Raw genomic sequence first — 121,896 nt, 5'->3', positions numbered from 1 at the left:
CTATAATGTACTAGGGAGGATTCATACTGCTAAGGGTCCTTTTCAGGGAAAGGATTTAGCCGACTCACACTGATGTGGCTATATCCCGTACCCCAAAAAGGACCTTTTTTTTCATATATTATGTACTAGGGAGGATTCAAGAGAAACCAATCTAAGGTGAATGGGTCATTAAATAAACAAAATCACATGTGGAAACAAAGTAATCGCAAATTCACATGATTTTTATTGAAAATTACATAGACACATGATTAACAAAGCCACAGGACATTTAAAAACATTAAGAACCAATAGGACCGATGGTGGGTGGTCGGTGTACAGTAATGAAGTACAAGTGCAATATTAATGGTCAGCCTCTGATAGTCACAGGTGGTATAACAAATCAATTTAGGCTCAATGATAAATGGTATCGAAATTCATATTACAGTACATCAAAGGCACATCACTGGGCAAGTAATATCAAATGACGCCACCCCACAATGTATGTAAAACGTGGAAGCAGCAAAGTATCATGAGCACAGCAATATATCAAAAGCACATAGCAGATACTGACCAGCCGAACTAGCACACCGCACACAAACACCACCAGTCCACTCCCCAACGCGCGTTTCGCATTAGCTTTTTTAAGGGGGTACTGGCTGGTGTGGTGGAACTGGCTTTTTAAATAAATCAAAGTACTACGGTACAACACATCCACTGATAGGTTGAACTTCATAACCCTCATTAATATGATATAACTATTGGTGGCCATCCACGCTATTAGTGCTCCTCACCTGAATAGAATAGAAGCGGTGAATGCTCATTACATGGCGCCCGGCGCTCCATCGCGGATGCCGGACTCGTGGGCCCACCCCAACGGTCCGGAGGAGGAGGGTCATGCGAGATTCGCGCGACAGTCGTCATCCAGGAGCGGGAGGCGGGGCCCGAGCCCGGCGCATGCGTGGACCGTCGGGCGCACCACAATCACCATGTCAGGTCAGGGCAAAGCTGGCAGGCAATACCTATAAATGAAAAAAAAGGTTGTGTTCTGTTAATGATCCTGCAGTTATGAATATCGCCCAGCATTAGATGCAGATGGAACTAGGATACAGTTACAAAGGGAAAAGAAGTTACATCATAGAGGATTTTTATTAACTAAGATGTTGAGAAGGGTGCATGTGAATGATGCAAAAATGTGACCAATGGAAACCAAAAATGTATAAATGTGAAGCAAATGGTGCTGACATGAAAGTGTAAAAAAACTGAAAAATAAGACATGTCTCCATTACTTTTTGTACCTTTGTGTATTATAAGCAAGTGATGACTGTTCTACAGACTCTGCTGAGCAGCCGTCCCTGACCTTCCTGCCACTGGCTGTGACAACAGAGCACTCTGGCTGCCGACCCACGTGACCTAGGAATGTCACGTGATATTGTTACGTCAGGAGGTCCTTACATTTAGCCTTTGACATGTATTCCCGAGTACGCGCTGCAGCTGTGCGGGCCCCAGGGCTGGCAGTGACCGCTCTGAGGAGATGGCAGACGGGCACAGGGCAGCAGGAAGCGCCGCTTACCGACTACGTGCAGGAGGCTGGCATAAGGTACGGAGCTCAGGTGACCTGAGGAGCCAGCAGGGAAAACTTCAGTGACATTGCAGAACAGTGTGACTAGCAGTGCAGCATGCATACGGTGTAATTGTGTCAGGGCGAGTCCCATAAACCTATTGTCCGCTGTGTAATACTGTGATTATGGGGACAGCAGCGAAACAGTGTATAAGTGACTTCATGTGTGACTCATGTCACCTGGAAGCTTGTAACATGGTGCACGACATGGAGGTCCAGTGCTGCGGGCAGCAGGTTTGTTGGAGTTCTTTATTATATCAAATCTAAAAAGTTTTCCGGTATTGAGTTCCGTCCTAGGGGCTAATACCACAAAAAAACGCTTCAGTTTTATCCGAATGCATTCTGAATGGAGAGCAATCCTTCAGGATGCATCAGTTCAGTCCCTTTAACGCTGCAGTATTTTCTCCGGCCAAAATTCCAGAACACTTGCCTGATTGCCGGATCCGGCATTAATTTCCATTGAAATGTAATAATGCCGGATCCGGGACCAAGTGTTCCGGAAAAACGGATCGGGTTTCCTGGTCTGCGCATGCGCAGACCTTTAAATCTGTAAAAAAGAGAAATACCGGATCCGTTTTTCCGGATGACACTGGAGAGATAGATCTGTCAGACGGATCCGGAAACAAATGATATCCGTTTACATACGGATTTCAGAGATCCAGCAGTCAGTTCCGGCAACGCTAGTGTGAAAGTACCATTAAAATGATTAGAAACTTATGAAGCCGGTGCTGAGTAATGGGACCTGATACCCTCTTAGGCCTCTTTCACACAGGTGTTGCGGGAAAAGATGCGGGTGCGTTGCGGGAAAATGCGCGATTTTCCCCCGCAAGTGCAAAGCGTTTTAATGCGTTTTGCACGCGCGTGAGAAAAATCGGCATGTTTGGTGCCCAGACCCGAACCCGGACTTCTTCACAGAAGTTCGGGATGGGGACCGGATCTTTATTATTTTCCCTTATAACATGGTTATAAGGGAAAATAATAGCATTCTTAATACAGAATGCATAGTAAAATAGGGATGGAGGGGGTAAAAAAAAAAATAATAATAATTAAACTCACCTCATCCGGCTTCTCTTATTTCTTCTTCTTTGAGGACCTGGGAGGAAAAGCACCTTTGGTGACATCACTAAGCTCATCACATGGTCCATCACCATGGTGATGAGCGCAGTGACGTCACCAAAGGTCCTTTTCCTCCCAGGTCCTCAAAGAAGAAGAAAGAAGAGAAGCCGGGCTGGGCGAACAAGGTGAGGTTAATTAATGAGGTGAGTTTAATTATTTTATTTTTTAATTTTTTAACCCCTCCATCCCTAATTTACTTTGCATTCTGTATTCAGAATGCTATTATTTTCCCTTATAACCATGTTATAAGGGAAAATAATAAAGATCCGGTCCCCATCCCGATCGTCACCTAGCAACCATGCGTGAAAATCGCACCGCATCCGCACTTGCTTGCTGATGCTTGCGATTTTCACGCGGCCCTATTCACTTCTATGGTGCCTGCGTCGCGTGAAAAACACACAATATAGAGCATGCTGCGATTTTTCACGCAACGCACAAGTGATGCGTGAAAATTGCTCATCTGCACAGCCCCATTGAAGTGAATAAATCAGGATTCAGTGCAGGTGCAATGCGTTCACCCGTGTGAAAGGGGCCTTAGGCCCCTTTCACACGGGCGTTGCGGGAAAATGTGCGGGTGCGTTGCGGGAACACCCGCGATTTTTCCGCGTGAGTGCAAAACATTGTAATGCGTTTTGCACGTGCGTGAGAAAAATCGCGCATGTTTGGTACCCAAACCCGAACTTCTTCACAGAAGTTCGGGCTTGGGATCAATGTTCTGTAGATTGTATTATTTTCCCTTATAACATGGTTATAAGGGAAAATAATAGCATTCTAAATACAGAATGCAAAGTAAAATAGCGCTGGAGGGGTTAAAAATAAATAAAATAATTTAACTCACCTTAATCCACTTGTTCGCGCAGCCGGCATCTCGTCTGTCTCCTTCTGTGCTGAACAGGACCTGTGGTGAGCATTCATTCCAGGACCTTTGATGACGTCACTCTGGTCATCACATGATCCATCACCATGGTAAAAGATCATGTGACGTACCATGTGATGACCGGAGTGACATCATCAAAGGTCCTGTAACTGTACTTAATGCTCACCACAGGTCCTATTCAACAAAGGAGACAGAAGGAGATGCCGGCTACGCGATCAAGTGGACTAAGGTGAGTTAAAAATTTTTTTATTTTTTTTTAACCCCTCCAGCCCTATTCTACTATGCATTCTGTATTCAGAATGCTTTTATTTTCCCTTATAACCATGTTATAAGGGAAAATAATAATGATCGGGTCTCCATCCCGATCGTCTCCTAGCAACCGTGCGTGAAAATCGCACCGCATCCGCTTTTGCTTGCGGATGCTTGCGATTTTCACGCAACCCCATTCACTTCTATGGGGCCTGCGTTGCGTGAAAAACGCAGAATATAGAGCATGCTGCGATTTTCACGCAACGCATAAGTGATGCGTGAAAATCACCGCTCATCTGAACAGCCCCATAGAAATGAATGGGTCGGTATTCAGTGCGGGTGCAATGCGTTCACCTCACGCATCGCATCCGCGCGGAATACCCGCCCGTGTGAAAGGGGCCTTAGGGTTGCCACTAGTGTTAAGCGAACTTGTGTATGAAGTTCAGTGTACAAGGTACGGGTTCGGTTTATCGAAGAATTCCGTTATGGATTCCGCTACCATGGACCATAACGGAATTCTATGACGCCATGCACCACGGAAGCCTATAATAGGCATTCTGTATTGCATTAGTCTATGCTGGCCATAGATTTCTATTATGAAGGAATGCAATACAGAATGCCTCTTATAGGCTTCCGTGGGGCACGCCGTCATAGAATTCCGTTATGGATTCCGCTACCACGGACCATAACGGAATTCTTCGATAACCCGAACTTTGGACACTGAAATTAATAATGCCTTTTTCACCCGATCCACGTATGGTCTATATTTTTCTTCAGTATTTGTACGCTAAAACCGAAAGTGGTCACACATGTGACCCCGTGACATGTCACTGCTGCGCCAGGTGACTCGACTTCAAACCGGATGGTTGCCTGAGACCTGCAGAGCCGACGGGGCAGCGATGGAGCCAAAACCCAGTGGTGGGGATCAGTTAAAGAGTAACTAAACCTTTGATTAAGTTTTTGGTAAAATGTCCCTAATGCCATAATAATACTTTTTGTAACATACTTTATTAAAGCATTTTGTATTTTTAATACTTTTCCCTCCCTAAGGCGCACCTTTGCTCTTAAAATCTACAAAAAGTATTATTATGGCATTAGGGACAGTTTACCAAAAACTTGTTTAGTTACCCTTTAAGTGTGGTTACTACCATGGGTCCGGCCACACTATGGGGTCTGTAGAAAAGGCCCACAAAGGTGAATAACCCCAAAGGCAACCTGTAAGCTCCTTTTGGGTTATTACAAAGATTGATTTGTAACTGGTATTTTTTTCACCTGTAAAAAAGCACTGCGTTTTTTTATTTATTTATTTATTTATTTTTGGCCATCTGCATTTTTCTGGCCATTTTTTGAGCCCACCTGTCTTACCACTAGCATTTTCTTCTTCGTCTGAAACTAGCCTTATGGTAGTTTCACTCATAGGGAAAAATTCGTCCACCTCCCTACATGTGTTTTTGGTGTAAAAAAAAAAAGTTGCAAAACCCTGTTTTTTTAACTTCTTCAATGCCGTTGCAACTTTTTTAGTCACAACTGGTATTTTACGCCATCCTCGCCTGCATTACTCCGATGCCAGCTGCTTAACTCCTACGGTCAAAAGTAACTGCGCCATCTAGGCAATTAGAGGGACAGGGCTCCAAGGAAATCCAATCGTGCAGTGCGGATATGGTCCCATGGCAGCCACAGACATAGCCAAATAGACTGCCTGTCACTGGTAGGTGCAGTGATAGGATATAATGCAGTGGTACATAAGGCATAGTGCATTATAAAAGCCATGTCTGCTAGTGAGACTGAAAGAAAGAAAAAAAATAGTTAATACATTATTTATTTATTTTAAAAATTATTATTTTTTCTATAAAAAGTGGTTTTATTTAGTAAAAGATACCCACACACACAGTTAGGTCCAGAAATATTTGGACAGTGACACAAGTTTTGGCATTTAAGGGTACTTTCACACTTGCGGCAAAGGATTCCGTCAGGCAGTTCCATCGCCGGAACTGCCTGCCGGATCCGTCAAACCGTATGTAAACTGATGGCGTTTGTCAGACGGATCAGGATCCGCATGACAAATGCATTGAAATGCCACATCCATCTTTCCGGTGTCATCCGGAAAAACGGATCCAGCATTTATTTTTTTCAAATAAATATTTTTCACATTTTTTGCTGGAACACTCGGGCCAGATCCGGCATTAATGCATTTCAATGGGAAAAAATGCGGGCATTCCGGCAAGTGTTCAGGAATTTTGGACGGAGATAAAACCGCAGCATGCTGCAGTATTATCTCCGTCCTGAACAGTCAAAAAGACTGAACTGAAGACATCCTGATGCATCCTGAACGGATTTCTCTCTATTCAGAATGCATGGGGATAAAACTGATCAGTTCTTTTCCGGTATTGAGCCCCTAGGACGGAGCTCTATACCGGAAAAGAATAACACTAGTGTGAAAGTACCCTAAGGCTACTTTCACACTTGCGGCAGAGTGATCTGGCAAGCAGTTCCGTCGCTGGAACTGCCTGCTGGATCTGGAAAAATGTATGGCAACTGATGGCATTTGTAAGACTGATCAGGATCCTGATCAGTCTTAAAAATGCCTGATCAGTCAGAAACATGCATTGAAATGCCGGATCTGTCTCTCTGGAGTCATCAGGCAAAACGGATCCGGCATTTATTTATTTTTACCTTTTTTTCGGTCTGCGCATGCCGTCCTTACGGAATACATTCCAATGGAAGGCAAGTCTTTTTGGCCGGAGATAAAACCGTAGCATGCTGCGGTTTTATCTTTTGCCTGATCAGTCAACAAGACTGAACTGAAGACATCCTGATGCATCCTGAACGGATTGCTCTCCATTCAGAATGCATGGGGATTAAACTGATCAGTTCTTTTCCGGTATAAAGCTCCTAGGACGGAACTCTATGGGTACTTTCACACTAGCGTTTTTCTTTTCCAGCATAGAGTTCCGTCACAGGGGCTCTATACCGGAAAAGAACTGATCAGGCATATCCCCATGCATTCTGAATAGAGAGTAATCCGTTCAGGATGCATCAGGATGTCTTCAGTTCAGTCATTTTGACTGATCAGGCAAAAGAGAAAACCGTAGCATGCTACGGTTTTATCTCCGGCGAAAAAAACTGAAGACTTGCCTGAATGCCGGATCCGGCATTTTTTCCCATAGGAATGTACACTGCTCAAAAAAATAAAGGGAACACAAAAATAACACATCCTAGATCTGAGTTAATTAAATATTCTTCTGAAATACTTTGTTCTTTACATAGTTGAATGGGCTGACAACAAAATCGCACAAAAATAAAAAAATGGAAATCAAATTTTTTAACCCATGGAGGTCTGGATTTGGAGTCACACTCAAAATTAAAGTGGAAAAACACACTACAGGCTGATCCAACTTTGATGTAATGTCCTTAAAACAAGTCAAAATGAGGCTCAGTAGTGTGTGTGGCCTCCACGTGCCTGTATGACCTCCCTACAACGCCTGTGCATGCTCCTGATGAGGTGGCGGACGGTCTCCTGAGGGATCTCCTCCCAGACCTGGACTAAAGCATCTGCCAACTCCTGAACAGTCTGAGGTGCAACGTGACGTTGGTGGATAGAGCGAGACATGATGTCCCAGATGTGCTCAATTGGATTCAGGTCTGGGGAATGGGCAGGCCAGTCCATAGCATCAATGCCTTCATCTTGCAGGAACTGCTGACACACTCCAGCCACATGAGGTCTAGCATTGTCTTGCATTAGGAGGAACCCAGGGCCAACCGCACCAGCATATGGTCTCACAAGGGGTCTGAGGATCTCATCTCGGTACCTAAGGGCAGTCAGGCTACCTCTGGCGAGCACATGGAGGGCTGTGCGGCCCTCCAAAGAAATGCCACCCCACACCATTACTGACCCAATGCCAAAACGGTCATGCTGGCATTGCTGGAGGATGTTGCAGGCAGCAGAACGTTCTCCACGGCGTCTCCAGACTCTGTCACGTCTGTCACATGTGCTCAGTGTGAACCTGCTTTCATCTGTGAAGAGCACAGGGCGCCAGTGGCGAATTTGCCAATCTTGGTGTTCTCTGGCAAATGCCAAACGTCCTGCACGGTGTTGGGCTGTAAGCACAACCCCCACCTGTGGACGTCGGGCCCTCATATCACCCTCATGGAGTCTGTTTCTGACCTTTTGAGCAGACACATGCACATTTGTGGCCTGCTGGAGGTCATTTTGCAGGGCTCTGGACAGTTTGATTTCACAGAAGTGTGATTAACTTGGAGGTACATTGTGTTGTTTAAGTGTTCCTTTTATTTTTTTGAGCAGTGTATTAGTGCCCGATCCGGCATTCAGAATACCGGAATGCCGGATCTGTCCTTCTGGTCTGCGCATGCGCAGACTGAAAAAAAGGTGAAAAAATAAATGCCGGATCCATTTTGCCGGATGACTCCGGAAAGACGGATCCGGCATTTCAATGCATTTTTTTCGACTGATCAGGCATTTTTAAGACTGATAAGGATCCTGATCAGTCTTAGGCTACTTTCACACTAGCGTTCGGGGCTTCACTTGTGAGCTCCGTTTGAAGGGGCTCACAAGCGGCCCCGAACGCATCCGTACTGCCCTAATGCATTCTGAGTGGACGCGGATCGGCTCAGAATGCATCAGTCTGGCAGCGTTCAGCCTCCGCTCCGCAAGCCGACACCTGAACGCTGCTTGCAGCGTTCGGGTGTCCGCCTGGCCGTGCGGAGGCAAACGGATCCGTCCAGACTTACAATGTAAATCAATGGGGACGGATCCGTTTGAAGATGACACAATATGGCTCAATTTTCAAACGGATCCGTCCCCATTGACTTTCAATGTAAAGTCTGGACGGATCCGTTCTGAACGGATCCAAATGTCTGCATTATAGGAGAGGATCCGTCTGTGCAGACACCAGACGGATCCTCTCTGAACGCTAGTGTGAAAGTAGCCTTACTAATGTCATCAGTTGGCATACGTTTTGCCTGATCTGGCAGGCAGTTGCGGCGACGGAACTGCTTGCCGGATCTCTTTGCCGCAAGTGTGAAAGTACCCTATGCCGGAAAAGAAAAACGCAAGTGTGAAAGTACCCTAAGCTGTTTACTAAAACCTATTCAACATGGTTATATAATCAATATGGATTCTCAGCTTTAATTTGAGGGTATTCACATCCTAATTGGAGGAAGGGTTTAGGAATTACAGCTCTTTAAGGCCTCATGCACACAACCGTTGTTGTGGTCCGCATCCGAGCCACATTTTTTGCGGCTCGGGTGCGGACCCATTCACTTTAATGGGGCTGCAAAAGATGCGGACAGCACTCCGTGTGCTGTCCGCATCCGTTCCTCCGTTCCGTGGCCCCGCGAAAAAATATAGCATGTCCTATTCTTGTCCGTTTTGCAGACAAGAATAGGCATTTCTACAATTGGCGGACCGCAAAAACAGATCGGTGGTGTGCATGAGGCCTAATATGTAGCTGCCTTTTTTTTTCAAAAGACCAAAGTTAATTGGACAATTATCTCAAAAGCTATTTATTGGGCGGCATAGGCTATTCCTTCATTATTCCATCATCAATTAAGCAGGTAAAAGGTCTGGAGTTGATTCCAGGTATGGCATTTGCATTTGGAAGCTGTTGCTGTGAACCCACAACATGAAGTCAAAGGAGCTCTCAATGGAAGTGAAAAAGACCCTCATTAAGCTGAAAAAAGAAGAAATCCATCAGAGAGATAGTGGAAATGTTAGGAGTGGCCAAATCAACAGTTTGGTACATTCTGATAAAAATAAATGCACACACAAATGTCACTGTCCAAAAAGGCCTAAAAGTCCGGGAAGACAACAGTGGAGACTGATTGCAGAATCCCTTCTGTGGTGAAAAAAAACCCCATCACAACATCCACCCACGTGAAGAACACTTCAGGCAGTAGATGTATCAGTCTACCATAAAGAAAAGACTTCATGAGAGCAAATAAAGAGGGTTCACCACAAGGTGCAAACCATTAATCAGCCTCAAAAATAGAAAGACCAGATTAGACTTTGCCAAAAAAACATCTAAAGTAACCAGCTCAGTTCTGGAACAGCATTCTTTGGACAGATGAAACTAAGATCAACTTGTACCAGGATGATAGGCAGAAGAAAGTATAGAGAAGGCATGGTACAGTTCATGATCCAAAGCATACCACATCTGTAAAACATGGCGGAGGCAGTGTGATGGCTTGGGCCTGCATGGCTGCCAGTGGCACTGGTTCCCTAGTGTTTATTGATAATGTGACTGAAGATAGAAGCAGCCGGATGAATTCTGAAATGTACAATGATGGACTTTCTGCTCAGATGCAACCAAATGCAGCAAGGTTGATTGGACAGCGCTTCACAGTACAAATGGACAATGACCAAAACATACTGCGAAACCCAGGAGTTTTTTGAGTCAATCACCAGATCTCAACCTGAATGAGCTTGCATTTCACTTGCTTAACCACTTGTCTACCACTGCACCACTTTATACGTTACGGTGGTAGGCTCTTATCTGTAACCCTTCGTATAAAAGTGGTAGGTTACAGCGCGATCTGCCAGCGGCCTGTGCCGCCGCAGATAGTCGTCATTAGACAGCTGCGGTCACATGGAGATGTACCGTGGCCAGAGGGAGCGGTCAGGCAGTAATAGACGATTGTAGCATCCATTACATTAAAGGTTAACTCATGTTTTCATTAAAAAAAAAAATTGCATATGTTATTGCTGCAGCAGCATTATCCATAATACAATCTTTAGTTTCTTCACATACCACTGTTTTCCGTGAGTTTTTTTACTTAGTTACGGCTGTTTAAACATTTACAATATGAGGACCTTCTCAAGATGGCTCCTCTGCCTGTTCTCTGAGGCCAAAACTGCTTTCCCTCACTTCACTTACACACTTGCTGTAGCCAGCAGCTCCCTGCCAGCCAATCAGATTGGATTACTGAGAGACACGCCTCCTCACTCTGAAGCCTAATGCAGGCATGCAGTGTGACGGACCGCCCCTCCGTCTTCCTGTCTTCTAAGGCCTCTTTCACACTTGCGTTGTTGGGATCCGGCGTGCACTTCCGTTGCCGGAGGTGCCCGCCGGATCCGGAAAAACGCAAGTGTACTGAAAGCATTTGAAGACGGAGCCGTCTTCAAAATGCGTTCAGTGTTACTATGGCACCCAGGACGCTATCAAAGTCCTGGTTGCCATAGTAGATGCGGGGAGCGGGGGAGCGGTATACTTACAGTCCATGCGGCTCCCGGGGCGCTCCAGAATGACGTCAGAGCGCCCCATGCGCATGGATGACGTGATCCATGTGATCACGTGATCCATGCGCTTGGGGCGCCCTGACGTCACTCTGGAGCGCCCGGGGAGCCGCACGGACGGTAAATATGCTACTTCAGCGTCCCGGCAGCCATGGTAACCACTCTGAAAAAGCTAAATGTCGGGAACGGCAGTGCGCCGAAACGACGTTTAGCTTAAGGCCGGATCCGGATCAATGCCTTTCAATGGGCATTAATTCCGGATCCGGCCTTGCGGCAAGTCTTCAGGATTTTTGGCCGGAGCAAAAAGCACAGCATGCTGCAGTATTTTCTCCGGCCAAAAAACGTTCCGTTCCGGAACTGAAGACATCCTGATGCATCCTGAACGGATTTCTCTCCATTCAGAATGCATGGGGATAAAACTGATCAGGATTCTTCCGGCATAGAGCCCCGACGACGGAACTCTATGCCGGAAGAAAAGAACACAGGTGTGAAAGAGCCCCTAGTAACAGTGTTTTAAGGGAGCAGTGGAAAGGGACAGAGGACATTTATGAAAGCTGTTATTATAAGGTAATTACAGATCTTTTGACAATCAGTGACAGACTAACTCAGGTATACATGCCTAGCTCTAATAAAATAGCAAATAAAAAAATACAGTTTTCCTTTAAAGTCGGCAAAGAGCCACCTGCTGGCTATAAATTGAACTGTCAGCCTGCAGGTTGGGAATTAAACTCTTCCTGCCTTGACTGTGGCAGGAAGGGGTTAATTCATAAAAAAAAAAGTAAAAATTAATATAATAATAAAAACAGAAATTTTAACTATGTACACACCCATACAAACATCCCGCCACTTTTTCGTTTATAAATAAAATAAATATATTATATATATATATATATATATATATATATATATATGTATTGAAGGCTGCGTATTTGTGGGAGGGGCGCACTTACCTTATTTAAACCCCCTCCCACAAGCAGAAGGGCGCCCGGTTCTTGCTTCTGCAGCATCCAGCGCCTGACGTCACTTCCGGTCGCGTCTCTAGTCTCCGTCGGTTCGTCATCCCGGTCGTACCCCCAGCAGCATCACCTGGCGTAAGTATCACCGCTCTGCGGCCCGGCCAGACGCGCCTTGCCACCGGCACCTCGTATCACGGTTAACCACCGGCAGCTCCGTCGGATCCGGGGGGGGGGGGGGGGCTGACAGCGCGGCGGCTGCCCGGTTCCCCCTCTGCAGCCGCGGCGGCGCTACCATACACGCAGCTACATTACACATGGACACCACGCGGATCGGTGCGCACCATGTGAGTAATGCCAATATCTGCGGCTAACATGTTGTGGGGTCGGGGGGGGGGCTGACGGCGCGGCTGCCCGGTTCCCCGCTCTGCAGCCGCCGCGGCGCCACCATGCACGCAGCCACTTTCACATGGGCACCACACGGATCGGTGCAGACCATGTGAGAGGTGCCGATATCTGCGGTTATCATGCTGGGGGGTCGGGAGGGGGGGCCGACAGCACGGCGGCTGCGGTCCTTACCGTTGTAACCCGGAGGTTTGGCAGCATGTCAGGGGAATCAGGGGTTGAATCAGTAGGCCTCATCCCCATGGTTCATTCGCCTCAAACACAGGTGCCATCCCGGCTGATCAATGACGTCATAGGACGGTTCTGCCGGATCAGTCATTTTCCACTGCAAAACAGACTGCTACCCTGGTGCCCTGAGAAAAAAAAAAAAAAAAAAAAGTTAAAGGGGAACCTTTGATCCAAGGTGAGGCTGGGCACCAGAAGCAACAGCTTTTCCCTACCCGGCCCACCCTGTTGTTAGTTTTTCCCCGCGTCTGTCCAATGGTGCCCTGATTCACTCAGGCGCAAGTGTCTTCCCTGAATCGCTCAGGCGCAAGTGTCTTCCCTGAATCGCTCAGGCGCAAGTGTCTTCCCTGGATCGCTCAGGCGCAAGTGTCTTCCCTGGATCGCTCAGGCGCAAGTGTCTTCCCTGAATCGCTCAGACGCAAGTATCTTCCCGGATTCGCTGGCGCAAGTGTCTTCCCTGATTCGCAGGCGCAATGTCTTCCCTGATTCGCAGGCGCACCCTGATTCGCAGGCGCAATGTCTTCCCTGATTCACTTTGGCGCAATGTCTTCCCGGAATCGCTCAGGCGCAAAGTCGTCCCTGAATCGCTCAGGCGCAAAGTCGTCCCTGAATCGCTCAGTCACAATTCGTCCAGGTATCACCCAGGGAGGTCCCTCAATTCACTCATGTGCAATGTTTTCCTGATTCTCTCATGTGCAATGTTTTCCCTGTTTATTCACGGGCAATGTTTCGGGTTTCCCAGGGGCAGTGTCCGTAAGTCGCTCTGGGGCCATGGTTCTCGATTCCATCAGGCAGATGGTCCCTAAATCGCTCAGGCACAAATAATTTCCTGATTCACTCAGGTGCAATAGTTCCCTGAATCGCTCAGGTGCAATGGTCCCCTGAATCGCTCAGGTGCCCTGAATCGCTCAGGTGCAATGGTTCCCTGATTCGCTCGGGCGCAATGGCCCCTGAAACACTCAGGGGCAAGGTCTCCTTGTATCGCTCATGACAGTGTCGCCTTGAACCACTCAGGGCGATACCTCCCGGAATCGCTCATGGTTTTGTGTTTGTTTGGATCACTGTCTAAGGGACCAGCAGGTCACGGCTCTTGCCGTGCATCGGTAAAACACGGCTTATCTTTTTATAAAGCAGATCCGCGTCCACCAGAGCTTCAAGCAAACCACGGTCGGTGCGCCTATTTTCTCGGTTCAGGTAAGATACAGCCAAGGCTGTGCTGCGACCTGTCACTGCGTTAGCTATTCGTTGTCATGAACTCCCGTTCATAGGTCTCTGCCTCGGTACAGAAGTCAGTAGCGTGGTCCCTTTCATTTAAGGTAAGTAGCGGTCAACACCGTTCGGTCAATAGAACTATTTTCCCCTGTAGCTCTCGGTCGGGCACCCGGGGGAGGGGGAAGGAAGTCTCATCTGTCACCTTCATACCTCCTCTATGCAGCTTGAAGATGTCGCAGGTCCCTGAGTCGGAGGATAATCTGTCCTTGCCCGGGACCTCCGTGTCAGGCCGCACCAGCAACCCCTCCCTGAGGAGCTGGACCATTCCGAAGCTGATAGCAGAGCTTAGACGCAGAGGGATTCACTATCCTGCCACCGCAAGAAAGGCGGAGCTATACCGGCTCCTGATGACGGCACCAGCGGGTTCAAGTGAGGAGCCTTCTCCCTCATCGATACAGCTGACCCTCCTGCAGTTACAGGCCACCATCGCCAGTCTGGCAGGTTCGGTCGCGGACATCCAGACTAGGATGGGGGAGTGGGAATCCCGCACTCCTCCGGCCCTGCCTTCTCCAGCCCTTCCGGTCTTGCCATCCACGTCCCGGGATTCGGCGCCAGGTACAGTCCATGTCAGACCCAAGATTGCCCCCTCGCACTACATCCCAGAAAGCCTTAAAAGGGACATCCTGGCGGGGAGGGACGTCAACCTCGCGTCCCTTCTCATTGCGTCCCTAGACGTAGCAGAGAATAAGGTCATCAATTGCGGGGAGGTCTCGGTGGTCCTACGGGCAAAGGATACCCGCCTGAATCGGAAGCTGTCGATCCCCGAGTTCGTCCTGGCATTCAGCCTCTACCGGGATACCATCTGCGGCGTCCAGCCACACAGACGGGAGGAGCTTGACTCCTACCTATACCAAGTCACTGACCTAGGCTACAAATACGGGGGAAAGAACTTCTATGACTACCATAGGTCTTTTTCAGCCAAAGCGGCAGCCGCCCTCGCTCAGTTCCAGCTCACCACGGACTGGGCGGACATAGACATGGAGCTGTTCTGCCGCCATTTTGCCGGGTTGCAGGCCCCTACGTGCGCGGCGTGCCAGTCCATCCAGCACACGGCCGACTGGTGCCCCAACTTTCCCATCCCGGCCCGAGAAGGCTCCCAGCCAGGCCCCTCTGGCACGCAACGGTCCCAGGGTTCCACTGACAAGCTGGGCAGGCCCATTACTTTCTTAGGCCAGAGTCAGGTCTGCAACAACTTTAATGCCGGGGGCTGTAATTTCAACAGTTGTAGAGCCCTACATGTGTGTTCCCTCTGCTTCAGGGCCCACCCCCGCTCCAGCTGCCCGAAGAGGCAACGTAAGGCTCTATGACTGACCGACGTCAACGTCGAGCTCCTGGGCATCCTGTTGCAGGATCACCCCGATCGCCGGTCGGTGGAGTTCCTCGTCACCGGTTTCGAGAAGGGTTTCAACACAGGGCTCATTGCCCTCCCTCAGGTTTCCTGGGAGGGAAGGAACCTACAGTCGGCCATGCAGGATCCGGAGGCCGTGTCCACTCTGTTACAGGACGAGGTCCGCAAAGGGTTCCTGCTAGGCCCGTTTGAAACGATTCCCTTTGCCGAGTGGAGGATCAATCCTATCGGCCTCGTCTCCAAACAGGCATCAAATAAAAAGCGTCTAATCTACGACTTGTCTGCTCCACACATGTCGCCGATCCCCAGTCTCAACTCCCTGATCCCATCAGGGGAGTTCTCGATGTCCTATTCATCCATTGACGAGGCCATTCAGTTCATCCTGCTGGCTGGGGAAGGGGCTTGGCTGGCCAAGGCCGACATTGCGGACGCCTTCAAGCTACTCCCCATCCTCCCTCAGTTATGGCAATATTATGGGTTGCATTGGGCAGACGGGTTTTATTTTGCTAACCGCCTCACATTTGGATCCAAAAGCAGCCCGTGGTTGTTCGACAAGTTCGCCTGTGCCCTACACTGGATCCTTGTCCATCATGGGGGGATGGACATGGTCATTCATTACTTGGATGACTTCCTAATCATCGAGAGGCCCCAGGGGCCCCCATCAGGTTTGAGGAACTTGCTCCAACTGTTCGCCAGGCTCGAGGTTCCGGTGGCATCCGCCAAGACAGAGGGTCCAGGCACTGGGGTTACCTTCTTGGGCATTACTCTGGACTCAGTCCGCATGGAGGCCAGCCTCCCCGCGACCAAGCTGGCCAAGGTCAGGGCCGCCGTTTCCTCCGCGGCCTCTTCTGGAGTTTTGTCCAGGCAGGAGCTCCAGTCCTTGTTAGGATACCTTACTTGTACCTTCAAGATCATGCCACAGGGGAGGTCCTTCATCTCGCGGCTTCTCAATCTCCTCCCGACCGCTCCGGATCAGGACTCCACCGTCCGGCTGGATGGTCCCGCCATGGCGGATCTGCAGATGTGGCAAACCTTCCTGACCGGGTGGAATGGCATCTCGTTGTTCGTGCCATCCCCAAATGCAGCTTCCCCCACGGTCTACACTGACGCTGCGGGCTCCCGTGGGTTCGCGGCAATCTTCTATCCGCACTGGTTGGTCGGCAGCTGGCCGGTGGAGCTCCTGTCCGAGGCAGGGGCCATGAGGTCCTCGCCGCTATTAGAATTATACCCCATCGTGGCGGCTGCCCGCATCTGGGGTCCGCTCTGGGCCAACAAATCAGTCATCTTGAGGACAGACAGTCAGGTCCTGGTGGAAGTGATATCCAAGGGGAGGGCTAGAAATCTCAGGATGATGTCTATGTTGCGTAGGCTTGTCTGGCTGTCCTTGGAATTTAACTTCCACGTCTTTGCGGTCCACATCCAGGGAGCGCAGAACGTGGCGGCTGACGCCCTGTCCCGCTTTAACCTCGACATTTTCTTCCAGGAACTCCCAGAGGCAGATCCCGTCGGCGTCCCAGCTCCATCTTACAGCGCACTCCTGCTGGACTAGAGCCCCTGATTGCAACCGCGCAGTCATTGGTCCGGCGGTCGCTAGCCACCAACACCGCCAGGAATTATGACACCGGGTTCAGCATGTTTAGACGTTTTGCTGACACTCATCCGCAGGGGGACATAGACGAGGTCACCTTCATCATGGCGTTCATAGCCCATTGCCACTCCCACCGCCACCTCTCATACAATACCATCAAGCTGTATTTGGCAGGCATCCAGCACCACCGGATGCTCAGCGACCCCTCTGCCGGATCCATCTTTTCAAATCAAGCCATCAAAGCCACCCTCAGGGGTGTTCAGAGAGTCAGCACGGCAGTCCAGGTGCGCAGGCAACCGGTCTCAGGTGAGCTTTTCCGCAGGTTATCCGTAGCCCTGGATGGTCTTCCTTTTGGCCAATTCGCAAGCATCGTCACGAAGGCAGCCATGTATCTCGGGTTCTATGGGTTCCTCAGGCCCGGGGAATTCACCTGCAGCACCATCTCCCGAACGACCCTGCTAAGACGACATCTCGCATGGCACTCCGACCACTTTATTTTGTCTATTCCGTTTTCGAAGACCAGTCAAACCGGTCCCCCCACGGAGGTGGAATTCTACCCTACATCTAACGGTTGGTGTCCTATCAAGGTGCTCCAGGAGCTCCTGGCCTCCCTTCAATCTCCCGCCTTAGATAGCCCGTTGCTCCCGGTCAACGGGAAACCCCTGTCTTCTACCATGTTCATCTCCAACATCCGCACCCTGGCCGCAGGTTTGGGTTACAACCCTAGCACGATATCCGGGCACTCATTTCGGATAGGGGCCGCGTCCGCAGCTTCCGGTCACCAGGTACCAGCGCACATTATCCGCAAGATGGGTCGGTGGAGGTCATCCTGCTTCTCAAGGTACATCCCCAATCCACGGGCAGAAGTATCCCGAGCCTTCCGTTCCTTGGCATTATAGGTCGCACCATACTGCAATAAATATGTTATACCCTGCACTTGCCGGTTCTCTTTTGCCCACTTATTCAGGCCTTACCTCGTCGCTGGCATCGGGCACACTCCAGCCAGCCGGGTGGGGACAGTCTATAGGCATGCCTATTCCATTTCTCGCCCAGCTCCTCCCACAAGTATTGAAGGCTGCGTGCAGCCTGTATTTGTGGGAGGGGCGCACTTACCTTATTTAAACCCCCTCCCACAAGCAGAAGGGCGCCCGGTTCTTGCCCTCCCTCCCATCCCTTTCTTCTTTCCTTCCTCTTGGGTGGCCCACTTATTCAGGCCTTACCTCGTCGCTGGCATCGGGCACACTCCAGCCAGCCGGGTGGGGACAGTCTATAGGCATGCCTATTCCATTTCTCGCCCAGCTCCTCCCACAAATATATATATATATATATATATATATATATATATATATATATATATATATATATATATATATTAGTTTTAGCAAATAGTATAGTGGTATTTCTGTGTGTAAAATATGCAAACATACACACTTTTTTTATTTATAAAAAAAAGAAAAAATATTAAAAATCCTTAAAATGTCCAAATTTCCCCAAGATGAATACCTTAGGGGAATAACATAAAAAAGGTCACTTTGAAGGGGCTTGTAGCGTTTTGGTGCTGCACAAGATTTTTCTGGCAGTACGTGCCATAGAACCAGCAACAGAAAAATAGGCCTCCAAAAGACTGGAGTGCATTTTGGATTTTAAAGTCTTGCTGTGGGCCCAGCTAGTAGATAAATTACATAAGTAGCGCTTATTTTCAGAGTACAATAGTACGGTAATGGTTTTAGAAATGTTTTGTCTTGAAACCTTTTGTAATAGTTAGAAAAAAAAATTGATAAGAAAGGGAAAATATATATATTTTTTTTATAATTTTAAGTTTTTCCGTTATATTATTATTATTATATTATATTATATTATAGCCATTATCTAATGGCAAAAAAGAAAGTTCTAAGGTGTCCCGAGAAAAATAATATCAAGTACATCAGGGATCAGCAACCTTTGGCACTCCAGCTGTTGTGAAACTACAACTCCCAGCATGCACACTTGCTCAGCTGTTCTTGCAACTCCCATAGAAGTGAAAAGAGGATTCTGGGAGTTGTAGTTTTAGGACAGCTGAAGTGCCAGAGGTCATGTAGGCTGGCTCAGAAATTAATCAATTATTTGCAATTAGATAGGCCCATTGCTACATCTGAAAAATTTGGCTTGGTAAGGAAGGAGAATAAACACTTCGGTAATGAAGCGGTTAAGACATTAAGGAAGAAAGAGCAACAACTGAAGACAGCTGCAGTAAAGGCCTGGCAAAGCCTCACAAAGGAGGAAACCCAACGTTTGGTAATGTCCATGGGTTCAAGACTTCAGGCAGTCATTGTAGAGAATCCTTTGCAGGCAAAATATAAAAAATGAACATTGTATTTATGGTAATGTTCATTTGTCCAATTACTTTTGAGCCCTTAAAATGAGGAGGCTTTGTAGAAAAATGGTTGCAGTTCCTAAATGTTTCACAGGATATTTTTGTTCAACCCCTTGAGTTAAACCTGAACGTGTACACTTCAGTTGCATCTCAGTTGTTTCATTTCAAATCTAATGTGGTGGCATGCAGAGCCCAAATTCTGAAGATTGTGTCACTATCCAAATATTTCTGAACAAAATCAAAAACGCTAAAATATGGAACAGTTTTTTTTCCTATGCAAATCTGCTCCCCAAAATAAATGTTAATAAAGATGCGGGTGCGTTGCGGGAACATGCGCGATTTTTTTCCCCCCGCAAATGCAAAGCGTTTTAATGCGTTTTGCACGCACATGAGAAAAATCGCCATGTTTGGTACCCAGACCCGAACCCGGACTTCTTCACAGAAGTTCGGGTTTGGTATTCTGTAGATTTTATTATTTTCCCTTATAACATGGTTATAATGGAAAATAATAGCATTCTTAATACAGAATGCTTACTAAAATAGCGCTGGAGGGGTTAAAAAAATAAAAAAATTTAACTCTCCTTAATCCACTTGTTAGCGCAGCCCGGCTTCTCTTCTGTTTTCTTCTTTGAGGAAAAGGACCTGTGGTGACGTCACTGCGCTCATCACACGGTCCATCACACGATCCATCACCATGGTGATGGATCATGTGATGGACCATGTGATGAGCGCAGTGACGTCACCACAGGTCCTTTTCCTCCCGGACAGCAAAGAAGAAGACAGAAGAGAAGCCGGGCTGCACGAACAAGTGGATGAGGTGAGTTAAATTATTATTATTATATATATTTTTTTTAATCCCTATTTTACTAAGCATTCTGTATTCAGAATGCTATTATTTTCCCTTATAACCATTTTATAAGGGAAAATAATAAAGATCGGGTCCCCATCCCGATCATCTCCTAGCAACTATGTGTGAAAATCGCTTCGCATCCGCACTTGCTTGCGATTTTCACGCAGCCCCATTCACTTCTATGGGGCCTGCGTTGCGTGAAAAACGCACAATATAGAGCTTGCTGCGATTTTCACACAACGCACAAGTGATGCGTGAAAATCACCGCTCATGTGTACAGACCCATAGAAATGAATGAGTCCGGATTCAGTGCGGGTGTAATGCGTTCACCTCCCGCATTGCACCCGCGCGGAATTCTCGCCCGTGTGAAAGAGGCCTAAGACTATTATTATAAAAATTGTCATGCCGCAGTGTAGTTATGCCCTATGTGTTGCGCGACACATGACGTCGTCGTGTAGCCCTAGCCTTAAAGTTGCAAATTAAAGGGTGCAAACATACAAAAGGTTTTGTTTAATGGGGTTAATGTCTTCAGTGGAATATGCTAGATATTAGTCAGAGAAAGTATAGCTATTATTATTATTTATTTGAAACCGCCATTAATTCCATGGAGGGGGAACTCGTACATGATATAAAACACAAGTACAATAAGCAAGAACTGTATTAACAGCCTGGTAGAGAGGGGCAGGGAGCCTGCTCGTGCGATCTTACTATCTACAATCAAGCTCTTTTCCCTGTAGCATGGATGAGACAGAACTGCAGTAAAAGACACTGCCATGTGAAGGAGTGTTGGTAGTGCTGACCGATATGTGGTCATTTGTGATCACACATTGGGGGCTTATTTTACTTAGTTGCATACCATGATTGTAAGGCCCTTCCAAAATTGTTGGTGCTGTGTAAATGAAGGTTAAAATTGTTATTTCTCTACAGGAAAATAACCATGAATAATCCTCAGAAGAGAAATGCGCTGTCGCTTGCTATGCTTCAGTCTCTGCAGAAAGACATCCTACATGAGGTTGATGACAATGATTTGAGGGTCATTGTGATTGCAGGTATTTCCAGAATTACAGTCTGTACACATAATAAATGGGTTCTCTGGCGGGATAATATTTTCGTTAGATAAGAGGCAAAAGTTGTAAAAAAAAATAATAAAGAGGCATTACTGACCTCACCAATCTGCTGCCGCTGCCTTTCTGACGCTTGCCGATTCACCACAGGTCTTCACCTCTGGATCTGGGCTTGAAACAAGGAAAATGGCAGGAGGTGCCCACATTTACTGGCTGTGACGGATATCTGCTGTTGAAAGGCAGCAGTGGGGGAGCGGTGAGGTGAGTAATGCTACTTTTACTTTTGTACACCCTTCTGCCACTGTTATCCCGCCAGACAACCCCTTTGCAGGAAATAACACAAGCACATTTAGTGGGAGCAAATAAACAACAAGATTATATTTACCCCTTTTGCAGTATTTAGTGTATATTGTGAGAAAAGAACTTCTGATCCTGGGTTACAGCCAAAAGCTGGCCATCATCTTTTTTTGTGTTTTGCCCAAAAACTATAGGCTCATTGGACAATCTGTCTTTTTTTTGTGTATGGATATCTGCCGAAAAACTTGCCAATAATGCTGATTTGCCTGCCAGATATTGGTTGTGTATGCTTATATGGTTACTTGACACTTATGGCTAGCACTTGGACTGAATTAATTCCATTTATTGGAGGCCAAACGGTTTCCCAAGTTTGTGTGTTTATGTGTAGACCTGAGAGCAGTTAATTATCTTACATTATATTTTCATCCGGACTGCTGGAAAATTTGGATGGTTAAAGGGGCTGTCCAAGTGTTTAATACTGAGAACCTATCCTCAGGATAGATCATCAGTATCTGATCGGTGGAGGTCCGCCTCCTGGCACCCCAGCCAATCAGCTGTTTGAAGATTTCCCTTATGCCAGTGACGTCACGTTCATCATGTCATGTCATATGGCCTAGGCTCAGCTCAGTCCCATTCAAGTGAATGAGGCTGAGCTGCAGTACTGAGCACAACCGCTATCACATGTATGGTGGGAGGCCACTGCCACTGAAGTTGATTGCTCGGTGTCGGACCCCTGCTGATCATTTACTGATGGCGTATCCTGTAGATAGGTCATCAGTATTAAACAATGGGAAAACCCCTTTAGGTCATCAATATCTGATCGGTGAGGATCTGCTCCCTCACACTCTCACCAATCAGCTGTTTGAAGAGTTTCCTAGGCCAGTGATGATAAAAAAAAATAATTTAACTCACCTCATCCACTTGTTCGCGCAGCCTGGCTTCTCTTCTGTCTTCTTCTTTGCTGATCTGTGAGGAAAAGGACCTGGGTTGACGTCACTGTGCTCATCACATGGTCCATCACATGATCAATCACCACAGTGATGGATCATGTGACGGACCATGTGATGAGCGCAGTGACATCACCACAGGTCCTTTTCCTCACAGATCAGCAAAGAAGAAGACAGAAGAGAAGCCGCGCTGTGCGAACAAGTGGATGAGGTGAGTTAAATTATTATTATTTTTTTAACCCCTCCAGTCCTATTTGTACTATGCATTCTGTATTAAGATTAGGGATCGACCGATTATCGGTTTTACCGATATTATCGGCCGATATTCAGGATTTTGGAAGTTATCGGTATCTGCATCTATTTTGCCGATATTCCGATAACGTATTGGGAACACAGATCGCGCTGCTCTCAGCGCTCTCCGTGTTCCCTCAGCAGCACAGGGGAGAAGGAAGCAGTGTCTCCCTCCCCCTGTGATGCTGCTGCCGCCAATTAGAGGAGAGAGGACAAAAGAAGGGGAGGGGTTGTGGCCACCGCTCCACCAATGAAGATAAGTCTTTCATTAATTCATATACAGGAGGTGGGAGCTGGCTGCAGAATCACATAGCCGGCTCCCGGCCTCTATGAGCAGTAGCTGCGATCCGCGGTAGTTAACCCCTCAGGTGCCGCGGATCGCAGCTACTGCTCATAGTGGTCGGGAGCCGGCTATGTGATTCTGCAGCCAGCTCCCGCCTCCTGTATATGAATTAATGAGAGATTTATGTTCATTGGTGGCGCAGTGCGCCCCCCCCAGTATTAATCATTGGTGGCAGTGGCCACAGGGTCCCCTCCTTCTCCGATCGGAGCCCCAGCAGTGTAATCCTGGGGCTCCGATCGGTTACCATGGCAGCCAGGATGCTATTGAAGCCCTGGCTGCCATAGTAAGCTCCATGCTGCGGTGTGCACAAAGCCCAGAGCAGCAGGGACAGGGGGAGATCCTATTCACCCTGATAGAGATCTATCAGGGTGAATAGGGCAAGGGTTCTAGTCCCTAAGGGGGCTAAAAGTTTGTAAAAAAAAAAAAAACACCTAAATATTAAGTATAAATAAAAAAGAAAGATTTACAAAAAAAAAAAAAAATACATGTTAACAACCAACAAACATCAAAAAAACCAAAATTTTCAGATTTGTGTAGAATTTTTTATTTTTTTTTAAAAATAAAAATTCCCAGAATATCGGTATAAATTATCGGCTATCAGCCTGAAAGTTCACAAATTATCGGTATCGGCCCCAAAAAATCTATATCGGTCGATCCCTATGAATGCTATTATTTTCCCTTTATAACCATGTTACAAGGGAAAATAATTACATCTACACAACCTTGAACCCAAACCTGAACTTCAGTGAAGAAGTTCGGGTCTGGGTACCACATTCAGTTTTATATGTTATAAGGTCCCCATCCCGATCGTCTCCTAGCAACCTTGCGTGAAAATCGCACCACATCCGCACTTGATTGCGGATGCTTACAATTTTCATGCAGCCCCATTCACTTCTATGAAGCCTGCGTTGCGTGAAAAACGCACAAAATAGAGCATGCTGGGGGCGGAGCTTGCCAATGGCGCTGTGAGGAGTGTACTCTTTGAGCTTCCGAACGGCCCCGGCATTATCCCGATATACAGGACAATCTGAGACTCCTCTCCTCCATGAAGGGACGCAGGAGGAGAACCTCATCCACCCCTGCACCCTCCCAGAGATCTACAGGAGCCATCTCTTGGTTCTTTGGCCAGCTCAGCCAGCCGGCAGACCTAGGAGAGGGGGACGAACCTGCCAAAATGGCGGGCAGCGGAACACCCACGCGCTCACTCCCAGCTGCAACATCATTCTCACGGCCAGCGGTTAAGGAGGCACGGACCTCCCAGGTACCTGGGTCCCCGGTGGGTGGTCGCAACCCCGACTCCCGCGCTGTAGAGAGCAGTCAGCGCTCGAGTGCTCCTCCATCTCCTGCCATGTCTGCGGCCTCAGCCGCGTCGTCCACTTCACCCCTATACCACGGCTCAGCTGGCCAGCAGATTAGGTCAGTGAGCCCTGGGGACACTTCAGGAGACTGCGCAGAGTGGGATTGGAAAGCTCACCTTCGGGCTCTACCCACGAAAAGTGAGATAGACTCCTTGTTCCATAAATTAGAAGCGTCTCACAAGCAAGACATAGAGGCCCTACATCAAGACCTCAAACGTGTAGGTCAGAGGGTGGATGATATCGAGTCCTCTCAGGAACATATTTATACAGCTCTGGAATCTCACCAACAGGTCCTCGCTGAACATACGGACCAAATACAAGATATATTCGCCCACTTGGACGATCTGGAAAACCGTAACAGGAGGAATAATCTCCGTATAAGGGGGCTCCCAGAATCAATCCAAGCGCAAGATCTGGAATCATGGGCTACCACTTTTTTTTGCAAATTGTTGTCCAGGCCTGCGGACCAACCTATTGAAATTGACCGCATTCATAGAGCTCTGGGCCCTAAATCCGCTGACCCTTCACGTCGGCGAGACGTTATCTGCCGGATCCATTTCTTTAAAGACAAAGAGGCGATCCTGAAAGCCTCCAGAAACGCAGACCTTGGGTCTCCTGCATACAAGGAGATCCGTAAAGGCACACGCTGATGCTCCGTAAAGCTATGAAGCCGCTCTTGGAGGTGCTCAAATCCAACGACATCACTTACAGATGGGGTTATCCCTTTCAGCTATATACCTCCAGTAACGGAAAATCTGCGGTCTTCAAATCCCTGCGGGACTTACCACATCTTTTGTCGACCTTTGACCTGCCTAGAGTGGAGCTTCCAGACTGGCCGTGTCCAAGGGACTTCATTGCCCTCCTGCGTAGGGAAAGATGGCAGAAATGCCCTCCAAAACAGCAGAGGTCCTCTAGGAGATCCCAGGCCTCTGACTGCTGAGGGAGATCTGTCCAAAGCCTTGTATAGTTTTTGATAGTATTGGGCCTTATGCCTAACCTCTCTGTGTGCTGTTTACACCTCTTAGGGATCCCTTTATGGGCCCCATTCCATTTTATATTGTGCTCTTTCATCAAAATGTTCCACATGTCCTGTCCTATTGTTTGAAGGTTACTACCAATTGCCGCTGTGCCTAGTAGGGCGGCTCTGTGCCTTTTCCTCTCTTCCCTCACCTAGGGATAGCGACCCCTGCTGTCGCTTGTGACAAGTGTCACTTCTTAGTACTGTATTGAGCCCTATCATACGGCTCTTTTTGTTTTACTATTTTGTTATATCCCAACAGTGTGTCCCTGTGTCCTCTCTCTAACGTCTGTCTACTTCACCTAGTGTGCCTCCCTACCCATCCCCTTTTTGCCATAGTTACTGTAAGCTACTTTATCCGTGGATCCGAGGGCGCTACTATAAGCTATTGATGGCCCCAATCTCGTTCTGTACCTACAATGTCCATGGTTTTAATAAACCCGAGAAACGGAGTCAGATACTCTATCGTTTCCACAAAAAGAGGGTTTTGATAGCCATGTTTCAAGAAACCCATTTTAAAGCTTCCTCCATTCCGGTGTGCACCAATAGGTACTACCATTCCTGGTTCCACAGCCCCAACCCCACCAATAAATCCAGAGGGGTATCCATAGCGCTTCACAAAAACCTACGACACTCAGTCATAGCATCTGATATTGATCCTAACGGTAGATTTCTCTTTCTAAAGCTCTTGGTCGATCGTACTGTGTACACTTTGGCTAATGTTTATTTTCCAAACCAGGACCAAACCTCCTTCGGGTCCAGACTCCTGAGACGGCTCTCCAGATTTGCAGATGGGTCTTCGATTATTCTTGGTGGGGACTTCAACCTGGTGATGGACCCTGACGTTGATGCATCCTCCGGTAGGTCCTCAGTCTCCTCGGTGTCTCTCCGAAAATTTTAAAAAGGAGCTTTCCGCTCTCCGTTTGGTGGACCTTTGGCGTGTTCTGCACCCAGGCGATAGGGACTATAGTTTTCACTCCTAGGTCCATAATAGTTATGGGAGGTTAGACCTGTTATTTGTGTCACAACGACTTTTAGACACCAACCCCAAAAGCTCCATTGATAATTTCATTTGGTCTGATCACGCACCAGTTTATGGCCTTCTAGCATGTCAAAATACCCGCCCACGACCATTTTTCGTGGCGTCTGAATGACAATCTATTAAACGACATTGTTTGTCTAGCTGACATCAGAAGAGCCATAAAAGACTTTAACTTAGACCACCAGGAAGACCCGACCCCCTCAACGGTAAAATGGGAGGCCCTTAAATGTGTGTTATGGGGCATCTTCATTTCACATGGCTCTAGACTGAAAAAGGAACGTACCCATAAGTTGTCAGGTCTCCTGTCTGAACTAGACCGTAGGGAAGCCCAGAATAAGGCCTTTCGTAATACTGTCCTTAAATCAGATATCTCCCTTTTAAGACAGCAAATCCTACAGATCCTGGAACAGAAATCCCTATGTGCTAGAGACAAATTTAAATGAGGGTGTTTTGAATATAATAATAAGTGTGGGAGGTGGCTTGCTAGGTTGCTTCACCCTCGGGCTCCTTTGACCCATGTAGAGACCCTAAACTCCTCCTCGGGTGGGCTAATTCATGCGCCGACTGAGATATCAGCGGAATTTAGATCTTATTACTCAACTCTATATAATTTACACCCCATGGAAGGGACAAACAACTCTCACTCGGAAGAAAATATGCGACTCTATTTATCCCGCTTTGGCCCCAAATGGATTTCCAGTGACACAGTGTCCTCTCTAGAGGGAGACTTCACGCAATCGGAGATCATACGCGCTATTAATGATTTGAAAGTCGGTAAATGTCCGGGCCCAGACGGACTATCACCCCGTTTCTACAAGGTTTTAATGGACGACCTCACCTAGACCCTGGCGAATGCTTTCAACTCTATATCGAGGGAATGCCCCTTTCCGCCCCAGGCCCTGCAAGCGCATATTACAGTTATCCCCAAGCCAGAGCGGGACCATACTGCTTGTTCAAATTACAGACCTATTTCTATTCTGAATGTTGACCTTAATCTCTATGCCAAACTCCTCACCCTGAGACTGCATCCCTTTGTCCCAGAGTGTATTCACAGGGAGCAGGTGGGATTTGTCCCCGGCCGCGAAGCCCGAGACAATACCCTTAAATCTCTAAGCCTAATAGCTAGGGCGAAATCACTCAAAATTCCCTTATGCCTCCTTACGGTCGATGCCGAGAAGGCATTCGATACGGTCAATTGGCGATTTTTAGAAGAAACACTGAAGCACATGGGTCTGGGTAACAACATGCTCCAAAAAATCTTGGCGTTATATTCCGCTCCCTCAGCCTGCGTGCGGGTAAATGGTTTGCTGTCATCCCCTTTTCAGATACGGAACGGGACACGTCAGGGATGCCCCTTATGGCCTTTCTAATACATTTTAGTGATGGAATCCCTTGCAAACTCCCTCCGAGCGAACCCTTCCATCAGTGGTTTTAAAGTAGGTAATACTGAACACAAATTATCTCTATTTGCTGACGACCTGCTCATCTATCTAACTGCCCCAAGAGTTGGTCTACCGTCGGTACTTAAAGGGTTTCTACCACCAGAAATACTGTTATGTAGCTGACTGACATTTTCGATGCGCTAATGTCAGCACTACATAACAGTATGTTTCTAACGTTAGTCCCTGCAGCCGTTTTTGTTAAAAAAGCACTTTTATTATATGCTAATGAGCCTCTAGGTGCTATGTGGGTGTAAAATCAGCACCTAGAGGCTCCGTCCACTCGCCCATTATGCCGCCCAGGTCTTGTGTTGTGCCCTCCCAGCTCCTCTTGATTGATGGCACGGTCCGCCGCATCGCTGCCGAAATCCCGCGCCTGCGCCGTTCACTTCGGCGCAGGCGCAGTGAGTGAATGATGCGATCCTGGTGCCGGATTCCTCACTGCGCCTGCGCCGACTACGTCACAGTGAGGAAGCCGGCATCAGGAGAGCGGCCTTCACTCACTGCGCCGAAGACAGAAGTGAACGGCGCAGGTGCGGGATTTCGGCAGCGATGCGGCGGACCGTGCCATCAATCAAGAGGAGCTGGGCGGGCACAACACTGGACCTGGGCGGCATAATGGGTGAGTGGATGGAGCCTCTAGGTGCTGATTTTACGCCCACATAGTACCTAAAGGCTCATTAGCATATAATAAAAGTGATTTTTTTAACAAAAACGGCTGCAGGGACTAACGTTAGAAACATACTGTTATGTAGTGCTGACATTAGCGCATTGCTAATGTCAGTCAGCTACATAACGGTATTTCTGGTGGTAGAAACCCTTTAAGGAATTTGAGATGTTTGGTCGCCTCAGTAATTTCAAGGTTAACGTCCAAAAGTCTGAGATACCAAATGTTTTGTTACCTATACGGGAGGAGACGTCTCTTAAAGACTCCTTTTCTTTCAGATGGGCTCCCCAATCCATTAAACATCTGGGAGTTCATATCCCAGCAAACCTCGCCCACCTATTTAAACTAAATTGCCAGCCCATGCTTAAAACGGTGGAGGCTGATCTCCAGAAGTGGTCTCCCCTCTACGTATCCTGGTTTGGTAAAATCAACACCATTAAGATGGATATTTTACCTCGGCTCCTGTATATATTTCAAACAATACCCTGTGAGGTCCCCCTCACATACTTTAATAGACTAAAAAGCCAGATTTCCCGCTTCATTTGGCATAATTCTAAGGCTAGATTAAGCTATGCGACTCTCACGAGACCTAAATTAGCGGGAGGTGTGGGTCTTCCCAATCTTCTCACTTGCTATAGAGCTGCGATCATGAACTGTATTCTGGACTTGCACAATAACCTTGCGTCAAAACTGTGGGTTGAACTAGAAGAGGCTCCCAATCTGGCCACTGGAATATTCTGGTTACCAAAATCGACATTTTATAAATTACCACACAGCAATTCCAATCAGCTTATTTATTCTCTGGCCAGGACATGGTTTAGATTCGCAGTTAAGCTCTGCCTAGCTCACATACCAGGCCCTCTCACTACGCTGTCTGATCATCCAGACCTACCACACGGTCTCCAGAACATTTAGTCCTTAGGCCCCCACAATGCTTGTCCTGTTAGGATACGAGATATTAGCAACCAACAGGGGATCGTGCCCTTAAACAATATTTCACACATCATCCCTTCTGCTCCTGGGCAATGGTTCCTATATTTTCAGCTTCGTAGCTTTGTTTCCTCCCTGTTGCCTGACGTGCAGACGCGCCTCGGGTTATCCGACTATGAGAAACTTTGTGTAGCAGGCAGTGTACCCAGACATGCCATTTCTCTGCTATATGCTATGTTGAACGCCGAGGAGTCTGGGGGCTCTGCTTCAGATCCCATCCACACCAAACTTAAATATATGACAGATTGGGAGGCTGAACTAGGTTCCTTGTACACTATTGACCAGTGGAAAAGGTCCTTGCTTTTCTCACACGCTTTGTCGATATCCTGCAATTTACAAGAACTTAATTACAAAGTTCTGACTCAATGGTACAGGACCCGGTTAAACTTCACCAATTTTATCCGACAGAACCTACTACATGTTGGAGGTGCTCATCGGGTGTTGGCACCATGCTGCATATCTGGTGGGAATGTCTGGGGGTTGCGCACCTATGGGATGATGTGTTCTCCCTATGCAATCATATCTACAGAACTAATGTGGTTGCTTCGCCTTCCATAGCTCTACTATCAATTTTCCCAGGATGTGTGGCTCAGGTTAAAAAGGGGTCCCTGCGCCTTTTTGTGCTTGCCGTAAAACAAATAATCCCACGCAAGTGGAGATCGACCAAGAGCTTAGGGAGGTCCCATTGGGTTGCTGCTCTTGACTCCCTGGTGCATATTGAGAAGTTGGGCGCTGCGGATCGCAGCGCTTCTCAGTCCTTTTTTAGCATCTGGGATCCTTGGAATCAATTTCGCTCTTCAGCCGCGTTCTCGGCTTGGGTAGCTTCTGGTACTTTACCCTCGGACACATCTAGAGCTATTTGATTGACATCCTGACCTACGGATACTCCCCTCCCCCTCCTCCCACCCCTCCGTGTCTACCCTTATGTGTTGTCTTCCCCCTATCATGTATATGCTGTTTTAGGGTACTTTCACACTTGCGGCAGGACGGATCCGACATGCTGTTCACCATGTCGGATCCGTCCTGCAGCTATTTAGCTGTGCCCCTGGGCCGCCGCTCCGTCCCCATTGACTATAATAGGGGCGGGGGCGGAGCTCCGGCGCAGCACGGCGGTGCACGGCGAAAGCCGCCGGACTAAAAAACCTGACATGCAGTAATTTTAGTCCGGCGGCCTTTCGCCGTGCTGCGCCGGAGCTCCGCCCCCGTCCCCATTATAGTCAATGGGGACGCAGCGGCGGCCCGAGGGCACCGCAAAATAGCCGCAGGACGGATCCGACATGGTGAACAGCATGTCGGATCCGTCCTGCCGCAAGTGTGAAACTAGCCTTACCCAGTTGTTACCCGGGATTTCTCCCGGATCTTTTGTTTGTTTATTTTAGTTGAGACATATATTGTTACTCGCATTGCTAGAATATATCCAAGCTACCAGTCCTCTACTATCATTTGCTCTGGTTCATGTTAAGGCTTGATTGGGATTGGATTCATATGTTATACCCAACGGGTGCTGATTTACATACCCGGTTATGAAAGTTTCTGTATCACACAATGTGCTAGGAGATAGCTATATTTGGTAATTAGAAGTATTTCTCTTTCATATACCTGCAATATACAGGGAGTGCAGAATTATTAGGCAAGTTGTATTTTTGAGGATTAATTTTATTATTGAACAACAACCATGTTCTCAATGAACCCAAAAAACTCATTAATATCAAAGCTGAATATTTTTGGAAGTAGTTTTTAGTTTGTTTTTAGTTTTAGCTATTTTAGGGGGATATCTGTGTGTGCAGGTGACTATTACTGTGCATAATTATTAGGCAACTTAACAAAAAACAAATATATACCCATTTCAATGATTTATTTTTACCAGTGAAACCAATATAACATCTCAACATTCACAAATATACATTTCTGACATTCAAAAACAAAACAAAAACAAATCAGTGACCAATATAGCCACCTTTCTTTGCAAGGACACTCAAAAGCCTGCCATCCATGGATTCTGTCAGTGTTTTGATCTGTTCACCATCAACATTGCGTGCAGCAGCAACCACAGCCTCCCAGACACTGTTCAGAGAGGTGTACTGTTTTCCCTCCTTGTAAATCTCACATTTGATGATGGACCACAGGTTCTCAATGGGGTTCAGATCAGGTGAACAAGGAGGCCATGTCATTAGATTTTCTTCTTTTATACCCTTTCTTGCCAGCCACGCTGTGGAGTACTTGGACGCGTGTGATGGAGCATTGTCCTGCATGAAAATCATGTTTTTCTTGAAGGATGCAGACTTCTTCCTGTACCACTGCTTGAAGAAGGTGTCTTCCAGAAACTGGCAGTAGGACTGGGAGTTGAGCTTGACTCCATCCTCAACCCGAAAAGGCCCCACAAGCTCATCTTTGATGATACCAGCCCAAACCAGTACTCCACCTCCACCTTGCTGGCGTCTGAGTCGGACTGGAGCTCTCTGCCCTTTACCAATCCAGCCACGGGCCCATCCATCTGGCCCATCAAGACTCACTCTCATTTCATCAGTCCATAAAACCTTAGAAAAATCAGTCTTGAGATATTTCTTGGCCCAGTCTTGACGTTTCAGCTTGTGTGTCTTGTTCAGTGGTGGTCGTCTTTCAGCCTTTCTTACCTTGGCCATGTCTCTGAGTATTGCACACCTTGTGCTTTTGGGCACTCCAGTGATGTTGGAGCTCTGAAATATGGCCAAACTGGTGGCAAGTGACATCTTGGCAGCTGCACGCTTGACTTTTCTCAGTTCATGGGCAGTTATTTTGCGCCTTGGTTTTTCCACACGCTTCTTGCTACCCTGTTGACTATTTTGAATGAAACGCTTGATTGTTCGATGATCACGCTTCAGAAGCTTTGCAATTTTAAGAGTGCCGCATCCCTCTGCAAGATATCTCACTATTTTTGACTTTTCTGAGCCTGTCAAGTCCTTCTTTTGACCCATTTTGCCAAAGGAAAGGAAGTTGCCTAATAATTATGCACACCTAATATAGGGTGTTGATGTCATTAGACCACACCCCTTCTCATTACAGAGATGCACATCACCTAATATGCTTAATTGGTAGTAGGCTTTCGAGCCTATACAGCTTGGAGTAAGACAACATGCATAAAGAGGATGATGTGGTCAAAATACTCATTTGCCTAATAATTCTGCACGCAGTGTATTGTACCTTACTTTCTTCTGACTTTTCAGATTGTGTTTGTGCATATATATATATATATACAGTACAGACCAAAAGTTTGGACACACCTTCTCATTCAAAGAGTTTTCTTTATTTTCATGACTATGAAGGCATCAAAACTATGAATTAACACATGTGGAATTATATACATAGCAAACAAGTGTGAAACAACTGAAAATATGTCATATTCTAGGTTCTTCAAAGTAGCCACCTTTTGCTTTGATTACTGCTTTGCACACTCTTGGCATTCTCTTGATGAGCTTCAAGAGGTAGTCCCCTGAAATGGTCTTCCAACAGTCTTGAAGGAGTTCCCAGAGATGCTTAGCACTTGTTGGCCCTTTTGCCTTCACTCTGCGGTCCAGCTCACTCCAAACCATCTCGATTGGGTTCAGGTCCGGTGACTGTGGAGGCCAGGTCATCTGGCGCAGCACCCCATCACTCTCCTTCATGGTCAAATAGCCCTTACTTTCAAAGTTTTCCCAATTTTTCTGCTGACTGACTGACCTTCATTTCTTAAAGTAATGATGGCCATTCGTTTTTCTTTACTTAGCTGCTTTTTTCTTGCCATAATACAAATTCTAACAGTCTATTCAGTAGGACTATCAGCTGTGTATCCACCTGACTTCTCCTCAACGCAACTGATGGTCCCAACCCCATTTATAAGGCAAGAAATCCCACTTATTAAACCTGACAGGGCACACTTGTGAAGTGAAAACCATTTCAGGGGACTACCTCTTGAAGCTCATCAAGAGAATGCCAAGAGTGTGCAAAGCAGTAATCAAAGCAAAAGGTGGCTACTTTGAAAAACCTAGAATATGACATATTTTCAGTTGTTTCACACTTGTTTGTTATGTATATAATTCCACATGTGCTAATTCATAGTTTTGATGCCTTCAGTGTGCATCTACAATTTTCATAGTCATGAAAATAAAGAAAACTCTTTGAATGAGAAGGTGTGTCCAAACTTTTGGTCTGTACTGTATATATATATAATCTTAGAAGTTTATTGTATTATATCATTCCATGACACACAAACGTTTGTAATGCTTTATTGTTAAAATGATACAATAAAAAAGAGATTGAACCACAAAATAGAGCATGCTGCGATTTTCACACAACGCACAAGTGATGCGTGAAAATCAGCGCTCATCTGCACAGCCCCATAGAAATGAATGGGTCCGGATTCAGTGCGGGTGCAATGAGTTCACCTCACGCATTGCACCCGCGCGGAAATCTCACCCGTGTGAAAGAGGCCTAAGAGTGCAATGTTTCAATCTCATGACAGTGGATGTGATGGGAGACCTGGAAGTGTTGGAACAGGGGATTGGTGACGTGAGTGTAAATTAAAAAAAAATGTTTCCACAGCATTTTTTTTATTGAATTGCTCAATAACTGAAGCATAACATAGTTACATTACAGCAAAAAGAGACTGCAATATCAAAGTGGGGACACTTATAGAACTAAGCTCTGCTGGCCTATTAAAGGGGTTGTCTCATCTCATTAATCAATGGTCATTCTGTTCCTTGCAGCGTGATGATTGATTTTGCCATTTTCCATTTTCCCTCTGTGAACTTTTTCCCCAGCTAAGGGCTCTTTCACACCTGCGTTCTTTTCTTCCGGCATAGAGTTCCGTCGTCGGGGCTCTATGCCGGAAGAATCCTGATCAGTTTTATCCTAATGCATTCTGAATGGAGAGAAATCCGTTCAGGATGCATCAGGATGTCTTCAGTTCCGGACCGGAACGTTTTTTGGCCAGAGAAAATACCGCAGCATGCTGCGCTTTTTGCTCCGGCCAAAAATCCTGAAGACTTGCCGCAAGGCCGGATCCGGAATTAATGCCTATTGAAAGGCATTGATCCGGATCCGGCCTTAAGCTAAACGTCGTTTCGGCGCATTGCCGGACCCGACATTTAGCTTTTTCAGAGTGGTTACCATGGCTGCCGGGACGCTAAAGTCCTGGTTGCCATGGTAAAGTGTAGCGGGGAGCGGGGGAGCAGCATACTTACCGTCCGTGCGGCTCCCTGGGCGCTCCAGAGTGACATCAGGGCGCCCCAAGCACATGGATCACGTGATCACATGGATCACGTCATCCATGCGCATGGGGCGCCCTGACGTCATTCTGGAGCGCCCTGGGAGCCGCACGGACTGTAAGTATACTGCTCCCCACTACTACTATGGCAACCAGGACTTTAATAGCGTCCTGGGTGCCATAGTAACACTGAACGCATTTTGAAGACGGATCCGTCTTCAAATGCTTTCAGTACACTTGCGTTTTTCCAGATCCGGCGGGCACCTCCGGCAACGGAAGTGCACGCCGGATCCCAACAACGCAAGTGTGAAAGAGGCCTAAGAGCCCCAAATTGCCTGCTTGTTTCTAGGGGTTACAGCCACCGCTATAATGCTATCAGCGGTGGCCGCGCAGGCAAATGGAAAAATAAATTTATAAGCTTTTTACTCTTTACATCAATTTTATTTATTCTGATTCTTTTTTTTTTTCAAAATGTATTACCGGCTGGACAATCCCCTTTAACACAGTTCTTTTAATAAAACATAATTTTTTCCTTCGTTGTTTGCTTTCCAGCAAATGGACCTGTGTTTTCATCTGGCCACAATCTGAAAGAATTCACAGCCGATCTTGGCAAAGCATATCATGCTGATGTATTCAATGCCTGTGTGAAGGTGAATGTCTTATTTTTAATCAAACCATGTAAACATTTCTAACAAAAAAAGCTTAAAGGGGTTGTTTAGCCTAGAAGAGGACAACTCCGATGCTTCTAACCTGTGCCCCATAAAAAAAAAAACACTTACCAGTACATGGTCTCGTTGTGCCCACACCTCTTAACCCATTCCTCACTGACCAAGAAGTTGCTTGGTCGTGTAAGTGCTGCAGCCAGTCGCAGGCCACATTTGCTTGAACGGTACATTCAATAGTTAGGGCAATGAGGTTGTCGTCTCTTAGGTCAGACAACAACTTTGATTATTTTTATTAAAGTAAATCATAAAAGGACTAGGTGTACATAATAAGTAAAATGTCAGTAAGACACTGTTCACATTGATATGGTTTCCATTTATAATGCACAATGCACTCTGTCTCCACTGAGGTGTCTGTCATTTTGATGCAGGTGGATGTAGCCTAAGTAATAAAAATGGCATCCGATCAAGAATTTTAGTTGTAGAAAATTGTAGTCCCGTCTGTCGTCATGCAGCGTTTTTGAAAATCATCATATAGTCAATTTTGTGATCTGCCAATGAAGTGGGCAGACCTGAAGGTAACTAAGCAGAGGTTTCCCTAATGATGTAAGTGGTACCTATGGGCAGTGGTGTTTAGGTTTTCATTTGCCAGCATGCCTCACAAGGAGAGAGGCTGGGGTCTGACATGAGCCAGTAAGAGAGTGAACTGTGGAGGAGTCTGCTAAAATTTCATGATTTTCCTATTCCATGACGTAAAGTCATGATTTTATTAAAGACACGGAGGCGAGTATTGCTATAACTTCCTTTACTGTTACCATAGCAGCAAAGAATGAATATGTCAATCACAAAAGAAAACCATAGTAACCGACTCCTCCCCACCATCCCAGCATATAACGACTCCACGCTCTGGGATCATCCTCTTTCTTTGAGCAGCTACTCCAACTGCAGAACTCTCCGGAAACTGGACATCCCGGACCGCAACCGACATTCTTGAACATTAGAACCAAACTCTTCAACAGAAGGAGAAACGGTCGTTGATGGTATCACAAACTCAACACCGTACTCTGAACCGAAATTGCAGAGAAAGCGACAATTCAGCCTGTAGGATGAAAAACATACCGAAATAGAATCACAAGGTAATGGAATGAAAATCAAAACATTAATTCCAAATCAGAAATAAAAAGTACAGGAACAAGGTCATGAACATAGCAATGGAAAAATAAATACACATTAAGACCAACCCAGTCAGGGTGGGAAGGGCGGGCAATACTCGCCTCCGTGTCTTTAATAAAATCATGACTTTACGTCATGGAATAGGAAAATCATGAAATTTTATCACAAGACACGGAGGCTCCTATTGCAAGTTTAAAGCTGAGAAATGACAGAATTAAAAGCATGCGAAGCGGGACGAAAATAAAATTCACGAAAAGTGGAAACCCTAAACCAGTCTGCCAAACGCATGACGTCCTCCAGACGGGCTCCTGAGACCGACATAGAGGTAGCGGAGGCACTGCGGACAGAATGAGCCGTAAAGATATTGGTGTCAATACCTGCCTGACTCATGATCTCTTTGACCCAGCGCGACAGGGTCACACTGGAGACGGGAGCATAGGGTCTCCTAAAAGAGATAAACAGATTAGGAAAAGTAGAGACACGCAGGGAAGCAGTACGAGATTCATACTCCTGTAAGCATGCAACCGGACAAAGTTGTGGGGACTGCCGGAAAGCAGGATAAGAGACTGAGCGAATGCCCGTCTTAGTACGTCTGGAAATGTTAAAAAGAACACCTTCTGGAGTAAATGACCGCGCATCGTAGTCCAGGGCCCTGACGTCGGAAACCCTCTTACAAGAGATGAGACATAACAACGTAACTAACTTCGCAGAAAGCTGGCGAAGGGACAACTGGTCATTAGAAGACCATGAAGATAAAAAGTTCAAAACTAACCCCACATCCCAAGTTGTAGAGAACCGAGGTCTGGGAGGTCGAGCCAGACGAGAGCCTTTTAACAAGCGACACACCAGAGGATGTTGACCCGCAGGACAACCCTCAAAACCCTCGTGCCTAGAGGATATCGCTGATCTGTAGAGGTTTATCGTACGATAAGCCTTACCGGAATCATACAAGGAAGACAAGAATGACAAGACTGAAACTACAGGGGCTCGAAGGGGATCCAGATCGCGCTCTCCGCACCAACGAGCCCAGGCGGCTCGATAAGCCCGTCTGGTACCGGGAGCCCATGCGTTTTCCAATAAGAACACCCGAGATCCTGCAAGCGAGAAGGCGAAGTAAACCTGCTCGAATAAGGGGGTGGGACTCCCCCAACGGGTCTCGCAGCAGAAAGGGGAGATCCGGAAGGAGGAGAGGAGGCTGCACCAACATGTCCAGAACCAGAGGGAACCAAGGTTGAGATCGCCACAGATGCAGAACTAAGACCAACTCCGCCGCTTGGCGCTGAACTTGAAGGAGAACCCGAGGGATCAAAGCAAATGGGGGAAAGGCATACATCAACGCTCCCTTCCACTGCTGCAGGAATGCGTCCACTGCTTCTGCCAGAGCATCCGGTCGCCAGCTGAAGAACCTGGATATCTGGGCGTTCAAACGATTGGCAAATCCACCGAAGGAGGACCCCAGCGAGATGATATAGCTAGGAATACCTCCTCGTCTAACTTCCAATCGCTGGAATCCGTGAAGTAACGTGAATTCCAGTCTGCCAACGTATTGTGGAGGCCGGGAAGATGCTCCGCTATCACTACGATTCCCAAAAGTCCTGAGCTAGGTAGGTGAGAACTGAGGAACGTGTTCCGCCCATCCCGTTGACGTATCGGACCGCAGAAACGTTGTCCATCCGCAGTCTGATACAGGTAGTGAGCGTGCCATTGGCGAAACTGCGAATCACCAGAGACCCTGCCAGCAACTCCAGGCCATTGATATGGAGACGAGACTCCTCGGAGGACCAGGGGCCTCCGGTGGAAATCCCATTGCAGTGGGCTCCCCAACCGCGCAAGCTGGCGTCCGACTCTATGCCAAATTTGGTCTCCCCAAAGAAAACGCAGTAGATCCCTGGAGGCGGGGGCCACCGGGACCGTGAGATACGCATCCTTGAGGTCGAGTTTGACCATCCAATCGCCCGGGAGGAGCATGTCCCTTAAAAGATGGATGCTTTCCATCTTGAAGTGGCGATACTGTACCAGCGAGTTGAGGGATTTCAAATTGATAACTGGGCGCATTTGACCGCCTTTTTTCTGTACCAGAAACATATTGCTGATCACACCAGTGGTGTGAGGGGTGGCACGTTCTATCGCCTGTTTGTGGACTAAGTCTTTTAGTTCCCTGTGTAAGTGGTGTCGAAGCGATTCGGACAAGTGAATGGGATGGGGGGGCGGGAAGAAGATTTGGGGAGGCTACCAATTCTATGGTGAAACCCTTTATGGTGTTCAGCACCCACCGGTCTGAGGTGATCTCGGACCAGGCATTGAAAAAGAGACTGAGTCTGCCCCCGACGCAATCTGTTGAAGAATACAACGTTAGAACTGGTTGAGTACTTACCAACTGGTCGTCGATAGGAGGGAGCTCCACGGAAACTTCTGAAACGTCCTGTAGCGCCCCGGGAGGGGGAAAAGGAAGGTTGGTGCCTGGGATCCTGGAGTGTGGATCTATAGCTGAAGGAGCCTCTTCCCGTGCCTCGGGAATGAAAATCGGATCGGCCGGACAGACGGCCCCTAGAACTGCCGGCCCTATTGGAAAAACGGGTGTTAAATACCCTTTTCATAGATGTTTGAGCTTTGTCTAGGGCCGTGAACGCTCCGACATATCTGCCTAACTCCTTTATAAAGGAGTCCCCAAATAGAAGGCCCTGGGCATTCTTGCCCGCCTCAGATAAGGCAAGGTTGGAGAGTTTTGTCTCCACCTTCATCAAAATGGCTTTCCGCCTTTCTATGGCCAAGTAGGTATTAACATTGCCAGCAATGCAGGTGGCCCTCTGGATCCATCCCCCCAATTCGATGGGGTCGATAGATCTACCCTCTGTCTTGGCGGATGGCGCCATGTCAAAGATCCTGGCCAGGGGACCCGTGATGTCCAGGAGTTTATCCTGAACGGCCCGTAGGGCCGAATCTAGCCCTTTCTTCGGGTTAAACCTTGTTTTGGTCAGGAATTGAACCATCTTCGGGTCCACCGTAGGTGTCTCACACACCTTATTGGGAATAATAGGGCGAGGGCATTCCGCTCGCAACTTGTTGCGGGATTCCTTACTTAAAGGAGTGCGGATTTTAGCTTCCAAATACTGAGCTACGTGAGTGGCGGGGAGCCATTCTGCGGAGCGGGGATGATGGAGCTCGTCCGGATTGAATAGAGGCGTGCCCAGGGAATCAACCAGAATGTCGTCTAGTGAGGACTGACCCTCTTGCCTAGTAGCCACATGTGTGGGTGGCGTGGGATCGGGCATAAACTCTAGAGGATCAACAGCCACATCCTCAAGTTCGTCTACTGAGTCATAGTGTGACTCGTTCAATGCCTCCTCAATTGATTCCTTGTCTGAATCAGATAGTGGCTCAGGTAGAGTCCTGGCCGTTTTCCATGCGCGAGAGCGTTCTGCCTGTCGCGTGCAGGCTCTTTTTCGCTGGACAACCGCGTGGTCATGTGATGGATTACCATCGGTCATAGAGGTTCTGGAGGCTGATGGCCTGTTCAGGTCAGTAACTGACTGTGAACACAGGGCCTGGGATATAGATTGCGAGAGTGCTGAGGACATAGAGCCCATAGCAGCCATGATCGCAGTAGAGATAGATTGCTGCAGCGCAGCGTTTTGTACCTCCTGTGAGGCATCATCCCTGCGGCTGATTAGCGTAGAGGGGATAGGAGGGGTAATGGGGGCACCCTGTCTATGGGGTAGAAGAGGCACTATGACGAGACATGAGAGAGTGATGGCAGGAGTAATTCACCCCAGACCACCAAAACTAGCACAAGAGACCTGGAAAGGAGAGAAAAAACATAATGAGGGGCTGAACAAAGAAAAGGGAGTGATAATAGGCGCAGTGGATGATCACTCACCTACAATACCGGCACAGAAGGACCCAGAAGGAGTGTGGTGTGGGCGCGAAAAGGTTCCGATGCAAGACGCCGAGATCCCTCGAGATCTCAATAAGATGACGTCAGGGAACGAGCGGCATACGAAGCGGCAACAGAAGCGGCCGAAATCTCGTGAATCGCGAGATTTCGGGGGAGGTGAACGCTCTGAGGCCTAAGAAGGCGGCCGAAGTCTCAGGTATCGCGAGACCACGGCCGGCCGAACTGGTAATAGGCGCAGAGAGGAAAAAACCGGCACAGTGAAAAGGTAAGCGCCGAGACAACCAAAATAAAGATGGGCCTAACCGTCCGAAGGGAGGTAATAAACTGGGTCAGCAAGGATAAGCTGAAACGAGCGGAACCATAAGGGGAACCAGCAAGCAAAAACCAGGAAGAAACCTGGAGACAGCAAATAAATAGCAAAGCAATGAGGGCCTGCAAAGTAATATTCCTAATACATTAAAGGCAAAATATTCTTAATATATTAAAGGCAAAATTTAAGCACTATCATAGGAGGTACTTATCTGCCATGGTAGCAGCAAAGAAAGAGGATGATCCCAGAGCGTGGAGTCATTATATGCTGGGATGGTGGGGAGGAGTCGGTTACTATGGTTTTCTTTTGTGATTGACATATTCATTCTTTGCTGCTATGGTAACAGTAAAGGAAGTTATAGCAATAGGAGCCTCCGTGTCTTGTGATAAAATTCAGCATGGTATTGATAAAATGTGACTGACTGTCCCTTCTTCATGATAATCTACTGTATGTTGTGTGCAGCTTATGACCACAATCCAGACCATTCCAGTTCCTGTTATTGCCCAGGTGAATGGTCTTGCCACGGCAGCTGGATGCCAGCTTGTTGCCAGCTGTGATATTGCCGTTGCATCTGAGAAGTCCAAATTTGCAACACCTGGTGTCCACGTGGGACTGTTCTGCTCAACACCGGCTGTTGCTCTAGCAAGAGCAGTGCCAAGAAAGGTTGGTGTATGTCAGGATGATTTTGAAAGCAGATTATTTCCTTGAATGCTACTAGGGTAGACATGTACATGGGACGCGACTGTAAGAAAACTAAAGCAATTAGGTTACTTTTACGCCACATTTTGCAGTCTGCTTGCTGTATGCACCAGGAAGGCTCCATATCTATAGGCCCATATCTTGAAGACCAAAAGAGTGTTGTTTTGGCATCCATCAGTTTATAGAACGGCAAAATCTGCTGTGCTTTTCCGTACAGTTATCCTGTTACAAACATATACTGTGCAGTTTATTTTTTTTGTCATTGGCCCCCTAGGAGTGACAGATGCCACTGCATGCTTATACAGTTGGCATCCGTCAAGAGCTATACGTCAAGAAATCTTCCTTAAGTAAATTCTGACAAGACAATGCAAAATGTGGTGTGAAAGCAGCCTTAGATATATGTACAGTATTTTATTTCTGTTTATTCTCGATGCAAACTTAAAGGGATTCTGTCACCAGGTTTCACCCCTGTCAGCTAAACATATGCTGATGTTCAGGGCCTCATCAGGATTCCTAATGTGGGCTTCTAAATGTGATCCGTAGCCTTATTTTGCTAAAAACCAGGTTTTACTAGTGGGTGTCAAGGGATGCAAGGTGTCGGCCGCACCCACCGCCGTTCGTGCCCAGCGCCGCCTTTCCAGACTTCTGCACTGCCTCCTAATCCTCTGTGCCGCCTCTCGCTCTCCCTCCCTCCCCCCTCCTCCTGCTGTAAGATCTTGCGTGTGCGCACGGGGCTCTGCCTGATGCGCCCGTGCGGACTTCTCGATTTGGCTTCTTAAAGCGAAGTGCGCATGCGCCGGCACTTCGCTCAACCCAGGTATGACCTGCACTCTGGCGCCAGCCTCTCAGAGCCCTGTGCGCACGCGCGAGATCTTACAGCAGAAGGAGGGGGGAGGGAGGGAGAGCGAGAGGCGGCACAGAGGATTAGGAGGCGGTGCAGAAGTCTGGAAAGGCGGCGCTGGGCACGAACGGCGGTGGGTGCGGCCGGCACCTTGCATCCCTTGACATCCCCTTGGGCACCTTATTTATTTGAGTGACAGGTTAGTAAAACCTGTTTTTTAACAAAATAAGGCTACGGATCACATTTAGAAGCCCACATTAGGAATCCTGATGAGGCCCTGAACATCAGCATATGTTTAGCTGACAGGGGTGAAACCTGGTGACAGAATCCCTTTAAACCATATGTGTGTATTTATATTTCCCACCATACACTCCTGACCAATTAATTTAAAGCAAATATATAAACTGAATTAAAGACCATTACTAGTACAACATGAGTAGTACTGCAGATAAGGATTCTGGATCGGTACTTTATATTTTCATACTGCTCCCCTCTCTCCCAGTTCTCCTACTCTGAAATACATTGTCCGGACCGCTGGGCTTGAGCTCAGGAGGTCATCTTCATTATGTGTGCATGGCTCAGCAGTCTAGTGGAGCTTTGCCAGTGCTGGCATTTTTTGATGGCTGATAGAGCAGGTCCTGAATCTGCAGTGAAGTTGCTTGGCATTGCTGCAGTAAGGCACCTGCTCCTGCAGTCTAAGCAGAGCAGTTCAGGTGTGCAGATTGACAAACACATCTGGAGGCCTACAAGAGAAGATCGAAGCTGTTTAAAAAAGCCTTCTCTTTTCCAGCATATATCGTGCTCAATGAGCGTTAGGTAGTGAATGGAGGAAGCAGCATGCCTCTGTGCTTGTTGTACCAGGCAATCGCCTGATCACTGGGTGTTCTCTGGGCATAGTAAAACTGCTTGGTCTCAGCAGATCCAGATTAGCTCTACCGATATAAAATGTCACCTAGGGCTGTCATGACCAACCTCCGGAACTCTAGCTGTAGTAAAACTACAACTTCCAAGATGCACACTTGCTTGGGCGTTCTCAAAACTCCACAGAAATGAATAGAGCATGCTGGGAGTTGTAGTTTCACCACAGCTGGATTGCTGTAGGTTAGCCATCCCTGACCTAGGGTCTTTTTTCCTCTGTAACTGAGTCTTCTATGGAAAGGTAAAATAACAAAAAATGATAGTGTATGTCCTCTGGGTTTGTTTTTTTTTGTGACCTCTGGGGGACATAAAGGAGGGGGGGGAACACCCATGCCAACCCAAACCGTTGTCAAAGCCACTCCATTTATGCAAGACTATATATGAAAGAAATATATATTTATATTTTTGAAAGACAAATTAGGGAACCCTTTCTTTTTTATTTTGGTACAGAATAAATAGCTGTAATTTGAAGAAGAAATTGTCTTTTTTTTTTCTACAGTTTACCTAAAAAAAAAAAAGAACCCCATGTGCAAAAACACAAAAAATGCATTATTTGTCCATAACTGTACACTTTTTACACACCATTTTTTTCTTTTAGAAATGTTTTACCAATCTATGCCTTCTATCCTTGTAGGTTGCCTTAGAAATGCTGTTTACAGGTGAACCTATATCAGCACATGATGCCTTGCTGCATGGACTAGTCAGCAAGGTGGTACCTGAGGAGAACTTGGAAGCCGAAACCATGAAGATCGCACTTAAAATTTGCCAGGCAAGCCGCACAGTAATTGCTCTTGGAAAAGCTACATTTTACAAGCAGATTTCCCAAGGCTTAGAGGAAGCATATAGACTTACATCTCAAGTTATGCTACAAAACCTGATGTTGAAGGATGGCCAAGAAGGGATAGAGGCCTTCACACAAAAAAGGAAACCAGTGTGGACTAACTCTCAAGAATGATCACCTGCGGAGTTATTACTATGGGAAAAGAATGGAATCGTAGATGCCAAATTTGACTGAAATATAAATAATTGATTTGATAGGAGCAATTTAGTGAACATTATATACCACTTCACCCCACCCCACAAGTTACTTTTGTTATTTGAAATATACCCGTCATGACTGTCAGGTTACCTTTAGGATGTTACACAGGAAAATGTTCTATTTCCACTTGAAAATCTTATTGTGTAGATCAGCATCATAGTGAGTGCTATTTCATGACATTTGACAGACATGTTCTTCACATAAAAAAACATGAGGTCTTAACCAGTTTTTAAATGACTGAGAAACTCTATATGTATACCAATGTGTTGAAGGTGCTGCCGAGGTTGAGCCTCCTCAGTTAAATTGTGTGGGACACTTGCACTCACTCGTATGTCATGGCAATTCTGTATTAATTGTTAAATTTAACTAGACACACTCAGGAATGATTGCTGACAGACCTATAAAATCTAAACATTACTTAACCCATAACTGTACCGTTTTTTTTTGTTTTTGTGTGGTTTTTTTTTTTCACTCCCTGCCTTTCTGGGGCCATAATTTTTTTTATTTTTCCGTTCACTTAGCTGTATTAGGCTACATGCACACAACCGTATGTGTTTTGCGGTCCGCAAATTGCAGATCCGCAAAAAAAAAAAAACAGAGATGATGTTCCGTATGGCATCCGTTTATTTATTTATTTTTGCGGATCCGTTTTTTTTGCGGATCCATTGTAATAATGCCTATCCTTGTCCGCAAACTAGAAAAAAATAGGACATGCACTATTTTTTTTGCGGAGCAACGGAACGGACATACTGATGCGGACAGCACACGGTGTGCTGTCCGTGTTTTTTGCGGACCCATTGAAATGAATGGGTTCGCATCCTATCCGCAAAAAAAAATGAAACGGACACGGAAACAAACAACGTTCGTGTGCATGTAGCCTTAGGGCTTGTTTGTTGCGGGAAAAGTTGCACTTTCTAATGCCACCATTTAATAATGCTTACGATGTAGTGGAGAGCTGGAAAAAAATCCAAATGGGGTGGAACTGGGGGGAAAAAAAGCAACAGTTTTTTATGGATTTTGGCTTTACAGCATTCCCTATATGGTAAAACTGACCACTGACCTGTTACTTTCATTCTCCAGGTCCGTAGGATTACGGTGATGCCACATATGTATAGTTGTTCTTACAAACCTAATACTGGGGGGGGGGGGGGGGAAACTTGGATTTTTTTTTTTCTTTTCATCCCCATATTCTGACCCCTATAACTTTTTTGTAGTTATGTGCACAGGGCTGTTTGAGGGCTCATTTTTTGCGGAATGATTTGTACTTTTCGCTGATACCATTTAGGGGTGTTTATGACTTTTTGATCACTTTTTATTTAAATCTTTGTGGGAGGTCCGTTTTGCCGTTTGCTTTTTGGGATAAATATTTTTATATTTTAATAGTACAGGTGTTTTCGCCCTCAGCCATGCTCACGAAGTATATTTTTATTGTTTACATATCTTTATTTACATTTTAGGGAAAAGGGAGTGGTTAGAATTTTTATTTTGAACTTTTTTTTTTACACTTCCACTACCACTTCTAAATGTAGTACAGCTTCCTAGCTGTCTTACATTTAGGGCTCATGCACACAAACGTATTTTCTTTCCGCTTCCATTCTGGTTTTATTTGTGGACCGTATGCGGAACCATTCACTTCAATGGGGCTGTAGAAAATACAGAAGTTACTCTGTGTGAATTCCGTTTCCGTTTGTCCGCATGGCCGTTCCACAAAAAAGTAGTGCATGTCCTATTATTATCCGCAAATCACGGTCCGAGGCCCCATTCAAGTTAATGGATCCGCAAAAAAATGCGAAACGCACACGGAACACATCCTTATGTCATCTGTATTTTGCGGGACCATACTGTAGAAATGCTATGCCCAGCCCATATTGCTCATGTGTTGATTAATAAGTTACTGTTTCTGTATACGATCCGCAAAAAATGGATCAAATACGGAAACCATACGGATATGTTTTGTGCAATAACGGAATGGAAGAGGACTTAAATCAGAGAATAAATAACCTCAAATACGGAACAATGGATCAGTGAAAAACAGACCGCAAAAAAACAATGGTCGTGTGCATGAGTGTCACAACCAGACAGTTGAGAAGCTCTGACAGGAGCTTTCCAGATCCTCCTCCTTGAGTTTCTTTGTTTTGGTTAAGTTCCTCATCTCGTTAGTCTATCTCAGCTGTCATGCAGTTGGACTGATTGCTTCCCTTTAAGTTCCTCCCCATGATGCATTAGGTTGCGGCTTATACAACTTCCTGGAGTGTGTGTGCTTGCTGTTTCTATTTCCCAGTCCTCTGCAAGATAAGTGCTGTTCCTTTATTTGTGATTTTCTGTCTGCTGGATTTTCAGGTGACCCTGACTCCCTCCGTGTCTAGTGTAGGGAGCCGGTGGTCGTGTCCCCTCACTATTGTAGGGTCTTCAGGTATTAGATAGCCGAGGTACGTGGATATGCGCCCATCCACCTTTGGGGTGTTCGCATAGGCTGAGCAATTAGGGAGAGTGTCAGGTCTCATGTAGGGGTCTCCCTTTTGTTCCTTAGTTGTGGATCCAGTGAGTCATTATTGTATTGCATTGTCTTGTTTCCTGTACACCATCCGTGACATTATAAGCCGTCAAAACCGTCTCAAGCATGGATCCGGTTTCACTTTTGGCTGAGCGCTTCCAGGGTCTTTCATTGGAGGTAGCTGATAAGACTTTTTCTCAGTTTCAAGTGACCGGTTCAGCTTGCGTTCATGGAGTTTGTTCTGAGCCTAAGATCTCGCTCCCGGATACGTTCTCCGGGGGTAGTGAGTATTTTGTGCGTTTTAGAGAGGCTTGCAAACTCCATTTTCGCCTTCTTACCCATTCCTCTGGTGATAAAGAACGGAGGGTGGGGATCATTATATCGCTGCTCAGGGGTAACGCTCAATCCTGGGCCTTTTCGCTGCCGGAGGGGGCACGGCCCCTCCATTCAGTGGATGAATTCTTTTTAGCCCTGGGTCAGATATATGATGATCCGGATCGTATTGCTCTGGCTGAGTCTAGACTACGTCTGTTATGCCAGGGTAAACAATCCGCAGAGATATACTGCTCAGAATTTCGGAGATGGGCAGCTGATACTGGTTGAAATGATGCTGCACCCCGAAGTCAATTTTGCCATGGTCTTTCAGAGGGATTGAAAGATGCATTTGCCTTTCATGAGAGACCTACCTCCTTGGATTCTGCTATGTCTCAGGCCGTTCGTATTGACAGGCGTCTTAGAGAGAGAGGAGAGATCTCTCCTTCCTGTCATACTCAGTCCCGGGACAGTGCAGCGGTCTCTTTCTGTGCGCAGGGGTCTCAGTCGCTGTCAGCCCCTTCTGAGCAGGAGCCCATGCAGCTGGGGTTGATTGCCTCTGACAATAGAAGATTCAGCCCGCATGGGAGGGTTTGTTTTTGTTGTGGAGGTATAAATCATTTGGCAAATGTTTGTCCCTCTAGGAGATTCAGGCAGTTTTCTGGGAGTAATAAAGAAACAAAAAGGAAAAAATCTTTAAAAAATGTTCCGTCTATTACTATTGGCAGGGTTGAGGCGGAAATTGAAGGTTTTCCGTTTGCTTGTAGTTCCCGTTTTGTCCTGCCTGCTAGGGTGGCGCTAGAGAGCAAGAGCATTTTTTGTGAGATTTTTGTGGATAGTGGAGCAGCTGTCAATCTCATTGATAATCAATTTGCAATAACTCATGGTTTCCAGGTATGCACTTTGGGAAAGGATATTCCTGTTTTTGCTATTGATTCCGCTCCACTTTCTCAGAAATCATTAAAGGGCATAGTTCACAATATCCGTTTAATTGTGAGTGATGCTCATGTTGAGGATGTGTCATGTTTCGTCCTTAGCGGTTTGCCTACTCCTCTAGTGTTGGGGCTACCCTGGCTCACTAAACATAACCCCACCATTGATTGGCAAGCGAGGCAAATAAATGGTTGGAGTGACTTTTGCAGAGAGAATTGCCTCATGACATCTGTTTCTGAGGTTTCTACTAAGACTGTACCACCTTTCCTCTCTGAATTTTCGGATGTCTTCTCTGAGAGTGGAGTTCAGGATTTGCCCCCGCACAGGGAGTACGATTGCCCTATTAATCTCATCCCAGGCGCCAAGCTGCCTAAATCTCGTTTATACAATCTTTCCCAACCTGAGAGGGTCGCTATGCGTGCTTATATCTCTGAGAGTCTGAGAAAAGGACACATACGACCCTCGAAGTCACCTGTTGCCGCTGGTTTTTTCTTTGTTAAGAAAAAAGATGGTTCTTTAAGACCTTGTCTGGATTTCAGGGAGCTGAACAGTATCACTATTCGTGACCCTTATCCGCTTCCTCTGATCCCGGACCTGTTTAACCAGGTTGTTGGGGCTAAAGTCTTTTCCAAATTAGACCTAAGAGGGGCATACAACCTGGTCAGGGTCAGAGAAGGAGACGAATGGAAGACGGCTTTCAATACCCCTGAGGGCCATTTTGAGAATTTGGTTATGCCTTTTGGTTTGATGAATGCCCCAGCCGTTTTTCAGCATTTCGTGAACAGCATTTTTTATCATTTAATGGGAAAATTTGTATTAGTGTATTTGGATGACATTTTGATTTTTTCTCCTGATTTCAAGACTCATAAGGAACATTTACGTCAGGTCTTGCTCATCCTGCGGGAGAATAAATTATACGCGAAACTGGACAAATGTGTGTTTGCGGTTCCAGAAATTCAATTTCTGGGGTTTCTTCTCTCCGCTTCTGGTTTTCGCATGGACCCCGAGAAGGTCCGCGCTGTGCTTGAGTGGGAGCTTCCTGAGAATCAGAAGGCGCTGATGCGTTTTTTGGGCTTTGCCAATTATTACAGGAAATGTATTTTGAATTATTCCTCTGTTGTTAAACCACTCACTGATATGACCAGAAAGGGGGTAGATTTTTCTTCCTGGTCGGTAGAGGCGCGTAAGGCCTTTTCTAATATCAAGGAGAGTTTTGCTTCCGCTCCCATCCTGGTACAACCTGATATTTCGTTACCCTTCATAGTTGAGGTTGATGCTTCTGAGGTAGGGGTGGGTGTGGTCTTGTCTCAGGGTTCCTCTCCTGCCAAATGGCAACCATGTGCCTTTTTCTCGAAGAAACTCTCCTCCGCAGAGAGAAATTATGATGTGGGAGATAGGGAATTGTTGGCCATCAAGTTGGCTTTTGAGGAATGGCGCCATTGGCTAGAGGGAGCCAGACACCCTATTACCGTGTTTACTGACCATAAAAATCTGGCCTACTTGGAGTCAGCCAAGCGTCTGAACCCGAGACAGGCCAGATGGTCTTTGTTCTTTTCAAGGTTTAATTTTGTTGTCACGTTCCGCCCTGGGGTTAAGAATGTGAAGGCAGATGCCCTGTCACGTTGTTTTCCGGGAGGTGGGAATTTTGAAGACCCGGGTCCCATTTTGGCTGAAGGTGTGGTGGTCTCTGCTCTTTTTCCTGAATTGGAGGCAGAGGTGCAGGCAGCCCAGTCAGAGGCTCCTGATCTTTGTCCTCCTGGGAGGTTGTTTGTGCCTCTCGCTTTGAGACACAAGATTTTTAAGGAACACCACGATACGGTCCTTGCTGGGCACCCGGGGGCAAGAGCCACACTGGATCTCATCGCTCGGAGATTCTGGTGGCCTGCGCCTCGTAAGTCGGTTGAGGGTTTTGTGGCAGCTTGCGAGACCTGCGCTCGTGCCAAAGTCCCTCATTCACGGCCATCAGGTCCTCTCCTTCCCTTACCCATTCCTTCCCGTCCTTGGACACATCTGTCCATGGACTTCATAACGGACTTGCCTCGTTCCTCGGGGAAGACTGTGATTCTGGTGGTGGTGGACCGTTTTAGCAAAATGGTGCATTTCATCCCTTTTCCTGGTTTGCCCAATGCTAAGACGCTGGCGCAGGCATTTATTGACCACATTGTCAAATTGCATGGTATTCCTTCAGACATAGTCTCTGATAGGGGCACGCAGTTTGTTTCCAGATTCTTGAAGGCTTTCTGTTCTCGCTTGGGGGTTCGGTTGTCATTCTCTTCTGCTTTCCACCCGCAGTCGAATGGCCAGACAGAGCGCGTCAATCAGAATCTGGAGACATATCTGCGCTGTTTTGTGGCGGAGAATCAGGAGGATTGGTGTTCTTTTTTGTCCCTTGCTGAGTTTGCTTTAAATAACCGTCGTCAGGAGTCCTCTGATAAGTCACCATTTTTTGGTGCATATGGGTTTCATCCGCAGTTTGGGACTTTCTCGGGAGAGGGGTCTTCTGGTTTACCTGATGAGGACAGATTCTCCTCGTCTTTGTCATCTATTTGGCAAAAGATTCAGGATAATCTAAAGAGCATGAGTGAGAGATATAAGCGTGTGGCAGATAAGAGACGTGTGCCTGGTCCGGACCTGAATGTTGGTGATCTGGTGTGGTTGTCTACCAAGAATATCAAATTGAAGGTTCCCTCCTGGAAGTTGGGTCCTAGGTTTATTGGGCCTTACAAGATCCTGTCTGTCATCAATCCTGTTGCCTACCGTCTTGATCTTCCTCAGACTTGGAAGATCCATAATGTTTTTCATAAGTCCTTATTGAAACCTTATGTTCAACCTATTGTACCCTCGCCTTTGCCTCCTCCTCCGATTATGGTTGATGGAAATCTTGAATTTCAGGTCTCTAGGATTGTGGATTCTCGTCTTGTCCGCGGTTCCCTCCAGTACCTCGTTCATTGGGAGGGTTATGGTCCTGAGGAGAGGATGTGGGTCCCAGTGACGGACATTAAGGCCACTCGTCTCATCAGGGCTTTCCATAGGTCCCATCCTGAGAAGGTGGGCCCTGAGTGTCCGGAGTCCACTCGTAGAGGGAGGGGTACTGTCACAACCAGACAGTTGAGAAGCTCTGACAGGAGCTTTCCAGATCCTCCTCCTTGAGTTTGTTTTGGTTAAGTTCCTCATCTCGTTAGTCTATCTCAGCTGTCATGCAGTTGGACTGATTGCTTCCCTTTAAGTTCCTCCCCATGATGCATTAGGTTGCGGCTTATACAACTTCCTGGAGTGTGTGTGCTTGCTGTTTCTATTTCCCAGTCCTCTGCAAGATAAGTGCTGTTCCTTTATTTGTGATTTTCTGTCTGCTGGATTTTCAGGTGATCCTGACTCCCTCCGTGTCTAGTGTAGGGAGCCGGTGGTCGTGTCCCCTCACTATTGTAGGGTCTTCAGGTATTAGATAGCCGAGGTACGTGGATATGCGCCCATCCACCTTTGGGGTGTTCGCATAGGTTGAGCAATTAGAGAGAGTGGCAGGTCTCATGTAGGGGTCTCCCTTTTGTAAAAAGTAAAATCCACAGCATAAAAATCAGTAGCTGAAAACAAAGGGGGAGATATATCAAACTGGTGTAAAGTAGAACTGGCTTAGTTGCCCATAGCAACCAGTCAGATTCCACCTTTCATTTTCCAAGCAAGATATACAAAAAGTGAGTCCGGTAGTTGATACTCTTCTTTTAGTTCCTCAGGTTTTTTTCCCCCCAAATGCATCAGGTGTTCCTCCCTATTGATCCTGATTCACACGACTGTGAGTATTGATCGCATCTCCCCGACCAATTGCAGCTCCCCTGACCAAAACTGACTGCAGTCAGTGTTTTATGATGCAGTCAGTTCCTGTGACCTCATGGGTCTATTATACTGTACAGTACATGAGACCCGCGATCAGATAGGAATGGACTGTATTATAAATCACCATGACGCAGTCAGTTCGGGTCAGAGGAGACGCAGTCGGTCCAGAAGATGCGGCTGGCGCATAGACTGTGTTTCCTGGACTGAGCACAGTCTTGTGAATCAGCCCTTATACTTATGGACAACCTCTTTAAGAGATGAAGATATAGTCATGTTTGTCCAGAAAACCCTACATTTGGACAGCACGGTTGATACACTTTACAATCTTCACCATTTTTGGAGGAAAGATGTAAAATTGTCTTATACAGGTTCTTTTCCCAAAAATTAGCATATTGTGATAAAGTTCATAATTTTTTGTAATGTACTGATAAACATTAGACTTTCATATATTTTAGATTCATTACACACAACTGAAGTAGTTAAAGCCTTTTCTTGTTTTAATATTGATGATTTTGGCATGCAGCTCATGAAAACCCAAAATTCCTATCTCAAAAAATTAGCATATTTCATCCGACCAATAAAAGAAAAGTGTTTTTAATACAAAAAAAAGTCAACCTGCAAATAATTAAGTTCAGTTATGCACTCAATACTTGGTCGGGAATCCTTTTGCAGAAATGACTGCTTCAATGCGGCGTGGCATGGAGGCAATCAGCCTGTGGCACTGCTGAGGTGTTATGGAGGCCCAGGATGCTTCGATAGCGGCCTTAAGCTCATCCAGAGTGTTGGGTCTTGCGTCTCTCAACTTTCTCTTCCCAATATCCCACAGATTCTCTATGGGGTTCAGGTCAGGAGAGTTGGCAGGCGAATTGAGCACAGTAATACCATGGTCAGTAAACCATTTACCAGTGGTTTTGGCACTATGAGCAGGTGCCAGGTCGTGCTGAAAAATGAAATCTTCATCTCCATAAAGCTTTTCAGCAGATGGAAGCATGAAGTTCTCCAAAATCTCCTGATAGCTAGCTGCATTGACCCTGCCCTTGATAAAACACAGTGGACCAACACCAGCAGCTGACATGGCACCCCAGACCATCACTGACTGTGGGTACTTGACACTGGACTTCCCTCTTCCCAGTCTTCCTCCAGACTCTGGCACCTTGATTGCCGAATGACATGCAAAATTTGCTTTTATCTGAAAAAAGTACTTTGGACCACTGAGCAACAGTCCAGTGCTGCTTCTCTGTAGCCCAGGTCAGGCGCTTCTGCCGCTGTTTCTGGTTCAAAAGTGGCTTGACCTGGGGAATGCCGCACCTGTAGCCCATTTCCTGCACACGCCTGTACACGGTGGCTCTGGATGTTTGTACTCCAGACTCAGTCCACTGCTTCCGCAGGTCCCCCAAGGTCTGGAATCGGTCCTTCTCCACAATCTTCCTCAGGGTCCGGTCACCTCTTCTCGTTGTGCAGCGTTTTCTGCCACACTTTTTCCTTCCCACAGACTTCCCACTGAGGTGCCTTGATACAGCACTCTGGGAACAGCCTATTTGTTCAGAAATTTCTTTCTGTGTCTTACCCTCTTGCTTGAGGGTGTCAATGATGGCCTTCTGGACAGCAGTCAGGTCGGCAGTCTTACCCATGATTGCGGTTTTGAGTAATGAACCAGGCTGGGAGTTTTTAAAAGCCTCGGGAATCTTTTGCAGGTGTTTAGAGTTAATTAGTTGATTCAGATGATTAGGTTAATAGCTCGTTTAGAGAACCTTTTCATGATATGCTAATTTTTTGAGATAGGAATTTTGGGTTTTTATGAGCTGTATACCAAAATCATCAATATTAAAACAAGAAAAGGCTTGAACTACTTCAGTTGTGTGTAATGAATCTAAAATATATGAAAGTCTAATGTTTATCAGTACATTACAAAAAATAATGAACTTTATCACAATATGCAATTTTTTTTAAAAGAACCTGTATTAAGTCTTCGACTGTCACAAAACATATCTGATTTCACTGAGGCACAAATGAGTGAAACATTTCTATATTGTTAGATGTTGCATAAACATTTTCAAGTTTCCATTGTGTTGTTAAGGTGATTTTCACATGTTGTGATTCGAGAGAAGCTTAGTTTCCAGAAGGCATCCAAGAATAAAAAAAATATATATTTTTTTTTCATAAAATACCTCAGAGTAAATTGGTACGCCTTTGATAAAGCATTCTTGCCACCACGTACTATTTCACATGCTCTCATAGCAAACATAAGTAGCACAAACAGATGAAGATCAGTCCACAGAGAATTTACAAGTTTAATGGAAGTTGCAGGAAAACAAGATGTGCATAGCCAACTAAATTATACTGAAACATGCTTCGCTCCTATCAACAGTATGAGTGCACCTTTCAGATGTCCATAGGAATTTACTTCATTATCATAGAAATAGTTACAGATAAAAGCTGAAAACAAAATTTAAAGAGACAATAAGGCAATATATCTTCTAGATTTTTTATTTTTTTTCTGTGTATGGTTATGGGGGCAGCCATTTTGCTTGAGCTGCGGCTCAACTCTGTTAAAGGGGTTTTAAAAACAAATAAAATAAAAAAACATTAGGAGTAATACATACTATTATTTTAAATATAAATGCAAATAAAACAGTTTTCCCGTGTAATTTTCAACCTTAATAGCTTCTGTACTCGCCCTGCTGCAGCTCTTGTCTATTCACTTTCCATGAGTGGGGAGCAGCTTGTTGCTGCTTGTCGTTGTTTCCCTCTCCACAGTCACTGGGCAAACGAGCTTTAGTCTAGTGTCCGTAGAAGGCAGACACAACCTGTTTTTTAATGCAGAACCTGATGCTCTTTTGCTTTATTTATTTTTTTACTTCTAATTTTTGTTCTTCACACTTTGCAGGTTTCATCCTGCGGCAGGTGAGCCTTCATTGTGGGCCTCCACTTTAGTTGCACCCCCTGCACACATACGATACTTCAGTACCTTACCTCACCTAGTCCTCTGGTACTTCATCTGCAGTGGAAAGCCAGTAACCCCAATTCTGTGTGAGTTTACCAAAGGGATGACCCTGCGACTCCCCCCCTAGTTAGGTCCTTTAGGTCCCGCCCCCCCAGCCCACTTCTCTTCCTTCTTCCCAGGTTCCACTCCTTCCTAAGGCCCCGAGGGCATGGCCCCTCACAGCACTTCTCCGCACAAGGGGAGGAGCCATGTTCCCATATCTGGACAATCTGCTGGTGAAGGCTGGCAAGATTCTCATATCACCCTGGGATCAGTAGTGATCCTTGCTTGGTCCCTGTCACAGCCAGACAGCTGAGAAGCGCTCACAGGAGCTTCTCAGATCCTCCTCCTTGAATTTCTTTGTTTTGGTTTAGTTTCTCATCTCGTTAGTCTATCTCAGCTGTCATGCAGTTGGACTAATTGCTACCCTTTAAGTTCCTCCCCATAATGCAGTAGTGTGCGGCTGATACAACTTCCTGGAGTGTGTGTGCATGCTGTTCCCAGTCCTCAGTCGTCTGCAAGATAAGTGCTGTTTATGTATTTATGATTTTGTCTTTTCTGGATCCAGGTGACCCTGACTCCCTCCGTGTCAGTGTAGGGAGCCGGTGGTCGTGTCCCTTCACTATTGTAGGGTCTTCAGGTAATAGATAGCCGAGGAACGTGGATATGCGGCCATCCACCTTTGGGGTGTTCGCATAGGCTGAGCAGTGAGGGAGAGTGGCAGGTCTATTGCAGGGGTCTCCCTTTGTTCCTTACTTGTGGATCCAGAGAGACATTGTTTATATGGTATTGTCTTGTTTCCTGTACACCATCCGTGACAGTCCCCTTCTGCTCTGGATCACCCTTCTACACCTCAGAGTCTGCCAGAACTTCCCTGTTAGCTGACCCACTGGACTGTCTCCCGCAGCAAATTTTTTCTCCCCCTTCTCTGGCAGGTGATCTCCACCGATGCCAGCCTCTCTGGTTGGAGGTCAGTCTTCTGTTCTCTCAGGAGATCAGCGGAGAGCTCTCTACAGATCAACATTCTGGAGATCAGAGCCATATTCCTAGCTCCCTTTCATGGGATGGTCCTCCTCCGGGGTTTTCCGGGCAGGATTCAGATAGACAACTCCACAGCCATGGCTTACCTAAACCACCAGGGTGGCACAAGAAGTGCAGCAGTTCTGCAGGAAACCTCCAACACCCTGTAAGGGGTGGGGAGAAATGTCCCCTACTTTCTGCCACCTGGATGTTTTTCTTTAGCTGTGCCACCGTTGGGGTCTCCCTGATGTGGACCTCTTTGCCCTCTGGCTGAACTACAAGCTTCTGGTTTACGTCTAGATCCCTGAATCCTCAAGCTCTAGCCGTAGAGGTCATGGTGGTCCCCTGAACCCAGTTTGCCCTTCTGTATCTCTTCATCTTCCACTTCTGCCTCATGTCCTCAAACATTTCAAGCTGAAAGGGGGTGTGGCAATCTTCTTGGCAACAGACTGCACGGGCATGGTATGCGGATCTGGTTTTTATGCTGTAAATCAGGACTTACAATTCCTCTGTTCCACTCTGATAGGTCGAAGAACAAACATAAATTGGAAGAAATTGGTCCCTTCTCCCTCCAAAGTTTGTGTTTTTATAAGGATTCAGTTGGACTCCACACTTCAGAGATGTTTTATCACAAGCCAAAGTGTCATAATAGAGTTTAGACTTTATTCTAGTCCTTCCATTTTTCTCTACAAGAAGCATTGTCAGTTTTTGAATAAATGTCCTAGCAATTCCAGTAGTCTCTTATGCCCAGATACATTCAAGCCCACTTTAGTCAGAGATCATGTCCATCTAGGATGGCTTCCCCAACTTTTTAGACATCAGTAAAGATGAGTGAATCGAAGCTGATGAAGTGGAATTTGTTTAGAATTTCAGGAAAAATTTGATTCACAATGAATGTGAATTTCCTCGCGCTTCGTGGTAACGAATCACATTTTTCCTAAAATGGCGGCTACACGTGTGAGGACGGAGGACATGGGGCAAGGAACTCTGGGAAGGCGGGATCACCCAGATTGACAGCCAATCAGCAGCCAGCCAGCCCTGTGATGTCACAGCCCTATAAATACGTCGGCCATCTTACAGTCAGACATTTTCCAGCGTTCAGAATGCAGGGACAGACGTGTGAAGGCGCTAGGGACAGCTAATGGAAAAATTATTGTGGGAATAAAAGACAGAAAAAACTATTTATAAGTGCATGAAAAGGATAGGGAGGAATCATTTCACAGCATCTTTAGTGCAGGGAGAGACGTTAGAAGGTGCTGAAAGCATATACAGGTGTATTTCAGTAACAAAGAAAAATATTTACACACTGCACTGTTGCAGTTAATTCTGGTGAAAGCGAATAGGGGCGTATTTCAGTACTACCAGAAAAATATATACGCACTTTACTATTTAATTGTTTTCTGGTTAAAGCGTATAGTGGCCTAATTCATTCCAACAAGAAATATATATTCTCAGGTCACTTCTGCAGTTAATTCTGGTGAAAGAGTATAGGGGCGTATTTCAGTAAAATAAGAAAAATATATACGCACTGCACTGTTGCAGTTATTTCTGGTGAAAGCGTATAGGAGTGTATTACAGTAAAAAAAAGAAAAATATATACGCATTTCACTGGTGCACTTATTTGTGCCAAAAGCGTTCAGTGGCCTATTTCAGTACAGAAAGAAAAATGTATACGCACTTCACTGGTGCATTTATTTCTGCTGAAAGCGTTTACTGGCCTATTTCCAGCATTCTCAGTTCACGGCGGCGGCGGTTATATGTGTTGAAAGCGTTTAGTGGCCTATTTCAGTACAAACAGAAAAATACATTCTCAGTTCACGTCAGCAGCGGTTATATATGTTGAAAGCATGGCTGGGAGTCAGCAGGGTGGTAGCAGTGGGAGGTCGGGAGCCAAACGTGCCCGGGGTAGAGCACCTGCTTCGCAGCAGCCTACCTACCCCTGGAAGTAGTGGTGCAGGGGTTCACGGAAGTAGCAGCGGTAGCAGTCAGTCAGTGTGGCGGTTATATGTGGTAAAATCTTTATTAAAGTATTTCGGTCGAAAAACAAAATGTATTCAGCGGTCAACGCTGCGGTTAAATCTCCATGATGTCTCCATGATAAAACTGCAGCGTGAGGGCCCCGTGTGGCTTAATCACACACTTTCAAAATAATCCTTCAGCGGAGCGAATCGATGCCGGATGACCGGAATGCTCCATGACCTTCCCAGGAGCTGCTGTCGGGAGCAGCGGTTCATTTCTGAGACGTCCGTATAGTGCGGGGGGAATCCGAAGACCCTTTCCATCTCCGTGCTCCGTTATTTGTGGTAAAATCTTTATTGAATTCTTTATTTTGGTGGAAAAAGAAATTTTATTCAGCGCTGCACTTATATGCGTTAAAATCTACTGTAAATTATTACAGTGGAAAAACAAATTTCATTCAGCTTTCAGAACTGCAGTTATATGCGGCAAAATATTTAGTGAATTATTTTGGTGGAAAAAAAATTGTATTTAGCGTTAAGTGCTGCACTTATATGCAGTAAAATCTTTTGTGAATTATTTCAGTGGAAAAACATTTGATGCAGCTTTCTGCGCTGCAGTTATATGTGGTAAAATCTTTTGTGACTTATTTCGGTGGAAAAACCATTTACCACCTCCTCCATTAACTCCATTTTTAATTCACATTCTCAACACACACACTGACTTGACACCCCCCCTAGCTATATATATAAGTGGTGCCAGCACGACGTAGGGGCGAATAAAGGTAAATGACACTGCCAGCCTGTTGAAGGGAATTACAGCATGCTAACACAATACATTTGAAATTACATTTAGCAACAGTTTAAAGTGCCCACATATAGCACATAGTGGGACACTGCATCAAGATAATACAGGCCTGATGCATCAGACTAGATTATCCATGGTGCCACACCAACAAATTAACAAAAGAGACCAGTTTCTTCTGGCTACCTGCCTCAGCTACTATTCTAATACTGTTACTCACCTGATGCCACACATCTGATGCCAAGTGCTCTTTCTTTCACCCACCATTTTCAGCGGGTACTGGTATTGCCACCAACCTCCACAGTATGTCACCTTGCCACTCTGTGGCCTCCGGATGCTGCCGCCACCTCCAGACTCTGTGACCTACTCCTGATGCTGCTGCTACCACCTCCAGACTCTGTTCCACTCTGTGGTCTCCTCATGCTGCTGCCACCTCCAGACTCTGTCATCGTGTCACTCTTTGGCCTACTCCTGATGCTGCTGCTGCCACCTCCAGACTCTGTCATTGTGCCACTCGGTGGCCTTCTCATGATGCTGCTGCTGCATCCACCACTTCCAGACTCTGTCATTGTGCCACTCTTTCAAAGTGTTTTTTTTTCCGGTAATATTGATGGATGAATGAAAAACTCCTTTTGCTGTATAAACCGAATGACATTGTGTGAGGTCGTGTGACGTTTGAAAGTGTGAGGACAATATATACAGTACAGACCAAAAGTTTGGACATACCTTCTCATTCAAAGAGTTTTCTTTATTTTCATGACTATGAAGGCATCAAAACTATGAATTAACACATGTGGAATTATATACATAACAAACAAGTGTGAAACAACTGAAAATATGTCATATTCTAGGTTCTTCAAAGTAGCCACCTTTTGCTTTGATTACTGCTTTGCACACTCTTGGCATTCTCTTGATGAGCTTCAAGAGGTAGTCACCTGGAATGGTCTTCCAACAGTCTTGAAGGAGTTCCCAGAGATGCTTAGCACTTGTTGGCTCTTTTGTCTTCACTCTGCGGTCCAGCTCACCCCAAACCATCTCGATTGGGTTCAGGTCCGGTCACTGTGGAGGCCAAGTCATCTGGCGCAGCACCCCATCACTCTCCATCATGGTCAAATAGCCCTTACTTTCAAAGTTTTCCCAATTTTTCGGCTGACTGACTGACCTTCATTTCTTAAAGTAATGATGGACACTGGTTTTTCTTTACTTAGCTGCTTTTTGCTTGCAATAATACAAATTCTAACAGTCTATTCAGTAGGACTATCAGCTGTGTATCCACCTGACAGCTGTGTATCCACCTCAACACCACTGATGGTCCCAACCCCATTTATAAGGCAAGAAATCCCACTTATTAAACCTGACAGGGCACACCTGTGAAGTGAAAACCATTTCAGGGGACTACCTCTTGAAGCTCATCAAGAGAATGCCAAGAGTGTGCAAAGCAAAAGATGGCTACTTTGAAGAACCTAGAATATGACATATTTTCAGTTGTTTCACACTTGTTTGTTATGTATATAATTCCACATGTGTTAATTCATAGTTTTGATGCCTTCAGTGTGAATCTACAATTTTCATAGTCATGAAAATAAAGAAAACTCTTTGAATGAGAAGGTGTGTCCAAACTTTTGGTCTGTACTGTATATATTATGAAACAAGAAATATACAAAAAGTACATGAAAACAATGACAACCTCCTGATGCTGCCGCCACCTCCAGACTCTGTCATTGTGCCACTCGTTGGCCTCCTCATACTGCTGCCAACTCCAGACTCTGTTGTTGTGCCACTCGGTGGCTTTCTCCTGATGCAGCCACCTCCAGACTCGGTCATTGTGCCACTCGGTGACCTCCTCATACTGCTGCCACCTCCAGACCCTGTCATTGGGCCACTCTGTGGTCTCCTCATGCTGCTTCCACCTCACCACTATGTCATAGGTCCACTCTGTGGACTTCTCATGCTGTTCCCACCCTCCCCACTTCATGACTGGTCCACTATTTTGGCTTTCGTCCTGGCTGACATCATCATTTATTTTACCTTTCTTCTGATCTGTCAGAAAGAATAAAAAATGAGACGCACAATGGATCCTGTCTGTGTAGCAGCTGTAAGGCCTGTATGGTCCCATCAGAATTGGCTTATGATTTGGTAGCCAAAAGCAGGAGTGGGTACAAAACACAGAAGACATGCAAATATTCCATTCACGTGTCATCTCTGTTTTAGATCCACTCCTGTTTTTTTTGGGCATTAGCAATACTGATGGATTATTGAGCAAATGCTGACCGAGTGAAGGCATATGCTTAACAGACAGGATCCGTTTTTTGTGGGTTATTGTTCTGACGGATCGGAGGAAGGGCTAATTATTCAGTGATGTCATCAAAAAATTACTACTGACACCGTCTCCACTCTGTCAGGGGGGCTCTACTTGTATACGTGTTTAATAGAACAGGTTCTGTTGACATCGATGTGGAATCAGCTGGCGACGGTGTAAAAGGAGTGCGCTTCTTAGCGCTAACATCGACCTGTAAGGCTGAGTTCATACATGAGTTATTTGGTCAGTTTTGGCCCCATGACTGCCCAAATAAGTGAAGTGTGCAGTGATTCTAAGAGCGACACCTGTCATCTGCATGTCATACGGACTCACAGTATTATTTCATTACCAAAGCAGACTCCCTATGCGTTTTCTACACCACTATAAAGGCTCTCAGCAGCCAGTAAATAGCAGTTTTTTTACGTAATTCGCCACGAATATATTCGGATCTAACCAAATTTTTCCCTAAAAATTCGCTCATCTCTAGACATCAGTATCAGGGTTTCTCTCTTATGGTGGAGCCCTTGGGGATAGGGGGCTCGTTCTCAATTAGACCTTTGACAGGGACATTGGGGGCTTAAAAAACCACATCATGTCTCCTCCTTCTTAAGGGAGCTGAATGTCATAAAACTAGCTGTGAAAGCAGTATACGGATGAGAAGGCATCTGATGGTTTACTCAAAAAATACCACAGCAGTGTCTTATGTGGACAAGAGTCACATAAGACACTGTTTAAACTATCCCAAGAGATCTTTGATTGGGAAGAGTCAAGGAGGTTGTCACTGTCTGCAGTTCACCTAAACGGATGGAACAAGCTTGCCAACTTTCTATGCAGATCAAGAGTCAATCAGGGAGAATGGTGTCTGAATAACAGTGCGTTTCAGAAAATTGTAGAGAGATGGGGGACTACCATAAATCTTTTTCCCACAATAAAAAACAGTTCAGTGGAAATGTTTTTTTCTCTAGACCCCCCCCTAGACCATCCCTTAGCCCTAGATGTCCTACAATAGATTCGGAGTCTGAAATTCAGTTATGTGTTTCCATCAATATGCCTCACCCTCAAGGTTGTAAAAAGATAAGGGAGGAGAGAGCATACATTATTTTGATAGGCCCTCTGTGGCCCAAGAGGTCTTTGTTTGCCTTGATTCAAGCCTTAGCAGTAAAGCCTCCTTGGAAATGAACTCAGAAGAAGGATCTTCTGTTTCAGGGTCCTTTTCTGCAACCCAGACTACATCATCCTCACCTCGGCCTGCATTTTGGGGGAATTAATCTTTCCAAGAGAGGACTGTCAGATAGAGTAGTGTCTACTCTCTTAGTAACAACTGTATGGAAAGCCTTTTCATGTTTTCTAAGCAGGGATTCTGATCCCTTGAATTTTCCCTCAATTCCAGATTTTAGATTTTCTTCAGTCTGGCTTAGAGAAGTAATTGAGGCCTACCACACTCAAGGTACCTGTAGCTGCTCTTATCTCCTCTTTTGAAGTTAGCAAACTATCCTTGGATTACTAGATTAATTACAACTGCTTCCAGATTATGTCCATCTGTTAGGCCGTCTTTGGGATTTGAATATGATCCATGCTGCTATGTCTCAGTCGCCCTTCAAGCACCTTGATTTGGGTCCTAACTCTGAAAATGACTTTTCTTTGGGTTGATCCTGCAGATAGGTGCTCTTTAAAGGCTTTATTTAGCTAATGTCACATGTATACACATTACACACACACACACAAATAACCATATTTGCTAACTCTCCTAGAATGTTCAGGAGGCTCCAGGAAAAAAGGGGGACCTCTTGGACTCATAAAAGAATTGTCACTCTCGGGGGGGCCGGAGCCTAACCGCCAAGCAAGACGGAGGTCTGAGTGAGAGCTCCTGCCTCACAGACCCGTGCTTCATAGCTACTATATGACAGAGACAGCTTCATAGCTACTATATGACAGAGACAGCTTCAATATGGTCAAGATAGGCAGAGATAGACCCAAGGAGCCCCCGGGTACCCCAAAACAAAAGAAGGGCCAAGCAAAAGTAGACAGATTTTTCAAGAAGAAACCTGCAGCGTCGTCGGCGCGCTCAGACAACATGGGCGGGACTCTGAGGGAGAAGAAGATGACAGAGACTCCATGCTGGATACTCGTGAACTCACACAAGCTGCAGATAGCGGTGCGCTCACAAAATCGTTCTTTAAAGCCACTCTATCTCAAGCATTAGCCCCGCTGATACAAGAGATAAAGGAGCTGAGGCATGATGTAAGATCTCTGGGGCACCGCGTGGAGAAGCTGGAGGAAGACCAAGGCCAGATAGTGTCACACAGTATGGCGCTAACACAATCACTAGAAGCATAAATCTCCTCACTTAACCTCACTGGCGATATTCCCGAGCATGACTCGGGGTTAATTTTCGCTGCCAGGAGCGGCAACCCCGAGTAAGGCTCGGGGTAACATTGCAGAGTCCCTTCACCTTATCCCGGCGATCCAGCGGGAAATTCAAATAAATATAAACATAAAAGTGACACACACACATAAAAGAGGTTATACATTGTAAGGCTACTTTCACACTGCCGTTTCTGGGTTCGCCTGTGAGATCCGTTTCAAGGCTCTCACAAGCGGCCCAAAACGGATCAGTTCAGAATGCATCAGTTTGCCTCCGTTCAGCATCCATTCTGCTCTGGAGGCGGACACCAAAACGCTGTCTGTCTGACGAAACTGAGCCAAACGGATCCATCCTGACTTACAATGTAAGTCAATGGGGACGGATCCGTTTTTACTGACACAATATGGTGCAATTGAAAACGGATCCGCCTCCCATTGACTTTCAATGCATTATCATTATCATCCGTTTTTGTTTTATGGTAATGCAAATGGATCCGTTCTGAACGGATACAAGCGTTTGCATTATAGGTGCGGATCCGTCTGTGCAGATACCAGACGGATCCGCACCTAAACGCAGGTGTGAAAGTAGCCTTATCTGAGAGGATTACACTGTATAAGCTCAGATCTGACGCTTGATCACTGTACAGTGCCCCTTGCCTGCCATTTTACTGTCATTTGTGCCCATAAAATATTTATAACATGGCATCAAAAAAGAGCAACTTTACTACAAAAGCACTTTTGGACCAGTTAAGTGACAGCGACAGTGACACGGAGGTGCTCGCAGAACTGAGCGATAGTGAGTTGTGGGGAGATTTGTCGTCTGACACTGATCTGGCAAGTGACAACGGCAATGATCCTGCACCTGACCTCAGCCATGTGCGCACTTGGTGCCCTATTGACTGCGATACGGACCAGGTAGCGCCCCCAAGATTCCTGTTCACTGGATCACCTGGGATGAAGGTAGATGTTGAGCGTGACAACCCTCTGGCATACCTGCAATTATTCCTCACTGAGGAGGTAATTGAAAAAATTGTCACGGAGACAAATCGCTACCAAGAGCAGCAATCCGCTACGCTGCATTCCACGTTTTCCAGAAGCAGAAAGTGGGAATCGGTGACCAAAGAGGACATATGGCAGTTTCTGGGACTCATCATTCTTCAGGGGGTGATGGGGAAACCGCTCCAGAAATGGTACTGGACCACCAATAAGTTACTGGCCATTTTTTGGCACCGTAATGTCAGAATACCGGTTTTCCCTCATCATGAAGTATTTCCACTTCACGAACAATGAAGAATTTGATGAGGCCACGCATCCTGTGCCCAAACTAAAAAAAATCTGGGAAGTATGGCAAATTATTGTGACCAATTTCCAGCAGACCTACGTGCCAGAAAGGGACATCAGCGTAGATGAAAGTTTGATGGCCTACAAGGGACGCCTAAGCTGGATACAGTACATTGCATCCAAAAGAGCGCGGTTTGGCATCAAATCCTACATGCTCTGCGAGTCATCCACTGGGTACATCTGGAATTCGGTCATTTACACCGGTAAAGGCACGAAGTTCAACCCCAGGTACAGCGGCTATAGGATGGCCACATCATCTGTCCTTACACTGCTGGAGCCATTGCGGAACCAGGGATATTGTGTGACCACGGCCAATTTCTACACGTCTCCGGAACTGTATGAGGTTTTGCTACAAAACAAGACTGATGCATATGGTACCTTTAGGCCTAACTGACGTGACATGCCATCTATGTTTGCCAAGGAAAAACTGCACAGAACAAAGAGTGACAAGCCTCTTGTTCATTCTGACTTTATATGGAAGGTGGTTGAGCGAATTTTTGTCAACCACCAGACGCCATCAGTAGCTGTGAACAGACCTGGACGTCGCGCTGTTGACGTTGTCAACCCAGAACGCCTGACTGGTCGTCACTTTATGGACTACATCCCGCCAACTGCAAAAAAGGCAGGATGTGCGTGGTTTGCTGCTCAAAGAGAGATGGCAATGGAAAGAAAGTCCGAAAAGAAACCAGGTTCTATTGTCCTGATTGTGACGTCGGACTTTGTGCAGTCCCATGTTTCAAAATTTATCATACTCAGGATGTTTATAGAATTTTCTTTGTTTGACAAATTTTATTATTTTTTATTACATTATTGAATAAAATTATATTATTTATTAGATTATAATTCATGATTTTGTGTTTAAAACTTTATCACATCTGGGATGTCTATTAGAGTCTTGTTTGGTCAGGTTTAAGTAAGTAATTACTAAGAATTGCAAGCCTACAATACATAACACCAAATTTCATGCAAAAAATTGTACCACTTTTGGTACAAAATTCCTGACATAATCATACCGCCAGGGAGGTTAATACAGCATACCTCATGATTGAAGATCAAGAGAATAGAAGTAGAAGAAAAAATGTCAGGATGAAAGTCTTTTCAGAAGCAGTGCTGCATGAAGAGCTAGAAACTGCTGCACAGAAGATGTTTGTTGACCTTTTGGGAGAAGAACAAAGCTGAAAACATCATAATCGAGAGAATACACAGATCTCTGCGTCCAGCTCCAAAACAGGTGGAACCACCAAGAGATGTGGTTTGTGGATTACTATATTTCAAAGATACGGCGGCCATCTTGCAAGCTTCTCGTATGAGGAAAGAGCTAAGGTATGGCGAATTTCAGTTTTGTTTTTTCAAGATGTTGCCCCTTCTACTCTGATTAAACGCCGTAACCTGAAACCACTTACTGACCACTTGAGAAATCAGAAGATTTTATACAGGTGGCTATATCATTTCGGCCTTACTTTAATAAAAAATGTCCGCCGCTGCACTATTCGCGTGCTGCAGGATTTATTTTAGACGCGGCATGGAACACATTAGAGATATCACCATTGCCAATTGAGACCTAGCTCCCGGCAGATGCTACTCTGCCCAGTTTGCCAAAGCTGCCCACTCTGGTTCCCTGGGAAACAGTTCCTAAGCAGAAAGCTTCTAATGGCAAAAGACGGCTGGAGTGAAGGCATGGAAGGTACGTCGTGCACACCGTCTCCCTTGAAATATATGATCCATAGCTTCAATCTATCAACAACAGTCTGACTGGAGGCTAAACACATGCAACAGATTTCTCTCTGTTAATTCTCCAGTTTAGAGGACCACTTGTTACTATGCGAACACTCACTAGCCCAAGCTTCAAGTAACCCCAAACTAGCTCGATTGATTAGAAGCAACATCACTATTACTTTATTGTATGGGCCCAGAAGTGCTCCATCTCAAGTCCTCTTCTTTTATATCTCTACTTCATCACCTATAAAGATGTGTGGAGACAAGAAACAGAGATATATACTCCAATAGGAGATGAAGATGTATTACTGAAGACCACCACTAGAGGACTCACCATAATCATTTATGAGTAATACATATACAAACGGAAAATGCAAATGTGATCGCACACTACATCCAGCACTCTGCCCTCCATGCTGGATGAGACATTGGTTTATATTTTGGCCAAAGCATAGTAAGCCACTCACCGCGTCAAGGCTGTCTCATGAGTGGTCCCTAACTCTTGTTCCTACCTGTTCATGGGCCATGACAGCCACATAAAATCCAGGGAATGCAGGTCAGCATGCAAGCCAAGTACACTTTGCTTGTAACCCCGTCCGGTGCCATTACAGCTTTCATCGGATCCAGTGATGCAAGTACCAACATGCATGCTGAACCCACCATATACTTCTCCTGGAGCCAAATGGCTAATGGTAGGTTCTATACAAGCAGACTCAGTTTTATACTGACTTTAAAACCAGCCTCAAGGACAGATTAACTGGTCAGGTGTGCAATGACTCCAAGGAGATCGCCACGCCTCCAATATATACTACAAAGAAAAAAATAAGGGGTTGGGTCAGCACAACCTGCCTGTAGGTGCAGATCGCTATGGCGAAATACATATACAAACGGAAAATGCAAATGTGATCGCACACTACATCCAGCACTCTGCCCTCCATGCTGGATGAGACATTGGTTTATATTTTGGCCAAAGCATAGTAAGCCACTCACCGCGTCAAGGCTGTCTCATGAGTGGTCCCTAACTCTTTGTTCCTACCTGTTCATGGGCCATGACAGCCACATAAAATCCAGGGAATGCAGGTCAGCATGCAAGCCAAGTACACTTTGCTTGTAACCCCGTCCGGTGCCATTACAGCTTTCATCGGATCCAGTGATGCAAGTACCAACATGCATGCTGAACCCACCATATACTTCTCCTGGAGCCAAATGGCTAATGGTAGGTTCTATACAAGCAGACTCAGTTTTATACTGACTTTAAAACCAGCCTCAAGGACAGATTAACTGGTCAGGTGTGCAATGACTCCAAGGAGATCGCCACGCCTCCAATATATACTACAAAGAAAAAAATAAGGGGTTGGGTCAGCACAACCTGCCTGCAGGTGCACATCACTATGGCGAAATACATATACAAACGGAAAATGCAAATGTGATCGCACACTACATTTTTTCTTTGTAGTATATATTGGAGGCGTGGCGATCTCCTTGGAGTCATTGCACACCTGACCAGTTAATCTGTCCTTGAGGCTGGTTTTAAAGTCAGTATAAAACTGAGTCTGCTTGTATAGAACCTACCATTAGCCATTTGGCTCCAGGAGAAGTATATGGTGGGTTCAGCATGCATGTTGGTACTTGCATCACTGGATCCGATGAAAGCTGTAATGGCACCGGACGGGGTTACAAGCAAAGTGTACTTGGCTTGCATGCTGACCTGCATTCCCTGGATTTTATGTGGCTGTCATGGCCCATGAACAGGTAGGAACAAAGAGTTAGGGACCACTCATGAGACAGCCTTGACGCGGTGAGTGGCTTACTATGCTTTGGCCAAAATATAAACCAATGTCTCATCCAGCATGGAGGGCAGAGTGCTGGATGTAGTGTGCGATCACATTTGCATTTTCCGTTTGTATATGTATTTCGCCATAGCGATCTGCACCTACAGGCAGGTTGTGCTGACCCAACCCCTTATTTTTTTCTTTGTAGTATATATTGGAGGCGTGGCGATCTCCTTGGAGTCATTGCACACCTGACCAGTTAATCTGTCCTTGAGGCTGGTTTTAAAGTCAGTATAAAACTGAGTCTGCTTGTATAGAACCTACCATTAGCCATTTGGCTCCAGGAGAAGTATATGGTGGGTTCAGCATGCATGTTGGTACTTGCATCACTGGATCCGATGAAAGCTGTAATGGCACCGGACGGGGTTACAAGCAAAGTGTACTTGGCTTGCATGCTGACCTGCATTCCCTGGATTTTATGTGGCTGTCATGGCCCATGAACAGGTAGGAACAAGAGTTAGGGACCACTCATGAGACAGCCTTGACGCGGTGAGTGGCTTACTATGCTTTGGCCAAAATATAAACCAATGTCTCATCCAGCATGGAGGGCAGAGTGCTGGATGTAGTGTGCGATCACATTTGCATTTTCCGTTTGTATATGTATTTCGCCATAGCGATCTGCACCTACAGGCAGGTTGTGCTGACCCAACCCCTTATTTATGAGTAATACTTGACCCAGAGACAACAATCATCTAAATCTCTGGCATCTTCTTAATGATTTATACCTCTCTCCTCCCTGCTTCACTGATCTTCAGAGCTCAGGAGCTCCCCCTGCTGGCCCCACATCGCGCTGCTGGCTGAGGGAGGAGAGCTGAAAGCCCGGCAATCTGCCTCCTGTCACCAGGGAAGAAGGTAAGTATGTGTTTTTTTTTTTTCCTAAGGCTACTTTCACACTTGCGGCAGAGAGATCCGGCAAGCAGTTCCGTCGCCGGAACTGCCTGCGGGTCAGGCAAAACGTGTGCCAACTGATGGCATTAGTAAGACTGATCAGGATCCTGATCAGTCTTAGGCTACTTTCACACTAGCGTTCGGAGCGGGTCCGTCTGATGTCTGCTCAGAAGGATCCGCTCCTATAATGCAGACGTTTGTATCCGTTCAGAACGGATCCGTCTGCATTATAACTTAGAAAAAATTCTAAGTGTGAAAGTAGCCTGAACGGATCCGCCCAGACTTTACATTGAAAGTCAATGGGGGACGGATGGATCCGTTTGAAGATTGAGCCATATTGTGTCATCTTCAAACGGATCCGTCCCCATTGACTTACATTGTAAGTCTGGACGGATCCGCTTGCCTCCGCACGGCCAGGCGGACACCCGAACGCTGCAAGCAGCGTTCAGGTGTCCGCTTGCTGAGCGGAGGCTGAACGCTGCCAGACTGATGCATTCTGAGCGGATCCGCGTCCACTCAGAAGGCATTAGGGCACTACGGATGTGTTCGGGGACGCTTGTGAGCCCCTTCAAACGGAGCTCACGAGCGGACACCCGAACGCAGGTGTGAAAGTAGCCTTAAAAATGCCTGATCAGTCGAAAAAATGCATTGAAATGCCGGATCCGTCTTTCCGGTGTCATCCGGCAAAAACGGATCCGACATTTATTTCTTTCACCTTTTTTTCAGTCTGCGCATGCGCAGACCGGAAGGACGGATCCAGCATTCCGGTATTCTGAATGCCGGATCCGGCACTAATACATTCCTATGGGAAAAAATGCCGGATCCGGCATTCAGGCAAGTCTTCAGTTTTTTTCCGCCGGAGATATAACCGTACCATGCTGCGGTTTACTCTTTTGCCTCATCAGTCAAAACGACTGAACTGAAGACATCCTGATGCATCCTGAACGGATTACTCTCCATTCAGAATGCATGTGGATATACCTGATCAGTTCTTTTCCGGTATAGAGCCCCTGTGACGGAACTCAGTGCCGGAAAAGAAAAACGCAAGTGTGAAAATACCCTAACGCTGCAGACTGGGGGCAGGTTGATGGGCACAACTATAGTGAGGGGGCACAAAAGTGGGCATCTCTACTGAGGGGCACCTAATCTGCCATAACTAATTTGAGGGGGCACCTAATCTGGCATAACTACTGTGAGAGGGGCACATATGAAGGCATAACTATGAGGGGGCACATATGAAGGCATAACTACTGTGAGGGGGCACGTAATCTGGCATAACCACTGTGAGGGGCACATATGTGGGCATATCTAATGTGAAGGGCACATGATCTAGCATAACCACTCTGAGGGGCACATAACTGGGCATAAATACTGTGAAGGGGCACATAATCTGCCATACCTACTGTGAGGGGCACATAATCTGGCATTACTACTGTGAGGGGCACATAATCTGGCATTACTACCGTGAGGGGACACATAATTGAGGGGCACATATCTGGGCATATCTACTTTGAGGGGGCACATAACCGGGCATAAATACTGTGAAGGGGCACATAATCTGGCATTACTACTGTGAGGGGCACATAATCTGGTATTACTACTGTGAGGGGACACATAATTGAGGGGGCATATATCTGGGCATATCTACTTTGAGGGGGCACATAACCGGGCATAAATACTGTGAAGGGGCACATAATCTGGCATTACTACTGTGAGGGGACACATAATCTGGCATAACCACTCTGAGGGGGCACATATCTGGGCATATCTACTTTGAGGGGGCACATAATCTGCCATAACTACTGTGGTTGGGAGGGGGACCCATGGATCAGTTTCGCACTGGGGCCCCATGGATTGTGTGTACGCCACTGGCAATAAGTAAGAACATAGGGCCAGATTTATCATGACTCTGACAGCTCACTCCACTTTAACATATGGCTAAAGTCAGTTTTAGCCAAGTCAGATTTATGATCGGCCCTTTAAGACTGTAATAAATGTGGTTTGACGGTAGCAGTTTATCTGTCAGTAAGCAGCTTTACAAAAGTCGCACATCTTTACGAAAAAGTCGCACGTTTTTATGAAAAAGTCGCATGTTCTATTAAAAAGTCTCATAATGATAAATCTGGCCCATAGTCTTCATCCCCATTTTACTTTGGTGTCCCTTGCAAGTTTGTATGCTCCCAATACCCATCAACATAAATGGATTAAGTCTACCCTAACCAGGTTCAATGACTTTGCTAAAGGGGTCAAAATAATAGGAGGAGACCTTAAAGGGGTTGTCTCACCTTGCAATTTGAGCACATTGTGGATTTTTAGCTGTGTACTTTCAATTTATTCTGGGGGAGGTGACACTTCACTTGATTGATGGCATAGGCAGCGCTGTAATCACTCCCACAGCTTGTCTGTGCCATTCTCGGTCCCCTGGCTGCGAGTGAACGGGCACACTATATTACGAAGTTAAAAGCAGGCCGAACAGCGCTGAACAACTCTCCTCTATTACCAGATGACAGCCTATATCCTGCACATATAATAGGTTAGTCCCCCATGCCTGGAGCTGTTTTCTCTTGTTTTGAACAGCTCCAAGGCTTCTGACATTGCCGGGAGCTGTTCAACACAGTACATAGGAGGTGGCAGGGGCAGGAGGGAGCTAGTGCGCATGTGCAGGTATGAGAGCTCACTCCCCTGATCCCGGCCACTATACAAGCCAGCGCTGTACCTTCTAATGAGCAGCGGTGGCCGTAACCCCTGACAACGGGCATGCTCTAAAGGACTACAAGATGAGGATTATCTAGGAGAGGATGCAGATTTGAAACATGAAGTATATTAGTAAGTTGTTTATTATTGGCTTATATTGAACATAACTATCATTGCGCCAAGTGAGACAACCCCTTTAATGTTTCTCTATATCCTATGCTTGACTCCTCATCAGGCACTACAGCATAAACCCAAAAAACATTAGGAGGCATACAAAAACACTTAGAGACAACCTTCTTATTGACTCCTGGAGAACATTAAATACCTCTGACAAAGACTATACGTATTTCTCTGCGGTCCACCGCTCATTTCAGAGGTTGGACTATGTTCTATTATAAGAAGCACATATTGATATACTACTGAGTTCCACAATTGTCTCTATCACTGAATCAGACCATGCTCCGGTAACAACCACCCTTTCCTTTAGCATGCTCCACAACCGTGAGTGGATGTGGCGTCTCAATGAGACCCTTCTGGACTCCAAGAAACACTTAGCAGACATTTCAAGAAAATGATCTCAATATTTCCAGGATAATAAACCATCAGACACCTCCCAGACTATAGTGTGGGAGGCTCACAAAGCTTTCATCAGGGGCAAATTCATAGCGTTAGTTTCTAAACTCAAAAAAGACAGTCAGAAAAAACTTAATTCCCTATTGGGTTAGATTGCAACTATAGAAACCATCCAGAAAAGGTCTAGATTACCTGTAGTCCAGGAAGAACGTATCTTATTGAGAAGACAGCTAAAAGACCTTCTCAATATAAAATGCGCCAAAGAATACCAATATACCAAATTTAAACAGTATATGCACGGGGATAGGGGAAACAAGTTGATGACATATCTAAGGGTACTTTCACACTAGTTTTTGTTTTCCAGGATTGAGTTCCGTCACAGGGGCTCAATACCGGAAAAAAAATGATCAGTTTTATCCTAATGCATTCTGAATGGAGAGCAATCCATTCAGGATGCATCAGTTCAGTCCCTCTTACGTTTTTTTTTACGGAGAATATACCGCAGCATGCTGCAATTTTCTCTCCGGCCAAAAATACTGAACACTTGCCGGAATGCCGGATCCGGCATTAATTTACATTGAAGTGTATTAGTGCCGAATCCGGCACTAAGTTTTCCGGCAAAAAGGACTCGGCTTTCCGGTCTGCGCATGCGCAGACCTTTAAAAATGCAAAAAAATTATAATACCGGATTCGTTTTTCCGGATGACACCGGAAAGACGGATTCGGTATTTCAATGCATTTGTCAGACGGATCCGCATCTGGATCTGTCTGACAAATGCCATCAGTTTGCATCCGGAACTGCAACGGAACTGCCTGCCGGAATCCTCTGCCACAAGTGTGTAAGTACCCTTATCAAGAAGAGGGTTGAAACACAGCATATCTCTGAGATTAAAACATCTAGAGGATTAATTTTTTCCTCCGCGATAGATATTGCGGAAGAATTTAGCTCCTATTACACAAATTTATATAATTTGGATAATACTCATTCTGTCACATCTGGAACTCAGCCCGAAATAAACAGTGAAAACCACATAGATACTGTCACGAGGGTATCAAGAGCCACGTCTGACTCCGTTATACCCGGGGTCAGGAGGTTGCAGCGGGTGGCTGCGCGCTCTATATCTAAAGATCACGTTGTTTCTTAGTGATTGTTTTCTGTGTTTGCCTTGCTATCCTTTTTGTCTCAATCAGGGATCCGTAGCCTCTCCTCCTCAGATGTTTCTTGTCTGCCACTCCCAACCTCCTTATATTCTCCCCTCACACTTCTCTAGTTGCCAGTTATAGAGCTTCCTGCCTGGACATCTATACTGACCCACTGGAGTTGTGAATCCTGGTTGTCGTTCCAGAGTGCTACCCTCCGGATCCCTGTTGGGCTTCTTGTTGTCTCCTGTTGTCGCCCACCTGGGATTATATGTTGAGTTTGTATTGTCTGTCCTTCCCTTGGTGTTTTCCTTTAGAGCTAGTGGTGCGGACTAGTGTTCCCACCGCCCTGTTCACTATCTAGGGCTCAGCTTAGGGAAAGCCAGGGCTTTAGGCACGTGATCGGCGTACGGGTGAGGAACCCGTCTAGGGACGTCAGGGCAGCCAGGTGCCAGCCGCCAGGTGAGTCAGGGGTCACCACCTTCCCTCTCACTTGGGCAGGGCCTTCCTTGTTCCCTCCCTCTGTGTCACGTATGTGATAGTCACGCCGACCGTGATATTATAACTGGCTTTACTTTTTGAGAAAAAAAAAAAAAAAAAATTTTTTTTTTTGTTGTTGTTTTTTTCTCTACTTAGAATCCAATATGGATCCTATTGCTGCCTTGGCAAAACAGCTTCAAGGCCTGTCTTTGGAGGTGGCAGGATTGAAGTCGTCTGTCCTCCAACAACAGCAGCAAATGCAGCAGACCGCACCCCCTGCGGTTGCTATGGGTAACCAGGTAGTTACAGAACCCAAGGTTGTTCTTCCTGACAGATTTTCTGGGGGAAGGGACAAATTTGCGACGTTCCGTGAGGCCTGCAAATTATACTTTAAGTTGCGCCCTTACGCCTCAGGTAATGAACAACAGCGGGTAGGGATTGTCATTTCCCTGCTTCAGGGGGACCCACAATCCTGGGCGTTCTCGTTACCCCCTGGTTCCCAGGCTCTCCAGTCAGTGGAGGGATTTTTTGGGGCTTTGGGTCTCATATATGATGATCCTGATCGAGTCGCCCTGGCTGAGTCGAAGTTACGGAGACTCCTACAGGGAGATCGGTCAGCAGAGGAATATTGCTCAGAGTTCCGTAGGTGGGCTACGGATACTCAGTGGAACGACCCGGCTCTCAGGAGTCAGTTCTGCTCTGGGCTATCTGAAAGGGTTAAGGATGCACTGGCGCTGTATGAGACCCCCCTTTCCCTTGATGCTGTTATGTCCCTCTCTATCAGAATAGATAGGCGTCTTAGGGAGAGATCGAAAATTCCTGAGCAATTGGTTACCTCTCCCAAACAACAATTAGTCTGTACTGACTTAGATGAGCCTATGCAGCTAGGCGGAACTTCTCTTCAGGTCCGTCCTCCTGAGGTTCGCCGCAGGGGGGGGGCTTGTTTTTTCTGTGGGGGGAGGGGTCATTTCATTAATGTCTGTCCCTCCTTTCTCAAAAACAAAAGACCGTCGGAAAACTACTAACCCCAGGCTGTGCGGAGGATGTCAGCCGGGGAATATACGTTTCCTCCATACGAACATCTCAATTTGTGTTACCAGCGGTTATTGTTTTTGGTGTTAAGACGGAGTCTATTTCTTTTTTTCTAGACAGTGGAGCAGGGGTATATTTGATAGATGCCCATTTTGCCCGCACTATGGGTTTGTCTCTCTGCACGCTGCAGAGACCTATTCCCGTATTCGCTATAGATTCGGCTCCTCTGTCTCAGAGAAACCTCACCCACATTGTTCATAATTTACACCTTCGGGTAGGGGACCACCATAATGAGTGTCTTTCATGTTACGTTCTGGAGGGCCTTCCCTCTCCTGTGGTATTGGGTCTTCCCTGGTTGGTAGCACACAATCCAGTGGTGGATTGGCAGGCCAGGGAGATATTGGAGTGGAGTGAGCATTGCAGAGAGAATTGCTTAAATAACAATTGCTTAATCGCCTCCATAGCTTCCCTACCTACGTTTATTTCGGACTTTGAGGACGTTTTTTCTGAAAAGGGTTGTCAGAAGCTGCCACCTCATCGTCCTTATGATTGCCCGGTTAACCTGATTCCCGGTGCAAAATTACCCAAGTCCAGGTTGTATAATCTTTCGGGTCCCGAGAGACAAGCCATGAAATATTATATCTCCGAGAGTCTGGCTAAGGGACACATCAGACCCTCTTCTTCACCCGTGGCTGCAGGGTTTTTCTTTGTTAAAAAGAAAGATGGGGGCCTGCGTCCTTGCCTAGATTTCCGTGAGCTAAACCAGATAACCATTCGAGACCCATACCCTCTTCCTCTCATTCCTGACCTTTTTAATCAGATTGCGGGTGCTAGGTGGTTCTCCAAACTTGATCTTAGGGGGGCCTACAATCTGATTCGTATCAGGGAAGGGGATGAGTGGAAGACAGCTTTTAACACCCCTGAGGGGCATTATGAAAATCTAGTTATGCCTTTCGGTCTGACCAATGCCCCCGCTGTCTTCCAACATTTCGTTAATGATATTTTTAGTCATCTCATCGGCAGGTTTGTAGTCATATACCTAGATGATATCTTAATTTATTCGGCTGATCTGAAAACACATGAGGTGCATGTCAGGCAAGTACTGCAGGTTCTACGGACAAATAAATTATATGCGAAAATTGAAAAAATGTGTCTTCGCCGTTCAGGAAATACAGTTCCTGGGATATCTATTATCTGCTTCAGGTTTCCGTATGGATCCTGGGAAGGTCCAGGCAATTTTAGATTGGGATCTTCCTGAGAACCTTAAAGCCCTACAACGGTTTTTGGGTTTCGCTAATTTCTATAGAAAGTTCATTAAAAATTATTCAGTGATCGTTAAACCCCTTACCGACATGACTAGGAAGGGGACTGATTTTTCTAAATGGTCTGACGCCGCTAAAAATGCATTTTCCTCTCTAAAAGAGAGGTTTACCTCGGCACCTGTTCTAATTCAACCTGATGTCTCCCAGCCTTTTATTGTTGAGGTAGATGCGTCAGAGGTGGGAGTGGGGGCTGTATTGTCTCAGGGTCCGTCTCCTGGCAAATGGCGCCCTTGCGCTTTCTTTTCCAAAAAATTATCTTCTGCAGAGAAGAACTATGATGTTGGAAATAGGGAACTGTTGGCGATTAAGCTGGCGCTTGAAGAGTGGCGTCACTTCTTAGAGGGAGCAATCCACCCCGTCACGGTGATTACGGATCACAAAAACCTTCTGTACCTAGAATCGGCTAAGCGTCTCACCCCTAGACAAGCTAGGTGGTCGCTATTCTTTACCAGATTTAACTTTGTAATCACCTATCGTCCTGGGGCAAAAAATACCAAGGCAGACGCGTTATCTCGTAGTTTCCCTGGAGGGGGTAATGCTAGTGATCCGGTACCTATTTTACAAAGAGGAGTGGTTGTCTCTGCTGTACACTCTGTTCTAGAGGGAAAGGTGTTAGAGGCCCAGGGGGACGCCCCGGCCTCTTGCCCCTCAGAGAAATTGTTTGTACCGTTAAACCTGTGTCTTGAATTATTAAAAGAACATCATAATTCAGCACTTGCTGGGCACCCGGATAGTAAAGCAACCTTGGAGCTATTATCTCGTCGTTTTTGGTGGCCAAGGTTGCGTCAGGATGTAATGGATTTCGTGTCTACTTGCTCTACTTGTGCACACGCGAAAGTCTCTCATACACGTCCAGCAGGGTCTTTATTGCCTCTTTTTATCCCCAATAGGCCATGGACACATCTGTCAATGGATTTCATTACTGACTTACCGTTGTCTGCGGGTAAAACAGTTATTTTGGTAGTAGTAGACAGGTTTAGCAAAATGGTACACTTTATTGCGCTACCCGCACTTCCTAATGCTAAAACTCTTGCTCAGGTGTTTATCAGTGAAATCGTGAAGCTTCACGGGGTCCCTTCCGATGTGGTTTCGGATCGGGGAACCCAGTTTATTTCTAAGTTTTGGAAAGCTTTTTGTTCCCGTTTGGGGGTACACTTGTCCTTTTCCTCAGCTTTCCATCCTCAGTCGAATGGACAGACTGAGCGTACCAACCAAAACCTAGAAACATATTTAGGCTACTTTCACACTAGCGTTCGGGTGTCCGCTCGTGCGCACCGTTTGAAGGGGCTCACGAGCGGCCCCGAACGCATCCGTCTGGCCCCAATGCATTCTCAGTGGAGGCGGATCCACTGAGAATGCATCCGCCTGCCAGCGTTCAGCCTCCGCTCCGCTCAGTGAGCGGACACCTGAACGCTGCTTGGCTCAATCTTCAAGCGGATCCGTTCCCCATTGACTTACAATGTAAAGTCTGAACGGATCCGCTCAGACAACTTTCACACTTAGAAAATTTTCTAAGTTTTAATGCAGACGCATCCGTTCTGAACGGATGCGAACGTCTGCATTATCGGAGCGGATCCGTCTGATGAAACATCAGTCGGATCCGCTCCGAACGCTAGTGTGAAAGTAGCCTTAAGGTGTTTTGTGTCTGAAAACCAAGAGTTGTGGTCATCATATTTACCGTTAGCTGAGTTTGCCATAAATAATCATTATCAGGAGTCCACTGGCAAGTCACCATTCCTTGGTGCATACGGTTTTCATCCCCAATTTTGTACTTTCAAAGAGGGGGGTCTTCTGGGGTTCCCGAAGAGGAAAGGTTTTCTTCATCTCTTTCATCGGTATGGCAGAAGGTGCAAGTTAACTTGAAAAAGATGAGTGGTAAATATAAATGCATGGCCGATAAGAAACGGTCGCCAGGTCCGGACCTAGGAGTGAATGACTATGTGTGGTTGTCTACTAGGAATATTAAGTTGAAGGTTCCCTCTTGGAAACTGGGCCCTAGGTTCATTGGTCCTTATAAAATAGTAGCTGCTATTAACCCTGTGGCTTTTCGCCTGGAGCTACCTCAGACTTTTAAGATCCATAACGTCTTCCATAAATCGTTACTCAAGAAGTATGTTCCACCTCTAGAACCATCACCACTGCCACCTCCTCCTGTTATTGTGGATGGTAATCTGGAGTTTCAAATAGCCAGAATTGTTGATTCTCGTCGGGTCCGCCGCTCTCTTCAGTATCTGGTGCATTGGAGGGGTTACGGTCCCGAGGAAGAATGTGGGTTCCAGCGTCAGAGGTAAACGCCAACAGGTTAATTCAGGCTTTCCATACCTCTCATCCGGAGAGACCTGGTCCTGAGTGTCCGGAGGCCCCTCGTGAAAGGGGGGGTACTGTCACGAGGGTATCAAGAGCCACGTCTGACTCCGTTATACCCGGGGTCAGGAGGTCGCAGCGGGTGGCTGCGCGCTCTATATCTAAAGATCACGTTGTTTCTTAGTGATTGTTTTCTGTGTTTGCCTTGCTATCCTTTTTGTCTCAATCAGGGATCCGTAGCTTCTCCTCCTCAGCTGTTTCTTGTCTGCCACTCCCAACCTCCTTATATTCTCCCCTCACACTTCTCTAGTTGCCAGTTATAGAGCTTCCTGCCTGGACATCTATACTGACCCACTGGAGTTGTGAATCCTGGTTGTCGTTCCAGAGTGCTACCCTCCGGATCCCTGTTGGGCTTCTTGTTGTCTCCTGTTGTCGCCCACCTGGGATTATATGTTGAGTTTGTATTGTCTGTCCTTCCCTTGGTGTTTTCCTTTAGAGCTAGTGGTGCGGACTAGTGTTCCCACCACCCTGTTCACTATCTAGGGCTCAGCTTAGGGAAAGCCAGGGCTTTAGGCACGTGATCGGCGTACGGGTGAGGAACCCGTCTAGGGACGTCAGGGCAGCCAGGTGCCAGCCGCTAGGTGAGTCAGGGGTCACCACCTTCCCTCTCACTTGGGCAGGGCCTTCCTTGTTCCCTCCCTCTTTGTCACGTATGTGATAGTCACGCCGACCGTGATAGATACGTTCTTGAACAATCTGAATCTACTGAAATTGGGGGAAGGAGAGGTTTCACCTCTCCTAGCACCTATCACAGAAGAAGAGGTTGAAAAAATCATCAAGACCCTGCCTATAGGCAAAGCCCTGGAGCCAGATGGCCTCCCAGCCGGCTATTATAAAAACTACTTCCAGTATTAGTGCCTCATGTAACTAGCTTGTGTCAGGCCTTGGTTAAGGGAGAAATCCTGCCAAGGCAAGCATTAGAGGCTACCATTACCATAATACCCGAAGAAGGCAAGGATAGTACAGAATGTTGTAATTGTAGACCCATCTCATTACTCAACCTAGATGTTAAAATATGGGCTAAATTGTTCGCATATCGACTTAATGCTTTTATCCCCAAACTTATTCACCAAGAGAAGATGGGGTTTGTGTTGGGCAGAGAGGGGATTCTTTAGTCTTGCAGACTTATCAAGGCCATCACTTGGGCAAAGAAAAAGCACTTCCTCTAGTGCTTCTGGGTACCGACGCTGAAAAAGCCTTCGATAGAGTGGATTGGCTGTATATGCAGTGCACAATGTACAGATTTGGTTTTCCCGAAGCATTCATTCAGTTATGTCTTTATACCACTTACCAAGTGCAAGGGTGAGAGTGAACGGTTCCCTATTGAGGGCTTTTCACATTACAAATGGAACCAGTCAAGGATGCCCCCTTTGCCCCTCATTCATATTAGTCATGGAGACCTTGCTACAGGCTTTTTGAGACAACCCTCTCATTAAGGGTTTGACGGTAGACAAAAGAGCATAAATGTGCAGCGTTTGCGGACGATCTCCTCCTGCTCATCACGAACCACAAACAAGCATTCCCACAAATCTTGGAAATCTTTAGTACATTTGGATCGCTGTTTAAATTTAAGATTAATTACACCAAGCCGGAAGCCATGGGACTCTCCCTGGCACCTGGAACAATTAATTTGCTTAAAGCATCCTTTCCCTTTAAATGGAACCCAAACTCATTGCCATACTTAGGAATTGTACTTACCAATAAGGCTACTTTCACACTAGCGTTCAGAGCGGATCCGTCTGGGGTCTGCCCAGACGGATCCGCTCATATAATGCAGACTTGGGATCCGTTCAGAACGGATCCGTCTGCATTATATTGTAGAAAAAATTCTAAGTGTGAAAGTAGCTTCAGACGGATCCGTCCAGACTTTACATTGAAAGTCAATGGGGGACGGATCCATTTGAAAATTGAGCCATATAGTGTCAAATTCAAACGGATCCGTCCCCATTGACTTACATTGTAAGTCTGGACGGATCCGTTTGCCTCCGCACGGCCAGGCGGACACCCGAACGCTGCAAGCAGCGTTCGGGTGTCCGCTTGCTGAGCAGAGCGGAGGCTGAACGCTGCCAGACTGATGCATTCTGAGCAGATCCGCATCCACTCAGAACGCATTAGGGCAGTACGGATGCGTTCGGGGACGCTTGTGAGCCCCTTCAAACGGAGCTCACAAGCGGAGCCCCGAACGCTAGTGTGAAAGTAGCCTAACCCTGTGAGCTTATATAGATCTAATTATCTCCCGCTCCTGAAGAAGATTAAGACTCAATTACAGTCTTTATCTATACCACGGGTGTCCTGGATGGGGCGGAAAAACGTACTTCAGACTTACATTGTACCAAAATTAACAAATTTACTTCAGATGGTTCCCATACATCTCCCGCAAGTATTCTTCAAACAAGTCAGAAATATCTTTACAGCCTTCCTCTGAAAGGGCAAAAAAACGAGATTAGCGTATGATAAACTTATGAAGAGCCGGGCGGAGGGCGGTTTTGGATTACCTGATCTACAGACATATTACAAAGCTATACAACTAAACAGGTGGCTTCAATTATGTATCCCTAAATATAGAACATTAAGCTCTACCATTGAGTTAGGGCTAATGTCAGATAGACAACTCGCAGGGGCTTAGATCAATCGATTGAAGCTCCGGAGGGTCTCACTAAAGGAATATTATCTAGCTACACGCTCTATACATGCTAAAACCCCCCTTTTCTCTGATCCCCCGAGTCACCTGACAGCAGACTTCATTCCATACCTAGTATATGCGCCCACTACTCCTATTCCCCAATTTTGGAAACTCCTAAGAAACATTCCTATCTCACTACTCTTGACACTTCTTAAAGGCCAAAAGGAAATACCCCTCATATTCCTTCAAGCTATTAAGAAGGTCAATTTCCTAGCCAGACAGGAATTGAGCGCTCATACAAACTACTAGCTAACAAATATTATACCATTCCAACCCCTTCGTGGTTTGAGAAACTAGCATTAGGCGAAAATCTTCAGAGACATATTATTTCATTTCTATACAAATCATTAAACTCCGCCTCTGAGATAATTACACCTGCTTATATCATAGAATGGGAGCGAGACCTTGACAGGTCTTTTTCCACACAAGAAATAAGACAAATCCACCAAAAGTCTCACGGTTTTTCAAAATGCGTCAAGATACAAGAGCATTCTTACAAAACCATGACACCTTGGTACAATGATCCGAGTAATCTATTTAAAATGGAACTTACAGACTCAGACACGTGTTGGAGATGTAAAACAGATAAAGGCACCTTGGGCCATATTATGTGGTCTTGCCCTCTATTGCGCTCCTACTGGAGTCAATAGAACAAAAGACCAATGAGATCTGTAAGGCTATTTTCACACTAGCGGCAGGACGGATCCGACAGGCTGTTTACCCTGTCGGATCCGTCCTGCCGCTAATTTTGCCGTGCCGCCGCTCTGTCCCCATTGACTATAATGGGGATGGGGCGGAGCTCCGGCGCAGCACGGCAGTGCACGGCGAAAGGCTGCCGGACTAAAAGTACTGCATGTCCGACTTTTTAGTCCGGCGGGCTCTCACGCGAACTGCCGTGCTGAGCCGGAGCTCCGCCCCCGTCCCCATTATAGTCAATGGGGACTGAGCAGCAGTCCGGCGGCGCGGCGAAATAGCGGCAGGACGGATCCGACAGGGTGAACAGCCTGTCGGATCCGTCCTGCCGCTAGTGTGAAAGTACTTTAAATCTTCCATCAAGCTTTCACCTCAGTCAGTCCTACTATGGCTACCTTCCACAAGCTGGCAACCTACACAATTAGACTTGCCAACCCTTCTTATTCAGGCAGCTAGACTGCTAATCCCACTTCGTTGGTTGAACACTGACCCTCACACACTAGAGCAATGAAAAAGGTATGAAAAAGTCGACCAGTTTGCTTAATGGAGGAACTGGCAAGGTGGGCAAATAGAACAAACTCTAAATATACCCACCTGTGGAAACCCTGGAAAATATTCCGTCATCCTCAATGAGCAATTATGGGTCTCACTGAGAGACTCTGGTAATATATACACTCTAGGTTTTCTCTTTTAGACTCCCAGGTATTTCTTCTATTAATCGGGTAATGAACCGTCTCAGGATTAGGAGACGACTAGGGAAGCTGACGTTCTTACTGAAGTAATTAATATGGTACTTCAACCACTCAGATTCAATTCCTCTTGCTCTTTGCTCTTATGTTCTGAAGGAAGAATTGTCCATGGGCGTTTTACACTTTTAACTGTTACTGTCTATTGTTATAATTATTGTTTACCACCCCCAGATGGTGGTTGGGCATATTGACCTATATAGGAGATATGCTTGAGCATGTCCCATTGGATGTATACCTGGGTGGACATCTATACTTCATTCTTTTGATTGTATAGCTAATCTTACAAGATGTAAGTATGTTCTATGCAGAACATTTAGCTGAAGGTGTGAATACTCCCACTATTCGCATCTTTGTGCCTTCTACCACCCCTCCCCTCCCTAGATCCCTGCCCCCCCCCCTCCTGTGTTTGATTGTTATGCAGTATGATTTTGTGAAGATTACATAACATCATTGTTCTTAATGTCATTATGTATGTAACTGGTAAAATCTTAATAAAAAGAGATTTGTAAAAAAGAATTGGCAATCTCATGGGTTCCACGAAAGCCTCCAGACACATCACCTAGAAATGTGTGGCACTGGGGCTGCATTATTAGAACAGCTCAAGCATTCCCACCCAAGGTCAGGGGGTGCCAAAAAGAGGCATGGTCTGTAAAAGAGGGCATGTTTAACCCAGCAAAAAGCTGGTGCTGTGCTAGGGGCAATGCAAACCCTTTTGTCCTTAGTCACTATCCAAAAAGTTGGCAAGAATTCATTTAGTCTTGTTGCATGTGTACTGCACATGAGACATACTGAAAAGAATGAAGTAAAAGAAAGAAGAAAATAAATTAACAATAGTAAGAATTTGTAAAAGTATAATGAGCAGTATAATGAGTTTCCCTAGTTGGAAATAAACAACATGGGTTTATTTTATAGTGGAAAAAACATGTATTCCATATAAACAGATGTGTACTACCTTTCCTGTATGCTTTAGACATGGAATGAACAGGAAATATGTATAGTTTATAGTGGAATCAACACACATTCCATAGAAACTGAGCTGTATTAAATTGGCTGTACATTTCAGACATGGAATAAATAGCTTATATAGTGTATGTAGTTGACAGTGGAATAAATACATATCCCATAGAGATTCAAATTAAATTCTCTTTGCTTCTCAGACATGGAATGAACAGGATATATGTATAGTTGTGTAGAATGATCACATATTTATGACATATACAGCGCTTTACAGACATTGTCATGCCCCCAGTGGAGCTCAAAAGTAGGAATTAGATCTACCGGTAATTGTATCTCCAGGAGTCCAACATGACAGCACCACATGGAGGATGTCTCCCCGCCCACTATTGGGACAGGAACAGAGAGAGGTTAAAAGCTCAACCCCCACACCCCACACACACCCACCAGTGTTTTTAAAATTATCACAAGATAATGGAGGTCTATAACTGAAAACCCTTTAAATTAAAATAACAGCAAAATAATAACCATAAAGGAAGATAGGGGAGGGAAATCCGGGTGCTGTCATTAGAGATGAGCAAATTTCAAAAAAAATTGATTCGGTTGGTTCTCCGAATTTTCCGAAAAGATTCAATTCGATCCGAATTTATTTGAGGCGAATCGCGTTAAAAAAAACTGCTATTTCCTGGCTGCATAGAGCCTGTATAGTGATGTAGAACACTGTGCCTTGCAGTAACACGCATACGGAGTCTGCTGTGGTAGTGAAACAATACTGTGAGTCAGTATGACATGCACATGACAGACGTCGCTCTTAGAATCACTGCACACTTCACTTCTTTGGGCAGTGACGGGGCCAAAACTGATCAAATAACTCTGGTGTTACAGGTCAATGTTAGTGCCAGGTATAAAGAACAGTGCAGAGGCTCAAGATTCTACTATAGCGTGAAAGAGCGCACACCTTTTAGGGTACTTTCACACTAGCGTTTTTCTTTTTGCACTGAGTTCCGTCCTAGGAGCTCAATACCGGAAAATAAATGATCAGTTTTATCCCCATGCATTCTGAATGGAGAGAAATCCGTTCAGGATGCATCAGGATGTCTTCAGTTCAGTCTTTTTGACTTTTCAGGACGGAGATAATAAATCCCGGAACACTTCCCCGACATTAATTTACATTGAAATGTATTAGTGCCGGATCCGGCATTAAAAATACCGCATGCGCAGAACTTTAAAAAAGTGGGGGAAAAAATTGAAACTGATCCGTTTGTCCGTATGACAAACAGAGAGATGGATCCATTTTTGCAATGCATTTGTGAGACGGATCCGCATCCGGATCCGTCTACAAATGCTGTCCGTTTGCATGCAGATTGCCGGATCCAGCAGGCAGTTCCGTCGACGGAACTGCTTGCCGGATCACTCTGCTGCAAGTGTGAAAGTAGCCTTACACCATCGTCAGCTGATTCCACATAGATGTCTACAGAACCTCTTCTATTAAACGCTTATACAAGTAGAGCACCCTGACAGAGTGGAGAGGGTATGAGCAGTAAGTTTGTGTTGACATCACTGATTATTTTGCCCTTCCTCTGATCCGTCAGGACAATAACCCCCAAAAAAACGGATCCTGGCTGTTGAGCATCACCCTTCACTTGGTCAACATTTGGCTAGTAATCCATCAGTATTGCTAATGCCCAAAAAAAACAGGAGTGGATCCAAAACAGAGATGACACGTGAATGGAATATTTGCATATTTTCTGTGTTTTGTACCCACTCCTGCTTTTGGCTACCAAATCATAAGCCAATTCTGATGGGACCATACAGGCCTTACAGCTGCTACACAGACAGGATCCATTGTGCTTCTCATTTTTCCTTCCTTCTGACAGATCAGAAGAAGGGTCAAATAAATGATGATGTCAACCAGGCCAAAAAGGCAAAATAGTGGCACAGTTATGGAGTGGGGAAGGTGGGAGAACAGCTTGAGGAGACCACAGATGACAGTGTTGAGGTAGAAGCAGCATGAGGAGACCACAAAGTGGTCCATTTGCATAGTGTTGAGGTGGCAGCAGCATGAGGAAGTCCACAAAGTGGCACAATGACATAGTGTTGAGGTAGAAGCAGCATGAGGAAGACCACAGAGTGGCCCAATGAAATAGTGTTGAGTTAGCAGCAGCATGAGGAGGCCACAGACTGGCAAGGTGACATAGTGTGGAGGTGGCGGCAGCAGCAGCATGAGGAGGCCACAGAGTGGCAAGGTGACATAGTGTTGATTTAGCAGCAGCATGAGGAGGCCACAGATTGGCAAGGTGACATAGTATGGAGGGGGCAGCAGCATGAGGAGGCCACAGACTGGCAAGGTGACATAGTGGGGAGGTGGCAGCAGCAGCATGAGGAGGCCACAGAGTGGCACAAGGATAGTGTGGAAGCTGCATGAGGAGACCACAGAGTGGCAAGGTGACATAGTTTGGAGGTGGAAGAATCATGAGAAGGCCACAGAGTAACCCAGTGACATAGTGTTGATTTAGCAGCAACAAGAGGAGACCACAGAGTGGCAAGGTGACATAGTGTGGAGGTGGCAGCAGCAGCATGAGGAGACCACAGAGTGGTAGGGTGACATAGTGTGGAGGTGGCAGCAGCATGAGGAGGCCACAGACTGGCAATGTGACAAAGAGTGGAGATGGCAGCAGCATGAGGAGGCCACAGAGTGGCCCAGTGACATAGTGTTGAGTTAGTAGCAGCATGAGGAGGCCACAGAGTGGCAAGATTACAGTGTGGAGGTGGAAGCAGCATGAGAGTGGCCCAGATACAGAGTTGTGAGTTGGCTGCAGCATTAGGAGACCACAGAGTGGCAAGGTGACATAGTGTGGAGGTGGCAGCAGCATGAGAAAGCCACAGAATGTCCCAGAGACAGAGTTGTGAGTTAGCAGCAGCATGAGGAGGCCACAGAGTGGCCCAGTGACAGTGTGGAGGTGGAAGCAGCATGAGGAGGCCACAGAGTGGCAAGGTGACAATGAGTGGTGAGGAGGTGGCAGCAGCACCATGAGGATACCTGAGTGGTGAGGTGGCAGCAGCATCAGGAGACCACAGAGTGACCCGGTGACAGAGTGGGGAGGTGAGTGGCAATAAAAGTACCCGCTGACGATGGTAGGTGTAAGAAGGAGCATTTGGCATCAGATGTGTGGAATCAGGCGGGTGGCAGCATCAGAATAGTACCTGAGGCAGGTAGCCAGAAGAAACCGGTCTCTTTTGTCAAGGTTTGGGTGAGGCATCATGGATGATCTAATCTGATGCATCAGGCATTGGTGGGTGTAAATCCTGGCTGATCCACGCCTGATTCATCTTGACAAAGGTCAGTCTCTCCACATTTTGGGTGGACAGGTGAGTTCTCTTTGGGGTAACTATGGCCCCTGCCACACTAAACACCCGCTCTGATGCCACACTACTGGCTGGGCAGGACAGCTTTTCCAGGGCAAACTCAGCCAAGTGTGGCCAGAAATCCAGTTTGGCTGCGCATTAGTTCAGCGCATCTTCAATGTGGGGTGGTAGGGTGCTGTCCAAGTATGCCACCACCTGCTGGTTCCGGTTCTGCTCCAAGTCTAGTTGCTGCTGCTGGTGAGTAGTTTCTTCACTAGGCGGGTTAAGAAAGCAGCTCATCATTGACTCTAGACTCAAGCTGTTGCTGATGAAGCTGGTACTGCTCCCCACCCTGCCACAGCAGCCATGGCAGTGGAATGAGAGTGCAGAGCCCCCCCCCCCCCCGGTCAGACCTGCAAGAGGATGGATAATGGCGCAGATAGGCAGCGGCCAACTGACTAAATAGAATGTCTCTATAGTAGTTCAGTTTGTCCTCCCTCTCAGCGGGTGTAAAAAAGGCCCCAATTTTGGACCGGTAGCGAGGGTCCAACAAGGTGGAGAGCCAGTAGTCATCCCCCTGCCAAATGGTGATAATTCGGCTGTCACTACCCAAGCAAGTAAGCATGCAGCACGCCATTTGCGCAAGTGACTAGGCGGGACTCCCTGCCTCCATCTCCACTGCATACTGCCACGGTATGCCTGGGTCATCTGCCTCGTCTTCCTCTTGCTCCTCTGGCTGCTCCTGCTCCTCCTCTCCTGTCACCTGTGTAAAACAAACACCCATTTAGCTACACATTGCTTGCGCTCCAATGTCCTCCTCCTCCAGTTCCGCCCCCACAGGGCTCATGAGGCCATGAGATGTAGGCACCATGTCTCCAGTCCCCTGAACAGCCAGATGTACCAGAATCTGTTCCAGGATATGAAGCAGTGGAATGATGTTGTTCATCCCGTAGTCCTGGCGACTGACAAATAACATGGCATCCTCAAAGGGCCTGAGCAAATGGCAGGTGTCACGCATGAGCTGCCACTGGCTGACATCGAAGTTACACAGGGTACTCCTGTCCGCTTGGATCATCAAGAAATCGTTTATGTTCGTATAGTTGGTCCAACATATGAAGGGGCCAATTCCAATGGGTGGAAACGTCGTATATAAGCCTGTTGGGGGACCCTGTTCTGCCGCTGCAGCTCAAGGAGGGTGTGCTTGGTGGTGTACGAGTGACTGAAGTGCATGCAAAGTTTCCTGCCAATTTTTAGGATGTCTTGCAGATGGGTAGAAGACTTCAGTAACTGCTTGACAACCCGATTGAACACATGCTCCATGCAGGGCGCATGGCTCAGCCCTCTTTGATGCAGTGCCGACACAATGTTCTTTCCTTTGTCAGTCACTATGGTTCCGATTTTGAGTTGTCGCGAAGAAACCCAGGTTTCAATTTCTTGATAAAGGACATGTAGCAGTTCCTCCCCTGTGTGACTCCGTTTGCCCAGGCAACGAGGTGTAGAACAGCGTGACACCGCCGTGCCCTGCACGTGTGGTATGCTGGAGAGGCACTATGAATTGTTCCTGCAGTGGAGGTTGAGGACAAGGTGGAGGATGAGGAGGCAGAGGCGAACATTGTCACAGGAACAATGGCGTGAGAACGTGGAGGCGGAAGTGGCGTCACATGCCCAAGTTGCTGGTTTGGCTAGGCAGGAACTACATTTACCCAGTGGGCCATAAAGGACATATATTGTCCTTAACCGTAGTTACAGCTCCAGACGTCGGCGCTGCATTTTAGCAGAGACCGACAGACTCAAGGACTGGCGCACCTTCTGTTCTACATATTTGTGCAGGGCTGGTACTGCCTTTTTGGCAAAGAAATGACGGCTTGGGACTCTCCACAAGCCATCAGTTCTCTTAAAGGAGTACACCACTTGGAAAGGCAGGGACTGCAGCACCAGCAACTCGGCCAGGAGCGCGTTCAGCTTCTGCGCCGTTGGATGAGTGCACGCATACTGTTGTCTCTTGGAAATCACTTTGGTGATCGATTGCTGACAAAATGACTGACGAGGAGTAGGAGGGCGAGGAGCAGGAGCATCAGGACCTGTAGATCAGTGTTTCCCAACCAGTGTGCCTCCAGCTGTTGCAAAACTACAACTCCCAGCATGCCCGGACAGCCTTTGGCTGTGCGGGCATGCTGGGAGTTGTAGTTTTGCAACAGCTGGAGGCACACTGGTTGGGAAACACTGCTGTAGATGATGGGAAGGACAGACAGCTCCCTTCGGGTGAGGTGGTGAAGCCTTCACTGCCTGAAATCGGGTGTGTGCCACTGGGTGATGCAGTGGTTGCTGCAGCAGGCTGGACCACCACATTGGAGCCATGGTTTTTCCAGGCCACTTTATGGTGACGCTGTATATGTAGACGCAGGGCCGTGGTGCCAACATTGGCACCCTGACCACGCTTCACCTTCTGCCCACACATTCAACAAATGGCCATATTCACCTCCTCAGGCGGCTTAACAAAAAACTGCCACACCGCCGAGTAGGTGATTTTACCCCCAACACTCCGCACTGACTCACTGCTACAGCCGCTGCCTCTGTGAACCACTGCACCACTACTTTCCGGGCAGTTAGGCTCCTGCGAAGCGGGTGGTCTACCACGGGCAAGTTTGGCTCCTGACCTCCCACTGCTGCCACCCTGCTGACTCCTGGCCACGCTACCGACTTGCTGGCTCCGCCGCTGTTTTTATGCGCAAGCTACCATCCTCTTCTCCCGATGATGATGATGAAGCCCCTTCGTCACCCGACTCCCAATTGCTATCGGCTACATCATCATCATCGAGTACCATCTGCACGTCACTGATGTCCTCCTCAACAGTCTCTGAGCCAGGAGCCTGACCACTCGAAACACAAGCTCTCACGCCACTCTTCTCATCACTACTTGCCCACCTACCGGAGAAAGTAGTGGATGTCTCCTCCAGATCTTGGCTGGGCAGTAGCTGCTGACTGTCCTCTAGTAGCTCGTCCTCACTGTATAGTGGAGCTGAGCCCACAGCATATAATACTTCTCTGGCTAAGGGAACAGAAAAGGACAGAGGAGGGTTGAGGACAGGTGAGGGCACAGAGCCTGCTCCCGGGCCATGCCAACTAAGGGTTGTGTCTGATGAACCCACCGACTCTTGGCTGGGGGTGTCTGATGTCACTTGGGATGAAGTGGATGACCGAGTCAACCATTCAAGAACCGCTGGGTTGCTGGTCGAGACACGACTGCTAACTGACACTGGGAGCTCAGGCCTCTGGAAGTGACCCCTGCTGCCATGCCCTCTTACTCTGCTGCGACCTGTGCCTGCGCCAGAAACATTTAGGCCTCTGCCCCTAACCTGTGCAGGGCCTGTCACTTCTCTGTCTGACATACTGTTAGATAAAATAAGTAAATAAATAGGAAATTAATACACCCCAAAAAAGGCTGTAATTTTGTCACTTCACCACAGAACGGCAAATAATACTTTTCTTTGCCACTAATACACGACAAAAAAGGTTTTAGAACATATAACTGCACCGCTGAACGGCAAATAATAAAACATTTTTGCCACTAATACACACCAAAAAAGACTGTAATTTTCTCACTTCACCACACAACGGCTAATAAGCCCTTCCCCCCCCCCCCCCCCCAGGCTCACTTATACACGCCAAAAAGGCTTTATAACATATAACTGCACAGCTGAACGGCAAAAAATATTTTTTTTTGCCACTAATACATGCCAAAAAAGGCTTGAGAACACATAACTGCAACAATGAAAGGCAAATAATACTTTTTTGCCACTAATACATGCCAAAAAAGGCTTGAGAACACATAACTGCAACGATGAAAGGCAAATAATACTTTTTTGCCACTAATACATTCCAAAAAGGGCTGTAATTTTCTCGCTTCACCACACAAAGGCTAATAAGCCCTTTTTTTCCACTAATACAAGCCAAAAAAGGCTTTAGAACATATAACTGCACCGCAGAATGGCAAATAAGCCCTTTTTCCCCACTTATACACGCAAAAAAAAAAGGCTTTAGAACATTTAACTGCACCGCACAAGGGCTAATAAGACATAGAAATATTTTCTAGTAATACACCCTGTTAATGGCTGTATCACACAGCACCCCAATAAAAAGAACGGTTTGCTGGAATTACAGAGGTATCATCTATTGCAAACCTGAAAGCAGCAGTATAATGGCAATTTGGATCCCCAGTCAGTGCAGCAAGGTGCAATAGGATTGTTCCTATTACCCAGGCTGTACACTCCCCTATTGGACCCTGTTCTCCTTTTATAGTGTGGAATAATTCCTCCCTATCCTTTCCCTACACTTTGAATGATCTTTCCCTGACACTGGGTTCAGACCTGAGCGTATTTTGTTGCGCGTTTTTGTCCATAGTCAACGCGCGTATTACGCGCGTTTGTGTGATTGACAGCAGTGTCCTATGGCCGCAAACGAGCGACAAAACGCCCCAAAGAAACTCAAGAACTTGTTTATGCGTTGGGCGTTTTTCAGCGTGTTCGAAAGCGCTGTAAAATGCAAAAATGTGAACCAGTCCCATAGGGAAGCATTGGTTTGCATCGGTTATGCGTTTTACAGCGCGTTCGAACGCGCTGTAAAACGCGCAAGTGTGAACTTAGGGTGAACTTCTATTCAGCAAAATAAAAGTTTTAAAGTCTTTCCTAGCACTGTCCCTAGCGCTTGCGGACATCTCTCCCTGCAGTAAGTACACTGGAAAATGTCATAATCCAAGATGGCTGAGGATATTTATAGGGCTGTGACATCACAGGGCTGGCTGGCTGCTGATTGGCTGCATGCATGGCATTATGGGTGATCCCTCGTTCCCAGAGTTCTTTGCTCTATGTCCTAACATGTCCAGCAGCCATTTTAGGAAAAAAATGTGATTCCTTACAATGAAGCATGAGGAAATGCAGAGCAAGTTGAATTTTTCCTGAAATTCGGATCAAATTCTACTTCGTCAACTTCGATTCGCCCATCCCTAGCTGTCATGTCGGACTCCTGGAAATACAATTACCGCTAGGTCTAATTCTTACTTTCCAGGACGTCCTCCATAACAGCAACACATGGAGTAATACCAGATTAGAATACAGACGTAGGGAGGGACCACAGCTTGGAGAACTTTTCGTCCAAAACTCTGGTCATGGTTTCCCACAATATCTAATCTATAGTGTTTGCAAAAGGTATGAGAATTTGACCATGTTGCAGCCTTGCAAATCTGGTCGATAGAGGCTTTCGCATGTTCTGCCCATGAGGCTGCTACAGCTCTGGTGGAACAGGCTCTAATATTTTGAGGACAAACTATTCCCTGCATCTGGTAGGAATTCATAATTGCAGATTTTATCCATCTGGCCATTGTTGTTTTGGAAGTTTTCCTGCCCTTGTTTCGGCCAGCAAATTGTATGAACAGATTTGTGTCCTTTCTAAACCTACTGGTAGCCTCTAAATAGATAGTTCTCTAAAGAGAACGCCTGACATCTAGCATGTGGAAGATTTTTTCCGTTTCATTTTTTGGATCCACACAAAAGGTAGGCAATACAATTTCCTGATTTACAGGTGAAACTCGAATAATTAGAATATCGTGCAAAAGTTCATTTATTTCAGTAATGCAACTTAAAAGGTGAAACTAATATATGAGATAGACTCATTACATGCAAAGCGAGATATTTCAAGCCTTTATTTGTTATAATTTGGATGATTATGGCTTACAGCTTATGAAAACTCCAAATTCACAATCTCTGAAAATTTGAATATTACATGAAATCAATAAAGAAAAGGATGTTAAATAGAAAAATGTAGGACCTCTGAAAAGTATAATCATGCATATGTACTCAGTACTTGGTTTGGGCCCCTTTTGCATCAATTACTGCCTCAATGCGGCATGGCATGGATGCTATCAGCCTATGGCACTGCTGAGGTGTTATGGCAGACCAGGATGCTTCAATAGCAGCATTCAGCTCTTCTGCATTGTTCGGTCTCATGTCTCTCTTGGCAATGCCCCATAGATTCTCTATGGGGTTCAGGTCAGGCGAGTTTGCTGGCCAATCAAGCACAGTAATCCCATGGTCATTGAACCAGGTTTTAGTACTTTTCACAGTGTGGGCAGGTTCCAAGTCCTGCTGGAAAATGAAGTCACCATCTCCATAAAGCTCGTCTGCGGAAGGAAGCATGAAGTGCTCCAAAATCTCCTGGTAGACGGCTGCGTTGACTCTGGACTTATTAAAGCACAGTGGACCAACACCAGCAGGTGACATAACTCCCCAAATCAACACAGACTGTGGAAACTTCACACTGGACTTCAAGCATCTTGCATTGTGTGCCTCTCTATTCTTCCTCCAGACTCTGGGTCCTTGGTTTCCAAATGAGATGCAAAAGTTGCTCTCATCAGAAAAGAGTACTTTGGACCACTGAGCAACAGACCAGTTCTTTTTTTCTTTAGCCCAGGTAAGATGCTTCTGACGTTGTTTGTTGTTCAGGAGAGGCTTAACAAGAGGAATACGACATTTGAAGCCCATGTCTAGGACCCGTCTGTGTGTGGTGGCTCTTGATGCACTCCAGCCTCAGTCCACTCCTTGTGACAAGTCCCCAACACTTTTGAATGGCCTTTTCCTGACAATCCTCTCCAGGCTGTGGTCATCCCTGCTACTTGTGCACCTTTTTCTTCCACACTTTTCCCTTTCCACTTAACTTTCTATTAATGTGCTTTGATACAGCACTTTGGGAACATCCAACTTCTTTTGCAATTACCTTTTGAGGCTTTCCCTCCTTATGGAGGGTGTCAATGATGGTTTTCTGCACAACTGTCAGGTCAGCAGTCTTTCCCATGATTGTGATTCCTACTGAACCAGACTGAGAGACAATTTAAAGGCTCAGGAACCTTTTGCAGGTGTTATGGATTAATTAGCTGACTAGAGTGTGACACTTTGAGCCTAGAATATTGAACCTTTTCACAATATTCTAATTTTCTGAGATTGTGATTTTCATAAGCTGTAAGCCATAATCATCCAATTTATAATAAATAAAAGGCTTGAAATATCTCGCTTTGCATGTAATAAGTCTATCTCATATATTAGTTTCACCTTTTAAGTTGCATTACTGAAATAAATGAACTTTTGCACAATATTAAAATTTTTCGAGTTTCACCTATGATGGAATGTAGAAACCACCCTTGGTAAGAAGGTTGGATCTAGCCTAAGGATGACCCTATCGTTTAAAATTTTAAGGTAAGGTTCCTGGGTGGTTAAGGCTTGTATTTCACCTAACCTGCGGGCCGATGTTATAGCCACTAGAATGATAGATTATTCAGAGAGCAATCTTGCATAGGTTCAAAGGGTTATTTTATTAAACCATTGAGAACTGTTGTCAAGTCCCAGGGAGGGACTGAGGATTTCAGAGTTGGCCTGATCCTTGTGGTTGCTTTTATAAACCCGGTTATCCATCTATTCTCTGCCAGAGAACAATTTAGGAACCAGCTTAAGGCTATCTGGACCTTTACTGTGCTTGGCCTAAGACCCCTATCAAAGCCATCTTGTAGAAAATCCAAGATTTCTGCCAAATCTGGAAGCAGCGGATTACCATTTCTTAATAATGTCCATGAGCAAAGTTTTTCCCATATCTTATTATAAATAGCCGAGGTTACCTGTTTATGACCTTTTTGAAGGGTTGATATTACTTTGTCCGATAAACCTTGTAAATTTAATGAGTCCCTTTCAGAATCCACACTGTCAACTTTAGACTGCCTATTTCCGGGTTCCAGATTGGACCTTGAGACAGCGGATCTGGTCTTAGAGAGAGAGTTATTGGATCTTCCAAAGCCATTGAGGTTAGGACAGGAAACCACGCTTGTTTCAGCCAGAATGGGGCTATTAAAATTACTTTTGATGACTCCATCTTGATTTTCCAGAGAATAGCCATAATTAGAGGGAACGGAGAAAACACATAGGCCAGCTTCATATTCCATATTTGAGATAAGGTGTCTACCGTAGTTGGATGATCTGTCGGGTCTAGGGAGAAGAAGGAATTTATTTGAGCATTTTTCCGTGTGGCAAAAAGGTCTATTTCGGGATATCCTCACTTCCTTGTCAAATCCCGGAACACCTGTTTGTTTAGGGACTACTCGCTTGGGTCTAGGTAATGTCTGCTAAGAAAGTCTGCTGATTGATTTTGTGATCCTTTTAAGTGAACCGCTGAAATTTATAGGACCTTCTTCTCTGCCCAAGAAAAAAATTCTGTTGGACTGGCTCTGAAGTAGAGGGTATCTTGTCCCCCCTTGATACTTGAGAAACGCCACCATTGTCATGTTGTCCGACAAGATTCTTATGTGCTGACCCAACAGAAGATCTTGACTGTTCCAGAGTCTTCCAAAACTCTCGGAGTTCTCAGTAATTCGAGGATTTTCCCTTTATCTCTTGATCCCAAAATCCTTGGAAGCAGTGATCTCCTATCTTGGCATTACATCCCTTCTGACTGGCATCTGTTGTTACTACGATATAGGGGCTTAGGTTCCAGGAGTTCCTTTTGACTGTCCACATTCTTCCACCATTCTAAAGACTCCCCAGCATCATCTTTGATGAGAATCTTTTAATTTAAGGATTGATGTTCCCCATCCCAAATTAAGAGGATCATCTTCTGAAGCGATCTTGCATGACACTGGCTCCATGGAACTGTCATGATACAAGCTGTCATCATTTCTTTTGAAAAGCCGCTATTTTTGTTATCAGGTTTTCCTGTCTATTCACCAGAAGGAAGGATTTTTGCAATGTGGATTCCAGTACAGTACCCAAGAAAATCTTCCTGGTATCGGGTGTTAGATTAGATTTTTCCACATTTAGGATCCAACCCAAGTCTTGTAGAAGAGAAATCACTGAGTGTGTTCGACTAACGTCTGCACAGAGTCTGCAATCGTCCAGATATGGTACAATTTTTATTCCTTTCCCTCTGAGAAAAGCCACAATTTCTATTATTAATTTTGCGAATACACGAGGGCCCTGTAGCTGGCCATCTAGGACCTGTCCTAGGTTGCTAGTATAGCTTATATGTGTATACAGCTAGACCTGCCAATAGCCTTAATACAGTTCCTATGTTTATGTGTTAAAGACAAAAGCAGAGTTATTTACTGTGACATCATGTTTTGGATGTCAAATAACTGTTATATTTTATGCTCACAGAAGCAGAAAAAGATAATATGCCTTTAAGATTCATTTTGTAAGGTAAGCTCAGTGACATAGCAAAAAGCATAGAGTTAATCTGTTGTTGCTGGGCAGAAGTCTAGACCAATCACAGCCAGTCTCACACAGTAAGAGTTTTCACCAATCACAGCCAGCCTCACACACAGCCTGTCTGGGAATTCCCCTGGCAGGAGCTGCTAGAAATCATTACTCACCAGAGAGAGGAGCTGAACAGACACACAGTTCCAGTCAGAGTCCAGTTTTATGGGAACAAGAGGCCAAAATAGGTATTTAAAACAGTTATATAATGTTCCTACTGTTAGTATAGTGATTAGAACTGTATACTGAACCAATTATATGTGTATTTACTTATAGTTCCACCAAATTGCAAATTTAATTACAAATACAAATTGCAAGCATACAATTGCAAGCATTCAGATTACATATTGCAATCCAAATTGCATACAACCATACCAGCTCATACTCAACCAATCTGCAAATAGTCACTGCTAACTGCATGTAGAACTATTAGTTAAGTCTCAGAAATACCTCTCCGAGAGATCATAAAGTGCTTAAATAACTTAAAGTGAGAGTACAGATACTCAAGAGAGAAATATATTCACCATTTTATGTTGAATGACAAGATTGAACGGTTGAACCACCATCTTAATCATACCGCCATTTTGTGATATCTTTTCAACATATGTTATGTACATGGACTATCCGCTGCGGAGGCGGCAGTGTTATATATGAAGAAAAGTTGAAGTTAATAAAGAAGTTATTTCAAGCATTTGGTGTGCTCTTTAAACCTACTGTTTCCATAGAACGGCGCTAGAGGAATTACAGAGTGACAGTCTGGTTAGACTTAAAGTCAGAGATAGCAAAATTCTTCTAATGCCACAGCGCAAAAGGCACTTCATAGTGCTGCGTATGCCACAGGGCCGATGATATTCCAAATGGAAGGCATTGGAATTGATAATGACTCACCCGGCCTTTCTCCCTTGCCGCAAATCTTAAATATTTCTGGTAATTTGGGTGGATTGGTACATGATAATATGCATCCTTCAGGTCCAGGGTGCACATTACTGCTCCTGGAGGAATTAGAAATATGGTAGATCTGATAGACTCCATTTTGAAGAATCGATATTTTATCGATTTGTTTCGAATTTTCAAATTAATTATGGTCCTGAATGAACCATCCGGTTTTCTTCTGAGAAACAGTTTTGAATAATACCCCTTGCCTTTCTGATGTTTTGGGACCTGTATCACCGCCCCTAGATTTTGTGACATCTTCTATTAAATTTCTTTGAATTGTATTTTCTCCGTACCAAGTCACCAGATATTTTTTTTGAGGAACTGGCAAAAATTTTATTTTGTAGCCTTCCCGTACTATTTGTAGCACCCACAGATTTTGAGTTATCTGGCGCCAAGCTGGAAGAAAGAATTTTAGTCTTCCTCCCACCGGCCTGGCATCATTGTTTGTTTTGAGAGTTGTTTGGGTTAAGTAAAAAAAACCTCTCTTTTCCTCCTTTTGGCTAAGACCATTTTCCCGATTTTCCCTTGTCTCTAAATGTTTGATTTCTTTGTTGGAATTTCATACGAAAAAAATGCATTTTTCTGGGCTTTTCTTCCGGGAAGCCTTTCTTTTTGTCTGAGGCTTTTTCAAGGATATTATCTAATACCGGACCAAGAACATAAGCCCCAGAGAAGGAAATCGCACACAATTTATATTTATACACCAGGTCGCCCGTCCAATTTTTTTGCCATAAGGCTCTTCTTGCCGTGTTCAAAAGGGCTCAATTTTTAGCTGCAAATCTGACTGAGGCTACTTTCACACTAGCATTTTTTCTGTATCCGGCAAAAACGCTTCCGTTACTAATTATACAACCATCTGCATCCGTTATGAACTGATCCGGTTGTATTATCTTTAACAAAGCCAAGACGATCCGTCATGAACTCCATTGAATGTCAATAGAGGACGGATCAGTTTTCTAATATGGCAGATTGTGTCAGAGAAAACGGATCCGACCCCATTGACTTGCATTGGGGGTCTTGCTCCGCATCCCAGGACGGAAAGCAAACTACATGTTGCGGTTTGCTCTCCGGTATGGGAACGCAACTAAACGGAACGGAATGCATTTTGGAGCATTCCGTTCTGTTCAGTTCAGTTTTGTCCCCATTGACAATGAATGGAGACACAACTGAAGCGTTTTTTCCCGATATTGAGCCCATATGACGGATCTCAATACCAGAAAACTAAAATGCTAGTGTGAAAGTAGCCTGGTTCGGCCGATGAATCTGCTACGAATGCAGTAGCCATTTTTAGGAGAGGAATAGATTCAAGTATATCCTCCCTAGGAGTCCCCATCTTTAAATGGTTTTCCAACTGGGACAACCACAAAAGCATAGACCTTGTCGCCGAAGTAGCGGCAATGTTTGTACTGACTAAAGCTGTGATGACTCTTCAAAAGGAATGGCCGTTTTCCTAGCCACAGGTATATCTATTTTCGGGATTTCTTCCCCTGCTCATCAAAGGCTAGACGATTCTTAAATTCCCTAAGAATAAAAAGTCTTTTCTCCACATCCTCCAATTCTTCTAAAATCATTTCTTTTAGATTCAAATTTATTGGGAATATTTTCTCTTTTTTGCTTTTAAGCCTGCAGACATTTCATCCTGAACGGATCTTTTTTGTTGTTCTTCTATGTCCATAGTTTCTCTAATGACAGTGAAAAGAGAGTCCATATCATCTGACGAGAAGCAGTATTTCCGCTGCTTGTCATAGGATGTGGATGGTAAAAAATCATCTTCTTCCTCACCTTTGTCCGACTGAGTATATTGTAAATCCATATCCTCTGAGTCGGAATCTAGGACCCCCCTAGGTCTTTTGGCTGTCGGGGCATAACAGCTGGACAGGGCACAAGGGATGACACGGATGCTTTTTCTTCTTCCCTTATGATTGATCTAAGGTCCGTCAAGAGTGATGGCTGTTCTTCTTTCATTATGTTATCGATACAATCACCGCCTAACTTTTTAGCGTATGTACCTTGAAGCCTATTATCACGGTCGGCGTGGCTATCACATACGTGACACAGAGGGAGGGAACGAGGAAGGCCCTGCCCAAGTGAGAGGGAAGATGGTGACCCCTGACTCACCTGGCGGCTGGCACCTGGCTGCCCTGACGTCCCTAGACGGGTTCCTCACCCGTACGCCGATCACGTGCCTAAAGCCCTGGCTTTCCCTGAGCTGAGCCCTAGGTAGTGAACAGGGCGATGGGAACACTAGTCCGCACCACTAACTCTAAGGGAAAACACCAAGGGGAGGACAGACAACACAGACTCAACATATATTCCCAGGTGGGCGACAACAAGAGACAACAATAAGCCAAACAGGGATCCGGAGGGAAGCACACAGGAACAACAACCAGGATTAACCACTCCAGTGGGTCAGTATAGATGTCCAGGCAGGAAGCTCTATAACTGGCAACTAAAGAAGTGTGAGGGGAGAATATAAGGAGGTAGGGAGTGGCAGACAAGAAACAGCTGAGGAGGAGAAGCTACGGATCCCTGAGAGAGACAAAAAGGATAGCAAGGCAAACACAGAAAACAATAACTAAGAAACACCGTAATCTTTAGATATAGAGCGCGCAGCCACCCGCTGCGACTTCCTGACCCCGGGTATAACGGAGTCAGACGTGGCTCTTGATACCCTCGTGACAGTACCCCCCCTTTCACGAGGGGCCTCCGGACACTCAGGACCAGGTCTCTCCGGATGAGAGGCATGGAAAGTCTGAATTAACCTGTTGGCGTTTACCTCTGACGCTGGAACCCACATTCTTTCCTCGGGACCGTAACCCCTCCAATGCACCAGATACTGAAGAGAGCGGCGGACCCGACGAAAATCAACAATTCTGGCTATTTGAAACTCCAGATTACCATCCACAATAACAGGAGGAGGTGGCAGCGGCGATGGTTCTAGAGGTGGAACATACTTCTTGAGTAACGATTTATGGAAGACGTTATGGATCTTAAAAGTCTGAGGTAGCTCCAGGCGAAAAGCCACAGGGTTAATGACGGCTACTATTTTATAGGGACCAATGAACCTAGGACCCAGTTTCCAAGAGGGAACCTTCAACTTAATATTCCTAGTAGACAACCACACATAGTCATTCACTCCTAGGTCCGGACCTGGCGACCGTTTCTTATCGGCCATGCATTTATATTTACCACTCATCTTTTTCAAGTTAACTTGCACCTTCTGCCATACCGATGAAAGAGATGAAGAAAACCTTTCCTCTTCGGGAACCCCAGAAGACCCCCCCTCTTTGAAAGTACAAAATTGGGGATGAAAACCGTATGCACCAAGGAATGGTGACTTGCCAGTGGACTCCTGATAATGATTATTTATGGCAAACTCAGCTAACGGTAAATATGATGACCACAACTCTTGGTTTTCAGACACAAAACACCTTAAATATGTTTCTAGGTTTTGGTTGGTACGCTCAGTCTGTCCATTCGACTGAGGATGGAAAGCTGAGGAAAAGGACAAGTGAACCCCCAAACGGGAACAAAAAGCTTTCCAAAACTTAGAAATAAACTGGGTTCCCCGATCCGAAACCACATCGGAAGGGACCCCGTGAAGCTTCACGATTTCACTGATAAACACCTGAGCGAGAGTTTTAGCATTAGGAAGTGCGGGTAGCGCAATAAAGTGTACCATTTTGCTAAACCTGTCTACTACTACCACCAAGATAACTGTTTTACCCGCCGACAACGGTAAGTCAGTGATGAAATCCATTGACAGATGTGTCCATGGCCTATTGGGAATGAAAAGTGGAAATAAAGACCCTGCTGGACGTGTATGAGAGACTTTCGCGCGTGCACAAGTAGAACAAGTAGACACGAAATCCATTACATCCTGACGCAACCTTGGCCACCAAAAACGACGAGATAAAAGCTCCAAGGTTGCTTTACTACCCGGGTGTCCAGCAAGTGCCGAATTATGATGTTCTTTTAATAATTCAAGACGCAGGTTTAACGGTACAAACAATTTCTCTGAGGGGCAAGAGGCCGGGGCGTCCCCCTGAGCCTCTAACACCTTTCCCTCTAGAACAGAGTGTACAGCAGAGACAACCACTCCTCTTTGTAAAATAGGTACCGGATCACTAGCATTACCCCCTCCAGGGAAACTACGAGATAACGCGTCTGCCTTGGTATTTTTTGCCCCAGGACGATAGGTGATTACAAAGTTAAATCTGGTAAAGAATAGCGACCACCTAGCTTGTCTAGGGGTGAGACGTTTAGCCGATTCTAGGTACAGAAGGTTCTTGTGATCCGTAATCACCGTGACGGGGTGGATTGCTCCCTCTAAGAAGTGACGCCACTCTTCAAGCGCCAGTTTAATCGCCAACAGTTCCCTATTTCCAACATCATAATTCTTCTCCGCAGAAGATAATTTTTTGGAAAAGAAAGCGCAAGGACGCCATTTGCCAGGAGACGGACCCTGAGACAATACAGCTCCCACTCCCACCTCTGACGCATCTACCTCGACAATAAAAGGCTGGGAGACATCAGGTTGAATTAGAACAGGTGGCGAGGTAAACCTCTCCTTTAGAGAGGAAAATGCATCTTTAGCGGCGTCAGACCATTTGGAAAAATCCGTCCCCTTCCTAGTCATGTCAGTAAGGGGTTTAACGATCACTGAATAATTTTTAATGAACTTTCTATAGAAATTAGCGAAACCCAAAAACCGTTGTAGGGCTTTAAGGTTCTCAGGAAGATCCCAATCTAAAATTGCCTGGACCTTCCCAGGATCCATGCGGAAACCTGACGCAGATAATAGATATCCCAGGAACTGTAATTCCTGAACAGCGAAGACACATTTTTCAATTTTCGCATATAATTTATTCGTCCGTAGGACCTGCAGTACTTGCCTGACATGCACCTCATGTGTTTTCAGATCAGCCGAATAAATTAAGATATCATCTAGGTATATGACTACAAACCTGCCGATGAGATGACTAAAAATATCATTCACGAAATGTTGGAAGACAGCAGGGGCATTGGTCAGACCGAAAGGCATAACTAGATTTTCATAATGCCCCTCAGGGGTGTTAAAAGCTGTCTTCCACTCATCCCCTTCCCTGATACGAATCAGATTGTAGGCCCCCCTAAGATCAAGTTTGGAGAACCACTTAGCACCCGCAATCTGATTAAAAAGGTCAGGAATGAGAGGAAGAGGGTATGGGTCTCGGATGATTATCTGGTTTAACTCACGGAAATCTAAGCAAGGACGCAGGCCCCCATCTTTCTTTTTAACAAAGAAAAACCCTGCAGCCACGGGTGAAGAAGAGGGTCTGAAGTGTCCCTTAGCCAGACTCTCGGAGATATAATCTTTCATGGCTTGTCTCTCGGGACCCGAAAGATTATACAACCTGGACTTGGGTAATTTTGCCCCGTGAATCAGGTTAACCGGGCAATCATAAGGACGATGAGGTGGTAGTTTCTGACAACCCTTTTCAGAAAAAACGTCCTCAAAGTCCGAAATAAATGTAGGTAGGGAAGCTATGGAGGCGATTAAGCAATTGTTATTTAAGCAATTCTCTCTGCAATGCTCACTCCACTCCAATATCTCCCTGGCCTGCCAATCCACCACTGGATTGTGCGCTACCAACCAGGGAAGACCCAATACCACAGGAGAGGGAAGGCCCTCCAGAACGTAACATGAAAGACACTCATTATGGTGGTCCCCTACCCGAAGGTGTAAATTATGAACAATGTGGGTGAGGTTTTTCTGAGACAGAGGAGCCGAATCTATAGCGAATACGGGAATAGGTCTCTGCAGCGTACAGAGAGACAAACCCATAGTGCGGGCAAAATGGGCATCAATCAAATTTACCCCTGCTCCACTGTCTAGAAAAAAAGAAATAGACTCCGTCTTAACACCAAAAACAATGACCGCTGGTAACACAAATTGAGATGTTCGTATGGAGGAAACGTATACCCCCCGGCTGACATCCTCCGCACAGCCCGGGGTTAGTAGTTCCGACGGTCTTTTGTTTTTGAGAAAGGAGGGACAGACATTAATGAAATGACCCCTCCCCCACAGAAAAAACAAGCCACCCCCCCTACGGCGAACCTCGGGAGGACGGACCTGACGAGAAGTTCCGCCTAGCTGCATAGGCTCATCTAAGTCAGTACAGGCTGACTGTTGCTTGGGAGAGGTAACCAATTGCTCCGGAATTTTCGATCTCTCCCTAAGACGTCTATCTATTCTGATAGAGAGGGACATAACAGCATCAAGGGAAAGGGGGGTCTCATACAGCGCCAGTGCATCCTTAACCCTTTCAGATAACCCAGAGCAGAACTGACTCCTGAGAGCCGGGTCGTTCCACTGAGTATCCGTAGCCCACCTACGGAACTCTGAGCAATATTCCTCTGCTGACCGATCTCCCTGTAGGAGTCTCCGTAACTTCGACTCCTACAGGGATTGCGGATCCCCCTGAAGCAGGGAAATGACAATCCCTACCCGCTGTTCTTCATGACCTGAGGAGTAAGGGCGCCACTTAAAATATAATTTGCAGGCCTCACGGAACGTCGCAAATTTGTCCCTTCCCCCAGAAAATCTGTCGGGAAGAGCAACCTTGGGTTCAGTGACAACCTGGTTACCCATAGCAACCGCTGGGGGTGCGGTCTGCTGCATTTGCTGCGGTTGTTGGAGAACAGACGCCTTCAATCCTGCCACCTCCAAAGACAGGCTTTGAAGCTGTTCTGCCAAGGCATCAATAGGATCCATATTGGATTCTAAGTAGAGAGAATAAGTAAGGGCCAGTTATAATATCACGGTCGGCGTGGCTATCACATACGTGACACAGAGGGAGGGAACGAGGAAGGCCCTGCCCAAGTGAGAGGGAAGATGGTGACCCCTGACTCACCTGGCGGCTGGCACCTGGCTGCCCTGGCGTCCCTAGACGGGTTCCTCACCCGTACGCCGATCACGTGCCTAAAGCCCTGGCTTTCCCTGAGCTGAGCCCTAGGTAGTGAACAGGGCGATGGGAACACTAGTCCGCACCACTAACTCTAAGGGAAAACACCAAGGGGAGGACAGACAACACAGACTCAACATATATTCCCAGGTGGGCGACAACAAGAGACAACAATAAGCCAAACAGGGATCCGGAGGGAAGCACACAGGAACAACAACCAGGATTAACCACTCCAGTGGGTCAGTATAGATGTCCAGGCAGGAAGCTCTATAACTGGCAACTAAAGAAGTGTGAGGGGAGAATATAAGGAGGTAGGGAGTGGCAGACAAGAAACAGCTGAGGAGGAGAAGCTACGGATCCCTGAGAGAGACAAAAAGGATAGCAAGGCAAACACAGAAAACAATAACTAAGAAACACCGTGATCTTTAGATATAGAGCGCGCAGCCACCCGCTGCGACTTCCTGACCCCGGGTATAACGGAGTCAGACGTGGCTCTTGATACCCTCGTGACACCTATTGTTGCAGGTAGCACATCTTTTAGGCTTCTTTTTAGGTTCCTCCTTATGGGTAGTCTCTTTTTCCCCCTAGGAAGACAGGACAAACATTTTTTTAGAATATTTTTCCCAATTTTTTAAACTTAAGGGACTGAGATTAGTTATTTACTCACATGACCCTGAATAGGAGGCTCTGGGGATTGCTCTCTGCGAACAGAGCTAGAGGTATCCATAGTGTAAGGACCCTGTTGCTATACCCCATCTGGTTTAAATACCCTTGGCACTTACCCCTCCTGTTGCCACGATGCTCCTCTTCTTCCTTCCAGGACTCATCCTAAGAGAGTCAATCGCATGGGACACGTGGCAGGTAAGCCAGGCCTCAAGCGTCCCCTACAATGCAGAACACTGTAGGGCGCTGCCATCTGGCTTCCAAACGCCTTGTGCTGAGCATTTCCGCTTTCCAGCCGTTTCCTGAGGCTCCTATGGGCGCCGCTATCTTACTTCCGGCTGCCCTTACTTGGCCGGAAGTGACGTCAGACGCCCTGCGCTCTGCGACCCCATGAGGCCCCAGCGTTCTTGTGGCAAGAAGAGGAGTAAGCTTGGAGCCCAGAGCCCCATCGGGGTTGTGGCTACTGATCACTCAGCCCGCGGCCTCCACACACTCCGACTTTCAAACCAGCCACTTGGCCGTCAGGTACTGGAAGGGGCAGGGGGAGAAGCTAAGGGACCCCCAGTTTAGGAGGTTTAGCCAGGCGAAAAGAGGAGAAAGGAGAGAAACATGCCCCCCGATCCAAGCCCCCCCTATAGTCCAGGTTCAGAGACCCCATCTCTGCCCTGTTCATTATTGGGACAGGAAAAAACACTGGTAGGTGTTGGGAGGTGTGCTGTGTGGTGCTGTCATGGAGGACGTCCTGGAAATCTAAGTTCCCTATCAGAAACATAGAACATTGACGGCAGAAAAAGACCCCCTGGTTCAGGGCTGGCCAACCTGCGGCTCTCCAGCTGTTGTAAAACTACAATTCCCACCATGCCATGCTGTAGGCTGATAGTTGTAGGCTGTCTGGGCATGCTGGGAGTTGTAGTTTTGCAACAGCTGGAGAGCCGCAGGTTGGCCAGCCCTGCCTGGTTCATCTATTCTGCTCATATATTATATATTTTTTTATCTTAGGAGTGTAGGAGAAAACCGGAGTACTCTGAGGAAATCCACGCAAACACAGGGAGAACATACAAACTCTATGCAGATGTTGACCATGGTCGGATTCAAACCTAGGGCCACTGAGCCACCATGCTGCACATATAATCCACATATACTGCTGTACAATAGCTGTACAATAAATTCACTGTGTGTTTCACATGGAATGAACATATCTTCCATATAAACAGATGTGTATTTAATTCCTTAGGCCCGTTTCACATTTGTGGTAAACAGATCCGGCAGAGACTCGACCTCTACCTGGCAAGTATGCCGAGAAGCGGACGAACAAAAACTGCTGCATGCCAGACAGCCTGCCGGATCTGTTTACCACAAATGTGAAACAGGCCTTATGCTTCCTAGACATGGAGTGAACACATATTCCATACATACAAATGTCTGTAGCGTTTCTGGTGCTTTTTAGACACAGAATGAAGAAGACAAGTGTTGTTTTTAGTGGAATGAACACATATTCCCTAGAAACAGATGGCAATTAAATTTCCTATGCTTCTTAGATATGGAATGTACACAAATTTTATATAAATACGTGATTTCAATTCCCTGTGCATATTAGTCATTGAATAAATGGGCTATATATGCAGTTTACAGGAGTGGACAAAGATTTTTGTGGACTTCCCTGTGATAATACATAGCATGAAGGGTGTGGGTGCGTCGCGGGAAAATCGTGTGATTTTGCCTGCGAGTGGAGTGAGTTTTGACTGCGATTGCATTGCATTCTTCAGTTTTTTCCACGCGAGTGCAATGCATTTTGCAAGCGCGTGAGAAAAAACTGAATGTGGTACCCAGACCCGAACCCGGACTTCTTCACTGAATTTCAGGTTTGGGTTCGGTATTCTGTAGATTTTAATATTTTCCCTTATAACATGGTTATAAGGGAAAATAATAGCATTCTTAATACAGAATGCTTAGTAAACTGTGGCTTTAGGGGTTGAAAAAAATAAATAAAAATTAACTCACCTCATCCTGTGGTGACGTCATCGAGCTCACGTGGTGAGCGTGATGACGTCATCAAAGGTTCTTTAGCAGGTCCTGAAAGAAGAAGATGCCGGCTGCGCGAACAACAGAATGAGGCGAGTTAATTAATTAATTTTTTTTAACCCCTAAAGCCACAGTTTACTAAGCATTCTGTACTAAGAATGCTATTATGGAGCGCCTCAGTGAGCTCCGCTCCGTACACCGAGAATATCCCGACATTAGCGCCGTCCTCGCGGCTCCAACAGCCTTCTAAATAGATGCAGGGGACCCCGAAGATGACCCGCAACAAAGGTAGAACCAGAATCGCGGGTACGTCCGCCCCATCACAGACTTTACCGGAGATGTTTTGGCACTCTAGAGAAACTGTCATGGCTGACCCTACCTCAGCTCCGGCCAGCCCCGCTTCATCCACTGAAGGTGGACAGTCATCGGGCCCTAACATCACCGGTCAGGGCCAGGCAACACTATATAAAAACATAGCTTCCCTGTTTAAAGCGGAGCTCTCTCAGGCGGTGGAGGAGTTTTCCCGCCAAATCCAGGACTTGGGGAAACGAGTCTCTGAACTGGAGATGCGGACTGACGACATATCAGATGCCATAGGCGCTGACATGGAGGAAAGCAACTCCCATGCCGCACAATCAGCCGCCCTGCAGCTAAAAATAGAAGACCTGGAGAATAGATCCAGAAGAGGGAATCTGCGGGTCAGAGGTCTCCCTGAAACGTACTAGGATCTACAAACCACCATGAGCACTCTGTTCAAGGCCCTTCTACCCCAAGCTGAGCCGACACAGCTACGAATTGACAGAGTTCATAGAGCTCTGGGTAAACCCTGCTCTGCAGACCTACCAAGGGACATTGTCCTCAAGTTCCACTATCCGGAGGTGAGAGACCAAGTATTGGCGGCCAGACATAATCGGTCTGACCTACCGGGGCTCCCCTCCTCTGCACCTATATGCGGATTTAGCACCTTCCACACTCCGCAAACGCAGAGAGATGAGGCCGGTGACATCAGCCCTTTAAAATGCACAGGTATGCTACAGATGGGGGTTCCCGTTCAACTTATCCTTCCAGCTAAACTTCCGTACTCACACGGTCCATACCCCCGCGGAAGGCCTAGAAGTTCTGCAACGGGCAGGAATCCCATTTGAAAGCTCAGAAATTCCAGCTGCCCAACCAAGACCACAAAGACCGGATAGGGTCTGGACCAAGGTCCCCTCCTCATCACCCGCACGACTAGATCGGCAGATAATTGAGACTATACAACTACAGAATGGTCTCTACCCTTCTCCAGGATCGACGGACTGCACTCATCTACTGAGCCGGACACAAGTGATACCTTTTCTATAACCCTTTGGGGGCCCATTTGCTCCGGTTTTGTTGTTTTTATGTCCCGCTATTTTTTTTCCTACAGGGATTTGCCGTGACGGACTTTCATGTTGCTCACTGCTTCAGAGTTGACCGGAATGGAGCCATCTGCCCTTGTTGGGCACCGTCTCCCTTCTACTAACCCACTACTATTTGCTGGCCTTGCTAGGCTCAGCTATACTGCATGTTATATAGTGCTTGCAAGCACATTGTTAATGTTATTTGGTTTAATGGTTACTCAAGGGGGTTATTCCTATTGCCATTATAGATTCCCGCAGTATCAGTCCAACTTAGAAGGGTCCTACATCAGTTCTTTATGTGTAAAATATTAACCCATAATGTACGGGGCTTTAATTCCCCCAGAAAATGCAAATCAGCTTTCTCTACATACCTAAAACATCTGCCTGATGTTATCTGCCTGCAGCAGTCACACTTCACTCCTACATCTGATCCGAAATATTTCCACCAGCAGTACATTTATCGTCCACGTATCCCACTAAAAGCAGAGGGGTCATCACCCTGCTAAAAAACTCCTTTCCGTTTTCCTTGACTCAGTCTATCATTGATCCAAACGGAAGATATGTATTATTAGTGGGCCCCTACAAAGAAGAGACCTTATGTATAGCCAATGTTTACGCCCCAACTGACGAACCTATCACCTTTTTTAATGATGTGAGTCGCATAATTGAACCCCTCTCCTACCATAAGCTTCTATGGTGCGGAGACTTCAATTTTGTCCTCAATCCTATATTGGAACGCTCATCCCCCCCTGGCCATCCTCGACCATCTACTCACACAGCCAAAATACGTCAAGTTTTAGAATCTTTGTCTCTGGCTGACTCATGGAGAGAAAACAACGGCCCACAAAGAGGCTACACCTACTACTCCCCAGCTCATAACGTATATAGCCATATTGACATGATATTGGTTTCTACAACCTACCTTCCATATATTTCCTACTCCAGACATATTGTTTCATCGTGGTCTGACCATGACATGGTTTTGCAGGAGATTCTCTCTGCAGACAAGTACAGCATTCCCTATTCTTGGAGGCTGAATGAATCCCTCTTAACACGCCCTGCCTTGTATGACAAGCTCCATGATGAATTAAGAAATTTCTTTATTGAGAATGTTTCTCCTGACATTGACCCTATGATGCTGTGGCTAACCCACAAAACCTTTATGCGGGGCAGATTGGTGGGAGTGCCTTCCCGGTTAAAAAAAGAAAGGAACTCAACTCAAATTGCTTTAGAAGCTAAATTGACCAGGTTGGTCTGAGCTCACCAACAAGCCCCTTCACTTTACCTTCTAAAAGTGATCAAAGATGTTAAACTACAGCTAAACATGCTACTCTCCAACAATACAGAAAAAGCCCTCCGCTGGACAGCTTCCTACTACTATAGATATGCCAACAAACCAGACAAGATGCCCCAGATAACATCCGAAAAATCTTGAACCTAATAAAAAGAGCTAACAAAACCAATATCCCTCTGGCGGTGCTAGCTCTGGATATAGAAAAGGCCTTTGACACTGTGACTTGGCACTATCCATATAAAGTCCTCTCCTCAATGGGATTTGGGGGGCCTTTCCTGATGGCAATCCAATCCCTGTATTCCACACCTGAAGCAAGCCTTAAATTACCATCCACTCATAGCTCACCTATCCAGATTCATAGAGGTACACGACAGGGGTGTCCTCTATCCCCGGCCCTGTTTGCTTTGGCAATGGAACCCCTAGCTAGCCACATAAGAGCTCACCCGGATATTACCGGTATCTCAGTTGGAGGGAAGGAATATAAACTAAACCTTTTTGCAGACGATATCCTATTGTCCATTACCAACCCTATTATATATTTTCCCTCTTTAATGAAGATGTTGGATTCCTTCTCAATGACCTCAGGCCTTAAGATTAACCATACTAAATCGGAGCTTCTCCTATGCAATGTTACACCCCTTACTAAATCCCTCATATTACGAAACTTCCCATTTCAATGCAAACCTCACCATATCCTATATTTGGGTATGCAACTGCCCACAACAATTGACTCAGTTTACAAAACCAACTACCTGCCTCTATATAGCAAGAGTAAAGAAGACCTTGTGTCTTGGAATGTTCTTCCAGTATCCTGGGTAGGAAGGATCCACATAGTAAGAATGGTAGTTCTCCCCAGACTTCTTCACTTATTTAGAACCCTTCCCGTACTGATCGTCACCAAAGATCTACAGGCTCTCCAGAAATTAATCCGGGCAAGCAAACGCCCCCGAATATCCAGGATAACGATGTGCCGACATAAAACCCAAGGAGGCCTCTCAGTCCCAGACCTTATAAAATATTACAAAGCAGCCAGATTGGCTCAATTGTTCCTAACCCATCTAGATCCCAAAACACATCCATTATGGATCCCATTGGAACAATCTATGATTGCTCCTTACAGCTGGAGGGCCCTAACTTGGTCTACTCTCCCCCTGCCAGAAGTCATCCGCACTAATTCTATTTTATCACACTTTTCCCTTCTCCTATGGAGATCTGTAAGATTTAAGTTCTCACTACAATCTAAACTCTCACTATTAACATACTTTATCGGTAATCCCGCTTTTCTCCCGGGCCTTCAGACACATGCATGGTGGATCTCTAATAAACTTTGCACTCTCCATAGGTTCCTGACTAGAGGTAGATTGCTTTCCCTATCCGAACGAGAGCATTTTACTACTAGTCAGATTTTTTCTTTCCTATTCTCACTGCAGGCAAATAATCAAACCATTGATATCACTCCCTTTGAACGATTAGTTACCTACTCACTATACAAGCAAGGCTTGTTGTCCCAGATTTATGGAGTGCTCAACGCACCACCAGAGGGGGTCAAGTTACCCTATATGAGGGCGTGGGAGGAGGACATACATATGGATAACTCTGTATCCAGATGGTGCCAACGTTCCCAAACCCTTTCCAAGGGGTCATGGCAAACCACATTAGCAGAGGCGTCTATAAAAATCCTACACAGGACCTATCTGGTACCAACAAGATTGCACCGTATTTATCCCGAAGTATCTCCCAGATGCTTTCAGGGCTGTGAGGAGGATGGTACAATATTCCACATTTGGTGGACGTGCCTGATAGTTAGGAGGTTTTGGAACCAGATTAGCAACCTATTATCGTCCGTATTAGGTTGTGTCTACCCTACATCTCTCCAATTATGTCTCCTAGGAGACAAATCCTCCTGGCTGCAATATGCCAAATTTAAACTATCACAATTCATACTCCTGGCGGCTAGAATCCATATAGCTTTCAAATGGCGATCTCCCTCACTTAGTTATCAAGCAGTTTTAGATAGGATTAATAGAATCCTCTTATATGAACGGCTGACGGCTATTCGTATGGATACTTTCAGCACTTTTGAAAAGTTCTGGGAACCGTGGCTGTCCTCCTCCCACTCCACAGATCTCCGTTATTGCATTACTTTGTGATTGATGTCATCCTCGCTGGATGTTTTCTTCGAAGTCCTGACAGTTGAAACTGTATTTCATATTGGCTATGTAAATCACTGATGCTGCATACCTTTGTTTAACTAATGTATATGCTATAATAGGAATGCCACCCAATAATGTTGTATCTTCAACTTATATTCATGTTTACAACATATTCTATTATGTATTGACATAATTTTTCTTGCACTAATCTTTCAATAAATGCCATGTTATAAAGGGAAAATATTAAAATCTACAGAATACCTAACCTAAACCCGAACTTCAGTGAAGAAGTTTTTTATAACGTGCGTGCAAAACACATTGCACCCGCACGATAAAAACTGAACATCAGAACGCAATCGCAGTCAATACTGACTGCAATTGCGGACACGCTCGTCTGCAAGGGGCCTTTTACACTAGCATTTTTCTTTTCCGGGATAGAGTTCCGTCCTAGGGGCTCTATACTGGAAAAGAACTGATCAGTTTTATCCCCATGCATTCTCAATAGAAAGCAATCAGTTCAGGATGCATCAGGATGTCTTCAGTTCAGTCTTTTTGACTGTTCAGGACGGAAATAATACAGCAGCATGCTGCGGTTTTATCACCAGCAAAATAAACTGAACACTTGCCTGAATGCCGGATCCGGCATTTTTTCCCATAGGAATGTATTAGTGCCGGATTCGGCATTCTAAATACCGCAATGCCGGATGCGTCCTTCCAGTCTGCATGCGCAGACTGAAAAAAATGTGAAAAAAATAAATGCCGGATCCGTTTTCCCGGATGACACTGGAAAGACGGATCCGGCATTTCAATGCGTTTGTAAGACGGATCAGGATCCTGATCCGTCGGCATACGTTTTGACGGTTCCGGCAGGCAGTTTCGGCAACGGAACTGCTTTCCGGATCACTCTGCCGCAAGTGTGAAAGTACCCTTAAATCCCATTGCTAAATAGAAATGGCAATCTGACAATTGTATGTTGTTAGGCCCTTGGAGGCCTAAAAAAAAAAAAAGTAAAAAAATAAATAAAAAATATATCGAAAAATTTCAAATCACATCCCCTTCCCAAAAAAATAAATAAACATAATAGGCATCAACCTGAAAATGCCCATACTAATAAAATAAATAAATATTCCAGAGAACGGAGTAACAGAAAAGAAAAATCAAAATGGCCGATTTGCCATTTTTTTCGTATCAACTACCAAATAAAAAGTGATCAAAAAGCTATACACACACTCGGTGATGAAAAGTAAAAAATAAAATAAAATATAAGTGTCGTATTGTTATAATAGCACTGACCCATAGAATGAAGGGAATGGGTCAATTTTACCGAATAGGGAATGCTGTAAAAACTAAACCCATAAGACTGGCAGAATTGCGTTTTTTTCCAACTTCAGCCTACTCTAATTACATTCCCACTACATCATATGCAACAGTAAACAAAGCCATTAAAAAGTACATGTCCCGCAAAAAAAACTTGTACCACTATGTGAATGGGAAAAAAAAGCCAAAATAAAAAAAATTGCAAGGTCTTGAAGGTGAATTTGACATATTGGATCCATCACACACAGTTTTTTATGCAGCTCTGGTGCATGAACATTAGGGCTCATGCACACGCCCCCCCCCCCCCCCCGTTTACTGGCTGTTTTTTGCGGTCCGTATACGGAACCATTCATTTTAATGATTCCGCAAAAAAAACGGAATGTACTCCGTATGCATTCCGTTTCCGGATTTCCGTTTTTCTGTTCCGTTGAAAGATAGAACATGTCCTATTATTGCCCGCAAATCACGTTCCGTGGCTCCATTCAAGTCAATGGGTCCGCAAAAAAACTGAACACATACGAAAATGCATCTGTATGTCTTCCGTTTCCGTTCCGTTTTTTGCGGACCCATCTATTGAAAATGTTATGCCCAGCCCAATTTTATCTATGTAATTACTATATACTGTATATGCCATACGGAAAAACGGAACAGAAACACAACGGAAACAAAAAAAACGGAACAACGGATCCGTGAAAAACGGACCGCAAAATACTGAAAAAGCCATACGGTCGTGTGAAAGAGGCCTTACACACACAGCTTTGCTGCACACACACTACAGAGCTCTGCTGCATGTACATTACACACAGGCACAGCTCTGCTTCACAGACATCTTTGCTGCACCTCAGCCGTGTTAGCCCCCCATATAAAAATGTTTGCAGTTGGTGATCTTTGTTAGATCAGATCAATTGTTGTTTGCGTTAGATCTCACACAGAAGTAGAGATATTAACAGTTATTTGCAGGGGGGGCTAACCCGTCATCAGCCTCCCCTTATCAAAAAATTTACCAAACAATTTGCTATTTTGGAAGATATTTGTTAGATCAGGTATGATCAACTAGTTGTTTTGTTAGATCTCACATAATTACAGACTTATTAAGTGATTAATGAGGGGGAAATAGCCCCCCCACATGCAATTTTCATGTAAAATTTGAGTCAGACTAATAGGCCTTCGTTAGATCCGGTAAGATCAAGTGGTTTCAACGTTAGATCTCATTTAATTACAGAGATATTTCACATGAAACACAGATATTAGGTAGTATTAAATAAGGGGGCTAGCCCCCCCCACATGCAATTTTCTGGTAAAATTTCAATCAGACTAATAGGCCTTCGTTAGATCCGGTAAGATCAAGTGGTTTCAACGTTAGATCTCATTTAATTACAGAGATATTATGGATATTTAGTATTACGTAAGGGGGAGCTAGCCCCCCTATTTAATACTACCTAATATCTGTGTTTCATGTGAAATATCTCTGTAATTATATGAGATCTAACGTTGTAACCACTTGATCTTACGATCTTAACGAAGGCCTATTAGTCTGCATCAAATTTTACATGAAAATTGCATGTGGGGGGGGGGGGGGGCTAGCCCCCCCTCATTAAAGGGTTTCTATCACTTCGTTTCACCTATTTAGCTTTCAGACACTAGCGATCCGCTAGTGTCTGCTTTATCTAACCATCCTAATATAAGAGCTTATTGTCCTGCCGTTTAGCTAAAAAAATAACTTATATAGATATGCAAATGAGCCTCTAGGTGCTATGGGGGCGTCATTAGCACCTAGAGGCTCCGTCTACCTTAACAAACTGCCGCCGCCCAGCGCGTCCCTCCAGCCCGCCCATCTCCAGCTGAAGCGATCCTCTCCGTGCGCGTCTCTGTTCTGCGCATGCGCAGTGAATGTCTGATCGCTTCCCTGCTCAGACATCTCCACTGCGCCTGTTCCTTGGAGCACTATGACGTCATCGGCGCAGGCGCAGTGGAGATGTCTGAGCAGGGAAGCGATCAGACATTCACTGCGCATGCGCCGAATACGAGGAGCATCGCATTCCGGAGGAGATGGGCGGGCTGGAGGGACGCGCTGGGCGGCGGCAGTTTGTTAAGGTAGACGGAGCCTCTAGGTGCTAATCACGCCCCCATAGCACCTAGAGGCTCATTTGCATATCTATATAAGTTATTTTTTTAGCTAAACGGCAGGACAATAAGCTCTTATATTAGGATGGTTAGATAAAGCAGACACTAGCGGATCGCTAGTGTCTGAAAGCTAAATAGGTGAAACGAAGTGATAGAAACCCTTTAATCACTTAATAAGTCTGTAATTATATGAGATCTAACAAAACAACTAGTTGATCATACCGGATCTGACAAATATCTTCCAAAATAGCTAATTGTTTGGTCAATTTTTTGATAAGGGGGGGGGGGGGGGGGCTGATGACGGGTTAGCCCCCCCCTGCAAATAACTGTTAATATCTATACTTCTGTATGAGATCTAACGCAAACAACAATTGATCTAACCTGATCTAACAAAGATCTAACCAACTGCATATGTTTTGTTCAAAAATTTTGATATGGGGGGCTAACACGGCTGAGGTCTTTGCTGCATGCACATTACACACAGGCCCAGCTCTGCTGCACGCACATTACACACAGGCCCAGCTCTGCTGCACGCACATTACACACAGGCCCAGCTCTGCTGCACGCACATTACACACAGGCACAGCTCTGCTGCACGCACATTACACACAGGCACAGCTCTGCTGCACGCACATTACACACAGGCACAGCTCTGCTGCACGCACATTACACACAGGCACAGCTCTGCTGCACGCACATTACACACAGGCACAGCTCTGCTGCACGCACATTACACACAGGCACAGCTCTGCTGCACGCACATTACACACAGGCACAGCTCTGCTGCACGCACATTACACACAGGCACAGCTCTGCTGCATGCACATTACACACAGGCCCAGCTCTGCTGCATGCACATTACACACAGGCCCAGCTCTGCTGCATGCACATTACACACAGGCCCAGCTCTGCTGCATGCACATTACACACAGGCACAGCTCTGCTGCACGCACATTACACACAGGCACAGCTCTGCTGCACGCACATTACACACAGGCACAGCTCTGCTGCACGCACATTACACACAGGCACAGCTCTGCTGCATGCACATTACACACAGGCACAGCTCTGCTGCATGCACATTACACACAGGCACATCTCTGCTGCATGCACATTACACACAGGCCCAGCTCTGCTGCATGCACATTACACACAGGCCCAGCTCTGCTGCATGCACATTACACACAGGCCCAGCTCTGCTGCATGCACATTACACACAGGCCCAGCTCTGCTGCATGCACATTACACACAGGCACAGCTCTGCTGCATGCACATTACACACAGGCACAGCTCTGCTGCATGCACATTACACACAGGCACATCTCTGCTGCATGCACATTACACACAGGCACAGCTCTGCTGCACGCACATTACACACAGGCACAGCTCTGCTGCATGCACATTACACACAGGCACAGCTCTGCTACACGCACAGACACGCTGCAGCCACTTTAGGTACACACACAGTAAACTGTTGGGCACGCTTCTCTAAACAATTCCTACAGAAGCAACCAGGCGGCCCTCAGGCTGGCTCCTCCCACATCGTCATGATGTCACCAAAGGTCCTTCAGCCCTCTTTCCACTACCCTGGCTTCTGCCGGGCACGTGACTGGTCACATGGTCGTGGCATCATCAAAGGTCCTACGCCTCACTAGAATCTGTCTTGCCTTCTACATGCATGTGACTGATCACATGACCATGACCTCACCCCAGGTCCTTTAGCCCTGTATTCTGCATCCTGTGTAGCCTTTGTTTTTCCCCATCACTTCCAGCTAGGCTGTACATTGTATCTTCTCCATGGTGAAATGCGTTAGTGTGTCCAGTTAGAGGCTCGTACCTGCGTCCAGTCATCTGTGCTCACAGCCGGTCTGCAGCCAGGTACGTGGGAAGTGACCCGTTCTGTCCGGTGCACATGCAGTGCATAAGGGCATAGTGGCTGCCATGTAAGAAACTCTGCATGTGTCTATATCAACTTATTACTGATCCATATTAGGTTCTGTCCAGTCCCAGTGATCAGTGACCCGCCAGTAGGGGGCAGAGTGTTTACTATTCATTCTAAGGGAAGAATCTACAATGACAGCACTGAGGAGTAGTAGTCCTTCTGCAGTACAGCACCTCTAGGAAATCTAGAAGTATGGCAGCCTCCTGGCAAATTACACATGGCTGCATCTCTCAGTCCTCCCATACATATGCATGCCTGGCTCGGCCGAGTATGCATATGTAGTGAAGCGGTAAAAGCCACCTCCAGACATCTCTGCTAGTGGCCTATCTCCCTGAGAACAAAAGAATCAGACGTTGGAAATTTTAACATCAATTCTAGCATCAGCCTTCAGGGGAGTATCAATAGGGCAATTTGCCGTCCCCAATGCCCTGGCAACATCCGTGCGGCTGCCGCAGACGGATGCAGACCCATTCGGCTGGTATGAGTCCATGATCTGTCCGCACCGCAAAAAATAGAATATGTTCGGATTGCAGTGCAAAAACGTCCGGTACCCATATATTGCGGACCCGCAGTTTCACAGGCCCGGCCAGCACAGGTTCGTGTGCATGAGCCCTAAGGCTGTATTACATAGTCCTATGTGGCAGACGATTGTCGGGAGGAGAGTGTTCCCTCCCCGCAATCGCCTGCTCGCTAGCAGAGGAGACCGCTGCTATTACATACAGCGATCTCCTGCACAGCATGGGGAGGAGCGATCGCTATGCCATCAATTGTCCCCATGCTGTCTAGTGGTTTTTTAACATGTCAAAAGATTTGGATTGTTCAATGCACGTTCATTGGGCAGTCGGCAGCAGTATTACATTGCAAGATGATCGCTAACGAGCGTTCATACGAGCACTTGTTAGCAATCATCTGCCAAAAAATCGGCAGGTGTAATACAGGCTATACACATTAGATGTTTGACCGGTGTAGATCTAATGGTCTGTTTTAGGGTCCATTTAATGGGCAGATTTCTGTCCAGTTATGAGAAAGTCAATCGTCGCAACAGCCACATGAACAATTGTATTGTTTTTGCTGCCATTCCTTTACATCAGGGGTTAGCAACCCTCAGAACTCCAACTGCTGTGAAACTACAACTCCCAGCATCCACACTTGCTCAGCTGTTCTTGTAACTCCCATTGACGTGAAAGGAGGATTCTGAGAGTTGTAGTTTCAGAACAGCTGGAGTGCCGGACGTTGCTGGTCCCTGCTTTACTTCATTGCCAGCAGCACATTTCCTGTTTACATGGGAGATGTGCTACTGACAACATGAATTTTTAGGGCCACTATAAAAGAGCCGATCAGCCAAACGTGTGGCACTAACACAATCTCCTTAGAGCCCCAGCCTTAAATTGTGGAATGTTGGAAAGTATTCATATGCAGTCAATAAACTCTGCACACTTCTGGTTGTTAGTCTAGCGTTCACAGATTATCTTTTATAGAGAACCCATCACCCGGTTTAGCTGCCGTATCTGGGGACAGCATAAAGGAACCATTATAGAAGTGTGTCACTTACTTTCATCATGGGCAGCGTGAGCCAAGAGCTGTACAACTCAGGGGTCCTCAGTATATCCGTGCTACTGATTGTCAGTTTTCTCCCTTTTAGTGTTGATAAGGAGAAAGCTATCAATGAGCTGCGGGTGAGAGCACAGTTCATCAATACCAAGGACTCATTTATTTCTATGGGGCCTCAAAAAAATGCGGACAGAGCATGGATGTCATCCGTGTGCTGTCTGCATCCATGCGGCCGTATGTCTGTCCACAAAAAAAAAGTAGAACATGTCCTATTCTCCATTTTCCAGACAAGAACAGGTATTTTTACAATAGTGCAGGGCGCACAAGATCGGTATCTGTGTTATGCAGATCCGCGGTTTGCGAACCACAAAACAGATACAGTCATGTGCATGATGCCTTATACAGGATTCACCTCACTCTGTGCCTGATAAACTGGTTCTATGAAAACTACATAGGACAAGTGAGTGACACCCCACAACCATAATCAGGGTCTCCGTCAGTCCTAACTGCTGTCCTCAGATAGTTCAGTATAATCATCATGACAGATTCCCATTTAAAGGCTATGTACAACTTTGGTGGCTTTTTTATTATTGAATTGTGCTAATTTTGAGCAATTTTTTTTTTTCCAATTGGTCTTTATTAAAAACGATGAGCTGTTTTCCCTGCACTGCTTTGAGTTGATCTACTAGCAGAATTTATATTTTCTCTCTTTTCTGTCAGCGCCTTATCTTTGCTCTCTGAACTTATAAACGCTCATTATAGCGCAATTCTTAGAGATAAGGGTTATTAGATGTCAGGTGAAAAGTGAACGTACTAGTCACACAGCTAGAAAAACAGTTAACTCTTTGTGACAAAACAGCTCAATATTTTTTAATAAAGACCAATCGAAAAATTGATTTTTAGCCCAAAATGAGTAATATGCAGTCATAAAAAAATTGTCCCCGAAGGTGTACCTAGCCTTTAGGCAATTCTTCTATCTGGACAAGCCCATATTATAGCTATACCAGTGTCATAGAGGAGAGTCCACCGCACATGCAATCTATAGGTATGGCTACATGGGGTGGAATTTCTCAGCAGAAATTCTGCTTTGGATTTTGCTGCATATTTACTTGCAGATTTCAGCCTATACATTGCAGAGGAAATGTGGCACATAAATTGACATGCTGCAGATCTATAATCCCCACCGCAAGTCGAATTACACCGCAGATATTTCTTCACAGTGTGTGGATGAGATTTCTTAAAATCCACATCGCTAATCCAGCATTCTAGCCCACCCAGAGGAAATCACCAGTATTTTATTGGAGAGGGTCCAACCTCCCTGCTGGCCAGCAGTTTGAAGAAGACGCTGCACTCTGGTCAGCGCTGCGGCCTCTTCATAGGCCAATGATGTCACATTCAATGGTCACATGGCCTAGGTGCAGCTCAGTCTTATTCAAGTGAATGGGTCTGGGCTGCAATACCAAACACAGCCACTATGCAATGTTCAGCACTGTTCTGGGTAAACTGTGAGGAGGCTGCAGTGCTGAGTGGAGTGCTGTGACCTCTTCAAACCGCTATTGGGAGGGGGTGCCAGTAGTCAGACCCCACTGATCAGATATTGATCTCCTGTATTGAGGACAGGTCATCCATATCAACATTTTAGACAACTCCTTTAAATTTCTGATATCTTTTTTATGGATTGGTACCCAAAAGTGGACTGCATATTCAGTTTGGAGCAACGCCAATGTTTTATGAAGGGGTTACATTTTACTTGCTTCTCCATAAGTCATGCCTATCCTAATACAAGACAATGGGGGTTATTATACAAGGTGGGGGGGGGGGGGGATTTTATGCTGGTCTGTTATCCCTGCTCTGCTGGAGAATCCTCTTCATCTATGACTAGGTGCAGACCTCGTCATAAATTGGCCACATCCTCCGCTGGTTTTGATGCAGCAGACTGGAATTGCATGCTCAATTAGATTTATTATCAATATCTGCACCTAAATACTTCCCCACTGTATACTCTGTACTGACATATTCAAATATAAGTGGGCATTTACCCCAAAATGTATAACCGTGAACCTCATTTGCCTTTTTCTGACACTTTGGCCATTTCATACTAGGGACTGGACATTCTGTACTGTATCTATAACACATCATAGCTTTCTGTCATTTGTGGATATTGATAAAGTGCTAGTTCATCTTCTGGATCATGTATAGACAGTGGAGGATGCCTACTTATTGAAGATCTTCTTTTAGCCAGTGCAGGACCTAATCAAAGATTGTACTGTCTAACCAGTACAATGCCAGTCCATTGGGCCTGTATGTAAGGAAGTCTTCAATGTGAAGTACTTGTAATTGTCAGTATCAGATGGAATTCATTGAGTTAGAGGACCTGTCACCACTCCTGACATGCCTGTTTTAATAGCTTCATGCATTCCCTATGTAATAGTTCTGGAGCATCTATTCTTATGGCTCTATGTTGTGCCATTCCTTTATTATTTCTACTAGAAGTTATGAATGAATTGCTATAAGCCTTCAGTAAGGGTACAGAGGGGTGGTAACCAGTTGGGGGTGTGTCCCTACCCAGTCTGACAATGGCAGCACTGATTGGATAGAGTGAGTCTGTGCAGGTACACACCCTCCAACTGGTTACCTCCCCTCTGTACCCTTACTGCAGACTGCTGGAAATTCATTCATAACTTCTAGTAGAAATAATAAAGGAATGGCACAACATAGAGCCAAAGGAATAGATGTTCCAGAATTATTCCATTGTAGAAGAACTGCACCCTTTAAATCTGAATGAGCTTTTTTGTATTCTTAATGTCAGGCCAGCAAATTTATTGCAGGTGCGATGAACAAGGACCTGGTACAAGTGAATGGAGAGCTCTTAACCTATAGCCTGGAGATTATCTGTCTACTTACAGGAGAGGTGAGTCTTTATGGTGATAAGTGGGTCATTCAAATTGATCAAATCAACTAAAACTTGCCCAACACATACAAACTATCTCCCTTGAGTTACTCCCATACATATGCAGGCTCAGTTTTGCCTAGCAAGTATTTGTTGTGAATGGGAGAGGGGAGAAAGCTACTGTGTGTGGCTTATCAACTTGAGAACAAAAGGATTGGATATGTTGAAATCCAACATGCTCAAGCCTTCTCGCTCCTAAAACCAACCTACCATTAAGCTCCCCCCATACA

General features: G+C 45.9%; 2 protein-coding genes and 1 long non-coding RNA gene across 5 annotated transcripts in view; 2 read left to right on the top strand and 1 right to left on the bottom strand.

The window, feature by feature from the left end:
* The first annotated feature begins 1,425 nt into the window (after positions 1-1,425).
* ECHDC3 (enoyl-CoA hydratase domain containing 3) lies at positions 1,426-44,852 on the top strand. Its single transcript, XM_040413227.1, has 5 exons — positions 1,426-1,576; positions 21,013-21,134; positions 35,315-35,412; positions 41,265-41,465; positions 43,895-44,852. The coding sequence occupies exons 1-5, from the start codon at positions 1,446-1,448 to the stop codon at positions 44,213-44,215; spliced, it is 873 nt and encodes a 290-aa protein (XP_040269161.1). The 5' UTR covers positions 1,426-1,445; the 3' UTR covers positions 44,216-44,852.
* Positions 44,853-116,916: 72,064 nt separating this feature from the next.
* Positions 116,917-121,896, top strand: part of LOC120983730 (zinc finger protein 79-like) — a 15,040-nt gene continuing 10,060 nt past the window's right edge. For 2 of the 3 annotated variants that reach the window (XM_040413226.1, XM_040413221.1), the window contains exons 1-2: positions 116,917-117,101; positions 121,526-121,627. In XM_040413226.1, coding sequence (XP_040269160.1) covers positions 121,550-121,627 — 78 coding nt within the window. In that variant the 5' untranslated portion in view covers positions 116,917-117,101; positions 121,526-121,549. The remainder of the gene's footprint in view (positions 117,102-121,525; positions 121,628-121,896) is intronic. The other variant, XM_040413225.1, reaches the window with a different exon arrangement.
* The window catches only part of LOC120983757, a 15,211-nt gene continuing 12,057 nt past the window's right edge, over positions 118,743-121,896 (bottom strand). Inside the window, exon 3 of the long non-coding RNA XR_005775202.1 lies at positions 118,743-118,753. This is a non-coding gene — a long non-coding RNA (uncharacterized LOC120983757). The remainder of the gene's footprint in view (positions 118,754-121,896) is intronic.

Source organism: Bufo bufo, chromosome 1 (assembly GCF_905171765.1).
Source record: "Bufo bufo chromosome 1, aBufBuf1.1, whole genome shotgun sequence".
Classification (NCBI taxonomy): Eukaryota; Metazoa; Chordata; class Amphibia; order Anura; family Bufonidae; genus Bufo; species Bufo bufo.
This window is presented reverse-complemented; position numbering and strand designations above follow the sequence as displayed.

Bases quoted from the DNA above. Each gene is read 5' to 3' on its own strand.
- ECHDC3 (XM_040413227.1), top strand. From the start codon at position 1,446: ATGTATTCCCGAGTACGCGCTGCAGCTGTGCGGGCCCCAGGGCTGGCA. The intron at 1,577-21,012 runs GTACGGAGCTCA...ATTTCTCTACAG, and splicing joins GTGCAGGAGGCTGGCATAAG to GAAAATAACCATGAATAATC. The intron at 41,466-43,894 runs GTTGGTGTATGT...CTATCCTTGTAG, and splicing joins CAAGAGCAGTGCCAAGAAAG to GTTGCCTTAGAAATGCTGTT.